The sequence below is a fragment of the Bufo bufo genome, chromosome 3 (genome assembly GCF_905171765.1).
Source record: "Bufo bufo chromosome 3, aBufBuf1.1, whole genome shotgun sequence".
NCBI classification, from domain to species: Eukaryota; Metazoa; Chordata; class Amphibia; order Anura; family Bufonidae; genus Bufo; species Bufo bufo.
Genome location: NC_053391.1, coordinates 545,221,833 through 545,366,011, shown reverse-complemented (window position 1 = coordinate 545,366,011; position 144,179 = coordinate 545,221,833). Strand labels below are relative to the sequence as shown.

Below are 144,179 nucleotides of genomic sequence, written 5' to 3'. Positions count from 1 at the left end.
AAATAAAATGTAATTTTCAAAATGATCTAAACATGAAATAGACATAAGGGGAATGTAAAGTAATAACTATTTTGGAGGTATTACTATCTATTATAAAAGTAGAGAAATTGAAATTTGGAAATTTTTCATTTTTTTTGTAAATTTGGTATTTTTTATAAATAAAAATGCATTATTTTTTACTCAAATTTACCACTGTCATGATGTACAATATGTGACGAGAAAACAATCTCAGAATGGCCTGAATAAGTAAAAGCATTTTAAAGTTATCACCACATAAAGTGACACATGTCAGATTTGCTAAAAATCGCATGGTCCTTAATGTTAAATTTGAGTCAATAGTTTTCACTTTTATGTATAAAAAAAAATGTATAAAAAATTTGGAAAAATTTGCAATTTTGAAATATACATTTCTCTGCTTTTTGTGAATTTTTTTTATCATAATTTTTCAAACAAACAAAATTTTTTTTATAAAATGACTTTCTACATAATATAGCAGAAGAGGAAATGACCATCAGAGAGGGCATCATAAATCCATAAAACAATCCCCTACTGGGCTGGTGAAGTAAAAGGTTATTATAAGTCCACAATTTGTAAAAATCTAGTAATTGTGTAAGTATTGAGCTTAGTCTTGTCATATTAAAAGGGTTGTCTAGGTAGAAATTATTCAGTAAATGGCCTTGCTTCTTGTTTCTTTAAAGAATTCATACAAGCTCCATACAAATGTTCCTTGATTTATCAGCTGACAATGAGGGTATATGAAGGGTAGGAAATGGCTTTTCGGTTTTGAGAGCCGGCAGACGATCTCAAAACTTTTGACCACGACTGTATATACAAACTTTGTTAACCCTTTTGGTGTTCCACAAGAATTAAAGGAAAATTGAGGAGAAGTTTCAAAATGACACTTTTTTTTGCAGATTTTCCATTTTAATCAATTTTTTCCTGTTACAACAAGGGTTAGAAGCAAAATAAATCTCAATGTTACCCTGATTCTGCAGTAAACTGTTGTATGGGCTCATATCTTTTTATGTATTACATAAAATGAACTGTACTATTTTCTATGTATTATCGGCCTACATATAAAAGTTGTTGTTTTTTAAGTTTTCTAGGAGACCAGTTAGGTAACCTTACATGTCACCTGATCACGTGACCTACACTGCTCATCTCACAACTTTAGAGATGTCCATGGTTTATTCTTGCTTCCAGCTTAGGTGCGGTCATGTGACCTGTGAAAAGACCTATGCCAGGATAGCCACACCTCCATTAGTTACATGCAGATACCATTGCCACTTGTTCAGGCCTGCTGATCAGACAGCTTGATCACAGTTTAACCATGTGACGCCTTCCCTTTTCATCGCAGGCATCTTTCCTCACATTGCTCTCGTCATGAGGGCTGATCACGTGACTGTGATGTCGGGTCACATGATCTGCCACCAGCTGTCAGCATTCGAACAAAGTATAAAGTATCCCGTTTCAATAAATATTGATCAGGTGGTCTGGTTTGTGATTGCATCATATTACCACAATTCTTAAGAACTGATCGCTTTTTTATTAAAAAGTTAATTTTATCTGTTTCTATATTTTATTCACACTGCAAGCCCTGTGTAGTGGCTACTAACATTTGTGCTGCAATTGAAAGCCCTTTTGTGCTTTTAGTATTGATTGTTGTGAAGGTCATTCCAGAGGAAGAATCCCCTTCCATTTTGATCCCCTCTTCCTGCTCCTTTTGGTGCCTTTTTTCATTAGTTTAATATATATATACAGTCGTGGTCAAAAGTTTTGAGAATTACATAAATATTGGAAATTGGAAAAGTTGCTGCTTAAGTTTTTATAATAGCAATTTGCATATACTCCAGAATGTTATAAAGAGTGATCAGATGAATTCCATAGTCCTTCTTTGCCATGAAAATTAACTTAATCCCAAAAAAAACTTTCCACTGCATTTCATTGCTGTCATTAAAGGACCTGCTGAGATAATTTCAGTAATCGTCTTGTTAACTCAGGTGAGAATGTTGACGAGCACAAGGCTGGAGATCATTATGTCAGGCTGATTGGGTTAAAATGGCAGACTTGACATGTTAAAAGGAGGGTGATGCTTGAAATCATTGTTCTTCCATTGTTAACCATGGTGAACTGCAAAGAAACGCGTGCAGCCATCATTGCGTTGCATAAAAATGGCTTCACAGGCAAGGATATTGTGGCTACTAAGATTGCCCCTCACTCAACAATTTATAGGATCATCAAGAACTTCAAGGAAAGAAGTTCAATTCTTGTTAAGAAGGCTTCAGGGCGTCCAAGAAAGTCCAGCAAGCACCAGGATCGTCTCCTAAAGAAGAATCAGCTGCTGGATCGGAGTGCCACCAGTGCAGAGCTTGCTCAGGAATGGCAGCAGGCAGGTGTGAGTGCATCTGCACGCACTGTGAGGCGAAGACTTTTGGAAGATGGCCTGGTGTCAAGAAGGGCAGCAAAGAAGCCACTTCTCTCCAAAAAAACATCAGGGACAGATTGATCTTCTGCAGAAAGTATGGTGAATGGACTGCTGAGGACTGGGGCAAAGTCATATTCTCTGATGAAGCCTCTTTCTGATTGTTTGGGGCATCTGGAAAAAGGCTTGTCCGGAGAAAAAAAGGTGAGCGCTACCATCAGTCCTGTGTCATGCCAACAGTAAAGCATCCTGAGACCATTCATGTGTGGGGTTGCTTCTCATCCAAGGGAGTGGGCTCACTCACAATTTTGCCCAAAAACACAGCCATGAATAATGAATGGTACCAAAAACACCCTCCAACAGCAACTTCTTCCAACAATCTAACAACAGTTTGGTGAAGAACAATGCATTTTCCAGCACGATGGAGCACTGTGCCATAAGGCAAAAGTGATAACTAAGTGGCTCCATGGCCTGGAAACTCCCCAGATCTTAATCCCATTGAGAACTTGTGGTCAATCCTCAAGAGGCAAGTGGACAAACAAAAACCCACTAATTCTGACAAACTCCAAGAAGTGATTATGAAAGAATGGGTTGCTATCAGTCAGGAATTGGCCCAGAAGTTGATTGAGAGCATGCCCAGTCGAATTGCAGAGGTCCTGAAAAAGAAGGGCCAACACTGCAAATACTGACTCTTTGAATAAATGTCATGTAATTGTCGATAAAAGCCTTTGAAACGTATGAAGTGCGTGTAATTATATTTCACTATATCACAGAAACAACTGAAACAAAGATCTAAAAGCAGTTTAGCAGCAAACTTTGTGAAAACTAATATTTTTGTCATTCTCAAAACTTTTGGCCACGACTGTATATATATATATTTTATTTTTTATTTTTATTTTTACTCCCTTGTATATGCATTGTGACCTGTTTAAGAGGAAGCCTAATATCCCAAAACGTGTTGTCTTATTATTCAATAATGAAGCTGTGACTCCATCTAGAAGTGGCAGTTGTCCTCTTTGCGCCAAGCAGCAAACTTACTACATGTTGCATCTGAAGACATCCTGAGGTACCCCTACAGTGGGAACCACCCACAAAGTGACCCCATTTTGGAAACTACGCCTGTTAAGGAATTTATTGAGGGAAGTAGTAAGTGCTTTGACATCACAGGCGGTTCATAGAATTTAGAAACACCTGGCTATGAAAATGATAAATTACATTTTTTCAAATAAAATGTTGCTTTAGCCTTAAATTTTTTTATTTTTACAAGGGGTAACAGGAAAAAAAGGACCACAAAATTTACTAATTTTCTCCTGAATGCGGTAACACCCCATATTTGGTTATAGGATCTGAGGTTAAATAAAAAAAATAAAATAAATAAAGAAATGCCCAAGAAGTGACCCCTCTCAGTATTTACTAAGGGGTGTAGTGACCATTTTGACCAAACAGGTGTGCAAAAATGAATTCATACCAGAAGGTGTAAAGTGAAAATAGCAAACTTTCCACAGATATGCCATCTCAGTGCTCAATATGTTGTGCATGGGTGAAAAGTAAGCACTCTTATTATTATGTTGTGCTAAAGCTGGGTTCACATCATCATTCAATTTTCCTTTCTTTTGATCCGTCAGAAGAGCAGAAAAAAAAAAGGATCCTGTATTTTAAGGTATCAGTTATGCACATTTTGCAACCGTTTTAGCCATCTCCATCTCAAGTATGTTATTTTACATGGAAAAAAAAGTACTGCATGTCAGTAACAGCCGGGCCTAGCCTAAAATAGTTTTAACTATATATATTTTTACAAACATTTTTAATGTCTTAACCTACACACAAAATCACAAATCATTATGTTATTTTTTTTCAATAAGTAATTATTTGGTTCTGGTTATGTTCGCTAATGAAACAACACAAACTAGCTATACAGGCTGGGAGATGGAAAATACATCTATAGGGCAGATTTATCATGTTCCATGTGCCTGAATAATGCCCTGTATTGTGCAAAAAAAATATACAACTATTGCCCTTGCTATGCCCCACTTGCCACTTTTGCATTAAAAGTGGGCAGAGATGGGACAGACCTCTGCGGACTGACACAACAAATTTTAGTTAATTTAATAATTTTGGTACATCTCATGCCACCACTAAGTTACTACTCTTTAACCCCACCCCTTCATGACACTTGTTTTAGGCGTAGAAAATGGTCTAAATGTAAGCCATCAAGGAACTGGCTTACATTTAGACTGACGCAGGATAGGCCAAAGTTATGCAGAGCCCGGCGGCTCACAATAACTTCAGCAGATCCACCGCCAGCTATAGGGGTTATTAAAACTGGCATCTAAAACACTGTCTTAATAAATTACCCCGATATGCATATTTGCCATTTTAAATTCTAAGCTGAAAAAGTTAAAGGCTCTGTTCACCTTTGTGGGCATCTTTTTATTAGTGTATCACTGTACTCATTATGAGCTAAAAATCATTTTTTCAGTTGGTCTTTGTTAAAAATATGAAGTCCTTTTCTCTGAACAGAGCTATTAGCAGGATCTGTATTTTCTCTCTGCTCCATCAGGCAGGGAGCTGACGGGCTCCTTCTCTCTGCTCTCAGACCTTATAAACACTCATTAAAGTAGAACTGTCGTATTATTTTTATTTTTTGGAGTATTGGATTGTGGTGATTAATATCACCTTGGTGGCCCTATTTCAACTTTTCACTGTGTATTCAATTACCCCTTAATTCCACATTTTTGTTCCCTGTACTGCCTATTTTTACCTGTGCTTAAAATAGGGTTGCTAGGCATGGTCCGTCTATCTGTTGAAGGACGGAGGACGCAGCGTGCAGGCTCACATTACTGACAGCCAGGGACTGTAAGTAAATGATTAAAGCCAGGTCCTCCCCAGCAGCTGATAACAGTGCCTGGGCTGTGTGCACTTCTCCCTGTCCCTGCGCTTGGCAGACGCTCCCTCACTTAGCAGAGCTGGAGAATGCAGAGTTGATCTGCCATCTGCTCAGTGTATAAATGAAAGGAACATGTGGTAAGAGGACTCCTTTGTGCTGCAGGAGATTAACCCTTTAGGGGGAGGGCTCTGGTTACTGACACTTTTGGGAGGCTATTGTTACTGGCTAGTGCATGTGAGGAGCTCAATGCATTGTGGGTAATGAGGGCAGGCGGGATTAGCCTCAGGGTGAGGGCAGTGGCGGCCAACTTAACTGAATAGTGAAATTGCAGTTTTATGCAGACTGGTTGCTAAGGGCTGAATCTTATTAAATATGGTGTAAGTCAGTCTAATAGTAACTGATTCTGGAATATCATGTTATTAGTAACTACATACATGAAAATAGAAATTAGGGTCTAAATGTGACAGTTATCCTTTAAACTTCAATCCTTATCTCACTGATAAGAATATGGCTTAAATAAGTGTTTATGACCTCTTAGCAATTTATAGAAAGGGTTATTAGATGACCCAAACAAAGTGAAAGTAGGATGCACACAGCTAGAAAAACAGTTAACCCTTTGTGACAGAACGGCTCAAAATTTTTATAAAGCCCAATTGTAAAAATTAGTTTTAGTCCCAAATGAGTAAAACGCAATCATAAAAAAATTGCCTACATAGCCTTTCAGTTTGTTCCTACTGACATCCAACAAATATTAATTAAAATGGAAATACAGTAAATTAATCACTTTACTACTGCAGAATTTGCTGCAAATTAAATGTAAGCAGAAAAGACAAAATATATGAAGGACATTAATCATTATACCAGACAATTCTTGGGCCAGACACATCATTGAACACCATCGTAAGGCTGAGCGTTTATACTGTGTGTACATACAAAAATAACACAATCTGATACTAGTCGCTTTTCAGTTGTTAGTGAAAGGAATCCATGTTCTTTTTTATGTCAAAACCAATTCTGCTTTTTGCTGAAGTTTCGTTTCTCTGTTAGGAACTAACTCTGATTGCTGTGAAACTAATTGCTGTAAAGTTTCTATTCTCTGTAACCCTGAATTTTATCTATTTGGCACTACTCCCGGACAATATTCCTCATATGGAAGTTCCGTTTTTGTTTCTCTTTTTCTGTCTGTAGAATGAAACGTGTTAATATGATAGGTTGAATACATAACTTACGTTGATATGCTAATAAAGGGGGTAAGGCCCCCTCTATATAACCTGTATGCATTAAAAATAAACCTCAGAGTGTTCATTCAGTACATTACTGTTGTGTCTTTTATTACTTACTGAGTGAAGCGCTCTCCTGACGTCAGAAAAGGACTCAAACCAAGCCGATACTAGAAGTTTGGTGCCAGGGGTACCAAGTGGGACGTTGAGATTCCTATCAGTTTGGGGGCTCTTGTCCGGGGTCGAGAAGGTCATTGTCGGGTTCGGTAAGAAAGGCATCTGTTAGTGTCCTCTGGCCGATCCGAGGACCACGTCTCGATCTAGTAAGTAGAACCTACAACTTCTAGTATAATTACTGTATCAGGGATACAGGGAACAGACTCCGGGAGTCTGGGGGAGTGACCCGGGGACTCCGGGAGTCCGCCGTAAGGATCACTCAGAGAAAATATAGTGCGCACTACATAATATTGTCTCAGGGATGGAGCTTGGTTTGACTCTTTTAAAGTTGTTTTAAAGTATAAGATTATTAGAGTTGAGATAAGGATACTGATGTCCGAGTGTACGGACTGAAGTTCACTATTTGCATAGAGTTTTAAGGACATTGCATTGTTGTTTTACTGTGTTGCAGAGGTCTGCAATACGCCCCACCCCCGGCTAGGAGCAATCCATTAACCCGGGGATAGGTGAACACAAGTGGCAGACCAAAGCAACAAATTAGATGTTTGATGAAACTCTCTGATATTTTGTGATCAGACCTGAGTCCTTTGCCTAGTTGACAGGATTAATTTGTCGAATCCTTAACGCTTCAGTACAGCCAGTCCTAGGAAAGTAGCATCATTAAAATATCAGACGGAATGGGGTCACAAGGGTCTAAAACAAATTATCCCAAACCTGAGACGAGAGAAACATGCAAATTAATTCCTAGTTAACCCATGGGTGGATAACTTAGCTGGATGGACTGAGTTCATGCAAGCTGCTAGCCCCTTTTCCCAGGGACGGCGATAATAGCCCGTACTACATGGACATGATAAAGGGTCTTTGTCTGGGAGACAAAGAAGCATGGCCACATTTTGACCATGACCCGTCCTAGGATATGGATTACATGATACAAAGGGGTAGAGAATCCTGCAGAGTAAGTGATGTTATATGTGTAATATTATTATAGAAGAAAAGAAACAAAAAATTGTTCAATAATTTTCTTTCCCCAGCAGTGTAATGTGAGAAATCAGCTTTTAACAAGAATTATTATATATGTACAACATTAACTAAGAACACCTGACATATAAAATTATTTTGGTTTAACAAAATGACTGTATGATTATAACATGTATATTGTCTTCTTATAAGAGTTGATTAATCACAGAGTGAAGATCAGAAAACATTGGAAAACAGCACAACAGCGAGATATACTATTAGCAATTCTGGGTGTGGTGTGGCTATCTGTTTCCCGGAAAGCTGTGTTTGTCTATGCTGCAAGTTTTGGGATGAATCAAAGACAATTGTGTGATTAGGTTGGAAGACAAATAATTCAGTGAAATGTGAATGGGTGTGGCTTTGAGTTGTAGTGGAGTTGAAAGTGTGAAAGAGCCCTAATGGATGCTTTTAGCAGAGCTGTGTGTGCAATTCAGTTTTTATGTGTAAGGGCGTGGTTATGAGCTGTTTTGTGAAGATGAAAATGTATATGAATGTGTATGGAGTACGATATTTGTTTTCATATAATATGCGCATTGAGAATTTTATTTTATTTTTCTTGGAAGTTTTTGGTTTTTATTGGTGCCAACAGCATTGATCAAGCTGTAATTTTTTTTATTGAAGTCAAAGAAAAGTTTTTATGGGCCTTTTGTGTGTTTATGTCTGTATTGTCAGATCTGTTTGTTTCAATGTTTGAAGTTATGTGTTACATGTTAAGTGTTGTGCTTCACATCAGAGCTCTGTCCTCATGGGCAGCTGGGACACTAATGACAGACAGAAGGTGGACCACGGCGTCCGACTAAAAGGGGTGGACTTAGATGACTGAGAGTAGGATTCATGGTAGATAGCAGTGCAAGTGTGTTAAGTAAAGATTTGTTCATTAAGCTTGACTTACAAGTGTCAGCCAAAAATCAGGACATAAGAGTACACTCAGATCTCATTCCAATCTCTACACCAGTGCCACTGATTCTTGCAAACATACAGGACCACCCAGAACTTAACAACATTAACCCTGCATTATGGTCTTCAAATGAATATGACACAGGATTCATAGATTGCACACCTTACAAAGCTACTGTAAAACCAGGTGTCATTTCAGTGTTCCAGAAGCAATACCTACTGCCAAAAGAGAAACTCGATGGACTTAGGCCAATGATAAAAGAATTCCTACAAAAAGGGATTCCTGGAAGAGGTGATTTCACCCTACAGTACGCCTGTAAATCCAGTGACAAAGGCAGATGGTACTACCCGCTTTGTACAGGATTTAAGGGCCATCAACAACATCATTGTGCCTAAAGCCCCTATTGTACCTGACATCACTCAATTACTATCTGCCATTCCAGCAGACGCTGTTTGGTTCAGTGTGATAGATCTGAAAAATGCATTCTTTTCTGTCCCAGTTGACAAGAAGACCAGACTAATTTTTGCTTTTTCCTTTGACAGACGTCAACTGACTGTGCTGATTCACCTGTAGTGTACAGCATAGTCCTCCAAGCCACGTTAAAACCATGGTACCCCCCCCCCCCAAGGTTCCGTGTTGTTGCAATACGTGGATGATTTACTGCAGTATGTCAGTGGAGGCCAACATTGAGGATGGTATAACACTGTTACAATGGTTGTTTGAATGTGGACACAAAGTGTCATTAGGGAAAATGCAATGGTGTAAACAGCAAGTCGAATACTTGGGGTTTGTCTTCACAAAGGGGGAAAGAAAGGATCAGTCCAGGGAGAGTTCAGTCTGTAGCGGGCCTGGTCACCCCGCTCTCCAGGAAGGAAATGCTATACTTCCTTGGAATGATAAACTACTGCAGACAATGGATCCCAGACTGTTCCTACTATGACAATATCTTGAGGCAGGCAACACTACAGGACAAACCTGATTTAATAAAATGGTCTTCAGAAATGTACAATGCATTTGATTATCTGAAATGTTCATTAATGTCAAGTCCAGGGTTGGGCCTCCCTGACTACAAACTGCCCTTCCACATGTTTGCACGACAAAATTGTAAAACCATGGCGGGTGTACTGACACAAGAACACGGAGGCAAGTTGCGTCCTTGTGTATTTTTCTCAAAGGTAATGCCCACCCCTGTTCAAGGGATGCCGGCATGTCTGTGTTCACTTGCAGCCTGTGCTATGATGGTAGAGTTGGCAACTCCTTTCACAATGTGACGTTACACCATTTTTGCACACTACACATGATGTTGTAGGCCTACTCAAGGGCATCCACACTCAACACAGCAGGCAGCTGAGCTCATTGCACTCACTAGAGCATGTATTCTACATGCTGGCAGACCTGTCACCATCTATACTGATAGTAGATACGCACATGGGGTAGTGTGGGACCATGGTATGATTTGGCAGAGGAGAGGATTCACGGCAGCAGATGGTAAGGATCATGTCTCACAGGGCAATGCGCTGGCAGATAAGGTGGCGAAACGAGTGGCCAATGGCAACCCCACAGGTCCGTGTAACCATTGGGAGATGCCATGTCCGGCACCTCCAACCCCTGAGATGTCGCAAATGCTTACTAATCTTCAGTGGTATGCCACTAAACAGGAACAGCAAGACTGGTGTTATCCAGTATTGCAGAAAAATCCTAAGACAGGATTAGTCTGCAAAGAGGGGGTAGGATATAACAGCATTAAGAATCCTTACAGATACTCATGGGAAGGCCTTTCCCCACCCGCCCAACAATAGTGCAGGAAGGAGACCTTGATTTTATAAAGGAAAAATATGTCACCAAATTGATACAGGTACTTAATAAAACTGAGGAAAAAGTTGCTTGTAAGTCTCCCTCTCTTCCACAGGAACCCACCCACCCATACAGGGTGGGGGATGAGGTAGTGATCAAAACACTGAAGAAAGGAAAATCCCAAGGTGACTTCGCATATGGCCCACCCACTACCGTGGTCGCAGTAACCAGAACAGCCGTGCTGACTGAACAGTCTCCAACTTGGATCCACGCCACCCGAGGGAAGCTTGTGAGAACAAGAGAGGAGGCAGGAACAGACGCAAACAGCCTTGGCCTTGAAGAAGGACAAGAGGTACTAACGGGGGCAGACAGCCCTGACCTCCAACAAGGCCCAGAGGTACTAACGGGGGCAGACAGCCCTGACCTCCAACAAGGCCCAGAGGTACTAACGGGGGCAGACAGCCCTGACCTCTAACATGATGAGCTCCTCACTCTTTTCTGGAAAATGGTTGAATGTACTGACTAAGATTGCTTCAATAATCTTGTTGATTTTACCAATTAGCAGTATGGGAGAAGTAGCCGCAACTAGCAAGGGCGGCGTCATCACCTTTTGGTATAATTCATCTAACACTCACGTAGCTACCTACACATTTTGTCTTTGTGATATATTGAAAACATGTTCATATTATAACTACTGTTCCAACAACTATGTAGAAGGACACAGGCCTATATATGTGTAACAGACTCATACTGGGGAAAAGGTTGTGCATACTGGGGATCAGTGGGATGGAATACAGGGACAGAATGGGGATATAAACCAGAAAGCGCCCTCAAAAGGAGGGATATAAATTCTAAGTCCCTTTTAACTAGAATGACACTCCTTGAGAGAGGGACGTGTTATGTGGACACCTCCTCATTGAATTATTGCAAAAAAAGGTCAGCGGAAATGAAAATTGTATTGACAATAGAAAACCCTGGTAAATATGATGAAGGAGATTATGTATTGGGATGGTACTTCCATAAAATGTGGGGAGCTGCGACTTCCTGGGTAACACAAATGTTCAGACTTAGAGATATGTATAAGTCTAAGGAATACCAACCCATCACAGGTGTCCCCAAAAACCCACTAGCCCCACATATAGTTTCTCTAAAAAACCTAAGGGCCATATCTGATCCGACATATGAGGATACTTTGGCCATGGAGACGAGTTTTTCTGATGTTAATTTGTGGCAGGAGTGGATGTAGTATAGTGCAGCCTCTGTGAATAAAAGTAACTGTTACATATGTGGTGCTGCCAAGCCACACCTAGGTACCGTACCCCTAGTGTTACCAGAAAGTGTTGAAGAATGTTTTTTTTGACTCTTTTTGTTAATATGTCTTATAACCACAGTGTATGTACAGAATGGAAGTCAAAATACCCTCTGTTGTTAAAAAATCCTCGCCCTGGGGCAGGAATCCAGGTATATCCAGGTAACTACACATGTTACAAAGGGAGTACACATGGGAGGAATGTACAGAATTTCACCAAAGGTTATTGTCATAAATACAGCAATCTGAACATATCCCTCACTCAGAACCAAGTATACTCCATAGGAGATGTGTACTGGATCTGTGGAGATGGAAAAATAAGATCCAGATTGGAAGGTGCCTGGAAAGGTGAATGTGCGCTTGCCAAAGTTATAATGAAAAAACAAATTTTTACTGAATCAGATATTATAGAAAAAGGGGTGCTAAAGATAAACAAAAGAAGCAGCCCCCTTTCAAGTTTTGACCCCTATGTGTATATAGATGCAATAGGTGTTCCAAGAGGGGTCCCAGATGAGTTCAAAGCTAGAGATCAAGTAGCCGCCGGATTTGAATCAATATTTCCCATCATTACTGTGAATAAAAATGTGGATTGGATAAATTACATATACTACAATCAGCAAAGGTTTGTAAACTATACCAGAGATGCATTACAAGGGGTAGCAGAAGAACTACAAGCAGACTCAATCATGACATTCCAGAATCGAATGGTGTTGGATATGATTCTTGCAGAGAAGGGTGGAGTGTGCCGAGTATTGACTGATCCAACCTCCTGTTGCACATACATTCCAAATAATACTGGCCCCACTGGTAAGGTCACAATAGCTATAAAAAAAAGCTTGAAGATCTGTCAATAGAACTGAAAAAGAACTCAGGTATAAATAATCCATGGGATCAATACTTTGGGTGGTTCACAAGTTGGAAACAAGGTCTCATGCAACTAGGGATTGTCATACTAATAGTAATTGTAGTAATAGGTGTAGTAGCATTATGTGTTATTCCTTGTGTGAGACGAATGCTAGAAAAAGGGCTCTCTAATATGTCATTATATCAGACTACTGTACCCCAGGAGGATCGAAGCCCAGATGGATATAAAAATTACCTAATATCATATAGAGAGAAAAAGGACAAGAAAGGAAAGAACCATGTAGTGTGATACACTAAAGGTTCTTAAGAGGGGATTTGAAAGGAATCCATGTTCTTTTTTATGTCAAAACCAATTCTGCTTTTTGCTGAAGTTTCGTTTCTCTGTTAGGAACTAACTCTGATTGCTGTGAAACTAATTGCTGTAAAGTTTCTATTCTCTGTAACCCTGAATTTTATCTCTTTGGCACTAGTCCCGGACAATATTCCTAATATGGAAGTTCCGTTTTTGTTTCTCTTTTTCTGTCTGTAGAATGAAACGTGTTAATATGATAGGTTGAATACATAACTTACGTTGATATGCTAATAAAGGGGGTAAAGCCCCCTCTATATAACCTGTATGCATTAAAAATAAACCTCAGAGTGTTCATTCAGTACATCACTGTTGTGTCTTTTATTACCTACTGAGTGAAGCGCTCTCCTGACGTCAGAAAAGGACTCAAACCAAGCCGATACTAGAAGTTTTGTGCCAGGGGTACCAAGTGGGACGTTGAGATTCCTATCAGTTAGGCTGGGTTCACAGAGAGGATGGATCATTCAGAATGCTGGGGATTATAAAAAAATAAAAGTAATTTGGGAATGTGTTTATAATAAAGTAATATTTAGGTATTTAGTAATAGTAATAATAAGTACTATTTATGTGTTTTCAGGATTCTTACTTTATTAATTCCTAGAGAACTCCTTTAACCCTTTGAGGACATGGCGATTTTTGTTTTTGTTTAATACTTCCTGCCTCCCAGAGCCATAACTTTTTTTTTTTTTTTCCATACACATAGACGTATAAGGGCTTGTTTTTTTGTAGGACGTTATACACTATAATGGCACCATTTACTATTGCATACGATGTAGCAGGAAGCTGGAAAAAAAATTCCAAATGGGGTGGAGTTGTGAAAAAAAGTATAGTTCCGCTAATTCCTTATTCGGTTAAACTGACTTGTTCCTTTCATTTTCTGGGTCAGTACTATTACAGTGATACTACATTTATACAGTTTGTTTGTTAATATTGAAAAAAACAAGTTTTCTTTACATCATCAAACTTGTCGCTAATAACTTTTTTATATTTACACCTACAGAGCTGTGTTGGGGCTAATTTTCTGCCGGGTGATCTGTAGTTTTTTTTTTTATACCATTTTGGAGTGTGTAGGAACTTTTGATTAGTTTTCATTAAAAAAAAAATTCTGAGGTAAAGTGGTAAAAAACTGCAAATTGGAGTTTTAGATTTTTTTTTTTCTGCTGCTACTGCCCAGCCAAGTATTGGAGGAGAGATATGCTGCTTCCTCCAGTAGGTGGGCAAGTAGTGATGTGAGTGGTCAGGCACGTGGCCCTGAGACTGGTGTGGATGACATCAGTGACGTGTAGACAGTAGTGGAGGATGATGTGGCTGATCGCACGTGGGAGCCAGGTGAAGAGGGGGCTTCATCATCATCAGGAGAAGAGGGCTGCGTGTGAGGCAGCGGCTGAGCCAGAAGGGTGGTAGCGTGGCAGTGAGTCAGCAGGGTGGCAGCAGTGGTAGACCGCACGCTAAGCAGGATCCTCCCTGTCCGGAAAGAAGTAGCGGTGCAGGGATTCACTGAAGCAGCAGTAGCAGGCAGTCAGCACCGAGTGGTGGTGGGGAAAATGCCATACTCTGTGGTGTGGAGATTTTTTTAAGGCGCTGAAGGACGTCAGCATGGCCATTTGCAGAATCTGTGAGCAGAAGGTGAAGCGTGGCCAGGGGGCCAATGTTGGCACTATGGCCCTACGTCAACACATGCAGCGTCACCATAAAGTTACCTGGGAAAACCGTGGTGCTAATGTAGTGGTACAGCCTGAGGCAGCAACCGCTGCATCACCCAGTGGCCTGCACCCCTTTTCCTACAGTCAATGCTCCACCACCTCAGCAGAAGGGAGATGTGTTTCCTTCCCATCATTTACTGGTCCTGATGCTCCTGCTCCTCCTCATCACTCATTTCATCAGCAATCGATCACGGAGGTTATTGCAAAAAGACAACAGTATGCGTGCACTCATCCAATGGCGCAGAAGCTGAATGTCCACCTGGCCAAGTTTCTGGTACTGCAGTCCCTCCCTTTCCATGTGGTGGACTCTGCACCTTTCAGAGAACTGATGGCTTGTGCCGAGCCAAGGTGGAGAGTCCCAAGCCATCATTACTTCTCCAAGAAAGCAGTACCAGTCCTGCACACGTATGTTGAACAGAAGTTGGGCCAGTTCTTGAGCATGTCAGTGTCTGCTAAAGTTCACAACAGCGGCGACGTGTGGAGCTGTAACTACGGTCAAGGACAATATATATCCTTTACGAACCACTGGGTAAATGTGGTTCCTACCCAGCCACACCAGCAACTTGGCCAGGTGACGGCACTGCGGCCTCCTCGTTCTCAACTGTGGGTCCTGTGCCAATGTCTACTGCTGCCTCCTCATCCTTCACCTTGTCCTTAGCCTCCACTGCAGGGACAATTCAGAGTGCTCCTAAAGTGGACCATGTGTCCAGGGCACGGCAGTGTCACTCTGTTCTGCACCTAGTTTGCCTGGGCGAACAGATTCACACAGGGGAGGAACTGCTCCACATCCTCCATCAAGAAATTGAATCCTGGCTGGCTCCTCGCCAACTTAAGATGGGAACTGTGGTCACCGAAAACGGGAAGAAAATTGTGTCGGTGCTGCGTCAAGGAGGGCTGAGCCATGCGCCCAGCATGGCGCATGTGGTTAATCTGGTTGTAAACCAGTCCTTGAAGTCTTCCACCCATTTGCAAAACATCCTGAAAATGGCCAGGAAACTGTGCATGCACTTCAGCCACTCTTGAGCCCTTCTTGAGCTGCAAAGGTAGAATGGAGTTCAACTTCCCAAACATTGCCTCATATGCAACATTTCCACCCATTAGAACTCCACCCTCTGCATGTTGGACCGACTATATGAGCAGAGGAAGGCCATAAATGATTTATTGATGATGCAGGCAGACAGGATCACTAACCTGTGTAACTTTGACGTTAGCCAGGGCAGATCATGTATGACACCTGCCGTTTGCTCAGGTCCTTTGAGGAGGCCACTTTGTCAGTGGCTAGGACTACGGGATGACTACGTGTCACGGAACCATGAACCAGACGTACAACAAGAGATAAGTGAAAATAAGAAGGCTTTATTGAAAATAAAGCTGTAAAGCAAAAGTCCAAACGGATGGCGAAACCGAAGCAGAGTCTTTGCGAAGCCAGAGGTCAGGAACCAGAAGGGTAGTCAGACGAAGCCAGGATCAGGAACCAGCAGGGTAGTCAGACGAAGCCAGGATCAGGAACCAGCAGGGTAGTCAGACGAAGCCAGGATCAGGAACCAGCAGGGTAGTCGGACGAAACCAGGATCAGGAACCAGCAGGGTAGTCGGACGAAACCAGGATCAGGAACCAGAAGCAGCAGCAGTCTTAGAAGCATGTGAACACAGGAGGACCAAGCAAGGAACTGAAGCCACAGACCTCCTATATATATGAGCTAGGCATCCAGCTCCTCCCAGTGGGAAGGAGGAGCCGCAGGGTGGGAGGCTACAAGAAACCCAGAAACCAAGATGGCCGCCAGCACATGTCAAACGAAGGAGAACAGCAAGAAGGTAAGACCATGACAGTACCTCCCCCTCAAGGGCCCCTCCTCCGCGGAGTAAAGAACGGTTTCTGAGGAAAGCGTGCGTGGAAGGCTCGGAGCAAGGCAGGAGCATGGACATCTGCGGAGGGAACCCAGGAACGCTCCTCTGGACCATAACCACGCCAATGGACCAAAAACTGCACCCGACCGCGGACCAGGCGTGAGTCCAGGATATTGCTCACCTCATACTCCTCACGATTGCCCACTTGGACCGGACGAGGCCGAGGAACCGAGGAGGTGAAACGATTACACACCAGTGGCTTCAACAGGGAGACATGAAACACGTTGGAGATCCGCATGCCAGGAGGAAGCGCAAGGGCATAGGCTACCGGGTTTACCCTGCGAAGCACTCGGAAGGGACCAACAAAGCGAGGCGCCAGCTTGGGAGTGGGCACTCGAAGGTTGAGGTTGCGGGTGGACAACCATACACGGTCTCCGACCTGGTAGGAAGGAGCAGGCGCTCGTCTGCGATCAGCCTGGAGTCTCTGGCGCTGCGCAGAGACCTCAAGGGACTTCTGGATCAGTACCCAAGAAGCACGTAGGACGGAAAGGTGATCCTCCACAGCCGGAATATCCTGGGGAGAGAATACCTCCGGTAACACGGCAGGTTGGAACCCATAATTGGCCATGAAGGGAGACGTCCCAGAGGAAGAGTTCACCGCCGTGTTCCTGGCAAACTCAGCCCAAGGCAGGAGGTCAACCCAATTGTCTTGGTGATCGGAGACATAGCAACGAAGGAATTGCTCCAAGGCCTGATTGGATCGTTCTGCGGCCCCATTGGACTGAGGGTGGTAGGCCGAGGAGAAGGAGAGATGAATCCCCAACTGGGAGCAAAAGGCGCGCCAGAACCTGGACACAAACTGACTCCCCCGATCCGACACAATCTCCTTGGGCAAACCGTGCAACCGGAAGACCTCCCTGGCAAAAATCGTGGCCAACTCTTGTGCAGAGGGTAACTTCTTGAGAGGAACACAGTGGCACATTTTGGAAAACCGATCCACAATCATGAGAATGACCGTATGGCCTCGGGATGCAGGGAGGTCCACAATGAAATCCATCCCCAGGTGTGACCATGGGCGCTCCCCGGTGGCTATGGGTTGCAGAAGGCCCAACGGAAGGTGCCGAGGGGACTTACTCTGGGCACAAACGGAGCATGCCGCTACATATGCGGCGATGTCGGAACGTAGGGAAGGCCACCAGAACAGACGTGAAACAGCCCAGGACAGCTGATTCTTTCCAGGATGCCCCGCGGTCTTGGAGTTATGGTAGGTTCGCAACAACCGAGTGCGCAACTCCTCAGGCACAAAACATCTGCCGTTGGGTCTCCCAGAGGGAGCACCAGATTGAGCCGCCAAAATCTGCTCACCCAGGGGAGAGGTCAGGCTGGTGCGAATGGCGGCCAAGATCTGATTCGGAGGTATGACCGAAGTCGGAATCGACTCCTCCCTGGACAGCTCGGAGTACTGCCGTGATAAGGCATCCGCCCTGATGTTCTTGGAACCGGGTAGGTAGGAGACCACGTAATTAAAACGTGACAAGAACAGAGCCCATCTGGCCTGACGTGGTGTCAATCTCTTGGCCTCAGAAAGGTAGGTCAGATTCTTGTGGTCCGTCAGGATGAGGACCGGAACCACCGAACCCTCGAGCAAGTGCCTCCATTCTTTAAGGGCCTGCACGATGGCCAATAACTCCCTGTCACCAATCTGATAGTTGCACTCCGCGGAAGACAGTTTCCGGGAGTAAAACCCACAGGGAAGCAGAGGACCCTCTGGTGTTCTACGCTGAGACAGAAGGGCGCCTACTCCCGTCTCAGACGCGTCCACCTCGAGGACAAAGGGCAACCCAGGGTTGGGATGCGACAGAATCGGAGCCGACACAAAGGCGGACTTTAGAGCCTCAAAAGCTCGGATGGCCTCGAGCGGCCAGACCTGGGAATTACTGCCCTTCCTGGTCAGATCCGTGAGAGGCTTGGCTAGCATGGAAAAGTCCCTGATGAACTTCCGATAATAATTGGCGAAGCCCAAAAAGCGCTGCAGGGAACGAAGACCACTGGGCTGGGGCCACTGTAAGACAGCCGAAACCTTCTCAGGATCCATGGAGAACCCCTCAGCGGAAATGATGTAACCTAAGAAGGTTACCTGGGATCGGTGAAATTCGCATTTCTCAAGCTTACCGAACAGCTTGTTCTCTCGTAACCGTTGCAACACTCGTCTGACATCCAGAATGTGGGCCTCCATGGATTCAGAATATACCAAGATGTCATCCAAATAGACCACCACACACTGCTGCAACAGGTCACGGAAAACATCGTTGATGAATTCCTGAAAGACTGCGGGCGCATTGCACAACCCAAAGGGCATAACCAAGGATTCATAATGACCGGTCCTGGTGTTAAACGCGGTCTTCCACTCATCGCCCGCCTTGATCCTTACCAGGTTATATGCCGCCCTCAGGTCGAGTTTGGTAAACACCGTGGCCCCTTTAAGGCGATCGAACAGCTCGGAAATCAAGGGTATCGGGTAAGCGTTCTTGATCGTGATGCGATTGAGACCCCTGTAATCGATGCAAGGCCTCAACTCACCGCCCTTCTTTTTCACAAAGAAAAATCCAGCCCCTGCCGGGGACGAGGATTTGCGAATGTGTCCGCGTGAAAGCGCCTCCCTCACGTACTCCTCCATGGCCTCATTCTCCGCTACCGACAGTGGATAGACTTTGCCACGAGGAGGAACGGCACCAGATTGTAACTCTATGGCACAATCGTATGGGCGGTGCGGAGGTAGGGCAACCGCGCGCACCTTATCGAATACATCCCGGTACTCCTCGTATTCAGGAGGCAACAGAGAGTCCGAGGAAGTACACAGCAACTTGACAGACCCATGGATGCAACTAGCCCCACACTGCGGTGACCACGAGAGGATCTCGGCCGATCTCCAATCGAAAGTCGGATTATGCTTCTGGAGCCAGGGGTACCCCAAGACCACCGAGTAGTGTGGAGACGAAATAACCTGGAGGCAGACCGACTCTCTGTGAACGGCACCAATGGCTATCCCCACTGGAAGGGTCTCATGAGTCACGTGTGGCGGCAGAAGGGGTCTGCCGTCTATCGCCTCAAGAGCCAGTGGGGAACCTCGAGCCTGCAGAGGAATGGAATTGGCGGCAGCGAACACACTATCAATGAACAAACCACCAGCACCAGAGTCCACCAATGCCTGGGTCGTCACCGAGCCCCCGACCCAGGAGAGGACAACAGTGATCAGTGGTTTGTCAACACGGGAAACCGGGGACGAGGAGACTCCACCCAAGATCTGCCCCCGACAGGATCTCAGGTGCGAGCGTTTCCCGGACGGTTCGGACATGCCAACCGAAAATGCCCACCGAGACCACAGTACATGCATCGGCCCTCGCGTCTCCGGAGTACCCTCTCCCCCTCGGACAGGCGAGCAAACCCCAGCTGCATGGGTTCACCCCCAGACAAGTCATCCCCAGGAGGCGTGGGAGGAGAGGGAGGCACGGGTGGGACAGCAAACGTAGGCGCCAATCTGTTAGAAAACCTCCGCAGGCTCTCCTTAAAGGAAGGTCTCTCCCTGAGTCTGGTGTCAATCAAAATCAGGAAAGAAATAAGAGACTCGAGCTCCACTGGTAGGTCCTTAGCTGCAACCTCATCCTTCAAGGCATCCGAGAGACCATGAGAGAAAGCAGCGACCAGAGCCTCATTATTCCAGCCCACCTCTGCTGCCAGGGTACGAAACTCAATGGCGTATTCAGCTACGGATCGTGAACCCTGTCTGATGGACATAAGGAGCTTCGCAGCAGAGGCAGCACGAGCCGGCACATCGAATACCTTCCGAAGAGAAGCAACAAAACCGGAAAACTCGGCAACCACCGGATTGTTGTTCTCCCATAAAGGGCTGGCCCAGGCCAAGGCCTTGTCCGAGAGCAGCGAGATCAAGAAGCCCACCTTTGATCTCTCAGTAGGAAAGGCATGTGGCAGCAACTCGAAATAAATGCCCACCTGGTTAAGGAAACCTCGGCACTGAGTTGTCTCTCCTCCAAAGCGCTGTGGAAGAGGGGCAGAACCGGTCATACCCCGAAACACCGCAGGCGCAACAACAGGTGTCGGGGTAGACTCTGGCGCAACAACCGGAGCGGCAGTAGGAGCGGGCCCAGGAGCGACAACCGACCCATCGGCAACGGGAGCGAAATGAGCCGTGCGTTCAAGCAGGGTTTGCAACGCCACAGCGAACCGACCCAACAGGTGATCCTGCTGATCAAGTCTGGCAACCAGCGTGGGTAGCGAGGATGGCCCTGTACCGTCAGAATTCATGGCTTGGTCCTAATGTCACGGAACCATGAACCAGACGTACAACAAGAGATAAGTGAAAATAAGAAGGCTTTATTGAAAATAAAGCTGTAAAGCAAAAGTCCAAACGGATGGCGGAACCGAAGCAGAGTCTTTGCGAAGCCAGAGGTCAGGAACCAGAAGGGTAGTCAGACGAAGCCAGGATCAGGAACCAGCAGGGTAGTCAGACGAAGCCAGGATCAGGAACCAGCAGGGTAGTCAGACGAAGCCAGGATCAGGAACCAGCAGGGTAGTCGGACGAAACCAGGATCAGGAACCAGCAGGGTAGTCGGACGAAACCAGGATCAGGAACCAGAAGCAGCAGCAGTCTTAGAAGCATGTGAACACAGGAGGACCAAGCAAGGAACTGAAGCCACAGACCTCCTATATATATGAGCTAGGCATCCAGCTCCTCCCAGTGGGAAGGAGGAGCCGCAGGGTGGGAGGCTACAAGAAACCCAGAAACCAAGATGGCCGCCAGCACATGTCAAACGAAGGAGAACAGCAAGAAGGTAAGACCATGACACTACGTCATTCTACTGCTTCATATCCTGGAACAGATGCTGCAAAATCTGACTGGCCAGGGGACAGGAGACATGTCAACTACATCTCACAGCCACATGAGCCTTGTGGGAGCTGAACTGGAGAAGGAGGAGGACATTCACGCACCAGCAATGTATACAGAAATGGGTGGTTTTTCTGCACAAGTGACAGGAGAGGAGGAACAGGAGGAGCTACAGGGCAATGAGGAAGACCAGGCAGATGACCCCGAGACACAATGGCAGTATGCAGTGGAGATGGAGGCACGAAGTCCCTCCGAGTCCCGATGCATGCTCGGTTGCTTGTGTAGTGACAACCAAATTGTCACAATTGGGCAGAGGGATGACTACTGGCTCTACACCCTCGCTACTGGTCCAAAATGGGGGCCTTTTTTTTTTTTACACCCGCTGAGAGGGAGTATAAACTGAACTACTATTGATACATCCTATGTAGTCAACTGGCCGCTCTCTATGTACACCATCGCACATCCTTATGAAAATCTGACTGGGGTGCCCTCTGCACTCACGTTCCACTGCCATGGCTGCTGGTGGGGGGGGAGGGGTAGTAGCAGAACCACCTCCTTCAGCTGCAACTTCAGTCTAGAGTCTCTGATGAGCACTTTTCTTCACCCGCCTAGTGAAATAATCACCATGCTGTATAATATACATTATAATCCCTGCACCATTTTGTGTAATATACATTATAATCCCTACACCATGCTGTACAGAATACACCATGCTGCGTAATATACATTATGATCCCTGCACCATGCTGTACAGTATACATTATAATCCCTGCACCATGCTTTACAATATACATTATAACCCCTCCACCATACAGTAAAATATACAGTATATTCCATACACCATGCTGTACAATATACATTATCATTGCTGCACCATGCTGTACAGTATACGTTATAATACACCATGCCGGAAAATATAACCCCTGTGGGATAGATAAATATACCTATATACAGTCTATACCTATATATGGCCTATACCTATATACATTCTATACCTATATACAGCCTGCACCTATATAGCATTTATACATATTCAACATATACCTATATACAGTCTATACCTATATAAGGTCCATACCTATATACAGTCTACACCTATATAGTGTCTATACATATATACTGCCTATACCTATATAGAGTGTACACCTATATACAGTCTACACCTATGTACAACCTACAACTATATACAGCCTATATCTATATACAGTCTACACCTATATACAGCCTATACCTATGTACAGTCTACACCTACAGTATGTAGGTGTAGACTGTATATAGGTATAGGCTGTATATAGGTATAGGCAATATATAGTTATAGGCTGTTAATACTTATAGGCTGTATATACAGTATCTCACAAAAGTGAGTACACCCCTCACATTTTTGTAATTATTTTATTATATCTTTTCATGGGACAACACTGAAGATATGACACTTTGATACAATGTAAAGTAGTGAGTGTACAGCTTGCATAATAGTGTAAATTTGGTGTGCCCCTAAAATAACTCAACACACAGCCATTAATGTCTAAACCGCTGACAACAAAAGTGAGTACACCCCTAAGTGATAATGGCCAAATTGTGTCCAAAGTGTCAATATCTTTTGTGGCCACCATTATTTTTCAGCACTGCCTTAACTCTCTTGGGCATGGAGTTCACTAGAGCTTCAGAGGTTCCACTGGAATTATCCTCCTCCATGATGACATCACTGAGCTGGTGGATGTTAAAGACCTTGCGCTCCTCCACCTTCCGTGTGAGGATGCCCCACAGATGCTCAATAGGGTTTAGCTCTGAAAACATGCTTGGTCAGTCCAGCACCTTTACCCTTAGTTTCTTTAGCAAGGTAGTGTTAGTCTTGGAGGTGTGTTTAGTAGTGTTGATCGAGCATGCTCGTCCGAACACCAGCTCGGTTCGAGCATCGCGATGATCAGCTGAATACCGCGTGTGCGGTATTCGGCTGAATACCGCGTGTGCTCAAGCACGATGCTCGAGTCTCCTCCTCGCACAATTGTTGGCTGTTAAGCAGCCAATCAATGTGCAGGTAAGTACTGCCATTCACTGTAATGCTGTAGCCATGTTGGTTACTGGCATTACAGTGATTGGGCGAACCACGTGTCATCGGGTGCTTTATAGCACCCGATGATGCCTTCCGGCCAGTCAGTCTTAGTCAGGGAGAGCTGTGCTGTAGAAGGGACAGATAGTGTAGGGAATTGAATTTTATTATTTTGTTAACAATCCTTTTAACCACGTCACATCCAGGACATTTTCCCCTTCCTGACAGAGGCTAATTTTGCAAATCTGACATGTGTCACGATATTTGGTAATAACTTTGGTACGCTTTTACTTATCCAAGCTATTCTGAGATTGTTTTCTCGTGACACATTGTACTTTATGACAGTGGTAAATTTGAGTTGATATATTTCACCTCTATTTATAAAATAATCCCAAATTTACCCAAAATTTTGAAAAAGTTAAAATTTTTATTTTTTTTATTTCTCTGCTTTTAAAACAGAAAGTGATACCTCATAAAATATTTATTACTTAACATTCCCCATATGTCTACTTTGAAAATGTCATTTTACTTTTTAAGACGTTAGAAGGCTTAGAATGGTAGAAGCAATTCTTAAAATTTTTAAGAAAATTTCCAAAACCCACTTTTTAAGGACCAGTTCAGGTCGGAAGTCACTTTGTGGGGCTTGCATAGTGGAAACCCCCATAAATTACCCCATTGTAGAAACTACACCCCTAAAGTTACTCAAAACTGATTTTACAAACTTTGTTAATCCTTTAGGTGTTCCCCAAGAATTAAAAGAAATTGGAGATGACATTTCTAAATTTCACTTTTTTGGCAGATTTTCCATTTTAATCCATTTTTTTCTTTAACACATCGAGGGTTAACAGCCAAACAAAACTCAATATTTATTACCCTGATTCTGCGGTTTACAGAAACACCCCACATGTGGTCGTAAACTGATGTTTTTTGGAAGGCACATTTACTTGAACTGGCTTTTAGATGCCATGTCCCATTTGAAGTCTCCCTGATTCACTCTTACAGTAGAAACTCCAAAAAAGTGACTCCATTTTGGAAACTAGGGGATAAGATGGCAGTTTTATTGGTACTATTTTGGGGTACATATAATTTTTAATTGCTCTATATAAAAAATTTTGTGAGGCAAGGTAACCAAAAAATGGCTGTTTTGGCACTGTTTTTATTTTTTTCAACATTCATCTGACAGGGTAGATCATGTGCTATTTTATAGACCAAGTAGTTACGGACACAATGATATCAAATATGTTAATTTTCTTTGTTTGTTTCAGTTTTACATAATAAAGCATTAAAAAAAAAAAAAATTATGTTTTTGTGTCTCCATTTTCTGAACGCCATATTTTTTTAATTTTTCTGCCGATCGTTTGGTGCAGGGGCTTGTTTTTTGCAGAAAGAGTTGACGTTTTTATTGGTACCATTTTTTTATTACATATGATTTTTTTATCATTCATTATTTCACTTTAGGGGGCAAGGTGACCAAAAAAATGTGTTGTTTTAGCACAGTTTTTATTTATTTATTTTTACAGCATTTACCTGAGGGGATAGGTCAAGTGACATTTCTATACAGCAGATCATTATGGATGTGGCAATACCTAATAGGTATACACAATATTATCATTTTTTAAACCAAAAAAATTATGTTTTAGTGTCTCCATAGTCTGAGAGCCATAGCTTTTTTATTTTTTGACCGATTGTCTTAGTTAAAGTCTCATTTTTTGCAAGATGAGAGGACGGTTGGATTGCTACTATTGGGGGCATACGCCTTTTTGATTGCTTGGTGTTAAACTTTGTGATGTTAGGTGTTTTTATTTAAAAATTTTATGATGTTCATCTGAGGGGTTTGGTCATGTAGTATTTTTATACAGCTGGTTTTTATGCATGCGGCAATACCTAATATGTCTTTTTTCATTTATTTCACTTTAATACAATAATAGCAATTTTGAAGAAAAAAATATATTTTAGTGTCTACATTGTCTGAGAGTCATAGATTTTTTTATTTTTTGACAGATTTTCTTAGGTAGGAGCTAATTTTTTTCGGGAGGAGGTGACCGTTTTATTGGTACCATTTTGTGGGACATACATCTTTTTGATCACTTGGAGTTGCACTTTTTGTGATGTAAGGTGACAAAAATTGATTTTTTTTACACAGTTTTTATTTTTTATTTTATGGTGTTTGTTGGACGAGGTGGATCATGTGATATATTTATAGAGCCGGCTGTTACAGACGTGGCAATTCCAAATATGTCTATTTTATTTTTTTGCAGAAGAAGAAAGAAAATGAACCTTTTGGATGGCACTGTCAGCAGGAGTCAGAAGCAGGTAAGTATTGATAGCACAATACTTTTTATTTACAGTCAACGCGTTTCAGGGGCGGAGAGCCCCCTTCATCAGGACAATATACAACATAAAACAGCATTCACATGTGGCGGTTATTTAAACTAAAAAAAGGCGAGTGAGGCCAAACAAAGGTGGAGCAAGGGGAGGGGGGCGGGGGGTGAGTGTGTGTCTCAAACAATAGAGAGCTGTCATCAGGCATTCAGTTCCTTACTGATCCCTTTAAGAATATATAGTGGACCTGATTTCTTTTAGGAAAAAGAAAATAAAATGATTATATTCTAAGGTGCTTTGGAATATAGCAGTGCTGCAATGGTTAAATTTGGCCGTATTTTAAAATGCTTGCGGGTGGATCAGTCTAATGTTAATGCTTTTTAGGAAAAATGACTGGGCATGGAGTAGTATAAAGCATGGTGGTTATATTGATTAAAAATAAAAAATAATAAAAGGTACACGGAGTGGTGTAAAGCATGGTGGTTAAATTGATTGGGAATAAGAAAATAAAAGGTATATATATCTTAATAAATAAATAAAAAATATATATTTTATGTATATACACATATACACACATATACATCAAAATATACATAAAATTATACCATAATTTATATGAATATATATAAAAGTCCTACTGTACATAAAATTACATATATTAGTAAATAAAATGGTATTTTATTTTTTTTAAATTGTAACATTTTTTTTTAATACTTAATTGGGGAAATATGCCGCAAAAAATGTTCCCTGTTTCATCACCAACTATAGTTTGGAATTTTCACAAATTTGCGCCATAGTTACTAAACATCTATCTGTTCTAAATTGTGACGAACAGTGGTCTGACATCAGCTCAGCAGGTGTCAGATGCATTGCACGTCATGCAACTATTGTGCAAAAAATTAGTCCAAGTCTTTTCACTGATAGTGACACCAGTAAAAAATAAAAAAGTGCTTGGTTGAGACACAAAGGCACATTTAAATGCGGCCACCGCATTTGTACGTGCTGCAATTACATTAAAACAGGTTCAGCAGTTGTTTCAACAGCAACTCAAAATTCCTTTAATAACAAACAATATGCAAATTGCAACACAAACTATGTGGTGTATTGCATTACCTGCACTATATGCAGTCTGCAATATATTGGATGCACAACCAATAGTTTAAAAGTCAGAATCTGTAAACACCTTTCAGACATCCCACATACCAGAGAAAGAAACGTTTGAGCGGCCAGTCTACATTTTGCGGTCTCTCATCAGGGAGATACCGCAGGTTTTCAGGTTCAGGCCCTAGCAAGGGTTAATCCTCCTGCTAGAGGTGGTGACTATAAGCGTAAGCTCCTTAACAGGGAGTCCTAATGGATTTTTTGTATGGGTTCCCGAGACCCAGCAGGGTTAAATCGCAAACATGATTTAATCCTGCATTACTGATCTTTGCTCAGATATACTTTTAAAACAGTTTATGTGTTTTTTGACATATCCAACCTTTTATTTCTATATGTATCTTTGCCCTTATACTCACATGGCATTTGGATAGTAGGCCGAACCTAATTTGTGTGTCCACTCCTGCTAATCCAAACCATCTGCGAGTGCTAGGAAGTTCAGCTATTTAAGTATATAGTCATTCAGCAACCAATGTGTCATGAATAAGGATCAGTATTAGAGCATCCGAAACATGTAGACCTGCTTGCCGTGTTGGACTGTTTTTTATCCTGTGTCATTTTGGAATAAAGAACAATGTCTTTTTTGGAAAGCTGGACATCCTGTCTTCTTTTTATACAGTTTGCAACTGGTGCCCCTTCCAAGCACCGTCCGTGCTTTCACTGCAAGACTGACCAGGTGAGCGCCGCCTACGGAACTTTTATACACTGCTCAAAAAAATAAAGGGAACACTTAAACAACACAATGTAACTCCAAGTCAATCACACTTCTGTGAAATCAAACTGTCCACTTAGGAAGCAACACTGAGTGACAATCAATTTCACATGCTGTTGTGCAAATGGGATAGACAACAGGTGGAAATTATAGGCAATTAGCAAGACACCCCCAATAAAGGAGTGGTTCTGCAGGTGGTGATCACAGACCACTTCTCAGTTCCTATGCTTCCTGGCTGATGTTTTGGTCACTTTTGAATGCTGGCGGTGCTTTCACTTTAGTGGTAGCATGAGACGGAGTCTACAACCCACACAAGTGGCTCAGGTAGTGCAGCTTATCCAGGATGGCACATCAATGCAAGCTGTGGCAAGAAGGTTTGCTGTGTCTGTCAGCGTAGTGTCCAGAGCATGGAGGCGCTACCAGGAGACAGGAGACGTGGAGGAGGCCATAGGAGGGCAACAACCCAGCAGCAGGACCGCTACCTCCGCCTTTGTGCAAGGAGGAACAGGAGGAGCACTGCCAGAGCCCTGCAAAATGACCTCCAGCAGGCCACAAATGTGCATGTGTCTGCTCAAACGGTCAGAAACAGACTCCATGAGGGTGATATGAGGGCCCGACGTCCACAGGTGGGGGTTGTACTTACAGCCCAACACCGTGCAGGACGTTTGGCATTTGCCAGAGAACACCAAGATTGGCAAATTCGCCACTGGCACCCTGTGCTCTTCACAGATTAAAGCAGGTTCACACTGAGCACATGTGACAGACGTGACAGAGTCTTGACCGGTTTGGCATTGGGTCAGTAATGACCATATGCTGGTGCGGTTGGCCCTTGGTTCCTCCTAATGCAAGACAATGCTACACCTCATGTGGCTGGAATGTGTCAGCAGTTCCTGCAAGACGAAGGCATTGATGCTATGGACTGGCCCGCCCGTTCCCCAGACCTGAATCCAATTGAGCACATCTGGGACATCATGTCTCGCTCTATCCACCAACGTCACGTTGCACCACAGACTGTCCAGGAGTTGGCAGATGCTTTAGTCCAGGTCTGGGAGGAGATCCCTCAGGAGACCACCCGCCACCTCATCAGGAGCATGCACAGGCGTTGTAGGGAAGTCATACAGGCACGTGGAGGCCACACACACACACTACTGAGCTTTATTTTGACTTGTTTTAAGGACATTACATCAAAGTTGGATCAGCCTGTAGTGTGTTTTTCCACTTTAATTTTGAGTGGGACTCCAAATCCAGACCTCCATGGGTTGAAAAATTTGATTTCCATTTTTTTTTTTTTGTGTGATTTTGTTGTCCGCACATTCAACTATGTAAAGAACAAAGTATTTCAGAAGAATATTTAATTAATTCTGATCTAGGATGTGTTATTTTTGTGTTCCCTTTATTTTTTTGAGCAGTGTATATATATATATATATATATATAATAGTTTGATCCCAGGATACCTTTACATGTTACTCAGCTCAGCTTTCTAAAGCTGCAAAGGCAAATCTGCACAATCATACAGTGAAGGGAGGATTAGGCAGATTAGCTATTCAATTGTATGTTCTATAGCTGGTACTAGGGCTAGTGCTGTTATCAAATTTATTTTGTACTATAAGTAAATCTTATATTACACCTACAGAAAATACTGAAGATCATTGTTAATGAGAGTTTGCAGGAAAACTCGTTAGCAATGATCTGGCAGTAAAATACTGCTGCCAATTATCCAATGAATGAGCAAATGCTCGTTCATGGGGTAATTGTACCTTTTAGCAGGTTTAAAAATGATTGCTTGCTGGCGGCAGATCGTGCTGTGTAATCACGATCTGCTGTCTGCAAACAGTGATTCAGTATCGCTTGGCCCAATACCGAGGAGGAGATTGCTCATGTAATAGCAGTGGTCTCTTCCACCAGCAAGCAGGCGACTGCCAAGAAGGAACGCTTTCCTCCCGAAAATCACCTGCAAAATCTGTAGATGTAGTATAGGAGATTCTGTCCAACAAGTTGGCCACACTCATGCTGTAGAAAGAAATTATCCAGACTAAACCTAGTCCCCTCCTCCTAAACTTCCTGGCTCACGTGCAGTAGCATGAAAAGGGGGAAAAGGAGGGGGAGAAAACATGGCTGCAGCATGAGAGAACAAGGCACTGCTTTTCTAATAAATTTTTCATAGTCTGCAAATGTGATATCTGATGAAACTAGGGCAAATAACAAAAACACATAAGGAGATTATGTTATGTGATGTTGGTTGTTATTTTTTGTTTGCATTCTGGGTTTAATGACCTTTTAAGATTACGATCTACAGTCGTAGCCAAAAGTTTTGAGAATTACATAAATATTGGAAATTGGAAAAGTTGCTGCTTAAGTTTTTATAATAGCAATTTGCATATACTCCAGAATGTTATGAAGAGTAATCAGATGAATTGCATAGTCATTCTTTGCCATGAAAATTAACTTAATCCCAAAAAAAACTTTCCATTGCTGTCATTAAAGGACCTGCTGAGATCATTTCAGTAATCGTCTTGTTAACTCAGGTGAGAATGTTGACGAGCACAAGGCTGGAGATCATTATGTCAGGCTGATTGGGTTAAAATGGCAGACTTGACATGTTAACCACCCCAGGACCGCCGTACGCAGGATTGCGTCTTTGCGGCAGCCCTGTTATTCTGGGTGGACGCACGGGCGCGTCCTCTCGCGAGACGCGAGATTTCCTATAAACGCGCGCGCGTTCACAGGAACCGGAGGTAAACTAGCTGATCTACAGCCTGCCAGCGGCGATCGTTCGCTGGCAGGCTGTAGATGCGATTTTTTAAACTCCTAAAAGGTATATTAGATGCTGTTTTGATAACAGCATCTAATATACCTGCTACCTGGTCCTCTGGTGGTCCCTTTTGCTTGGATCGACCACCAGAGGACACAGGCAGCTCTGTAATAAGTAGCACCAAGCACCAAACACCACTACACTACACCCCCCCTGTCACTTATTAACCCCTTATTAACCCCTGATCACCCCCCTGTCATTGATCACCCCCCTGTAAGGCTCCATTCACACGTCCGTATGTGTTTTATGGATCCGCGGATCCGCAAAACACATACGGACGTCTGAATGGAGCCTTACAGGGGGGTGATCAATGACATATAGCCCATATAGACCCCATGATCCACGGATCCATGGATCGGATCCGCAAAACACATACGGACGTCTGAATGGAGCCTTACAGGGGGGTGATCAGGGAGTCTATATGGGGTGATCACCCCCCTGTCATTGATCACCCCCCTGTAAGGCTCCATTCATACGTCCGTATGTGTTTTGCGGATCCGATCCGTGGATCCGCAAAACACATACGGACGTATGAATGGAGCCTTACAGGGGGGTGATCACCCCATATAGACTCCCTGATCACCCCCCTGTCATTGATCACCCCCCTGTAAGGCTCCATTCAGACGTCCGTATGTGTTTTGCGGATCCGATCCATGGATCCGTGGATCCGCAAAACACATATGGACCTCTGAATGGAGCCTTACAGGGGGGTGATCACCCCATATAGACTCCCTGATCACCCCCCTGTCATTGATCACCCCCCTGTAAGGCTCCATTCAGACATTTTTTTGGCACAAGTTAGCGTAAATTGATATATTTTTACCATACCCCTCACGGAATCTAAATGCGTAAAAAAATTTTGACATTTATATTCTAGACTTCTTCTCACGTTTTAGGGCCCCTAAAATGCCAAGGCATTATAAATACCCCACATGTGACCCCATTTTGGAAAGAAGACACCTCAAGGTATTTTGTGAGGGGCATGGCGAGCTCATGTAAAATTTTATTTTTTGTCACAAGTTAGCGGAAAGGGAGACTTTGTGAGAAAAAACAAAAATAAATCAATTTCCACTAACTTGTGCCAAAAAAAAAAACAACTTCTATGAACTCGCCATGCCCCTCACGGAATACCTTGGGGTGTCTTCTTTCCAAAATGGGGTCACATGTGGGGTATTTATACTGCCCTGGCATTTTAGGGGCCCTAAAGCATGAGAAGAAGTCTGGAATCCAAATGTGTAAAAAATGCCCTGTAAAATCCTAAAAGTACTCATTGGAATTTGGGCCACTTTGCCCACCTAGGCTGCAAAAAAGTGTCACACATGTGGTATCGCTGTACTCAGGAGAAGTCGGGCAATGTGTTTTGGGGTGTCTTTTTACATATACCCATGCTGGGTGAGAGAAATATCTCTCTATAATGACAACTTTGTATAAAAAAATGGGAAAAGTTGACATTTAGAGAGATATTTCTCTCATCCAGCATGGGTATATGTAAAAATACACCCCAAAACACATTGCCCTACTTCTCCTGAGAACGGCGATACCACATGTGTGACACTTTTTTGCAGCCTAGGTGGGCAAAGTGGCCCAAATTGCAATGAGTACTTTTAGGATTTTACAGGGCATTTTTTACACATTTGGATTCCAGACTTCTTCTCACGCATTAGGGCCCCTAAAATGCCAGGGCAGTATAACTACCCCACAAGTGACCCCATTTTGGAAAGAAGACACCCCAAGGTATTTCGTGATGGGCATAGTGAGTTCATGGAAGTTTTTATTTTTTGTCACAAGTTAGTGGAATATGAGACTTTGTAAGGAAAAAATAAATAAAAAATCATCATTTTCCGCTAACTTGTGACAAAAAATAAAAAGTTCTATGAACTCACTATGCCCATCAGTGAATACCTTAGGGTGTCTACTTTCCGAAATGGGGTCATTTGTGGGGTGTTTGTACTGTCTGGCCATTGTAGAACCTCAGGAAAAATGACAGGTGCTCAGAAAGTCAGAGTTGCTTCAAAATGTGGAAATTCACATTTTTGTACCATAGTTTGTAAACGCTATAACTTTTACCCAAACCATTTTTTTTTACCCAAACATTTTTTTTTATCAAATACATGTAGGACAATAAATTTAGAGAATTTTTTTTATAGAAACGTATTTTTAAAAAAAAAAAAATTACAACTGAAAGTGCAATTTTTTATTTTTTTGCAAAAATTTCGGTAAATTTCGATTAATAACAAAAAAAGTAAAAATGTCAGCAGCAATGAAATACCACCAAATGAAAGCTCTATTAGTGAGAAGAAAAGGAGGAAAAATTCATTTGGGTGGTAAGTTGTATGACCGAGCAATAAACCGTGAAAGTAGTGTAGTGCAGAATTGTAAAAAGTGGTCTGGTCATTAAGGGGGTTTAAGCTAGGGGGGCTGAGGTGGTTAAAAGGAGGGTGTTCCTTGAAATCATTGTTCTTCCATTGTTAACCATGGTGACCTGCAAAGAAACACGTGCAGCCATCATTGCGTTGCATAAAAATGGCTTCACAGGCAAGGATATTGTGGCTACTAAGATTGCACCTCAATCAACAATTTATAGGATCATCAAGAACTTCAAGGAAAGAGGTTCAATTCTTGTTAAGAAGGCTTCAGGGCGTCCAAGAAAGTCCAGCAAGCGCCAGGATCGTCTCCTAAAGAGGATTCAGCTGCGGGATCGGAGTGCCGCCAGTGCAGAGCTTGCTCAGGAATGGCAGCAGGCAGGTGTGAGCGCATCTGCACACACAGAGAGGCGAAGACTTTTGGAAGATGGCCTGGTGTCAAGAAGGGGAGCAAAGAAGCCACTTCTCTCCAAGAAAACACATCAGGGACAGATTGATCTTCTGCAGAAAGTTTGGTGAATGGACTGCTGAGGACTAGGGCAAAGTCATATTCTCCGATGAAACCTCTTTCCGATTGTTTGGGGCATCTGGAAAAAGGCTTGTCCAGAGAAGAAAAGGTGAGCGCTACCATCAGTCCTGTGTCATGCCAACAGTAAAGCATCCTGAGACCATTCATGTGTGGGGTTGCTTCTCATCCAAGGGAGTCGGCTCACTCACAATTTTGCCCAAAAACACAGCCATGGATAAAGAATGGTACCAAAACACCCTCCAACAGCAACTTCTTCCAACAATCCAACAACAATTTGGTGAAGAACAATGCATTTTCCAGCACGATGGAGCACCGTGCCATAAGGCAAAAGTGATAACTAAGTGGCTCGGGGACCAAAACGTTGACATTTTGGGTCCATGGCCTGGAAACTCCCCAGATCTTAATCCCATTGAGAACTTGTGGTCAATCCTCAAGAGGCGGGTGGACAAACAAAAACCCACTAATTCTGAAAAAACTCCAAGAAGTGATTATGAAAGAATGGGTTGCTATCAGTCAGGAATTGGCCCAGAAGTTGATTGAGAGCATGCCCAGTCGAATTGCAGAGGTCCTGAAAAAGAAGGGCCAACACTGCAAATACTGACTCTTTGCATAAATGTCAAGTAATTGTCGATAAAAGCCTTTGAAACGTATGAAGTCCGTGTAATTATATTTCACTACATCACAGAAACAACTGAAACAAAGATCTAAAAGCAGTTTAGCAGCAAACTTTGTGAAAACTAATATTTATGTAATTCTCAAAACTTTTGGCCATGACTGTACATATACATACAGGTCTTTCTCATCAAAATGACTCATACAGTGTTATTCTACCAAGAACATATATTTTATGTACATTTTCCAGTATGTCATTACCACAACTTACACTGGGAAAAAGAAGGGTATGCTTCCTGGGTAGCTTAAACAGGCATCTAATGAAACAATCTGGTAAGTAATAAATTAATTTGAATTTTAATCATTCTATTTCAGTGCTATTCAGGCAATTTCACATCTAACGAGGCAATCTTGTTAGCCTTTTAGTGATTTAATGTATATTGGAAGTAATTCTGTTAGATTTTAAATTCAGCACAAAATTTAGCAAAGTTGACACATCTCTGCACGTTTAGAAGTCTGAAATCTAATTGCGCATCCTGAAAAATGTATCTTTTCTCAGTTTTGGGATGCAGGGAATTCAAAACCCATCTTCATGAAAAAACAGCTGTATCTTTGCAAGAATGAACAGACTGCAGTTTTACTGAAAGAAAAGATCATTAAGAAACATTCCCTATGTGCTGTGCAATATGAAATCTTGCACTGGGAAAAGTTACAAAACATTGATGGCATTTTGTGCTGTATACTATCAGTAGGAACACAGTATTACTTTAGTCTTTAGTGTATTAGAAATACAACCCTAGCCATTGGCCGCTAAAGGCAAAAAGTTATTGTTATGTCATTTTCTACAGAACAGTTAGTTGAACAGGTTTCCAGGTATAAACCACCATCTGTTAGTTGAGTTTGTGTTGTCGGCAAAGTCTGCCACGGAGCCACAATACAAGCCAATATTGCATTTGATATGTAAAGGGAAAATGTACATTTTATTTCATTAATGAAGCAGGAGCGTCAATGAGTGATTGAGGTTACGCTGCCGGCCTGCCGCTTTGATAGTGAGTACTACTACAGAGGATTGCGCTAGTTTAAAGCAGAGCCACTGTTTGAAAATTAAATGAATGGACTTTACATATGAAAACAACTGTGAGCGGGGCCTGGTGTAATGGAGTACAGTAACTGCAGCGGGCCCTGCCGCGAGTGAAACAGCAGTTGCCGACCTCCAGCACCTCCTCCCTACCCGCTGATACATCACAGGCCGTGCTGTACAGCATAGCGGCTAGGGATGTATGAGTGTCAGACACTTAAAAAGCACACCACTCTCTTTATAAGACGCACTGCCATTTCCCCCCAACTTTTAGGGAAAAAAGTGTGTCTTATAAAACGAAAAAATACGGTATATAGTGCTCAGCAAATATATCTTGATCATAAAATATCTGGTCCCATCCACCAACAGCAAGGTATTCTCAATACGGATGGGTACTTAACGCTAAATCTGTCTCTATGCCATTCATGTATTGAAGATGGGTCGGCACTGGGGTTTGCACATGATGTTCGTGTCCATGGAAGGCACCCCACTAGTATATAGCAAAGAAGTACCAGCACTCACTTTCTTGACGATATGAAGAAACTTTTAATCAAAGCATAATAACATTATCAGTGACTAGTTTTGGCTCAAGCCTGAGCTTTCTTCGCTCTATGTCATTGATGGACATTAAAATTGAAGAAGAGCAGAACCTTTAACAACACTGACTGCTGCAAATGTTACCTCTGGGTAAACACTTCAAATTTTATATTAGATATGATATTGGCAAAGACATAACATCAAAGGTTGGTGGTTTCTGGAAGATGAAGGATTTCAGATTCTATCTTGGATTGCCCTTTTACCCATTTAATTAATGGCTCACTGGGCACCGACCTAAGACATTGAATGGTCACCTGCATGACAACATCTGCTGTGTTACAGACTTTATGCTTAAAGAAGTAATCATAGCAAAAGTCCATTATATATGCCATCTTGATTACCAGGGAGCCCAATTCCAAGTTTTCCAATATCTCTCATGGATCACTCTCCCACATCCTAGAGCTTTCAGCCCGCTGTTGTTCCTCCTTCGGGAGAATGTTTCTTAGTGATGGGGCTTCCTCTTCAGCATCAGTTAGGAAGATCAGTGATCCTTCACATCCCTGAGCCCCACAGGATTTTTGCTCAACACTTGCACTTCCCCTCTTCAGCTACCAGATTGGGACCCATTGACAAACTCCTCCTTTACGTCCTATCCGGCAACAAGTTAAGCCTAGACAGCCCACTTGTTGCTGACTGTACCCCCCCCCCCCCCCGCCAAACATTTTACACTTGGTGGATGCTAGATATTTTGTGGGTGGAATTACATTTTTTGCCAGATTTATCATTAAGACTTTTTGCAAAAAGGTAGCAAGTGTACTCAAGCCCCCTGGTTACGTACAAACTGATGGAACCTTTGTAATAAATATGACTAAACTTTAGACTGAAAAGTCCATAGGTATTTTGTGTGACAAATAAATAAAAAAAGGACCTGTATCATTTTGTCGCTAGAAAACTGGCTTCAAACCACACTCGCACAAAAAAAAAAAAGAAGAGTAAATAGTTGCAAATTGATACAGTTCCCACTTAAAGGGGTTGTCCGGGTTCAGAGCTGAACCCGGACATACCCATAATTTCACCCAGGCAGCCCCCCTGATGTTAGCATCAGAACATTTCATGCTCCGATGCTCTCTTGGCCCTGCGCTAGATCGCGCTGGATCTTTTATTTACAATAACACAGTGCCAGGCGGAGGCTTCCGCCCAGCAGTGTTCGGTGATGTCACTGGCTCTGCCCTAGCCGTTTTACGTCACCGGAACTCCAGAAAATGCCTTTGCCCTGTGCGAATTTTTTTGTCATTGCACTCACTACATACAAAGAAATTCACTGCGAGACAAAGTAATTTGTTATGAATCTAATTTTTTTGAGAAATTCGGCAAAGCAGCCAAATCTAATTTTTTATAACTTCACTCATCTCTAGTAACAACCTACCAGGACCTCACATCATGCTTTTGTCATTGTTGCATACGACGGTTACTTTGGTTATTAGCTGCTGGTATGACCAAACGAGAGGGCTCATTGGAAAGGCATATCACTGTGGACCTGTGAAAACTAATCTAATCTAGGTCTTTAAAAAGTTCTACATGTACCATACTTTTAACCCATACATAACAGATATACAGTATGTTGGAGGTGTGGAAGTCAAGGTGGTTCTCTTTTTCATATATTTTGGGAGTCAGCTGATTCATGTTGGCAGACAGTGCTCTTCCATTAATGGTGACTATTGTGGCGTTAAAAAGTTAAAAATTATGGCACCTGACTTCCGATTCCGGCGCACGCATGGACGGCAGGGATTGAGGAGAGCTCCGTGCCCCACCGCCTGATTCCCTAGTACCACGCCGGGCACACCAGCATTATTAAGGTGTCGGAGAGCTCACTAAAGCCCCGACACCTACATGTAAAAAATTGAGCAAAAGCGGTGCGCACGTCCCGGACTCGCCGAGGCCGCACCAGAGGCTCTCACAACTGCAGCAGCAACGCGGCAAAATGGCAGCCACGCCGGATAAACCGCACAGAATAACCAGATCAGCATCCCAGCTCCCCCAACTCTCCAGGGCGCTACTGACCCAGGACAGCAAGAGGGAACAGACGGGGGGCCACCATCTAGCCCTGAAGTAGACCTGCCGGCATCTTGTGAAGAAATGGCGCTGGAGGTCGCCCAACACCTGGCGCCAGACATCAAAGCAACCCTGGAGGCAGCAGTCACCACCATGTTGTCGCAGCTACAAATGGAGGTATCCCATCACACCACGCAAATAGCTGAGATGGAACAAAGAATCCTCGTGATAGAGGAAGAATTGGAGAAGGCGAAGACCCAAAGCAAAGAATTGCTCCGGAGTAACCAGGTCTTAAAGGAGAAATTGGATTACCTTGAGAACCGCTCCAGGAGAAACAACCTGAGGATAGTGGGGCTGCCGGAATCCATTCCGCCGAATCAGCTATCACAGATTTGCGCTGTCGAAATACCACAGGTTCTGGGCCTACAGGGCATCTTCACGGTCGAACATGCACACAGATTGGGCCCTCAAAGGGCGCGAGGTCAAGAGCTGGGTGATCCAACCCCCAAACAGAGGGCCAGAAACTCAATAGCGAGATACTTGAACTACGCAGCGAAGGAGGAGATCCTCAGCAAATACCGGCACTCCCCACAACAGCTCATAGTAAGGGGCCACAAACTCCTGCTGTTTGGAGACTACTCGGCAGAGGTGGCGAGGTGCAGATGGGCTTTTTCAGATATCTGCTCCACCTTAGCCAAATGAAAGGTCAAGTTCTCTCTCCAGTATCCAGCACTATTGAGAGTGTTCCGGGACGACGGCACCATTAAGACCTTCCAGACGCCGAAAGAGGCACAAGAAGTATTGCGGGCCCACCTGGGAGGCTCCAGGGGACTGGCTGTGGGAGACGAGAGGGCAGGCCACCTCACAGGGGCTCCCCGCGAACAACATCGGAGGCTGAGAATTATGAGTCGTATCCATCCCAAACCCAAGATCCATCCTGGAGATGACGGAGCAGACGTCGGCCTTTTTCCACGGGACACGTGAGAGATCTGCTTTATCGGACACTCTAGGAGCTAGCCTGACAATAGACGTTGGGCCTGAGTTTTGTAGAGGGGGGTGAGATGATAGGGCCAACTGAGGCGAGAAGTGAACACTGTGCTGAGGGCAAGAGGGGCACAGGTACCGGGTTATTATGTTTTTCTGCAAGCCAGATAGCTGCAACGGCTATGCATATGTTGTGAAAAAAGAGAAGTCCAAAAGTTTTGTTCTAACGTTGCATGGGAGGGTATTGGGTGGGGTTCAAATGGGAAGAGGGGGGGAGGGGGGATGGGTGCTTCTGATCTTTCTGAGTGCTTCTAGCTTAATCTGCTGAATAACGATAGGTAATACCGGGATCCCCAATGTGGGAGGACGCCTATCTCATAGGGATGTGTCTTCGCCAGATCAACAATATTGCCTCCTACCATGCGGATAGTGACATGGAATGTAAAGGGACTGAGATCCCAATCAAAACGAACCTCCGTCACCTTAAAAAATTTGATTTTGACGTAGCCTTGTTACAAGAGACGCATCTCGATGAGGCGGAACTCTGGAGATTAAAGAAACTGTGGGTGGGAAAGGTAGTCGGCTCCTCATCGATAGGAAGGAGGGCTGGGATATTAATCCTTCTCCATAAACGCCTGCAACTCACTATCGTTTCGGTTGAAGAAGGGAGAATTCTAAAATTGACACTGAGGTCGCACGTGGGCGCCCTTATAATTTACAATGTATACGCTCCGAACTCCTGCCAGGCCAAATTTTACAAGAAATTAGAGGCGAGCTTAATGCAAGAGGGTCAGGGACCCCTGATAGTGGTGGGGGACTTCAACCGTGTTCACAAAGTAGAGGAAGACAGATGCCACAATAGCACGCGGGGGGTATCGAGGGCGGGGGAGGCCTCCACCCTCCTGCCGCTACTGCGGAACACAGGACTGGTGGATGCTTGGAGACACCAGTATCCGACAGAGAGAGAATACGCAAACTTTTTCCACTCGCAAATGTCCTGGTCGAGAATAGACTACATATTATTTTCCCTAAATATGCTATTCAAAGTACAGAAAGTAGAGGTGTTGGATATGGTCATTTTTGACCATGCTCCGGTAGTGCTACGACTGGTTGACAAAACGCCGCGGGGATTGGATTATATATGGAGACTTCGCCAGCACCTTCTATTAGACGAGGACTTCACTGACAGACTCAGGGGATGGTGGTGGGAATTTCTCCAAGACAACAGGGAGCACGCCCTCCAATTAACCTTGCTATGGGATACGGCAAAGCGGTCTTGAGAGGACGTATCATATCGTATACCGCGGGGGAAAAAAAAGGAAGCTAAAGTTAAATTCAACGACGCCACTAAACGCCTTCGTGAGACATACACGGCCTTCATAAATCAAGAACAAGACACTATGGGTAACAGCCAAACACTCCTACGATTATAGCTTAGAGCAGGTATCCAAATGGTATGGAGATTGCAAACGGGCAGACTTATTCCAGCACGGGAATAAAGCGGGCAAGTTACTTTCAAATCTAACCAAACCTCACACAACGCAAGCACATTATCACCCCCTGAAAAGATAAAAGGGAGGTGCTCCATACCCAGCCGGGTGACATAGTGGGGATCCTGGGGGAATACTTTCAAACCTTATACTCGCGAGACGACTTTGATGAGGGAAGGGCCAACGACTAGAGTTGAGCGAACACCTGGATGTTCGTGTTCGAGAAGTTCGGCCGAACTTCCCGGAAATGTTCGGGTTCGGGATCCGAACCCGACCCGAACTTCGTCCCGAACCCGACCCGAACTTCGTCCCGAACCCGAACCCCATTGAAGTCAATGGGGACCCGAACTTTTCGGCACTAAAAAAGCTGTAAAACAGCCCAGGAAAGAGCTAGAGGGCTGCAAAAGGCAGCAACATGTAGGTAAATCCCCTGCAAACAAATGTGGATAGGGAAATGAATTAAAAATAAAAAAAATAAATTAACCAATATCAATTGGACAGAGGTCCCATAGCAGAGAATCTGGCTTCACGTCAGCAGAGAATCAGTCTCTTCATGCCATAGCAGAGAATCTGGCTTCATGTCAGCACAGAATCAGTCTTCATGTCATAGCAGAGAATCAGGCTTCACGTCACCCACCACTGGTTATCTCTACAACAAGTGGTTGAGGAGCCAACCCGGAGGGAGGCTATTTTGGATTTGGTATTAACAAATGGGGATTCGGTATATGATGTCATTGTAGGCGAAACCTTGGGATCTAGTGATCACCAGTCAGTGTGGTTTAATATAAGAACTGTGAAAGAGTCCCACCACACAAAAACAAAAGTTTTAGATTTTAGAAAAACAGACTTTTCAAAAATGAAATTAGTCATAAATGAGTCCTTATCAGACTGGAACGGATTACATGGAGTCCAGGAGAAATGGGACTACTTAAAAGGTGCATTATTGAAGGCAACAGAAAATTGCATTAGACTTGTCAGTAAAAGCAAAAAAAGGAAGAGACCACTGTGGTACTCAGCAGAAGTGGCCCAAATCATTAAAAATAAAAAGCTAGCATTTTGTAATTATAAAAAAACCCAGAGCAATGAAGATAAGGAAATCTACAAGATTAGGCAGAGAGAGGCCAAGCAAGTTATAAGAACTTCTAAAGCGCAGGCAGAAGAAAAACTAGCTCAGTCTATGAAAAAAGGGGATAAGACATTCTTCAGATATATAAATGAAAAAAGGAAATTAAAACAAGGAATAACTAAATTAAAAACAAAGGACGGAAGGTATGTAGAAGAGAATAAAGGGCTAGCCGACTGCCTTAATGAATACTTCTGTTCAGTTTTTACAAAAGAAAAAGGAGAAGGACCTCCACTAGAAAGGATGACTAATAAATCATTTGATGCATGTATCTTTACAGAGGAAGATGTTCTAAGTTTGCTGTCTAAGGTGAAGACAAATAAGTCACAGGGGCCTGATGAGATACACCCAAAATTATTAAAAGAGCTTAGTGGTGAGCTGGCAAAACCGCTAACAGATTTATTTAACCAATCATTAGTAACAGGAGTCGTCCCGGAAGATTGGAAATTGGCAAATGTCGTGCCCAATCACAAGAAAGGTAGTAGGGAGGAATCGAGCAACTATAGACCAGTGAGTCTGACATCAATAGTAGGCAAATTAATGGAAACCCTATTAAAGGATAGGATTGTGGAACATCTAAAATCCCATGGATTGCAAGATGAAAAACAACATGGGTTTACTTCAGGGAGATCATGTCAAACAAATCTTATAGATTTTTTTGACTGGGTGACTAAAATAATAGACGGTGGAGGTGCAGTAGACATCGCATATCTAGATTTTAGTAAGGCTTTTGACACTGTCCCACATAGAAGACTTATAAATAAACTGCAGTCATTGAGCATGGACTCCCATATTGTTGAGTGGATTAGGCAGTGGCTGAGTGACAGACAACAGAGGGTTGTAGTCAATGGAGAACATTCAAAACAAGGTCATGTTACCAGTGGGGTTCCACAGGGATCTGTACTGGGACCAATTTTGTTTATTATCTTCATAAGTGATATTGCAAAAGGCCTCGATGGGAAGGTGTGTCTTTTTGCTGATGACACAAAGATATGTAACAGGGTTGATGTTCCTGGAGGGAAACGCCAAATGGAAAAGGATTTAGGAAAACTAGAAGAATGGTCAGAACTCTGGCAACTGAAATTTAATGTGGATAAGTGCAAGATAATGCACCTGGGGCGTAAAAACCCAAGGGCAGAATATAGAATATTTGACACAGTCCTGACCTCAGTATCTGAGGAAAGGGATTTAGGAGTAATTATTTCAGAAGACTTAAAGGTGGGAAGACAATGTAATAGGGCAGCACGAAATGCCAGCAGAATGCTTGGATGTATAGGGAGAGGTATAAGCAGTAGAAAGAGTGAAGTGCTTATGCCGCTGTACAGAACACTGGTGAGACCTCACTTGGAGTATTGTGCGCAGTACTGGAGGCCATATCTCCAGAAGGATATAGATACTCTAGAGAGAGTTCAGAGAAGAGCTACTAAACTAGTACATGGATTGCAGGATCAAACTTACCAGGAAAGGTTAAAGGACCTTAACATGTATAGCTTGGAAGAAAGAAGAGACAGAGGGGATATGATATAAACTTTTAAATACATAAAGGGAATCAACTCGGTAAAGGAGGAGAGCATATTTAAAAGAAGAAAAACTACCACAAGAGGACACAGTTTTAAATTAGAGGGGCAAAGGTTTAAAAGTAATATAAGGAAGTATTACTTTACTGAGAGAGTAGTGGATGCATGGAATAGCCTTCCTGCAGAAGTGGTAGCTGCAAATACAGTGAAGGGGTTTAAGCGTGCATGGGATAGGCATATGGCTATCCTTCATATAAGATAGGGCCAGGGGCTATCCATAGTATTCAGATATATTGGGCAGACTAGATGGGCCAAATGGTTCTTATCTGCCGACACATTCTATGTTTCTATGCTATCCCTGTCAGAATTATACTTCAAGATTCACAATATGCAAATGGTGGGATTGGTGGAGAGAGCTTTTCAAGCCTAGGGGAGAGAGCTAGGTGATCAGACCATAACTAAAAAGATGAGGGATGGTTTTGAATTTATCAGGAAAGCTATTCAAAACTAGCAATGGAGAGAGACCCAATTGAGGAATCTACATAGGGCCACCTATGCATTCAATCTGTCTCATAGGGACGCCCCATCCCACTACCTTAGACATTGCCCTAAATGTGCCCTGCTCAGGGCGGATCTTACACATGGCCTCCTAACCTGCCCGAAAATACAGTCTCTCTGGTCAACAACGGTAGAATTTATACAAAAGGTATGGGTGATTGAAATGTTAGTTAACCCTCAACAATGTATCTCTCAGTTCATCCCCAGAGACCAGTCCGATGATCACGGTCAAGGAGTGTCGGATGGGGGTATACACATTTTGCTTATAATGTAACAAAGATAACTGGGCACTCTCAGGATATCTGGACCATTTGAATTTTATTAACATAAAATGGCATGCATAGACAATGGGTAAATACCTAAAAACACAACATGCAGTAATACAATATAACAAATGGAAAATGGTATTATAAAATACTAAAATTCGAGGAATAAAAATGGAATACTCGATAAACATATGAATATTCGACAAATATTCGTATGGGAAAAGTCTCGTACTAAATGGTTGCGATAAAACAATGTCCTTTAACAACGTCCCTTTCGATATAAATTATTTGCTTATGTCTGTCAAGAAATCCATTCTGAGGAAATGGCTGCAACCGGAGCCTTCAATATGGGAGGAAGTCATAGGCACAATGAAACATGTTCTTTACATGGAAAGGTTGGAGATTGAGAGACATAAGGAAAATTCAATAGGCAGGTTCATGAAAAAATTTAATAAGTTACATTTCAAGTGCTGTCGGACGCAGAGATACAGGAGCTGATGGCTCCCTTCCGGCAAACAAAATGGTATTTAACTTCATTATATATTGATCAGCAGGCACTCACCATCTGTATTTCACATATATAAACACATTTATTAAAATTATTAATTTGAAAAAAGTCTAAAATATTAACCTAAAACTTTGAAATCACTTTACATACATTATACACTATTAACATAAACTTTGACCATAAATAACCAACTTCAAAGGAGTAGAATCTTCAATATTGACAAAAATCGAGTAATAAAAGAATCGAATAAAACATCGAATGAATTGATCGAATAAATTATCGCATAGAGTTATTCAGATAAAATTTTCCAAGTAAAATTTGAATAAGATTTCAAGCATATATTTATCATCCAGAGTATATGTCATCTCTATGTCCTTGTTGGTATTGCTTGCAAGGATGTTTGATTTGGGGGTTGGGGGGGAGCGGAGGGAATTTGAAAGTTTTCAACTGTTGGACACTTTCTACATTGTATACAGAAAAGAAAACAATAGAAAAAGAAAACAAGCAAGACTTTAGATCATTTTCATGCTTTATTTGCTGTCAAAGTAATATGCGATGTTTACAACCTGTATTTTGTCTTGCTTACAATAAAAAGATTTTGAAAATAAAAATAAAAAATTATGGCACCTGCCATATTTGCACCTTAATTTTTGACTTTGAGCTTCTCGTGACTTTTCTAAAACGCCAATAAAAAAAGAGACGTGGCTTATCAGGAGGCTATTCGTGCCCGCGTGATTTAACTTACGTCAGAGACTAGCGTACGTTATAGCTGAAGTCTAAATTTGAGTTTCTGGCAGAGATGCGCCTAATTTGTTAACAGGCATCTGCCACTTAAATTAGGCAAACCTTACTCCAGTGCACAGGGGATCAGGACTAGTGTATGGGAACACTGTTCTCGATAAATCTCCCCTTCAGAGTCTTATCACCTTGTTCTGGTGGAAACCTGGATCTGTGATGCGGTGCACAAACGGCCGACGCCCGTATATTGCGGACCCACTGTTTATGGGCTGCATTACTGGCACGGCCGGGCAAAAGATGTGTGCATGAGGCCTTAGGGTAGCTACAGAAACACTCACCCCACCCGTAAGGGTAAAATGGCTAGAATGTGAGAACTAGGAACTAGAACATAAGAACTAGGTGAAAACCGAAAAATGCTAAAAAAAAAAAGTACCAAAAAAAAAAAAAATCAAGAACTAAGCTCATTAACCACAGATAGAACATTAATATCAAACCGAGAACCCCGCCGGTCACCAACACAGGAAAAAGAACAATGCAGAAACAAATCCTGCCCCCCTGGTTATTGTCTTTGGTTATTGCCAAGAGACTGTTTCCTTTAGGAGATGTACAGGTTTCAGTTTCCCAGTCTATATCTGGGTAGTTGAAGTCCCCCATAATAACCACCTAATTATGATTTGACACCTCATCTACTTCCCCAAGTAGATTTTCTTTGGACTCTTTGGCTTATACAAACCCCTATCAGTATTTTATTATTGCTTTTGCCTCTATGTATTTCTACCCACAGGGACTTCACATGTTCATTTCCCTCACTTATATCGGTGTGCTTTAGACAGGACTTTACATGAAAGCAAAGTCCTCCCCGTCTCCAGTTTTTATGATCCTTTCTAAACAGACTGTAATCCTGTAAGTTAACCACCCAGACACAGCTATCATCCAGCCATGTCTCAGTTATTTCCACTATGTCATAGTCCTCTTCAGACATAATTCCAGATCACTAGTTTTATTAGTCAGGCTTCTGGCATTAGCAAACAAACACAACAGTCCCTGCCTCCATTCCACCCCCAGTTCTATTACATCACCCCAGGTCACTATCTTCCCCTCCTATAATGTAATTACCCTCTACCCTAGCCCCTAGTTTAAACACTCCTCCAACCTTCTAGCCATCTTCTCACCCAACAAAGCTGCACCTTTTCCATTGAGGTGCAGGCCATCCCTATGATAGAGCCTATAGCCGACAGAGTAGTCGGCCCAGTTCTCTAGGAACCCAAATCCCTCCTTCCTACACCAGCTTTTGAGCCACTTGTTTACCTCCCTAATCTACTGTTGCCTTTCTAGAGTGGCTTGTGGTATCGGTAGTATTTCAGAAAATACTACCTTTGAGGGGCTTGCCTGAGCTTGTGGCCTCAGTCCCTGAAATCATTTTAAAGAGGACCTTTCACTACAATAAAAAATCTAAACTAAGCATACAGACATGGAGAGCGGCGCCCAGGGATCTCCCTGCACTTACTATTATCCCTGGGCGCCGCTCCGTTCTCCCGGTATAGGCTCCGGTATCTTCATATGTTCGGCTCAACTGGGTGGAGCCTGCCGGCGTCTCCTTCTCCCAGGCTGGAGTGCTGGCCAATCGCAGCGCTCAGCTCATAGCCTGAGAGGAAAAAAAACCTCTCAAGCTATGAGCTGACGCTGCGATTGGCCAGCGCTACAGCCTGGGAGAAGGAGACGCCGGCAGGCTCCACCCAGTTGAGCCGAACATATGAAGATACCGGAGCCTATACCGGGAGAACGGAGTGGCGCCCAGGGATAATAGTAAGTGCAGGCAGATCCCTGGGCGCCGCTCTCCATGTCTGTATGCTTAGTTTAGATTTTTTATTGTAGTGAAAGGTCCTCTTTAAGGACGCTTCACCTACCTTTAACTTTGTCATCGTTTGCAGTATGGGCCATGCCCGCTGGGTCTTCACTAGCCCCTCCCAGTAATCTATCAACGAAACTTCCGATATGTCAAGTGCCAAAAAGACAACACACTTTTCGACCATCCTGGTCTTTGTGAAAGATTGCCCTATCTGTAACCCTAATTATAGAGTCTCCCACTACCAGCACCTGTCTGGCCTGCCCTCCTCTCCTTCTTACTGGAGCTGACATTCCCCTGACTGGCAGAGGAAGTGTCTGGCTGCAGCAGTGCTCTCCTTCAACTGACATCCCTCTCATCTGCCAACCTTGGTTGAAGACTACGGAAGGCTACCTACTGAGCAAACAAATATGTGCTAAATGCAAAAAATGTACTCACAGTATACTAAAATATACTCACAGTATACTCTGAGCTGCTATGCAATAAATCTGGCAGCAAAAAAAAGTTAGTGTATAAGCCAGGGTGGATTTGATTTAAATCAACCTGATTTAAATCACAATTAAATCATAGTTTTCTACATAAAGACTAATTCTTGCTGGTATAACTTATAATATGCAAGTAGATGAAGATTTTTAGAATAACAACTTTTCATATTAGTTTGATTAGGTTGATTCTGTATTCATAGGTTTGTAGAAGTTAGGATTAAGGTCTTTTTCTCAACTCTGTTCATGTTATAACATTTTTGCTGTGAAGAAGAGGCATGTGATCTCTGCTGAGTCAAATTCAGTTTTGAGAACTGCAAAAGTAAACCAAGCATCTGTGATTAATATCTTGTAGGCAGAGAAACTGCCCAATAATCTTACAAAAACCTCTGGAAAACCAAAAAAATTAAACATATACAGCCTTATTCTACATAATTAAAAAACAAATCTTTATTTCATGATGGAATAACCTTTGAATGGTAATATATTTTCCTCAAAAAGCATTTTATATAAAAAAATCCTATTTAAATAAAAAAAATCCTATTTAAATAAAATAAAAAAATCTGATATGTTAGATTTTTTTTTTTTTAAATCATAGATTTTTATCCACCCTGGTATAAGCTATACTACACTGCACTTCAGCAAATGGCATTTATCATGTAGAGAAAGTTAATACAAGACACTTACTAATGTATTGTGATTGTCCATATTGCCTCCTTTACTGGCTCCTTCGATTGGAGCATTGATACTGCCGTCTCTCAGAGGCGGGCATAATACTTCCATTGCCTGATCTGAATTCTGCCTGGCAACTGTAGACATCACACCACTTATTGATGATGCCCAGCTTCCTGATTGGATGAAGCTAGCTCCTGCCTGCATGTGACTTTTTGTTCCTGCAGGACAGTGCACGCCTGCATAGTTGGGAGCCTCAGGACACCAGACATAGCTTTAGTTATGCATCTTTACCATGAGATAACTCTGGATTCTCACAGGGAGCCCCATTTCACTGTAAGTACATTATTCACTATTCAATTGCATTAGATATGTGCATATGCTTTTGGGTTATTCTCTTTATGTATAGGAGGTGGTCACTTATGGTTACACCTACATGTTAGTGGTCTATTTCACACTACTTGATAAAAACGTCGCTATGTATGCTGCCTAACTACTAAATAATACACCACTGAATGAATTGGACGAGTGCTGCGGATTCCTCAACATTGCTGTTTCTACTGGGATCCCGAGCCAGGACCCCTCTCCGCGTGCACATTGCCCTGGATGCATACCAGGTGCCTTGAACATTGAATATGGATTTATCCCACTAAGGGGCTTGGAGTGCTCCTTATGTTTCTTTTGTATTTCATTCATTTTTCCGTTATGTTATACACTTCTTGTTTCCATGGTTACAGCCACTTTTCAATCCAGCAGCGGTGGCCATGCTTGCAAATTATAGGGAAAAGTGTCAGCCGATGTACACTCATACAGTCCTGGCCAGCAGAGACCAGCGCTTTTTCCTATAGTGTGAAAGCACGGCCACTGCTGCTGGATTGCAGGGTGGTCGCAACCATGGAAGAAGCAGTGTATAATGTGACGGAAAAAAATGAAACAAGCCAGCAAAGGTGGCAATATGGACACTCACAATACATTAGTGTCTTGTATTACCCTTCTCTACATGATAGATGCCGCTTTAAGCTGTTTTTCACATTTTGTCTTGGCTGACGAGTTTTCTGCCATATGTTAAGCTTGTTGTTCTAATATAAAATTACTGACAGTTAAAGGGGTTATCAGAGTTATTTTTTTGTTCTGTGTGCCTAACTGGGCAAATGTAACAGCTTTCCAATTCACTCACTTTATCTCCAGTGACTGGTTTCTCAGATTTCACTGAGGATCACATGACCTGTGATGTCAGCTTCTCTCCCTGCTCTGATAAAGGTCGTTTACAAGCCTGTAAACGAAACGTCACTGTGCTGGCCACGCCCCTGTCACTGTGCTGACCACGCCCCCGTCACTGTGCTGGCCACACCCCCATCACTGCCGGCTGTGTGCTCTATCCTAGGAATCTTAACCCCTTCAGCTGCACCGACTCAGGGCTGAAGTGTTTACTCTGTAGCTGCAGGCAGTGAGGAGACAAATCATGGGACCAGGAGCTGAAAGAGAAGTTCTGCAAAGCATTACAGGTAGGGGGAAGATCCTGCGTGTATTACCAGTGTCATTATATAAGTGGAACTTGTAGTTCTACACATACAAGTTGCTGTTTTCTCCCAGCACTCAGGGCAGCTCTTGTATCCACTCCCTTAGCAGTGCAGGAGGAGGGGCAGAGATGGTTTTTATTGCATGTAAACAAAGGGCCAGAAAAGAACCAGGGAAATTAGGAAATATATATTTTTTTTTGCATAAAACTTGCTTAGCTCAGTTATATATCAGATATTCAGTGCTATATTTTTTTTTTTCATAACTCTGATAACCCCTTTAAGTTTCCTACTGTGTTACAACTCTGGTCTCTCATTGATCCGGGCAGCATGGTGGCTCCGTGACACTGATGCCTAGAAGTGCTGGGGTCCTATGTTCAAATCTGTAAGTACAACACCTGCATGGAGTTTGCATCCCATGGTTGTGGGCTACAGTTCCCCTCACGTTTTTTCCTCTCTGGACACCATTGTCCCCAGTGGTAGCTGTAATTTTGTAGCTTTAAGTGGTTCTCAATGGGGCACATTTATTAAGACCTGCCTTTTAGACATCGGTCTGAATAAAGCCCTAAACTGGCGGTGGATCCGCCATAGCTATGAAGATGTGCAGGCCTCTCCATAACTTTGGTGCATCCAGCGCCAGTTCTAAATGAAGACTTCTGATGACATATGTATGTCTTTAATATAAAAAAAAAAGAATAAAAAAATATGGAGGAAAGAAGAAGTATATATAAGAATACAGTAAGCTCCTACTGATCTACTCTGGAATCGACACTGAAGGAGGAAGTGGGTGTTCCATTTTCAATTGCTCTGAGGCTTCCGGTCAAACTGTGGGGTGGATCCATCTATCTGTTGCTGTCATGGGATCAGGAAAATCTAATTACTGGTAAGTGTAATTATCATTTTTCTCTGGAGCAGTCAGACGGCTGGCACCCCCAACCAGACAGCATTCAGTGACAGAAACTATACTATGCAATATTCAGGACTGTATAATGTCCAGGACCGACGGCTGCCTGAAACTGCTGATCTATGTAGTAGTCAGAGTCAGACCTCCACCAATCTGATACTGATGGTCTATCCTGAGGGTAGGTCTGTGATGGCTAAGCTCCGGCACTCCAGCTGTGGTGAAACTATGACTCCCAGCATGCTCCATTCATTTCTATGGAGTTCTGAGAACAGCCAAGCATCTTGGGAGTCGTAGTTTTACCACAGCTGGAGTGCCGGAGGTTAGCCATCACAGGGGTAGGTTATCAATATCCAAGTCTCAAAAATCCCATTTAATAAGGATCTCATCCAATTTACTAGAAACCTCTATTGTCATGGATGTAAGTTAGACCAAAGAACCTTATGTAGACAAAATAATAGCTGTCCTCAGATTGTATTATAATGAAATTGGTACTAAAAAGCACAAGTGGAAAGGTAATTTACCATGAGGAAAAATTGAATTAAAAAACAAACAAGATTTTAGAAACAAATTTAGAAGATTGAAATAAAATAGCAGAAAACATAACGTTTAAGCCTTCTATAGAGAACACCTATTGCACCATGCTTACTTTTATAGGTCACTAGATGCACAATATATCACATGGCTCATTGACCTCACAATACAATCCACATAACAAAGCTATTGTGGGTCACTAAATGCATATTCCATTAACACAGTAAGTGTGTTCTGTAATTTGTTTTTGAATATTATGCATCTCCCAGCTCCCAGCCAGAACTGAAAATTCATAATGAAGCCAGGCGTCGTCTTTTTGCCCACTCACACAGACAGATTTTTTATTTTTTTAACTTACAGCTTATTAAAAGCTCAGGGAGTCCTAAATGAGTCCTACAGAAAGTCACTTCTAATTTGCTACACATACAATTTACATTTGCCAGCTCTGACATTTTGCTTTAAATATTACAAATAGATTGTCCCCTCCTGTTGAATTTGTTTGTGGCAAATGCACAAGTTTTTTCATTCTTTTCTGTGAGTAGCTGATGATTGCAGGGAGAAGCTGGCAGCGAGTACAGTTTATTACATACTTAGTTTTTTTCCCACATTACATGGACGTGCTCTGCATCCAATGCATGAAGACGAAGGTCCAAAGAGAGAGAGGATTGTAAAGCCAACTGATGGCCCTTTATATGAACAGCTGGGAGCTAGGCACAGAATGTGATGACATTTTTACATCTCCTGCTCTTGTGAGCTTGCCAAGGTTACAGCAGTCTATTTGACTGGGCATACAGAGAAAAATTGGCAGAAACGTCTAATTTAGTCCATACATACAAATTTAATGTGCATCCATGTAATGCGGGTCATTCCTTTCACTGGTATTCTGGTTACCATCCTAACTGCCATGTCAGGTTGTAGCTTTGTCTTTGCATAATCTTCTAGTTGTTATAGTAAAATAAGAACCGTATAAATAACATAATTAGAAAATAACATTAAAAATCTTGCTAACAGGTAGGCAGACACTGGCAGCGTGCTATCTTTCCTGGCAGCAAAGAGTTTAATACAAATTAATTATTCATCTCGCTTATGTCATTGTTTTGCACTAGACTCCAGTAAGTCCTTTGCTTCATTTATTTTCATGGCTATATAAGACGATCCACCTGCAATGAAAAACACAAGAGATTCAATCAGTTAAATACAAATTAAATCGATGAAATGCACGCAATTGTTCATTTTCTTTCCCAAAATTATGATATGCTGCTGGGTAGTTTTAAAGAGACATTTATCATCTCTCTCTGCAGCAGAAAAGTGGTGCTGAAAAGTCAAACTTTGATGCATGCTGCTGTTGTGTAAAATGTTGTGACTTTTGGGGGGGTTTACTCACCGCTCAGAGCGATAACATTATAAATCTACATCAGGAAACTGGCACAGATTACAGTGGAGATCTTAGACAAGCTCCCTTACTGGTGTAGATCTCAGCTTTGTCTCACAGACCTGCAAAGATGCACCACAAATATTAAGAGGCATGTGTCTCTAAATAATTACAGTGCATCTAAAGCAAGCGGGGGAGAGATGAAAACGCTGGTCTTGATAAATGTCGTTCATACTATTTTAAAAGCTTCTTTCTTTGAAAGAGTGACAGAAGAGATAACTGCTGCTTATAAATTAAGCAGGGCATCCATGCAAATAACAGTATCTGCAAGTAATGCTAAATCAAAAGGAAAAGACGGAGACTGGATATTTAAAAAGAAAAGAAAAATCAGCAATAAACCTAATTCTGTATATATATGTACTAGCAGAAGGACCCGGCTTCGCACGGGTATATTTCATTTTAGGTTTCCGTGTGTCGTAAAAAGATATCAACAGTTTCCCGCATAATAGTGACCTCTACAGTACCCGCCCCTTTAACAGTGACCTCCACAGTGCCCGCCCCTTTAACAGTGACCTCCACAGTACCCGCCCCTTTAACAGTGACTACCACAGTGCCCGCCCCTTTAACAGTGAACTCCACAGCGGCCTGCTCCCCATGCATGTAACAGTGTAGTTGTGCCATCATACGTCATATGACTGAATAGTTAAGGACCTGCGAACTGCTAAAACCTGTGATCAGTTGTTATGGCAACCTGGAGTAGGACCTGCGAGCTTCTATTGGCTAATAAGGGACATGTGACCGTGTAAATGGCAGTTCGGATTTAAGTGAAAGGCTTGCTGGCTTCTATTGGCTAATGCAGGTAATTTTGTTGGGAATATCTCAGGAACGTTAAGTTCTAGAGAGCCGAGACCCGGTCTAAAACCTTCCCGGACACCTGATGTACCTGTGTGCCAAATTTAGTGAAGATTGGTCCAGTCGTTTGGTCGCACATAAAGAATGTCCAGACAGACAATTTTTATTTAGGATAGATTATCAGTTTAAACAAACTGCAGAACCCCAGTAAATGGTGAATGTGAAAAAAGTAAAATGCATACATAACTGCTGTACTTACTATAAGAAAAGGTAGAAGCTCTTAGCACATATTATTGATCAAAAATATGTCGGGCCCATCTATCAATCAACAAGGTGGCTTCAAACCAGGGGCGTCGTTAGGTCAAAACATTCGGGGCTTGAGCCCCGGATGTTTTACCAGTGCCCCGAATGTATTGCTGGCAATGCACTGGCAGGGCCGGCTGGTGCAGTGACTCTCCTGCACTACACCGGCCCCGCCGCTAATGTCCTAATCCGCCTGCAGAGTTCAACTGCAGACTTAACTTAACTTGAAAGATTATCCAAAGATTCCGCAGCCCGCAGGTAATTCCTACTGCAGCTCCGCCTTCGGTAACAAGCAGTACGGGCGGCGCTCGCTCACTGATGTCAGGCGCCTACTCCTCCCACTAGGCAACGCAGGCGCGTGACGTCAGTGAGTGAGCACCGCCTGCACTGCCTGGAGGCTGGAGCTGACTAGCTGTGGGAGACTCTCTGACTGAGTAAGACTAGACTAGGTTACTATTATTCATCATCACTATGAGCAAATTAAGTTAAGGGATTACAGTTTAAAATAATGTGGAGGGAGGGGGATCTGTGGATGGCACAGTTATGGGAGGGCTGGGGGATCTGTGGATGGCATAGTTATGAGGAGGGAGGGGGGATCTGTGGATGGCACTGTTATGGGAGGGGGATCTGTGGACGGAACTGTTATGGATGATCTGTGGGGTTGCCCAGACGGCTAGGCCCTTCACTGTAGTTATTAACCCCATTCAGCAGTCCCCCATTCACTGAAGGGGGGACTGCTGAAAGGGGTTAATAACTACTGTGAAGCCCCCCTCCCTTTTTGGTGGTGATGAGGGCATGACTTCATGGGATGGGGGCGTGGTTTCACGTGGGCTCGTGCTCCGGATGTCTTCAGACGCTAGCAACGCCCCTGCTTCAAACAGACGGGACCTACTCTAACACAGGCTTGTATCCTACAAGACTCTGGTCAAAGGAGCATCCAGCTATTGTAATATTACTGATTAAAAGCACCAGGCAGGTGGGCGGGAGTGCTAGGTTTCTGCAGAGGATGCCAATATATTATATATATATATATATATATATATATATATATATATATATATATATATACACACACACACACACACATATACACACACAGTTAAGTCCATATAATATATATATATATATATATATATGGACAGAGACATCATTTTTCTAATTTTTGTTCTGTACATTATCACAATGGATTTTGAACAAAGCAATTCAGATGCAGTTTAAGTTCAGACTTTCAGCTTTAATTCAGTGGGTTGAACAAAATTATTGTATACAAATGTGAGGAACTAAAGCATTTTTAAACTCAATCCCTTCATTTCAGGGGCTCAAAAGTAATTAGACGAATTAAATAATTGTAAATAAAATGTTAATTTCTAATACTTTGCCGGCAAGTCTTGAGCTCATGGACATCACCAGACGCTGTGTTTACTCCTTTTTAATGCTCTGCCAGGACTTTACTGCAGTGGTTTTCAGTTGCTGTTTGTTTGTGGGCCTTTCTGTCTGAAATTTAGTCTTTAACAAGTGAAATGCATGGTCTATTGGGTTCAGATCAGGTGACTGATTTTATTCCCATTTATTCTGAATGGAGAGCATTCCGTTCAGGATGCATCAGGATGTCTTCAGTTCAGTCTTTTTTACTGATCAGGCAAAAGATAAAACCGCAGCATGCTACGGTTTCATCTCCGGGCAAAAAAAAACTATTTTTTTCCATAGGAATGTATTAGTGCCGGATACGGCATTCAAAATACCGGAATGCCGGACCCGTCCTTCCAGTCTGCGAAAAAAAAAAAGGTAAAAAATATAAATGCCGGATCCGTTTTGCTGGATGACACCGGAAAGACGGATTCAACATTTCAATAAATTTTTCAGACTGATCAGGATCCTGGTCAGTCTTACAAATGCCATCAGTTGGCATACGTTTTGCCGGATCCGGCAGGCAGTTCCGGCGACGGAACTGCTTGCCGGATCACTCTGCCGCAAGTGTGAAAGTAGCCATAGTGTAGCAATTTCTCGGATATTTTTTTTCTGTTTTCGCAGATGAAGGATGGCTTGTTTCACCTGCACGGAGAGCTCCTTTGACCGCATGTTTACTTCTCAGCTAAATCTTCAAAATGCAAGGACCACACCTCAAATACACTCCAGGCCTTTTATGTGCTTAATTGAGAATGAAATAATGAAGGAATTGCCCACACCTGCCCATGAAACAGCCTTTAAGTCAATTGTCCGATTACTTTTGGTTCCTTTAACCACCTCCCGACCGCCTAACGCAGGGATGCATCCTGCGGGCGGCCGGGTTATTCCTCCTGGACGCATATACGTGTCATCTTGCGAGAGCCGCGACGCGCAGCTGAGAAGTTGATCTACAGCCTGCCAGCAGCGACCATTCGCTGGCAGGCTGTAGATGCGTTTTTTTTAACCCCAAAAAGGTATATTTTATACCTGCTACCTGGTCCTCTGGTGGTCCCTTTTGCTTGGATCGACCACCAGAGGACACAGGCAGCTCTGTAAGTAGCACCAATCACCACACTACACTACACCCCCCCCTGTCACTTATTAACCCCTTATTTAACCCCTGATCACCCCCGTCATTGATAACCCCCCTGTAAGGCTCCATTCAGACGTCCGTATGTGTTTTGCGGATCCGCAAAACACGGACACCGGCAATGTGCTTTCCGCATTTCGCGGATCCGCACATTGCCAGAACTATATAGAAAATGCCTTTTCTTGTCCACAATTGCGGACAAGAATAGGACATGTTCTATAGGCTCTACAAAAAACGCAGTGTTCGCCCGATCAGGCCTGATCTTGTGCGCACACTTGTGTTCAGTCCACCCCACTGCAGTGACAGAATTTTTTTTTTCTGATCACTGCAAAAACACCGTAAAATCGCTGCAGCGCTATAAAGATCACTTTTGAGGGGCATGGCGAGTTCATAGATCTTTTTTTTTTGGCACAAGTTAGCGGAAATGTTTTTTTTTTTTTTTTTTTCTTACAAAGTCTCATATTCCACTAACTTGTGACAAAAAATAAAATCTTACATGAACTCACCATACCCCTCACGGAATCCAAATGCGTAAAAATGCCCTTCGAAATCCTAAAGGTACTCATTGGAATGTGGGCCCCTTTGCCCTCCTAGGTTGCAAAAAAGTGTCACACATGTGGTATCGCCGTACGTGTATTTTTACATATACCCATGCTGTGTGTGAGAAATATCTTTTTCCATTTTTTTATACTAAGTTGTCAATTTACAGAGATATTTCTCTCACCCAGCATGGGTATATGTAAAAATACACCCCAAAACACATTGCCCTACTTCTCCTGAGTACGGCGATACCACACGTGTGACACTTTTTTGCAGCCTAGGTGCGTAAAGGGGCCGAAAGTCCAACAAGTACCTTTAGGCTTTACAGGGTTGCTCACAATTTAGCCGCGCCCAAAATGCCAGAACAGTAAACACACCTCACAAATGACACCATTTCGGAAAGTAGACACCCCAAGGTATTCACTGAGGGGCATAGTGAGTCCGTGGGAGATTTTTTATTTTTTTTGCCAGAAGTTAGCAGAAATGGAAACTTTATTTATTTATTTTTTTCCTCAGAAAGTGTCATTTTCCGCTAACTTGTGAAAATAATTAAAATCATACATGAACTCACCATGCCCCTCCGTGAATACTTTGGGGTGTCTTCTTTCTAAAATGGGGTCATTTGGGGGTATTTATACTATCCTGGCATTCTAGCACCTCAAGAAACATGACAGGTGCTCAGAAAGTCAGAGCTTCAAAATGCAGATATTCACATTTTTGTACCATAGTTTGCAAACGTTATAACTTTTACGCAAACCAATAAATATACACTTATTGGATTTTTTTTTAATCAAAGACATGTAGCACAATAAATTCTGACACAAACTTGTATAGAAATGTAATTATATTTGAACAATTTTACCAGAAAAAAGTTAAAAATACACTTTTTTTTTAGAAAATTGCGGTCTATTTTGATTAATATCAGAAAAACGAAAAATGTCAGCAGCAATCAAATACCACCAAAAGAAAGCTGCATTTGTGAGAAGAAAAGGAGGTAAAAATTCATTTGGGTGCCAAGTTGCATGAGCGAGCAATAAACCGTTAAAGTTGTGAAGTGCCGATTTGTAAAAAAGGGCCTGGTCACTAGGGGGGTATAAACCTGTGGTCCTTAAGGGGTTAAAAACAGGGTGCCACATGGAAAGGAGATGGAACTCTTCTTCAGATTTTAATGTGGATACCCTCAAATGAAAGCTAAAAGGTCTGGACTTTATGTCCATTATATAACTATAACTTGAATATGTTTTAGTAAACAGGTAATAAAAACAAAATTTGTGTCAGTGTCCAAAATATATATATATATATATATATATATATATATATATATATATAAGCAAAAACGGAACAGCACCTGCTGAGACAAATAGCAGGTGCAAGCTACCCGGCAATAATACAGCAGCAAACAAAGTAGCAGCACACCACTAAATGCGCTAAGACTGAGTGAACAGGTGACTGTGTGAACAGGGTCAAATACATGACGCCACTATTTACTGCAAAGCAGTGAAGAAGCTCTTAGTGCATATTATTGATCAAAAATATGTCAAGCCCACCTACCAGATGACAAGGTAGCTTATCAGGTGGGACCTACTCTAACATGGAGGGTCCAGCTCCATTGTTACTCTGATTAAAAACACCAAGGGGTGGGGGATGGGTGGGGAGTGCTAAGTTCCAAAGAGGATTCCTGGTCCTCTATTATATATATATTACACACACACACACACACACACACACACACACTCACCTAAAGAATTATTAGGAACACCTGTTCTATTTCTCATTAATGCAATTATCTAGTCAACCAATCACATGGCAGTTGCTTCAATGCATTTAGGGGTGTGCTCCTGGTCAAGACAATCTCCTGAACTCCAAACTGGATGTCAGAATGGGAAAGAAAGGTGATTTAAGCAATTTTGAGCGTGGCATGGTGGTTGGTGCCAGACGGGCCGGTCTGAGTATTTCACAATCTGCTCAGTTACTGGTATTTTCACGCACAACCATTTTTAGGGTTTACAAAGAATGGTGTGAAAAGGAAAAAACATCCAGTATGCGGTAGTCCTGTGGGCAAAAATGCCTTGTGGATGCTAGAGGTCAGAGGAGAATGGGCCGACTGATTCAAGCTGATAGAAGAGCAACGTTGACTGAAATAACCACTCGTTACAACCGAGGTATGCAGCAAAGCATTTGTGAAGCCACAACACGCACAACCTTGAGGCGGATGGGCTACAACAGCAGAAGACCCCACCGGGTGCCACTCATCTCCACTACAAATAGGAAAAAGAGGCTACAATTTGCACGAGCTCACCAAAATTGGACTGTTGAAGACTGGAAAAATGTTGCCTGGTCTGATGAGTCTCGATTTCTGTTGAGACATTCAAATGGTAGAGTCCGAATTTGGCGTAAACAGAATGAGAACATGTATCCATCCTCTGATGGCTACTTCCAGCAGGATAATGCACCATGTCGCAAAGTTCGATTAATTTCAAGTTGGTTTCTTGAACATGACAATGAGTTCACTGTACTAAAATGGCCCCCAGTCACCAGATCTCAACCCAATAGAGCATCTTTGGGATGTGGTGGAACGGGAGCTTCGTGCCCTGGATGTGCATCCCTCAAATCTCCATCAACTGCAAGATGCTATCCTATCAATATGGGCCAACATTTCTAAAGAATGCTATCAGCCCCTTGTTGAATCAATGCCACGTAGAATTAAGGCAGTTCTGAAGGCAAAAGGGGGTCCAACACCGTATTAGTATGGTGTTGCAGACGCGGTTTTCAAGTAGTGATGGCATGTTCCAGGAAGGTCCATAACATTATATTAGTGAACCATTTGCATTGTAAAACTATAACATAGATGCTACTTTGTGTAACCGGAATACCCCTTTAACTTTCTTGGGCATGGAGTTCACTAGAGCTTCACAGGTTGCTACTGGAATCCTCTTCCACTCCTCCATGACAACATCACGGAGCTGGTAGATGTTAGAGACCTTGCACTCCTCCACCCTCTGTTTGAGGATGCCTCACAGATGCTCAATAATAGGTCTGGAGACGATGTATGGTCTTGGCCACCGTGCTGCAACTCTGTTTCAGAGTGTTGGCAATCTTCTTATAGCCTAGGCCAGTGTGGGCACCTGCACCCTGGAAAAAGTCTATGGTGTACCAATTTTCCTTAGACTTTTCCTGCCATTTATCAGCACAGAGCGCACTATGAACAGCACATGCAGAGCATTGGATGTAGGCAGGCTATTACAGCGAAATGATAAAGTCCTTGGACGACATACTATGTTGGACTGTAGTATTCAGGTTAAATTGCGGTGTTGGCACTTTGTGATAAATAAATGGGTTTTGGGTTGCAATTTGGGCATGGTCGGTAAAAAGGTTCACCATCACTGGTCTAGGCCATCTTTTTGTAGAGCAACAATTCTTTGTTTCAGATTCTCAGAGAGTTCTTTGCCATGAGGTTCCATGTTGAACTTCCAGTGACCAATATAAAAGTGTGTGAGAGAGAGATAACACCAAATTTACCACACCTGCTCCCCAGTCACACCTGAGCCCTTGTAACACTAGCGAGTCACATAACACCGCGGAGGGAAAGTGGCTAAATGGGAACAATTTGGCCATTTTAACTTAGGGGTGTACTCACTTTTGTTGCCTGTGGTTTAGACATTAATGGCTGTGTGTTGTTATTTTGAGGGCACACCAAATTTACACCGTTATACAAGCTGTGGACTGACTACTTTACATTGTATCAAAGTGCCACATCTTCAGTGTTGTCCCATGAAAAGATAAAACTAAACTATTTACCAAAAAGGTGGGGGACCCCGTACTCACTTTTGGGAGATACTGTATATACAAAAAACAGTTCTCAGATTTATAAGAAAACTTTATGTGCACACACAAAAAAGCAATTTTCCTAATCAATTAATTCAAGACCATGTTGCAAATATCAGTACACCCCATTGAAAGTCTTAGGAGCAAAGCTAAAGTTTAAACTACAGAATTCTAATTAACAAGACTTCAATCATAGGTGAGTCTAAGGGCTCTTTCACACGAGTGGATGCCGTGCAGGTAATCTGCTGCATGAAAGAGAGCCAAGTCCCGTTCCGGACAGCAGAGACACGGAGCAGTAACATGATCGATAATGCTCTGTGCCTTTGTGACCTTTTTACTACAAAATCACAGTGACAACTTTATCTCACTGTGATTTTGTAGTAAAAAGGTCACAGAGAGGCATGGAGCATTATTAACCCCTTCTCGCATCACCACGTACATGTAGTGGGGGAATGTGGTGCCTCACCGCATCTCCACGTGCATGTACGTGATGCGATTACACTGTCAGCGCACGGAGCGATGCGCTGACAGTTCAGTTTTGCCGGCTCATGGGGGTTGCTAGGCAACCAGTAACGCCGGCAGGGAGCCAATCGCACCGCTTTCCGGCCGGCGATCGCTGTGTTTGGTCCATTACTGCAGATGGACCAATCACAGCGCATGGATGCTATTTAGGGAGGGACTTTGTGTACGGTGTGTCCTCTCCTTCTCTGATCGTCCCAATTCCTGTCAGGGAAGCGATCAGAGAAAGTGCCTTGTCAGAATCCACTCACCACAAACGTTTTAACCCTTTCAGTCTCGAAACACCACTCTTCTGTGCCCCAGTGACACAGATCAGTTTTGTGCCTCATCCCCCTGCCTCACACATAATTAACTCCTTCTGTGCCTGATTTGACCCAGTCAGTGACAGATAAGTCCTGTCCAGTCCTGTCATCATCACCTCGTCCAGACACCTGTCACACCAGCCTGTCCGTCCGTCCAGACACCTGTCACACCAGCCTGTCCGTCCGTCCAGACACCTGTCACACCAGCCTGTCCGTCCGTCCAGACACCTGTCACACCAGCCTGTCCGTCCATCCAGACACCTGTCACACCAGCCTGTCCGTCCGTCCAGACACCTGTCACACCAGCCTGTCCGTCCGTCCAGACACCTGTCACACCAGCCTGTCCGTCCGTCCAGACACCTGTCAGACACTCCCAAGTTACATTAAAAAAAAAAAATAATAATAATTATATTTTATATATATATATATATATATATATATATATATATATATATATATATTAACCCTGTCACTATGTGTGCCATCCTCCTGTGTGTACATACTGGTGTCCTGTGCTTGAGTGCCACCATTCTATAACATATAAAGTCTCCTATGTACCATGTGGATTTGTGCCACCTATAACTGTAAAATAATACATGAATTAACCCCTTTTATGCCCCAATAAGGATATTGGCACTACTTTGTGCCCCATACTAGACACCTGTATATAATTTTCAGCCTCCTGAGGCTCATTGCCAGCCATCTGTGCTACCTGTGACACCTGTCAATACCTGCCAAGTGACAGGGAGTTTTTATCCTAAATGATATACAGGATTTTAGTTTGCTGTTAAATAAAAAAAAAAGTAAATAATTGAAAAAATAAATAAAATAATCTACGTTAATTTTAGTCATTTTAAACAGTAAACTATCTAATGATGAACCCCCCCGTAGGCATCCTAGGGGTAGTGTGCAGTCGCAGCCCCGTACAAGTGACTCTTCATGGATCCTCACAGATAACTATGTGCCCCAGGTGCCCTTACAGCTACTCCAGGCATCAATGTAGATAACCACAGGTTTCAGTGAAATACATTTTTTCAAATTCTTCTTCACTGATGACCTAATAACTTGATGGTGGAACAAACAAATATACAGTTGTGTTCAAAATAGCAGTGAATAAAAGGTCAAAATCCTTCTAATAGTTTTTATTTCCATACACACAAATGCATTGGAAACACTACACATTCTATTCCAAATCAAAACATGAAGAAAAATATATCAAAATGTGTGTTGTTCCTCTAAAATAATTGAAGAAAAGTGAATGTTAGACTGTTAAAAAAATAGCAGTGTTTGTATTCTTCTTTACAAACTCAAACATTCACTATATAAACTGAAAAATGTTTGAAGATTTTGCTTTCCTTTGAATCAAATACAAGCGAAGGTTGAAATGGTGATCTTATTAAAACATAACTTTTAATTGATATCAGGATAGAAAAGTCCCTAAATTTAAACAAAATAACAAATTGGTGCAAAAAATACACATGAAATAACTGGTAAGCGGCGGCACCTGAGAGTATAGACGGTTGTCCTACCGTAGCCCAGGTATCATCCGATCTTTGTGGATGTTCAGGAGATGTTCGTCTTGCTGAAAAGAAATTCTTAGTGGTAGGAACGAGACATGGATGATGAAGGGCTCCAAGTCCCTATTTCACCCTAGGATAGGGATACGAATTTGTCCATGGCGTCCTAACCACAGAGCACTCGTCCTGAAAAGAACGACCCCGTCCGGAACCTTACCCTTATGCTACTTGGTCCTGTTGTGCCCTAGTGCAGATGATCCCTACATGCATGTTTAATATACAAATCATCAGGGGTACTGTTGTGCAGTCGAGCAGGGCATGAATCACCTGGGATATTACTCCAAGTTGATTCTAATATTTACACTGAAGATATTTAAACAGAATAAGTAGAGGACACTTACAAATAATGAGCCCATGGTGTGGGATCCATTATGTATCAGGGCTGAAACAGGCCAAAAGAGATGGGGCCATGTATCAAGACAGGGAGGTCTGCCAATGTGCAGGTCCCTGTGAAACAGCACCGAGATATGTCCTGAGGCTATGATGCAACCTGCCCGAGGATGCTCTCCCGCGCGGTTTTAAATCTGATGATGCTTCAAAGTGAGGCTTGGAGCGCAGCGCGGTGATGTGACATTCCACAGTTCTTCTGTATTTTTGGGTTTTGCCTCAGAAACTGCCTTTTTGATGTCACCCAACAAGTTTTCTATTGGATTAAGATCCGGGGATTGGGCTGGCCACTTCATAACGTCAATCTTGTTGGTCTGGAACAAAGATATTGCATGTTTACTGGTGTGTTTGGGGTCGCTGTCTTGTTGGAACACCCATTTCAAGGGAATTTCTTCTTCAGCATAAGACAGCATGATATCTTCAAGTATTCTGATGTATTCAAACTGATCTATGATCCCTGGTATGCGATAAAAAGGCCCAACACCTTAGTATGAGAAACATCCCCATATCATGATGCTTGTGCCACCATGCTTCACTGTCTTCACAGTGTACTGTGGCTTAAATTCAGTGGGGGTCGTTTAACAAACGGTCTCAGGCCACTAGACCCAAAAAGATCACAATCTTACTTTCATCAGTCCACAAAATGTTGCGCCATCTCTCTTTAGGCCAGTCAATGTGCTCTTCGGCAAATTGTAACCTCTTCAGCACATGTCTATTTTTGAACAGTGGGACTTTGCGGGGGCTTCTTGCAGATAGCTTGGCTTCACATAGGTGTCTTCTAATTGTAACAGAACTCACAGGTAACTTTAGAGCTTCTTTGATCTTCCTGGAGCTGAGTCCTTACCATTTTGGCTATTCTTCTATCCATTCGAATTATAGTTTTTCGCTTTCTTCCACGTCTTTCAGGTTTTGGTTGCCATTTTAAAGCATTTGCGATCATTTTAGCTGAGCAGCCTATCATTTTCTGCACTTTTTTATATGTTTTCCCCTCTCCAATCAAGGTACGCTGTTCTTCTGAACAATGTCTGGAATGACCAATTTTGCTCAGAATTTCAGAGAAAAATGCACTGTAACCAGCATGTACAACATTTGCTGCCTTCCTTCTTTCCTTAAATAAGGGCAATAATTGCCACCTGTTTTTCAAAGAATGAATGACCTCATTCATTGAACTCCACATGCCGCTTTAAATTAGTGATTCAATTACACAGAATCAGCAGCATGCATGTCATGACTGTTGGGTCTGTTGGATTTCTATTACTCTACTACACCTGCTAGTAAATTATTTGCCATGTAAAAATATCACTTCTACCAAAAACAGTGATTGATTCATCACAAATGAACCCCTACTGACACGACTGAAATGCAAAAGTTTCGGGACTTCTCCTAAGCATGGGCATTATAAAAAACAAACAAAAAAAAAAACCGTTAAAATTGGTACAAAGATATTATTTATCACACCCCTCTTTAATGTCTTGCCATGCCCCGGGCCTGTTTCGAAGCTATTCAAAGATTTCTACACTTCATCAATAATAATGAATGTCCACCCCCAAGCGACCCCAGTTATGACAGACTCTTTAAAATTAGGCCAGTGGTTGACCACTACAATTGCAAAGTTGGTCAAGTATTTACCCCCCAAAAATGCCTCTCAGTGGATGAATCATTGGTCCACTTCAATGGCCGATTACATTTCCGCCAGTACCTGCCCAATAAAAGGGCTAGGTATGGCGTGAAGTTGTATAATGCCTGTGAAAGTGTATCTGGGTATACACTGCGCTTTCCTATTTAAGAGGGAAAAGATTGAAAAATTGAGCCATCCGATTGTCCCCCGGTTCTGGGTATAAGTGGGAAGATAGTATGGGATTTAGTCTACCCCCTGTTGGACCATGGATACCATCTATATTTGGACAACTTTTACAATAGTTTCCCTCTCCAGAAGTGCCTTGCTGCCAGAGGCATAGGCACATGTGGCACAATTAGACGAAATCAAAAGGGCTCCCTAAATGGTTTATAGACCAGACAGTGCGTCAGGGGGAAAGCAGCGCTGTTTGCTTGGAAAATTTGATGTTGCTAAAATACAAGGACAAACGGGATGTTCTTGTGTTAACTACCATCCATGCAAATCAGTCCACCCCAGTCCCAGGAACCGCAGAGCAGAACACCAAGCCTGTGTGTATCCAGGATTACAACCAGTTCATGGGCGGAGTGGATCTTTCAGACCAGGTACTACAGCCCTACAGTGCCTTAAGAAAATCTAAGGTGTGGTACAAAAAAATTAGCTGTGTACCTAACCCAAGTGTCACTATATAATGCCTTTGTCATCCATAGAACAGCAGGACATGGAGGGGACCTTCTTGGAATTTCAGGAAAAAAATAATAAAAAAATAGATTTTTGGCTTTCAGGAAGGAGAGGGTAGCATTTCAGTCAGCAGTGCTTCTGGGGTCTCAAGAATAATACATGGGCAGCATTTCCCTGGAGTACTCTCCCCCCCCCCCCTCCTTCCCCCAACAGAAAAAAAAAGGCGACCCCAAAAAAGGTGTTGAGTTGGCTCGGTTAGAGAGATTAGGAAAGACACCACTCACTTCTGTCAGAGCTGCCCCTCTAAACCGAGCCTCTGCATTGGAGAGTGCTTTCAAGTTTATCACACCTCTACTGATATCCATTAAGTCCATTTCATTTATTTCTTATTTAATCAATGGGAAGACATTTTCAGTTTAGCATTTTTCCATTTGGTAATCCAATAATAGCTCCTCCCCCCAAAATAAATAAATAAAAACCTTAAAAATTCCCATTATACCCCTAGATGAATACATTGAATGGGGCATTTCTTCAATTTCCTTTTATGTTCTGGCACCCCTAGAGCCTAGTTTTTGCGGTTTTTACTGTCGGGGTGTCTCAGGATGTCTTCAAATGCGACATGGTGCCTGAAAATTATTCCAGCAAAATCTGCCCTCTAAAATCCACACAGTGTTCCTCCCATTCTGAGCCCTGCTGTGCGCCCATACAGCAGGCTATAAAGCACATATCGGGTGTTTCTTGAATGGGGAGAAAATGGGGAACACATACTGGGGTGCATTTTCTCCTTTAACTCCTTGTGGAAAAAAAAATTGGGGTCTGTTAGTAATTTATTTTAATTTTTTTCACAAATGTGTGCTTTGAAATCCTTTAACAAATGTTTCTGCCGTCTGCGAGACACCCGTTTGCTGAAGACTACCCTTTCTACCACTTAAAATGTTCGTTCGCCCTTTCCAAAATTGGGTCACTTCTTGGGGATTTCAATTTCTGGGGAGCTCAGGAATCTTTTAAATGCGACATGAAACCTAAAATACATGTCTGCCAATTCAGGTCATTCAAATCCATATTTTGTGCGCCCATACATAATTTTTTGAGCACATATGAGGTGTTTCCGTATTCGGTGGGAAATGTGTAACAAAATATGGGGTGCTGTTACCCCTTGTGAAAGTGAAAAATGTGGGTGTAAAGCAACTTTTTCTGGAAATTTTTTTCATTTTTCCTTTTAACAGCCAAGTGTTTCCTAATTCTGTGAATCGCCTGATGGGTTAAAGTGCTCAATACACACCCTAAAATATTCCTTGAGGGGTGTAGTTTCCTGAATGGGGTCACTTTTTGGGGGTTTCGACTGTAGGGCCACCTCAGGGTGATTTCATATGCGACATAGCTCCCAATTACCATTCAAGCTAAATCCGCTCTCCAAAAGCCATATGGTGCTTCTTCCACTCTAAAGCCTGCTGTGCACCCATACATCAGTTTTTGAGCACACATGGGTGTTGCCGTATTCAAGAGGAAATGGGTAACAAAATGTGAGGTGCATTTTGTCCTGTTACCCATTGTGAAAGTGAAATGTGGGTGTAAAGCAACCTTTTGTGAAAAAAAAGCAATTTTTCATTTTCAGTACCACAGGAACATGTGCTGCCAGTTGCCGTATTGCGGACCGCTTTTGTGGATCCGCAATACACGGGCGCCGTTCAGTGGGCATTCTGCATCACGGATGTGGACCCATTCACTTCAATGGGTCCGCAAATGCAGAGATGCGGAATGGTGCGGAACGGAAACACGGAACGGAAACCCATGGAAGCACCACGGAGTGCTTCCGTGGGGTTTCGTCCAGTACTTCCGTTCCGCAAAAAGATAGGACATGTCCTATCTTTTTGCGGAACGAGCTGATCACGGACCCATTAAAGTGAATGGGTCCGCGATCCGCTGCGGCTGCCCCGCGGTTGGTGTTCGTGCATTGCAGCCCGTGTGCAGGAGGTCTAATTCTGTGAAACGCCTGATAGGTCAAAGTGCTCACTACACACCTTGAAATATTCCTTGAGGGGTGTAGTTTTCAAAATGGGGTCACTTTTTGGGGGTTTCCACTGTAGGGCCACCTCAGGTTGTCTTCATATGCGACATAGCTCCCCATTATCATTCCGGCTATAGTGCCTTGCAAAAGTATCCACCCCCTTGACTTTTTTCGTGTTTTGGTGCCTCAACCTGGAATTAACATGGATTGTTTGAGGATTTGCATCATTTAATTTACAGAACATGCCCACAACTTTGAAGATGTTTTTTTTATTGTGAAGCAAACAAATAGGACAAAATAACAGTGCATAACTATTCACCCCCCTAAAGTCAATACTTTGTAGAGCCACCTTTTACGGCAATCCGCTTTGGATACCTCTCTAGGAGCATGCCACATCTTACCACTGGGATTTTTGCCTATTCCTCCTTGCAAAACTGCTCCAGCTCCTTCAAGTTGGATGGTTTGCGCTTGTGAACAGCAATCTTTAAGTCTGACCACAGATTTTCTATCGGATTGAGATCTGGGCTTTGACTCGGCCATTCCAACACATTTACATGTTTCCCCTTAAACCACTCAAGTGTTGCTTTAGCAGTGTGTTTGGGGTCATTGTCCTGCTGGAAGGTGAACCTCCGTCCTAGCCTCAAATCACGCACAGAGTGGTACAGGTTTTGCTCAAGAATATCCCTGCATTTTACACCATCCATCTTTCCCTCAACTCTGACCAGTTTCCCAGTCCCGGCTGCTGAAAAACATCCCCACAGCATGATGCTGCCACCACCATGTTTCATTGTGGGGATGGTGTTCTTTGAGTGATGTGATGTGTTGGGTTTGTGCCAGACATAGCGTTTTCTTTGATGGCTGAAAAGTTACCTTAGGTCTCTGTGCTGCCTCTCTAATTAATGCCCTCCTTGCCCAGTCCGTAAGTTTTGGTTGGCGGCCGTCTCTTGGCAGGTTTGCTGTTGTGCCATGTTCTTTCATTTTGTTTATGAGATTTGATGGTGATCCTGGGGATCATCAAAGATTTGGATATTTTTTTATAACCCAACCCTGACTTGTACAGGGTGGGCCATTTATATGGATACACCTTAATAAAATGGGAATGGTTGGTGATATACTAATGTGCCACAAACAGGAAGTTAATATGTGAGGGGGGAAACTTTTCAAGATGGGTGGTGACCATGGCGGACATTTTGAAGTCGGCCATTTTGAATCCAACTTTTGTTTTTTCAAAAAGAGGGTCATGTGACACAAACTTATTGGGAATTTCACAAGAAAAACAATGGTGTGCTTGGTTTTAACGCAACTTTATTCTTTCATGAGTTATTTACAAGTTTCTGACCACTTACAAAATGTGTTCAATGTGCTGCCCATTGTGTTGGATTGTCAATGTAACCCTTTTCTCCCACTCTTCACACACTGATAGCAACACCGCAGGAGAAATGCTAGCACAGGCTTCCAGTATGCGTAGTTTCAGGTGCTGCACATCTCGTATCTTTACAGCATAGACGATTGCCTTCAGATGATACGAGATGTGCAGCACCTGAAACTACGGATACTGGAAGCCTGTGCTAGCATTTCTCCTGTGGTGTTGCTATCAGTGTGTGAAGAGTGGGAGAAAAGGGTTGCATTGACAATCCAACACAATGGGCAGCACATTGAACACATTTTGTAAGTGGTCAGAAACTTGTAAATAACTCATGAAAGAATAAAGTTACGTTAAAACCAAGCACACCATTGTTTTTCTTGTGAAATTCCCAATAAGTTTGATGTGTCACATGACCCTCTTCCTATTGAAAAAACAAAAGTTGGATTCAAAATGGCCGACTTCAAAATGGCCGCCATGGTCACCACCCATCTTGAAAAGTTTCCCCCCTCACATATACTAATGTGCCACAAACAGGAAGTTAATATCACCAACCATTCCCATTGTATTAAGGTGTATCCATATAAAATGGCCCACCCTGTACTTCTAAACAACATTGTCCCTTACTTGTTTGGAGAGTTCCTTGGTCTGCATGGCAGTGTTTAGTTAATGATGCCTCTTGCTTAGGTGTTACAGCCTCTGGGGCCTTTCAAAAAAGGTGTGTATATGTAATGACAGATCATGTGACACTTAGGGCTGTTTCACACGAGCGAGTCCATTGCGGGAATCACGCTCCGTGTGCGAGTGTGATCCTCCGCTCTGGATTGCAGGAGCGCATGGCATTATCATGATTTATAATGCTATGTGTCTCTGCATGGCCTTTTTTCCACAGAATCATAGTGACATAAAGCTGTCAGTATGATTCTGTAGAAATAAGGTCAAGCAGAGGCACATAGCATTATAAATCATGATAATGCCGTGCGCTCCGGCAATCCAGAGCGGAGGATCACACTCACACACGGAGCGGGATTCCCGCAATGGACTCGCTCGTGTGAAACAGCCTTTAGATTGCACATAGGTGGACATCATTTCACTAATTATGTGACTTCAAAAGGTAATTGGTTGCACCAGAGCCTTTTATGGGCTTCCTAACAAAGGGGGTGAATACATACTCACATGCCAATTTTCTGTTTTCTATTTCTAAACAATAGTTTTATTTATATATTTTTCTCATTTTACTTCACCAACAGACTATTGTGTTCTGATCCATCACATAAAATTCAGATTAACAAGACATTGAACTTAAGGCTGTAATGTAAAAAAATAAAAAATAAAAAAAACACACACACAAAAAAAAGGGGGGTCAATACTTTTGCAAGGGACTGTAAATCCACTCTCCAAAAGCCATATGGAAGCCTGCTGTGCACCCATACATCAGTTTTTGAGCACACATGGGGTGTTTCTGTAAACTTCAGATTCAGGGTAATAGATTGAGTTTTGTTTGGCTGTTAACCATTGATGTATTGCAGAAAGAAAATTGATTAAAATGTAAAATCTGCTGGAAAAAAAAGTTACATTTTGAAATTTCATTCCTATTTTCCTTTAATTCTCGTGGGGCACCTAAAGGGTTAACAACATTTGTAAAATCAGTTTTGAATAGCTTGAGAGGTGTCGTTTCTAAAATGTAAGCCCCAGAGAGTGAACTAGTCCTGAAAAAATTAGGTATTGGAAATTTTCTTAAAAATTTTTAAGATTTGCTTCTAAACTTCTAAGCCTTCCAACATCTCAAAAAAATTAAATATACATTTTCAAAATGATCCAAACATGAAGTAGACATATGGGGAGTGTAAAGTAATAATTATTTTGGGAGGTATTACTATCTATTATAAAAGTGGAGAAATTGAAATTTTCAAATTTGCAAATTTTTCCAAATGTTTGGAAAATTTGGTATTTTTTTTTTTTATAAATAAAATTGAAATATTTTGACCTCTGTCATAAAGTACAATATGTAACGAGAAAACAATCTCAGAATGGCTTGCATAAGTAAAAGCGTTTTAAAGTTATTACCACATAAAGTGACACGTCAGATTTCCAAAAAATGGCCTGGTCTTTAAGGTGAAAAATGGCTGCGTCCTGAAGGGGTTAGTCATGTTAATGCTCAGTGTCTCTGCTGTCCAGAACGGGGCTTGGCTCTCTTTCACGCAGCGGATTACCTGCACGGCATCCGCTGGTGTGAAACAGCCCAATTCTTCATTGCAGACATGCTGTTTGCATGCCGCAATACGGGCCCGGACGGCACATGTTCGTGTGCACGAGCTATAAAGCCCATGCACAAAATGCTAGATGCAGTAGTTTTTAATGTGGGGTGTATTCATTTTTGCATCAACTAATTTGAGTAAAACTGAAGATTTTGAAATCATAGTTATATTCTTAACCTCACCATGTTATGGGTTAAACAAATGCTATGCTAGTGTGAAACTAACCTAAGACATAGAAAGTACTGAATTAAAATAAAAGAAACCCTCATGCGTACAGCGTCCTCTGGGGAATTGGTGTTATATGTTAATTAAAAGAGTGATGGCATAGCACTATGTACCCCACCAATGCCGAGAGTGAGGGGGTCACAGCGATGATTTAACAACGCTAATGATATATCTACCAGACAGACGACCACTTTCACTGAAGAGATATGGAGGGAAGTGGATCGCCTGTGATAATGTGTAACTGTATTAGGTAATCTCTACCAGGGAAATGAGACCCTATTGAATGCCTAGTGAGCACCTGATTCCATAAAGCCCCTTTGCTCCAGACGTTGTCTGTCTGGGTAAAGAAACATGTTTAAAGAGGACCTTTCACTAGAATAAAACATCTAAACTAACTATACAGACATGGAGAGCGGCGCCCAGGGATCCCCCTGCACTTACTGTTAGGCTCCATTCACACGTCCGCAAAATGGGTCCGCATCCGTTCCGCAATTTTGCGGAACGGGTGCGGACCCCCATTCATTCTCTATGGGGATGGAATTGATGCGGACAGCACACAGTGTGCTGTCTGCATCCGCATTTGCGGAGCGCGGCCGCGATCTTTGGGTCCGCAGCTCCGCAAAAAGATAGAGCGTGTCCTATTCTTGTCCGCAGCTGCAGACAAGAATAGGCATTTCTATAGGGGTGCCGGGGCGGGTGTGTTGCGGATCCGCAATTTGCTGGTCCGCAACACACCACGGACGTGTGAATGGAGCCTTATCTCCCGTTATATCCTCCGGTATCTTCATAGTTAGGCTCCACCCAGGGGAACCTGCCGGCGTCTCTTTCTCCCATGCTGTAGCGCTGGCCAATCGCAGCGCTCAGCTCATAGCCTGAGAGAAAAAAAAGCCTCTTAGGCTATGAGCTGAGCGCTGCGATTGGCCAGCGCTACAGCATAGGAGAAAGAGATGCCGTCAGGTTCCCTTGGGTGGAGCCTAACTATGAAGATACCGGAGGCTATAACGGGAGAACGGAGAGGCGCCCAGGGATAACAGTAAGTGCAGGGGTATCCCTGGGCGCCGCTCTACATGTCTGTATAGTTAGTTTAGATGTTTTATTCTAGTGAAAGGTCCTCTTTAATGCATTTTTCCTGCTTATACAGAAGTTCATTTCCCACAGGAAATAATACCTAGTATACACAGATCAAAAAGTATTGGACACATTTAATATAGTTGTTTATTAACACAAAGTAATTTCTGTCTTAGAAACACTCTACATTTCCCAAAGACAATCAATCGCACTTGATCACGACCTTTATTGTTTTTCCCATTCACCAGTAAAACACATTGATTAAAACTAAGTTGATAAAGCCATAAGAATTTTTATAGTACATTGTACTACCCTTTTAATAAATGCGGCCATAAATATAAGTAAATGGTGTCTGGCTGACTAAATTAACTATCCCTTTTTTCTGACATATCTGACTACATAATGGAAACTGCTTAGTTACCAAAGTGCTAAAATCCTCACTTGGTAATGGCAGTCTGCTGCATAATGCAGATAGAACAATGCTGGTGGACTAGGTCACTGAATCGGGAAAACACTATGGGGAGATTGATCAAGACCAATGTTTTCTACGCTGGTCCTAATATCTCCTGCACCACCAGAGGATGAACTTAAATTAAGATGAAGCAACTCCTTTGCAAAAATTAGAGCATCCTCTGAAGTCTGTGCGCCTAGAAAGGAATCTATACCAGTTTGTAGAAAACTGGTGTAAAACTAGGGCTGAAACGATTACTCGATTAGATCGAGTAATTCGACACAAAAAAATCCTCGATGCAAATTTTTTGCATCGAAGATTCGTTTGTGTCATGTGACCACGGAGCGGGAGTGAAGCGCTTGCCATTACTCCCGCTCCGTGGTCTCCCTCTGCGCTTGGAATACTCACACTTCACAGCACGTCCATGGTCCCGCGCTGCTCTGACCTCCTGACGTACGCACGCCGTGACCTGACGCACTGTGTGAAGTCAGGCGCAGAGCAGCGCGGAACGATGGAGTGTCCGCAGCGCCCCTGCTGGTAAGGTAAGTTAGTGAAACCGAGGGGGTGGGGGCGCGACTAAGGCCAGGCGCCTGGAGTGCACAGCGTCATAGTAACCAATGACACTGTGCAATCCTGGTGTCAGGAGGAGCATGGCAGCAGAGATTATGGCACAATGTGGGGGGGGGGGGGAGAGCTGATGGCACTGGGGTGGAGGAGGAGAGCTGATGGCACTGGGGTGGAGGAGGAGAGCTGATGGCACTGGGGTGGAGGAGGAGAGCTGATGGCACTGGGGTGGAGGAGGAGAGCTGATGGCACTGGGGTGGAGGAGGAGAGCTGATGGCACTGGGGTGGAGGAGGAGAGCTGATGGCACTGGGGTGGAGGAGGAGAGCTGATGGCACTGGGGTGGAGGAGGAGAGCTGATGGCACTGGGGTGGAGGAGGAGAGCTGATGGCACTGGGGTGGAGGAGGAGAGCTGATGGCACTGGGGTGGAGGAGGAGAGCTGATGGCACTGGGGTGGAGGAGGAGAGCTGATGGCACTGGGGTGGAGGAGGAGAGCTGATGGCACTGGGGTGGAGGAGGAGAGCTGATGGCACTGGGGTGGAGGAGGAGAGCTGATGGCACTGGGGTGGAGGAGGAGAGCTGATGGCACTGGGGTGGAGGAGGAGAGCTGATGGCACTGGGGTGGAGGAGGAGAGCTGATGGCACTGGGGTGGAGGAGGAGAGCTGATGGCACTGGGGTGGAGGAGGAGAGCTGATGGCACTGGGGTGGAGGAGGAGAGCTGATGGCACTGGGGTGGAGGAGGAGAGCTGATGGCACTGGGGTGGAGGAGGAGAGCTGATGGCACTGGGGTGGAGGAGGAGAGCTGATGGCACTGGGGTGGAGGAGGAGAGCTGATGGCACTGGGGTGGAGGAGGAGAGCTGATGGCACTGGGGTGGAGGAGGAGAGCTGATGGCACTGGGGTGGAGGAGGAGAGCTGATGGCACTGGGGTGGAGGAGGAGAGCTGATGGCACTGGGGTGGAGGAGGAGAGCTGATGGCACTGGGGTGGAGGAGGAGAGCTGATGGCACTGGGGTGGAGGAGGAGAGCTGATGGCACTGGGGTGGAGGAGGAGAGCTGATGGCACTGGGGTGGAGGAGGAGAGCTGATGGCACTGGGGTGGAGGAGGAGAGCTGATGGCACTGGGGTGGAGGAAGAGAGCTGATGGCACTGGGGTGGAGGAGGAGAGCTGATGGCACTAGGGTGGAGGAGGAGAGCTGATGGCACTGGGGTGGAGGAGGAGAGCTGATGGCACTGGGGTGGAGGAGGAGAGCTGATGGCACTGGGGTGGAGGAGGAGAGCAGATGGCACTGGGGTGGAGGAGGAGAGCTGATCGATAGAATACTCGATTACTAAAATAATAGTTTACTGCAGCCCTATGTAAAACAATGCTAGATCTGCCAGGGTCAATGGTTCGGGCAACGTAGAAACAACCCAGGGCTTGTGACTTTTTTATTTTATTTAAGCTAGATTGCTGGCTAAATCTCCCCCTAAAGCCTCATGCACACGGCGGTTGCCCGACCGTGCCCATATTGCGGCCCACAAACAGTGGATCCGCAATATATGGGCCCCAGCAGTTTGTGCACCGCATCACAGATTCGGACTCATTCACTTGACATTTTGACAATTTTTTTTGTGGTGGATCTTTTTTTCCCAGGATTGATTTCCCCTTAGATGTGGGAAGCTTCCATCAGAATTGAAAATACAATTAAAGGGAACCTGTCACCATGAAAATGCAATGTAAGCTACAAGCAATAGGTTATAGAGCAAGAGAAGCTGAGCAGATTGATATATAGTTTTGTGAGAAAAGTTTCAGTAAAACTTGTAATTTTTTCATTTAAATTCCTGCTCAATCTGGGCTTTGATGTCAAGGCGGTGCCATTGGTGATTGACAGCCTATATACACACAGTCATAAAGGGAAGGCTGTCTATCTCTGAGAGGCCTTTCTCCTTGACTTCATAGCCAACAAACTGCAGGAATTTAAATGAATAAAATACAACTTTTACAAAATCTTTTCCCACAAAACTATATATTATTCTGCTCAACTCCTGCTGCTCTATAACATGTTGCCTGCAGCACAGACACCTTGTTTAACTTGACAGGTGCCCTTTAAAAGGTGCCTTCCTATATAGATAGGTAATGAATTGTCAGTTACTGCTGCTGTAAGTGGAAGATGTTATATGAAGGGTAATCCTCATGGTAAGGCTCCATTCACACATCCGTATGTGTTTTGCGGACTGCACATCGTTGGCACTATAATAGAAAATGCCAAATCTTGTCCGCAATTGCGGACAAGAATATGACATGTTCTATTTTTTTTCGGGAATGGAATTGCGGACCTGGAAGTGTGGATCTGCATTTCTGGATACGGACAGCACATAGTGTGGCCCCATAAAAATGAATGTGTCTGCAATTCCGTTCCGCAAAATGTGGAACAGAATTGCGGATGAGTGAATGGAGCCTAATAGTAATATGGAACTGGGATAACCGTGTGACACCTGTAGTGTGCTCCCGATAGGCAGAGATGAAGAGGGCCACAGAAAAGAATTGCACTTATCAGTCTAATGTGTGATGCTCTAATTGAGTCACTCACCCCTCACCCCTCTGGTCACAGTAATGGTATGACTAAGAGCTAAAGAGAACCTGTCACATTGAATATGGTGTCTGAGCTGAAGGCAGAAGGTTATAGAGCAGGAGGAGCTGAGCAGATTGGTATATGTTTTTATAGGAAAATATTCAGTAAAACTAGTATTTCATTAAATTTCTGCTCATTATGAGCTTTGAAGTCCAGGAGAAGGTCCTATAAGTGATTGGCAGCTATCTCTGTATGCACAGTCATAGAGGGAAGGCTGTCAATCTCAGATAGGACCGCCTCCTGGACTTCAGAGCCCAGAATGAGCAGGAATTTAAATGAATGAATGAAATATAGGCATTACTGAATCTTTTCCCACAAAACTATAGATCAATCTGCTCAGCTCCTCCTGCTCTATAACATGCTGTCTGTAGCTTATATTGCATTTTAATGGTGAAAAAGTTCCCTTTAAGGTAGGTTGGTTGTTCTGCTTAAAGTCCTAACAAAGAAGAACTTGAAGGGCTAGGAAGTAGAATACATTGTGTGATATCCAGAAAACCATCAACTTGTTTTTTATATAAAAAAAATAATAATAATACATAGAATATTCACATATAGTGAATGTGAAAAACATTGATAGAATTATCCTTTTAAGGGGATTTATGCTTTTTTCAATCCTGTCTTACAGTGTCATTTCCAGAAAATGTGAGGATTTAACCTCCTCAGGACCGCCGTACGCAGGATTGCGTCTTTGCGGCGGTCCTGTTTCTCTGGGTGGACGCGCCGGTGCGTCCTCTCGCGAGACGCAAGATTTCGGGCATTGCCGGCCCGCGCATGCGCATCGCGGGCCGGCAAAAGTTAAAGAAGTATTTCGTCACCAGCCTGCCAGCCACGATCATTGGCTGGCAGGCTGGCGATTTTCAAAAAATCAAATCAGAAGCCAGATAACAGATCATATTAGTAAATATGATCTGTTATATGGCTTCTCTGCTCCTCTGCTGGTCCTTTTCGTTGGTTGGATCCAGCACAGGAGCAGACTTCACTGTGAGTACCCACCAAACACTACCCTTAGCCCCAGATCACCCTCCATCACCCCCATCATGCAAATTAACCCCTTGATCGCCCCCTGTCAATCACTTAGTGAAAGACAAAAAGTGATCAGTGTAAACTGTCACTTTTTTTTTTTCACTGGTATTGGCTGTTAGGTTTTAGGATTAGTTTAGGCCCCTTGATTAGGTTGTTTAGCGTCAGTTAGCGCCCAGCCCACCGCACCGCAGTCACTGATTCGCTGATTAGCGTATCGCTAGTCAGCATTTTGTACTTTTATAGTATCTGTAAGTGATCAAAACTGATCACGATCAGATCTATAATAGTATTAGTGTCACTTTAGTTCGCCCTCCACCCAAAACGCAGTGTTTGCCCGATCAGGCCTGATCAGTCGCCCACACGTGCGTTCACCCACGCCCGCCCCGCCGCAGTGACAAAAAATATATATTTTTTTGATCACTGCACATTCACTTTACACGCACTACGGCGATAAAAAAAAATCAGTTTTGATATTTTTTATCAACCGCAGCGGCCTCCGTGACTTCGCTAGCCGCCCCTTTGTAAGACAGGTTTGCTTTTTTTTCTTGGGTAGTCTCAGGGAATACCCCTAAATTTAGTAGTCCAAATGGCAAACAGGGGGGTATTCTTCTGAAGAGGCCTACAGGATTCTGACCCAGTCGGATGAGGAGTGGGAACCCTCATCTGACGAATCTAGCGGGTCAGAATATGAACCTGTAGAAAGCAGTGGCTCTCTGACCCAAAGTTCGGACGAGGAGGTGGAGGTCCCTGATAGAACCAGGCGTACCCGGCCCAGTGTCGCTAGACCACAGGTTGTGCAGGATCCGTTTCAAGAGCAGCAGAGTGGGGCTGTCGCTGCCGGATCACGTGGTGAGGCATACACCAGCAGCGCAGCCCTTCCTGGACCTAGTACCAGCACTGCCGTACAACATGGTGACGTGGCGAGCACCAGAAGGGCAGTTGAAGCTGGTACGGTGGCACGTGCAGTAGTTACCCCGGTCGCAGCCACCGCGCAGACAGGCCCGTAGAGCCCCTAGAATCCCTGAGGTGCTGGCAAACCCTGATTGGCAGTCACCAACTTCAGCCACACCATTAGTTCCCCCTTTCACCGCCCAGTCTGGAGTTCGGGTTGAGACGGCTCATATCGGTTCGGCCCTGGAATTTTTTGAGCTGTTCTTGACTGCAGAGCTCTTGGACTTAGTCGTGGCAGAAACAAATCGGTATGCCACACAATTTATATCCGCCAACCCGGGAAGCTCTTATGCCCAGTCTTTCCGGTGGAAACCAGTCCAAGTTTCTGAACTTAAAATTTTTCTGGGCCTTCTCCTCAACATGGGTCTAACTAAAAAGCATGAATTGCAGTCATATTGGTCCACGAACCCGATTCATCACATGCCCATGTTCTCTGCTGCTATGTCCAGGACACGATTTGAGACCATCCTCCGTTTCCTGCATTTTAGCGACAACACCACCTCCCGTCCCAGAGGCCACCCAGCTTTTGACCGGCTCCACAAAATTCGGCCCCTCATAGACCATTTCAACCAGAAATTTGCAGATTTGTATACCCCCGAGCAAAACATCTGCGTAGACGAGTCCCTAATACATTTTACCGGGTGCCTTGGCTTCAAACAATACATCCCAAGCAAGCGTGCCTGGTATGGGGTCAAATTGTATAAGCTCTGTGAAAGGGCCACAGGCTATACCCACAAATTTCGGATCTATGAGGGAAAAGATCAGACCCTGGAGCCGGTCGGTTGCCCTGACTACCTGGGGAGCAGTGGGAAGACAGTCTGGGACTTGGTGTCACCCTTATTCGGCAAGGGGTACCATCTTTATGTGGACAATTTTTACACATGTGTGGCCCTCTTTAGGCATTTGTTTCTAGAACGGATTTGCGCCTGTGGCACAGCGCGAACTAGTCGCGTGGGCTTCCCCCAACGGCTCGTTACCACCCGTCTTGCAAGGGGGGAGAGGGCTGGCTTGTGTAATGAAGAACTGCTCGCGGTGAAATGGAGAGACAAGCGTGACGTTTACATGCTCTCCTCCATTCACGCAGACACGACAATCCAAATTGAAAGGGCAACCCGTGTCATTGAAAAGCCCCTCTCAGTCCACGACTATAATGCGCTCATGGGAGGGGTGGACTTCAATGACCAGATGTTGGCTCCCTATTTAGTTTCCCGACGCACCAGACGCTGGTATAAGAAGGTGTCTGTATATTTAATTCCATTGGCTGCATATAATAGTTTTGTTCTCTACAGTAAGGCTGGGAGAACAGGATCCTTCCTCAAATTCCAGGAAGAGATCATCGAGAACCTCCTGTATCCAGGAGGTTCCGTGGCCCCATCCACCAGTAGAGTTAGCCGTCTACACGAGCGACATTTCCCCAGTGTCGTTGCTAGTACCTCAACCCAACCGCCACCCCGAAAAAAATGTTGTGTCTGTAGCAGGAGTGGAATAAGGCGTGACACCCGCTATTTCTGTCCTGACCACCATGCCCTATGCTTTGGTGAGTGTTTCCGGAAGTACCACACACAGGTAAACCTAGCATAGGGATTGCATCTCACAGGACAGGCACACAGGGCTATTAGGGCCCTTTTACTCACAGCTGCTGCAAACCTCTCCTTTCACCTGGGATAAAGTGCATAACGTACTTCGCCACATCTTTGAAAAAGTTTAAAAAAAGTTTCTATGTTCTGTTCAACAGTTAATAAATTTATTGCGTTGCGGCCTGGTTTTTTCATTTTTGTTTTGTTTTTTTTACCTTCCAGGTGGACCAACCGATCGACTAGCTGCAGCACTGATGTGCATTCTGACAGAAGCATTGCGCTGCTGTCAGATTACACGCAAGTCGGTGTATGCGGCGCTGCAAGACGAGATTTCTCCTCTGCAGTAAAAGATACGTTTGCCGAGGCATATGAGCTGAGGAGGTGGCGGTGTTCATATACTTTGGCAAACACTTTGTATATATATAAAAAAAAATAATCCCGGCAAGGATTTATTCATCCACATCGATTGATGTGAATGGAGAAATCTGGTTTGCCAGGGCATACGAGCTAAGTGGGTATGGATGTTGGGCGGAGCGCCTATGTCCTGGCAGACGCCTTTCCCCTCCTTTTTCTTTTTTTGGCAGAGATTTTCTCATCCACATTGATCGATGCGAATGAAGAAATCTGTGCCGTTCATTTTTTTCTTTCAGCCCAGAGGCTGAACGAAAAAAAAAAAATCTCATTACCCGTATGCTCAATATAAGGAGAATAGCAGAAACTCCTAATGCTGGGCATACATGTAATGATTGCGGAGACCCTCAAATGCCAGGGCAGTACAAACACCCCACAAATGACCCCATTTTGGAAAGAAGACACCCCAAGGTATTTGCTGAGGGGCTTATTGAGTCCATGAAAGATTGAAATTTTTGTCCCAAGTTAGCGGAAAGGGAGACTTTGTGAGAAAAAAATCCAAAAAATCAATTTCCGCTAACTTGTGCCAAAATTTTTTTGTTTCTATGAACTCGCCATGCCCCTCATTGAATACCTTGGGGTGTCATCTTTCCAAAATGGGGTCACATGTGGGGTATTTATACTGCCCTGGCATTTTAGGGGCCCCAAAGCGTGAGAAGAAGTCTGGTATCCAAATGTCTAAAAATGCCCTCCTAAAAGGAATTTGGGCCCCTTTGCCCACCTAGGCTGCAAAAAAGTGTCACACATGTGTTATCTCCGTATTTAGGAGAAGTTGGGGGAATGTGTTTTGGGGTGTCATTTTACATATACCCATGCTGGGTGAGATAAATATCTTGGTCAAATGCCAACTTTGTATAAAAAAAATGGGAAAAGTTGTCTTTTGCCAAGATATTTATCTCACCCAGCATGGGTATATGTAAAATGACACCCCAAAACACATTCCCCAACTTCTCCTGAATACGGAGATACCACATGTGTGACACTTTTTTGCAGCCTAAGTGGGCAAAGGGGCCCACATTCCAAAGAGCACCTTTCGGATTTCACCGGCCATTTATTACAGAATTTGATTTCAAACTCCTTACCAGACATTTGGGCCCCTAGAATGCCAGGGCAGTATAACTACCCCACAAGTGACCCCATTTTGGAAAGAAGACACCCCAAGGTATTCGCTGATGGGCATAGTGAGTTCATAGAACTTTTTATTTTTTGTCACAAGTTAGTGGAATATGAGACTTTGTAAGAAAAAAATAAAATAAAAAAAAATAAAAATCATCATTTTCCGTTAACTTGTGACAAAAAATAAAGAGTTCTATGAACTCACTATGCCCATCAGCTAATACCTTAGGGTGTCTACTTTCCGAAATGGGGTCATTTGTGGGGTGTTTGTACTGTCTGGCCATTGTAGAACCTCAGGAAACATGACAGGTGCTCAGAAAGTCAGCGCTGCTTCAAAAAGCGGAAATTCACATTTTTGTACCATAGTTTGTAAACGCTATAACTTTTACCCAAACCATTTTTTTTTTTACCCAAACATTTTTTTTTTTTATCAAAGACATGTAGAACAATAAATTTAGAGCAAAATTTATATATGGATCTCTTTTTTTTTGCAAAATTTTACAACTGAAAGTGAAAAATGTCATTTTTTTGCAAAAAAATCGTTAAATTTCGATTAATAACAAAAAGTAAAAATGTCAGCAGCAATGTAATACCACCAAATGAAAGCTCTATTAGTGAGAAGAAAAGGAGGTAAAATTTATTTGGGTGGTAAGTTGCATGACCGAGCAATAAACGGTGAAAGTAGTGTAGGTCAGAAGTGTAAAAAGTGGCCTGGTCTTTCAGGGTGTTTAAGCTATAGGGGCTGAGGTGGTTAAGGCATTCAATCATCCTGATATAGGTACTAGGAGCAACTCCACTAATGACCCAAATATACGGTATGTCTTGTTTCTTGCAATACGCAAGAAAGCTCAGTCCTCATATTATGAGAAGGAATTCTTTACATTTAAAGCTACATGTAAAGGCTCCAGTGTGTAATGTAGCAAAGGTTACTAAACACTACAATTTACTATTTACATTTGGTGGAGTTTGCAGAATTTTCTGCAACAAGAGAAAAGCACTGGACCCTATAAAGTCACAAGTATGCATGTAAATGCATAGTAATATAATTCATGTCCACTGAGATTTTACTACAAACAAATGAATGATGCATTTTTATAACAAAAAAATGCCCCTTTAGCGTGTACCGTCATTGTAAATAGGAGTATGCGATATCACTGGTGCATAGCTTTTGCATTGTAAGCCAGGAGCTTATTGTATGGGTTAGGTTCAAGGCCAACAGCCCACACGGCTACTTGACGTCTATACAAACAGCTTTACAATATGTCCATATGAGTAGTGGTGTCAGAACATAACTTAATGACACCCACATATGCCCATTGCTGGAAATACTCCTACAGTAGGTTCAGAGGCTACCGTATATGTGATGCTATGGATAAAGTGTCAGCACAGTGACATCAAATGTGGAGAGTGCCGTAACTCTTACTAGAAGGAAAGCAAAAAAATATAGTCTCCAGTTTGACTTTTGAAATACTGAGTAATGTTTTACCATCTGCTATTTTTAAGCGGAGGCAGGAATGAGCATATGGGTGTGCTTTTCTCCAGCAGATGCGGTCTACTTAGAAGTTATAATAATAGTCTTTCTGTAAAATAAATCATTTACATTCAAAACCTGGCTAGTTACAGCATTTGTGCTCCGGCTCTGCAGCCTGTAATTTCCAACCTCTGAATGGCATTAATATTTTATGGCAAGTTTACAGAAGGCAATCTCACTCAGAAGAGCTTTTATTTCTTGTGTATTACCAAAATGGAAGTGATTGAGCAGACTTTTTTCCCACTTTTAGCAACTACGGTTATAAATGATTAAGCACAGCCTGATTTACAATAATGTAGACAAGAGCAAACCTGGACGACTAGAATCGTATATGATGGGAATCCATCACAAGCGGCAGGGGCGGACTGGGAACTTAAAGTGGACCTGGAAAAATAAAATAAAAAAAGTAGCCCCATGTTGTAGGCAGGTCCAAATTGACAGAAGGTGGGACAACAGAAGTAGGCGAGGGCAGTAATACCATAGTGCAGAACAAAATACGGCCCAAGAAGAACCAATTAGCAAAGTGCAGCACAATATACTGCCGCCCGTGCCACAGTAAGAAACTATAATCATCCCGAGGATGGCAATGCAGTTAAATTCAGGAGGGCACCTTCGGCTGCTAGCCAATTGCTTAAGTGTCTGATTAATTCATGCTGTTAGAATCAGATCTTTGTGTATCAGGCTGGAGGCCATGAAGAGGAAGTGGGTGGCCCCCTGAGCATCAACCCACTGGAAAATTCTCCTGTATGGTCTATGGCCAGTCCACCCATAACGAGTGGGCTCTGTGCAAAATCTAGTATACTTCCAAGCCCTGAAAACAGGGGTTAAAGAAGGATTATCAACCGGCTTCTATGGATATTGAACACTTCTGTAACACTACGGGACACGCTCACGTCATGGTGCAACGAGTGGGTTACTGTGACTTTTCTGCTACTACATTATAATTTCAGCAGGAACAATGGAAGACATACCATAAGTCCATGGTTTTCCATTACTTCACATATGAAAGAGAAGTCAGAACCATAGCTATGTCTCAACCTCATATTCATGTAGCATGGCTTCAGCCATAAGGCTGATCGCATAAATTTTCCCCTTCAGATGCCGTGGTCAAATGTGACCACGGCATTTTCGCAGTCCGGAAGTGGAAGTTGCGCACTTTCGCTCCGGTAACAGCGTTCCCTGACTGAGATCGGGGAACCTGTTATATCTCTGAAATAGCCCGAAGCCTGCTTGAGCTTATATGAAGACTATACCAATACATGCCACTAGGTGGCATCATTGTATTGGTATAGTGCAAATGAAGTCTTCAATGATAGCTATTTAGCCATCAATGAACACAATGGACAATCTAATGATTGACGGTTATTGTCACCCAAGGTGACTTAAAAAAAGTAAAATAAAAAAAGTAAAAAAAAAAAAAAGGTTTTTACAAATATAAAAGAAAATAAAACCTAAAAAGTTCAAATCACCCCCCTTTCCTTAAAATAAAAATACTTAACCAATTAAAAATAATAATATCATGGGCATCGCCGCGTGCGAAAATGCCCATACAATTAAAATATAACAATATTAATGGCATAAGGCAAAACGCGTAACAGGAAAAAAAAATTAAAACTGCCAATTTGCCATTTTTTGTCACTTCACTTTTTCTAAAAAAAATTATTGGCCAATTGATCAAAAAGTCGCACACACTTTAAATTGGTACCACTGAAAAGAACAGATCATCCCGCAAAAAATGAGCCCTCACACAGCCCAATACACATAACTACAAAAAAGTTATAGGGGTCAGAATATGGTTATAAAAAATATATATTTTTTCCTCAAAAGGCTAATTTTTTTTCAGTATTAAAACACAAGAAAAATTATACAAGTGTGGTAACTGTACTGACCTGGAGAATGAAGATAACAGGTCAATTTTACCGCATAGTGTACAGTGTAAAAATAGAAATAAATAAAAACCTCAGAATGGATTTTTCCCCCCAATTCTACCCCATTTGGAATTTGTTTCTGCTTCCTACTACATGGTATGCAACCGTAAGTGGTGGCATTAGAAAGTACAACTTGTCCCGCAAAAAATAAGCCCTCATAAGGCTATGTGAATGGAAAAATAAAGAAAGGACTATGGGAAGGCGGGGAGTGAAAAACAAAAAAACAAAAAAATGGGAAATCTCTGGGTCCTTAAGGGGTTAAAGAAGGGTCGCCTTTTTATTAATGTAATCCATGTATAGTGATGACACAGTCTGCAGTGCAGAACATAAATTGTCGTCACTCACATTAGTCCCTGTCGGAGGACCCAGAGAAAATCTAGGCAAACACCAGCAGAAAATACAAACTCTGTGCAAGTGTTTCCGCTGGTTAGATTTGAATCCAGACCCCAGAACTGCAAGGCAAGAGTGCTAAGCACTGAGCCACCATGCTTCCCCAATAAAATAATTCATATATGGCTTAAAATAGTATTCCACCCTAAAATAATTTTTCACCTAATCACTGCAGTACACCTAGAGATTGCCAAACCCTTGGTTCTCATTCCCTTCAGCTGCAAAACCTAGTTTCTTTATTCTAGCACAGACAAAAGACATGGATTGCACCTCCACATGCTATGCATTGATCTACTGCTTCTCAGCATAACTTATAAACTGTACAAGAAGCACACTGTATACTTTATTTTTATTTTTTATCAAAATGCATAAACCCATCCCTATCAAGGTGACCTCTTATGGGCAGGGTCCCTACTCTAAATTGGCGCTGTGCCACAAGGCCAGCCTAGATGGTGTAGTCCAGTGGCATGGAAGGGTTGTCCTGACAGCAGGGGTGTTGCGGCAATGGTGGTGGTCGCCATGTGGCACTGCACCAATTTAGAGTAGAGAAAAGGCTGATTTGATTTTGATCAAAAAGTATACAAAGTACCCCTTGAATAGTTTATAAATTATGCTTTAAAGGGTAACTGTCAGATATATATATTTATTTTTTTTTTTTTTTTTTGTTGCTAGTTTATTAGAGCTAGACATGTATACCTGAGTTAGTCTGTCAATGATTGTCAAAAGATCTGTAATAGAGATGAGCGACTTTCCGCTTATGAAATTCGTTCTCACTTTGTTTGTTGGTAAAAGGTGAATTGCGTTATGGATTCCGTTACCACGGACGATAACGCAATTCTATGACTGAATACATAACGGAATGCCTTTAGAGGACTCCCCTGCATAACGGAAACGGAACGGATCAGTTATGACGCCCATGGACTTCTATTATGATGGAATGAATAACGGAATGCCTCTAAAGGCATTCCGTTATGTATTCCATTAAACAATTGCGTTATGGTCCGTGGTAACGGAATCCATAACGCAATTCACCTTTTACCACCAAACGAAGTGTGAACTAATTTCAAAATATGAAATTCGCTCATCTCTAGTCTGTAATTACCTTATAATAACAGCTTTCATTAATGTCCTCTGTCCCTTTCCACTGCTCCCTATGGCTTGTCTGTCTCCAGCTAAAAAGACAGGAAGACGGAGGGGCGGTCCTTCACACTGCATGCCTGCATTAGGCTTCAGAGTGAGGAGGCGTGTCTCTCAGTAATCCAATTTGATTGGCTGACAGGGAGCTGCTGGCTACAGCAAGTGTGTATGTGAAGTGAGGGAAAGCAGTTTTGGCCTCAGAGAACTGGCAGGGGATCCATCTTAAGAAGGTCCTCATATTGTAAATGTTTAAACAGCCGTAAATAAGGGAAAATTCAAGGAAAACAGTGGTATGTGAAGAAACTAAAGATTGTTTTATGCATAATGCTGCAGCAGCAGTAACATATGCTAAAATAGATTTTTTGATGAAAACATGACAGTTAGCCTTTAAAGAAATAGATCAATGCCTAGCTTGTGGATGTGCAAGGCATACTTTAGGTCAGAAAAAAAACTCACTTTGCATTGGTCAAACATGTGCCCTGTCTATTCAAAATCTATGCTCCATTCTGTTGATGTCTGGGGCCAGACTGCTACCTACAGTATCATTCACCACTGGATAGGTTAAAAAAATGCTTTTGACCAAAGTACCCCTACAAAAACATTTGGCTTATTAGTCAAAGGAGCTCTTTTTTGCTTTTTTGGATAGGTGGTCAATCATAAGCACTCAATCTCTACAGAAAAGCATGAGTGTTGCAAAAAACATCTAAACGTCTCACTGGCATTTCACAGAAATTAACTTGTCAGAAAACACTTTACTATGAGAAAATACATTAAATGCCAGTGGGTGATAGGTGCATATGAAATCTAGAATACAGTTAATATTAATATACTGACAATGTTAACGTGACCACGCTGTTTTATTGCTAAATAAATTTTGCAAAAAGTTACCTTTATCTGGATGATTTAAAATCATAATTTTCCTATGTGCCATGCGGATCTTGGATTTGCTAGCAGATGGACTGTAAAAGTAAAGTTTTGCAATAAACTGCATCAACTACTGAGTGTAAATTAAATTTTACATCCCTACGTTCCAAATGAAGCAGGACTTTTGCCATCTTGTGGGTGAGATCTAGAACTGCACAAGCTATTTAAACATATCTATTAGGAAACGGGTCTGCTCTGTACTATTAATTAGCTGAATCAGTAATTGTTCTGCTACAGATTAATACAATTCTGTCCAGATGAAGGGAAAGGGATATTTGAAACTTTGAATATGAAGGACAAATTGCTGCCTTATCCACTCAGACTCATTAGAACGTATGCATTACATTTCACATTTTGACAACGTTATTCATACAAAATCTAATTGTTATGATCATTCATGAATTGAATACATGATGGCTTATTTTAGCTTACTTACCAAATAAGAATCACATAATTAATCACTTGTGGAATACACAGTGTCTTTAAAGGGAACCTGTCCAAATGTTTTTTGCCCCCAGAAGCACTAGTTGTACCCGACTGCTGTGCTGCAGTAGCTTTTGAAGGTGTCCCTAGCTGTCCAAAGGGGTGCCTCAATTTGAGGAAAAAGAATGCACCATATGCTAATCAACCGTTTAAAGTCAAGGAGCTAGAGGAGGTTACCAAAGGAACTTCACAAGGCTGCCCAAAATCCTGCCCATGTGCTGCTGTGGTCTACATCTCTCAGATGTGTAGTGAAGCAGGTTGTACTTGACTTGGCTTCAGAGGAGTACTATGTGTATGTGCCAGAAGAAGGGTCAAGTACACCCTTCTTCACTGCATATGTGCTGGAAGGTAGACCACAATTATAAGCAATTACACTAAAACCATACAAGGTCATAAAAACTGCTCTTAAAAAACAGGTCACAGCCAGTTCAACTTTTTGTTGACCATTTTTTTAAAACTGAGCTATTTGGGTCAAAAATGCCAAACCAAGAGCATGCTGCATTTTGGAAAATTGTTATCAGGGCCAAGAACAGCAAAAAAACACAAAGGGCCAGATTTATCATTAGCTCAAGTCAGAATAATGGAGTGAAAAAGTCCCAAAAAAAGTACCAAACGCTAAAACTGCGCACAAATTTGCAACTTTTTTCTGCTCTGCACTATGCTCGCCAGTTTTCTGAAAGTGGGCATGTTTCCTTATGTAAATGAATCTCTAGACAGATTTACTATTGGGACTATTTAAAAAGTCGCAAAAAAGTCGCAATTTCACTCCAGTGAGGACCATGCTTATCTTATGAGACTTTTTAATAGAACATGCGACTTTTTCATAAAAACGTGCGACTTTTGTAAAGCTGCTTACTGACTGATAAACTGCTACCGTCAAACCACATTTATTACAGTCTTAAAGGGCCGATCATAAATTTGACTTGGCTAAAACTGACTTTAGCCATATGTGAAAGTGGAGTGAGCTGTCAGAGTCATGATAAATCTGGCCCAAAGTGTAGATTTATTAATACTGGCACAGGCTAAACACAATGCCTGATGTTTTTCAGTCTTTTTGGTACATACATACCAGAAAACAGGCATAAATACATTAATACATTTTCCACACTGAGCATAGAGAGTGGTTCGAGCAACAACAACAAAAAAAAAAAAAAAATGCCAAAAAGACTGAAAAAAAAACCCATAAAAAAGTCACAGACATAGCGGTTTTCTTTATTAGCAAAAAATCCAATTGTACTTTTGGATACGTATTATGCAATCATCGAGATTCGATTTACCGCTGGCTGATTCATTCCTTGGTTGTCTTATAAACATTTTCTCTATTTGCTTCTAATACAAAGAAAGAGAACGTCGAATACACCCACCTGACACCCAAAATAAGGCTTGCTTCTCGCCTACTCATTTTCTGCTCAAATCCTCCTCTGTAGTAATAAGAAAGGGTCTGAAGAAACAGAAAATAAGTGATATTGCAGAAATGACAGCAAAGTAACAAAATCACATTCCTGGATGTGACCAGAAGCTGAAGCAGAGAATTACACTGAAGAATCAAACAGCTAGGTCCTTACTTACAAAATAAGTCAATTCACACTTACTGGAGTAGAGATTTTGTTCGCGTTTTCCATGATAACTTGACCCAAAGGTTTCCACAGCTGGAAAGCGAAGCGACCTATAAAAATTCACACAATTTACAGACTCTCCACAGCAATTTGCTCATAGAAAATAATTTAGGGCTATAGTCAAATTCTGAATAGACATGATAGATCAGCTATTTTGTTTGCTCGTTGCATGGAATGATGCTAACTAAATTCAAGGTATTTTCAGTCTTCCATCAAGCAATTTTAGACTTGCATTTACTTGGGGGCTTTTAACAGAAATTCACATTGAGTCTTGAGAATAAAAAAATAAAAAATAATAAAAAAAAAAATATATAATAATAATAATAATAATAATAATAATAATAATAAATAATAATAAATAATAATAATAAAATCTATGGAACAAGAAAGAGAAAAACAAATTAAGGCCTCTTGCACACGACCGTATGCCCTCCAAGACATACGGTCCGTGAGCGGTCCATATGTCCCGGGGCGGCATTGATCGGGAGCACACAGCATCATAGATTACAATGGCGCTGTGCAAGTCAGGCCGCCCGTGGGACTATTGTCCCGCACTCATCATACGAGTGCAGGACAATAGCCATGCGGGTGGCCCGACGTCCACAGCATCATTGTAATCTAGGATGCTGTGTACTCCTGTGCGCACAATGCCCCTCCGGGACATATGGCCCGCTCACGGACCGTATTTCTCGAAATATGGAGAAGTCACCACTAGCTCTGAATGGTTTAGTTTACCAATTTAGAAATCCACACTTTATTCTAGATTTTTACATACCGCGTGTGGCAGACAAACAGAAACCTAGTTTTTAAAAGAACATTATACATAGAAATATCTGAAAAAAATAAATAAAAAATTACACCAATTCTTCCCTTAGACTAATTTCACATGGACGGTTTTCTTTCTTGGTGCTGTCCGAGTTTACCAAAGGTATCAGCCCATGCCAAGAAAATTGTGGTATATTCTATATTTCTTATTATTTCCTGCAAGAGTTTTCAATTCATATGAATGGGTCTGTGGGAAAAAGGGAGCACACGGATCCCAACTCTAGGGGGTGCACAACCTTTTTTGGTCTGAGGGCCACATTGTCACATTGTTCTATTTCAAGGGGACACAAATAAAAAATGTTGATCAGCACTAATTAGCATCAGCCTATTACACAAGCCAAGTGAATGGGGAGGAATGATCACTACCACAGTCATTCCTCCCTCATTCAGTTCTATTGATTATCGGCAGCACATTCCTGATCACACAGAGAGATGTGCTAATAACTGTACATCTTTCATCCTGAAAAATTATGCAAAGCAGGCAACAAACGAGTGATTGCTTATTTATCAGCGGCACAATTATACCGACCAGATATCAGGAATGTTCCTATGAACACTATAGTTTGAACAAGTTCTTGCAACATGGCCCCTGAACCTGAAGAGTTATACTTACCTTCTCCTGCCACTCCGGTCCTCCGTAGTGCCGCCGCTGCCTCCATTGTCCGGTCCCCGTGCTGCTTTCACGTGGCAGTGCATGGGAATAGTCACATACACTGCTCCATCCAATGACTGGCTTCAGCGGTGATGTGCCCACAAGCAGCATGTTACTGCTGAAGCCAGTCATTGACTGGGGCGGTGTATGACTATGCCCATGCACTGCCAGGTGTTAATAGCGCAGGGACGGGAAGTTGGAGGCAGTGCGGAGGACCGGAACGGCAGGGAAGAGGCAAGTATGAATCTTCTATTTAAGGGGTCATGCTGCAGGCACTTGTTAAACAATCTATTTTTACAAGAAAAACAAAGAAAAGTGGCAACATTTCCTTCCATCCTGCCTCAAATTCATAAATTTGCACTATCCAACCATGCATAGGACGGTGCTCAATGGTTATAACCTCCTCCTGCCCCAAGGTAGAGACACCATGCAATAACCAGTAAGCACTTTACCTTGCTAACAGGAAAAGTGCTCATTGGTTAACACTTTAATGACCAGGCCTGAAAAGGCCTTAATGACCAGACACTTTTTTGTGACTTGGCACGCGTGGTAGTTCAAACTATTTTTGTTGCAATACCAAAATAATTTTTGCAACATTTTTTTAAGTTTTATTTGGGGGAAAGCTGTACAAAACATTTTTAAAAAAATTATAATTTTTTCCTTAACTTTAGCTCCTTATTCTTTAAATATGCAAACTGACACCGAAATAAATTATAATTAATTAGTTTCCTATTTTGTGTCGGTCGTTTTATTATATAATATGTATAGTTTCATGTCAATGGGGCAATAATGGAGACTGTTTTGGTTGGTGTGGGTGCATGTATTATTTTTTCTTAATTACTGTATTTTTCGCTATATAAGACACACCTGATTGGACGCACCTAAGATTTTAGAGGAGGAAAAGAAGACTTTTTTTTTTTTTCATCAGACCTCATATCAGATCCCCATCACATCAGACCCCCATATTAGCCCTCCATGTCAGAACCCCATCAGACCTCAGAACAGCCCTTTTCTTTCAGACCCCCATCAGACCTCAGATCAGCCCTTTTCTTTCAGACCCCCATCAGACCTCAGATCACCCTTTTTCTTTCAGACCCCCATCAGACTAAAATAAAAAAACGTCCTTACCTCTTCTGTGCCGTGGCTCCGCTCCGGGTCTGGCGTCATGCTCCACTGTCTTCTCCGGCCCGCACTGCACTGTCACCTAACTGCGTGCAGCGTAAGGTCATAGTGTGCGCACTACTTCCTGACGCTGTACGGGGTCAGGACAGTGGAGCGTGGGCCCTAGCTTGCAGCACTTCTTCCACGCTCCTGGCACCTAATGCATACTAGTGACTGCTTCCATAGTGAGTGCTCACTAGTATTCGCTTTATAAGATGTACAGCCATTTCCCCGCTACTTTTGGTGCGTCTTATAAAGCGAAAAATACATAATATTTCCCCCTAGAGATCATAAAAAGACCTGTAAGGGACACTGACATTTATTTTTTATTTTGCACTTCTTCCTTTTTACTTTTATTTTATTATTTAATTATCAGTTTATTGTTTTTAAAAATATGTTTTTGCCACATATGTCCCCCAAGAGGTAAAAAGAAAAAAAAGAAGATTGTTGGGAGCCAGTGAACACTTATTTCGCACTGTTCATTTTTTTCTCTTTTATTTGTATTTTTATAATAATTTTCTATTACTTTTTAAAATATATTTTTGCCACATAAAAGGTCTAATACATATATACATATATATATATATATATATATATATATATATATATATATATATATATATATTCATCAAATAACGAGGCAGCACTTCCAGCTTTTGGTGGTAGGGTGACGACCCCAAAACTTTATTCCCAGCAACGTTTCGGCCTACTCAATGAGGCCTTTGTCAAGCTATACAACAGTGCTTACTAATGGGTATATATACACCCACAATTCATTACAAACTCAGTGCAATCAGTGAATACACCTGCTCACAATAAGGTCACATGATCATCCAAACTACTTCATCACAAACAATTTACAATATACATGATCAATACAACAAATCCTCAGTGTACATCGTGTAATCCATGTATAATAAACCTGTACATTACATTTAACTATGCACAGACAGTGAACCTTAAGTGTTATATCTCATATTAATACTATAGTACACCCGTGTTCTGTGCCTAGAGGGTTAAAATTCTTTATCCATGATGCAGGGGCGTACCTAGAGCATTTGGCACCCGGGGCGAACCCTTTGTTTGGCACCCCCCCCAAGAAAGTTATGAAAACATGCACAAACTTTTTTCAATGTTTTCAATAATATTTATAAATAAAAAAAAACCTTAATAAAATAAACCTCTGCACACCCCCTTAACGAAATAAACCCATTAACCCCCCTTAATAAAACCCTTAACCCTTCCTTAATAAAAAAAAACCTGCACCCCCTTAAAAAAAATCACTTTCCATCTGCACCAAAAAGAAAAAATATCCAAATCCCCATCAATAAAATGAACAAATCCTGCACCCCCCCTTAATTACACCCTCTCTTCTCCCCTTAATTACACCCCCTCCCTTAATAACACCCCCCCTTAATTACACCCCCTCCCTCCCCACCTTAATTACACCCCCCCTTAATTACACCCCCCCCCTTAATTACACCCCCTCTCTTCTCCCCTTAATTGCACACCCCCCCCTTAATTACACCCCCTCCCTCCCCACCTTAATTACACACCCCCTCCCTTAATTACACCCCCCCCTTAATTACACCCCCTCTCTTCTCCCCTTAATTACACCCCCTCCCTTAATTACACCCCCCCTTAATTACACCCCCTCCCTTCCCACCTTAATTACAAACCCCTCCCTTAATTACACACACACACACACACACACACATCCCTTAATTACACCCCCCCCCCCTCTTAATTACAAACCCCCACTTAATTACACACACACACCCCTTAATTACACAATTATATACTCACATTTTGATGATGCCTCAGCTTCCGTCCGACCGCTGGTAATGGATCCTTGCGCTTCCGTCAGCGTCGTGACGTCATGTTGCGCGCTGCCGCAATAATCCTTCCACAGAAGCCGGCGCCTGGCGGAGTCGCGTCGCGGTGCAGCAGTGGATGGAGGGGTGACTCCGTCATGGCACCCCCCTTGTGAGTGGCACCCGGGGCGGGCCGCCCCCCCCTTGGTACGCCACTGCCATGATGCAACTGCATCAAATTGAACTTTAAAAACCGATGGAACATACCGCCCATGGATCCGCCGAGTCAGCCAGCTCTGGCGTCCCTCCATCTGCCCTGCGCATGCGCCGAGTCGGACGTCTTTCTCCCACCTCCCCGCGCGGCCGCGTCAACACGCACGCTCCCTGGGCCACATCATCTCCCAGTGGAACGCACCGTAGGCGCAGCAGCGGTGGGAAGAGGGAAAGGACCTGCAACACGGTCACACTAGCATCGCGTCAGGGGGCGTATCAGTGGCCATGGTAACAGAGGGTAAACTAACCTGGGAGAGAGACGTCCGACTCGGCGCATGCGCAGGGCAGATGGAGGGACGCCAGAGCTGGCTGACTCGGCGGATCCATGGGCGGTATGTTCCATCGGTTTTTAAAGTTCAATTTGATGCAGTTGCATCATGGATAAAGAATTTTAACCCTCTAGGCACAGAACACGGGTGTACTATAGTATTAATATGAGATATAACACTTAAGGTTCACTGTCTGTGCATAGTAAAATGTAATGTACAGGTTTATTATACATGGATTACACGATGTACACTGAGGATTTGTTGTATTGATCATGTATATTGTAAATTGTTTTGACACCAATGTGTTATGTATACAGAATGTCATGTGATGAAGTAGTTTGGATGATCATGTGACCTTATTGTGAGCAGGTGTATTAACTGATTGCACTGAGTTTGTAATGAATTGTGGGTGTATATATACCCATTAGTAAGCACTGTTGTATAGCTTGACAAAGGCCTCATTGAGTAGGCCGAAACGTTGCTGGGAATAAAGTTTTGGGGTTGTCACCCTACCACCAAAAGCTGGAAGTGCTGCCTCGTTATTTGATGAGTATATATCGTGGAGGAGAGGCCGATCTCTGTGAGGAGTTGCACCCAGGGCAAATTGTCTGACTGTGCTGCTGCACTATTTGTTATATAATATATATATATATATATCCCCCCCACATAATTTGGCCCCAAGAAGTCACTGGAAAGACCTTTGGGAGACAATGAGACTTTTTCCCCCTAATAAAGTAGATTACAAAAGAGTTTGACATCTATGTCCCTACACAATATTAAAGTGACAACCATCACTACTATGATTGTTCATCTCTGTACAGTTTCATTGTTTGGCAGCACCTCGACAGGGGCCAATTATCAAGAAACAAATGCTTGTAGGAACATTCATTCCAAATAATTTTCCAATTCCTTGTTCTGGATAATCTATTATATTTAGGCTGCCCAGTGAGGATAAAGGTCTAAGAAAGTCCCAATTAATGTGCTAATAGTTTTCTGCAATCCATGTAAAGTGCTGGAAAAAAACAAAACAAAAAAAAAACACTGCTTCTAGATCTGGAAACAAATAATACCTGCAAAAGCTGCTGCTGCAACTCCGAGTCCCACCGCAATCATAGTTCCACCCTATAAAAAGAATAAAGATAAACCATTACTTATTTTACAGAACCTGCAGAGGCTGTGACGGCTGCCATAAAGGGTAAGGCTGAGAGAAAAAAAAAGAAGCTCAGTGTGACTCCACAGGATTGAATATTGTAGTTTGCTATTCCACTTTTTGCCTCCACATTCCTTTTGCCTCCTGTCTGACTAACGGAACCCTATGGACACGTTTAAAGGGTTTCGGTCATGAGAAATAACGTTATGTAGCTGACTGACATTAGCGATGTGTTAACGTCCGCAGAACATAACAGTACGCTTTATAACTCCCTGTCTGCCGCCGTTCTCTTATAATAAAAACTTAAAATATGCTAATTAGCCTCTAGGTGCCATTAGGGCGTTGCTTCAGCACCAAGAGGCTCAGTCTTCTCACCCTTTGGCACGCCCAGGTCCAGTTAATTGTCGCGTTCTCCTCAATGTCCCGTAAATCACGCGCCTGCGCCGTCCCGTTTAGTATTCGGCGCAGTGAGTGAAGGACGCGCTCCTGCTGCCGACTTCCTTCCTTCGGCACAGTGAGGAAGCCAGCAGAGGCCCTATCACGTACATGTATGTTATGGTGATCGGGCGGGTGCAGGATCTACTCTTGCCTGATCAGAGGCACAAGTTCAGCAGTCACTGATACCCGGACCTCTGCTGTATGTGCCGACATCGGTGAAATCACTGATGCAGGTGCATTAACCCTTGCACAGCTCTGGTCAGCGCTGACCACGGCACGTGCGGGCTTCAGACATGTGTGGGGTGGCCATCAGGTCCCCGATGGCAGGGAAGGCAGCCCAATGCCTTCCTTAGGCATTGTGGCTGCCTTCCGGGAGAGCCTATGAGATCCAGCCCCCTGGATCTCACAGGCAAGCAGGCTGTAAGTGTATTACAGTGTGTAATACACTTACAGCCAATGCATCACAATACAGAATGCATTGTAAAGGGGATTAGACCCCCAAAAGTTTAAGTCCCAGAGTGGGACAAAAAAATAGTAAAAAAGTTTTTGTTTTTTTCAAGTTTCAAGTAAAAAAAAAAAAGCGTCCTTTTCCAAAAAGTAAAAATAAACTAATTGTAAAAAAATAGGGGAAAAAAAAATAAAAGTAGACATTAGGTATCGCCGCATCCGTATCGACCAGCTCTATAAAAATATCACATGAGCTAACTCCTCAGATGAACACCGTCAAAAAATAAAAAATAAAAACTGTGCTAAATAAACAACCATTTTTTTGTCACCTTACATCACTAAAAGTGCAACACCAAGGAATCAGAGGCGTATGCACCCATACCAATCAAACCGTCCTCTCATCATGCAAAAAACGAGAACCTACCTAAGACAATCGCCCAAAAAATAAAAAATAAAATATGGCTCTTAGAATATGGAGACACTAAAACATGATTTTTTTTGTTTAAAAAATGCTGTTATTATGTAAAACTTAAATAAAAAAGTTTACATATTAGGTATCTCCGCGTCCATAGTAACCTGCTGTATAAAAATATCACATGACCTAACCCCTCAGGTGAACACCGTAAAAAAAAAAAAAAAAAAAAAAAAAAAAAAGTGTGCAAAAAACAAACAAACAAGCAATCAAAAAGTCATATGCACCAGGGGTGTGGAAATCGTATCACCCGGGACATGCAGTTCCAGGTGCCGGGCAGGTAGATTGTTCAGTAGCTTAGCCCTGCTGCGGGCAAGTAGTGATGTCCGGTTCATGAACGATTCATCTGACTGAGCTGATCTGTTTGAAACAGCTGAGTCAGATAGCAGAGCAATAGCAGAGACTCTGGCAGCAGGGAGTGTAATCTGATCCTAGAGTGGAAGCCAGCCCCTCCCCCGATACAACCAATCAGAGCTTAGGCACAAGCACTTACGCTGCGTTCAGACCTGAGCGTACGGGATGGAGCGCTCTGTATGCGCGTTTACAAACGTGGCTCCGGAACAAGCGAACACCCATTGTCGCGCGTTCCCGCTGAAGTCTATGTACGGGAACGCGCGACAAGACGCCCCAAAGAAGCTCCTGTACTTCTTGGGGCGTCGGGCGTTTTACAGCGCGATCGTACGCGCTGTAAAACGCTCAGGTGAGAACCATGCCCACAGGGAAGCATTGGTTCTTGCCTGTTGAGGGTTTTACAGCGCGTAGGAACGCGCTGTAAAACGCTCAGGTCTGAACCCAGCCTGAGTCACACACAGTACAGGGAGTTGTACACTGAGTCCAAGAATCAAATGATCCTACTTAGTTATAGACTCATTCGATTCTTTGAGTTAAAAGAATCGTGTGTCACTAGAACAATACACTGAGTCTAATGACCAGGTTGCAGCAGTATATAGCCCTTTAAGTGCCCTCCATACAATAGAACGCCTCCAGAGGTGCCCTCCACTCAGTATAATGCCGCTAAGCACGCCCCCCCATATAATAGAATGCCTCCAGAAGTGCCCCTACTCAGTATAATGCCCAAATCAGTGCCCCCAGCTCCCCTTCCTATTCTAGTCGTCAGTCAGGTCACTACCGATGTAACACTTATTACCTATCCGGCTCCTGAGCTTCGGTTCACTTGCTTGTCAGCCCGAATCATCCAAGAGCCGACTCAGCAAGTGAATCGAAGATTCGATCAACAGTGCATGCGCATTGCGCACCACCTGAGCTTCGGTTCACTTGCTTGTCAGCCGACTCAGCAAGTGAACTGAAGATTCATGAATCTGTTCTTTTAAATGAACCGATTCAAATGAACCGATTCATGTAAAAGATCCAAACTTCCTATCTCTACGGGCAAGTAGCAGAGCTGAGATGGCTTGGTTTACCGGAGCAGTGGATCAGCAATAAGCTGGGGGCGTAGAGCGGCGGTGACCGAGCAGTGGGTGTAGAGTAGTGACGCAGCCGCGGTGACAAAGCGGGGGGGTGTGGTGTAGTGACAGCGTGGGGAAGAAGAAATTACAGAGCTGGAGGGGTGGAGCAATGAAAGGTTCCGTCACGTCTCCGGCTCGGGGGGGGGGAGCAGTGATAGAGCCAGGGGCATTGATAGAACTCAACTCTGCCAGCATCCCTCAGAGGACCCCCTTTCTGCAGGTGTTGTCAAACTGGGAAGGTAAGGGGGTCCTTTACATGCCACATCAGCAGCTAATTTGCCTAAACCACCTAGAAGTAAGGGTAGTAATGTGCTAAGAGCAAGAGTGTGCACTAAATTGCTGTGATCACATTAAGGCCTCATTCACACCAGGCAGTGCGTTCCGGCCTGATTCTGTCCAGAATGCACTGCGCCGCATTGCAGCTGGCTAACTATATTGTAGGGCAGGAGGGGGCGTAGTGGTCTGTTGAAGTGATTGGCACCATAACCATGCCCACCAGCTGCAATGCAATCGGCTGCACAGGATCACAAGGCACATTATGCCTGCGGTCCAGTCCAAACAAAATGCTGCGAGCAGCATTTTGACCGGACCTCAGGCATAATTGTGCCTTGCGATCCCGTGCCTCCGATCACCTGTGGCTACGGTGCCACTCACTTCAATGGATTGTCACGCCCCCTCCTCCCCCACAACATAGTGAGCCGGCTGCGATGTAGTGCATTCTGGACAGAATCATCTGGTGTGAACGAGGACTAAACTTAGAGTCATTTTACACCACAAAGACTGGAACGCAAGCCAGCCACCGCCCTGCATAAGGAAGCATGGCGGTGAATTGAAATATGGTTTTGATTTAAAATTATTTTTTGTAGATGGTCATGAGGGACAAGTAGATCGAGCCCCCGCTTTAGCCCTTCGACAAGTAGTTTAATTTTTTTATTTCCACACCCCTGTGCAACCTAAAATAGTACCAATCAAACCATCATCTCATATTGAAAAGAATGAGCCCCTACATAAGACAGTCGCCCAAAAAATAAAAACTATGGCTTTCAGAATATGGTCAAAAAAAAATAAATAAGATTTATTATGTAAAACTGAAACCAAACCAAAAAAAGTCATATTTGGTATTGTCGCGTCAGTCACAACCTGCTCTATAAAAATAGCACATGATCTAACCTGTCAAATGAATATTGTAAATAACAAAAAATAAAAATGGTGGCAAAACAGCTATTTTGTGTTACCTTACTTCACAAAAAGTGTAATATAGAGCAACCAAAAATCATATGTACCTTAAAATAGTACCAACAAAACTGCCACCTAATCCCTTCGTTTCCAAAATGGGTTCACTTTTTTGCAGTTTCTATTTTAGGGGTGCATCAGGGGGTCTTCAAATGTGACATGGCAAACTAAAATTATCCCAGTGAAATCTGCCCTCCAAAAACCACATGGCGCTCCTTTACTTCCGCGCCCTGCCATGTGCCCGTACAGCAGTTTATGACCACATATGTGGTGTTTCTGTAAACTACAGAATCAAGGCAATAAATATTGAGTTTTGATTGGCTGTTAACCCTTGCTTTGTTAGCGGAAAAAAAAATTAAAATGGAAAATCTGCCAAAAAAGTGAAATTCAGAAAATTCATCTCCATTTTCCATTAATTCTTGTGGAACACCTAAAGGATCAACAAAGGTTGTAAAATCAGTTTTGAATACCTTGAAAGGTGTAGTTTCTAAAATGGGGTCATTTTTGGGTGGTTTCTATTATGTAAGCCTCACAAAGTGACTTCAGACCTGAACTGGTCCTTAAAAAGTGGGTTTTGGAAATTTTCTGAAAAATTTCGAGATTTGCTTTTAAACTTCTAAGCCTTCCAACGTCCCCAAAAAATAAAATGGCATTCACAAAATGATCCAAAAATCAAGTAGACATATAGGATCTGTAAAGTAATAACTATTTTTGGAGGTATTACTATCTATTATAAAAGTTGAAATTTAGAAATTTGCTAATTTTTCCTAATTTTTGGTAAAAAATGGGAACGCCTCTATGTTAAAATATACCATCGGATTTGAGTTATATCGTGAAAACTCAGATCCGACAGTATATTTTAACACAAAGGCGTTCCCATAGTGATGGGGACGCTTCAAGTTAGAATATACTAAGAACTGTGTACATTACTGCCCCCTGTTGCCTGGCAGCACCCGATCTCTTACAGGGGGCTGTGATCAGCACAATTAACCCCTCGGTGACCGGTCGGGTGTTCCTCCTACTGGTAAGTGACAGGTCTGTGCTATAAGCAATGCGCCGCACAGACCTGTCACTTACCAGTAGGAGCAGTGCCCGGCCGGTCACAGACATCGCAGGTAAGTATAATGCTTCTAAAATTGCTAAGTAACCATGTCAGCCAGGACTGCAGTAGCGTCCTGGTTGCCATGGTTACCGATCGGAGTCCCAGCGATTAAACTGGGACTTCGATCGGAACTCTCCGCTGCCACCAATGATGGGGGGGGGTACTTTAATTAGGAGGGGGGGAGAGGGGAGGCCACCAATGAATTAAATACTGGGGAGGGAGGGGGGCCGCACTGGCCACCAATGAATTAAATACAGGGGAGGGAGGGGGGGCCACAATGGCAACCAATGAATTTAAAACTGGGGAGGGAGGGGGTCTGCCCCCTCCTGCCTGGCAGCACCTGATCTCTTACAGGGGGCTGTGATCAGCACAATTAACCCCTCAGGTGCCGCACCTGAGGGGTTAATTGTGCGTATCATAGCCCCCTGTAAGAGATCAGGTGCTGCCAGGCAGCAGGGGGCAGTCATGTACACAGTTCGTAGTATATTCTAACTTAAAGCGTCCCCATCACTATGGGAACGCCTCTGTGTTAGAATATACTGTCGGATCTGAGTTTTCACGAAACTCAGATCTGAAAAAGCTTTTATGCAGACGGATCTGCGGATCAGTCTGTGTGAAAGTAGCCACGGACACGGACGACAATCTTGTGTGCATCCGTGTTTTTTCACAGACCCATTGACTTGAATGGGTCCGTGAACCGTTGTCCGTCAAAAAAATAGGACAGGTCCTATTTTTTTGACGGACAGGAAACACGGATCACGGACGCAGATGAACAACGGTGCATTTTCCGAGTTTTCAATGGACCCATTGAAAGTCAATGGGTCCGCAAAAAATCATGGAAAACGGAACAACGGACACGGATGCACACAACGGTCGTGTGCATGAGGCCTTAACCAGATAAACATATGTCAAAACTGACACTACCTGTGTGTTTGAGTAAATTCTAGCCGAGACCGATATAGGTCTCCTTTCCCTTTGGAAAAATCTGAGATAAATTCAATATAATTCAAAATGGCATCCAAATACGCTTCCCTGGTCAGATAATGCAGCCTCCCTCACAACTTTTGCCTCACCTTGTTTGAAATATGCCCGTGCTATAGATCAGTGGTCTCCAACTTGTCGATCTTCTGCTATTGGAACCTCTCCCAAGACACCACCTTGTTCAGTAGTTCCATATGGGCTCAAGAAATGCTGCAATACGTGTATTTCACTTCACATGTATACTTTATAAAAGGGTACAGAAATTGTTGTGCAGGAGGAAGGAGACTACTATTTTTTTTTCCTGAAACAGTTTATATGTGATGGGCATTGTGGACCAAAAAAATCCCCAGATTAAAAAAAAATAATAATATTTAAGTGAAATAGTAACTAGACATTTAATCTACGTGGATTCAAAGTTCTAAGACGCTGCATCCCAATATGAGTCAGCCCGTCATATCACTTCCTTTCCCCTAGCCCTGGATCTCTCTGGGTGAGTATCCGTTACATGTACTACACATTAGCAGCAAGTGAGAGCAGGACAGAAGCCATCTGCTTCAACCCCAGCTGGAATTTTATGAAGTCTGTCAAATTTCTCCAGCGAAGAAATGATTCAGGTCCCAATCCCAAGCAGTGACATTTTCCATTCTGCTGAGGTGTTTGTTCTGTATTTTATGGGCCATCCTTGTATTTTATGCCTTCTATAGTTTATTTTAAATTCTGTGAGCGCTTTGACTTTATTTCTATGTACTGAAAAAATTATATGCTGACTAAGCGCAGAAAAGAAAAAGAAAAAGAAAAAAGAAAAAGAAGAATGGGAATACCAGCAGAACAAAACCAAATAAGTCATTATACGAGCTCCTGAAGAAGTCACACTAATCACAACACAGCTATGGCATGGAAAGATCAAATGTAGGAAAAAGAAAGAGGGAACCTTCTGTAGAATGGGATGAAAGTTATCTATACAAAAGTCCCTGAAAAGTTTTTCCAACAACAGTAAATCACAATTAATTAAAGATCAAGGCTACATGGCAACTCTGCCACACATACTGCAAGGTCAAAAAATGCAGTTTTGTACAGCCAGAGTTGCAAGTACCAGAAGTGAATAGAGTGTTTTCACCGAGCAAGTTGCTGCAACACAATATTCAATCTAAACAAGAATTTCATGTGACTGTCGTAAAGTGACCCACTGACTTTTGTTAGTAAGTTGAGCCCTATCAATCAAGAGAGAGGAAGCCAGGAGAACCAAGGGTGTACAGCGTGACCTAGGCCCATCTTCACTGCACTTAACTGCTCATTTGCCTATAGATTAAGTACTTTTCTCCAGAATGAAAACAGCAGATCGGAGTGAAAGGGATAGTTACATTCAGCTGAGCTAGTCCTAAAAGTCAGTCTGGTTTAAAGTTGAACTTCCTGGTAACAGACTCCCTTTTCACCCATGCAGCCCCCCTGACTTTAGCAGAACCGGGCTCTCCATAGGGCTGCCAGGCAGAGGCTTCCACCCAGCAGTGACATCACCGGCACTGATGGGCAGGCTTTAGCGCTGCCCTAGCCTGTTAGGCTCCATTCATACGTCCGTAGCGTGTTTTGCGGATCCGCAAAACACGGACACGGCAATGTGCGTTCCGCATTTTGCGGACCGCACATCGCCGGCACTAATAGAATAGGACAGGTTCTATTTTTTTTGGGAACGGAAATGCGGACCTGGAAGTGTGGCCCCATAGAAATGAATGGGTCCACAATTCCATTCCGCAAAATGAGGAACGAAATTGCAGACGTGTGAATGGGGCCTAAAACTGCTAGGGCAGTGCTAAAGCCCGCCCATCAGAGCCGGTGACGTCACCGAACACACTGCTGGGCGGAAGCCTCCGCCCGGCAGTGTATTATTGTAAATAAAAGAGCCCTTGCCCTGCTAACATCAGGGGGGCTGCCTGCATGAAAATATGGGTATGGGTAACTTCCATATGGGTATGGGTAACTTCCATTCTGCCAGCTGTCTTTTACATTACCAATAGAGCCATGACAGACATGTTTAAATGGTCCCCAATTTCTCACACAGCTCTGCATTAATAAATAGTACAAGTGGCCCTAAGAAACTTTGTCATATCTTATCAGAGAGAAATATCCCGTTCTGCCAGCTATGTATGCCTCAGTATAGTACAGAGTACAGACAGCATCATACACTATACTGCATAAGCGATACAGTGTATTATAGAAGCAAACAGAAGATTGCCTATCACAATCCCATTGTCGGACTAATAAATTGTAAAAATAAATAAAGTTTTACTAAATAAAAAAGAAAAATCTCTAAATTAGGCTACATGCACACGACCGTTCCGTTTTTTGCGGTCCTCAAACCGTGGATCCGCAAAAACGGAAGCCGCCCGTGTGCCTTCCGCAATTTGCGGAACGGAACGGGCGGCCCATTGTAGAAATGCCTATTTTTGTCCGCAAAACGGGCAAGAATAGGACATGCTATATTTTTTTTGCGGGGCCACTGAACGGCGCAAAGGATGCAGACAGCACAAAGGAGTGCTGTCTAGAGTTGTTGCGATACCAAATTTTTTATTCGATTTCGATACCATAAAAAAGTATTGCGATACTCGATACCATGCGAAAAAATAAACAAAAAAAGCCACATGCATTGAGCATTTTTTAAAAATGGCGAATCGCGCAGTTTTATTTATTTTTTTCTGTTCCGGCGTTCACCGCATAGATTTTCTTTTTATATTTTAATAGCTTGGACTTTTTTGACGTGGCGATATGTTTATTTATTTTATATGTGAAATTGGGAAAGGGGGTGGTGATTTATACTTAAAGGGTTTCTATCACTTCGTATGACATAATTAGCTGTCAGACACTAGCGATCCGCTAGTGTCTGCTCTGGCCAACCATCCTAATATAACAGCTTTTGGGGCAGCCGTTTTGCTAAAAAAAGAACTTTTATAAATATGCTAATGAGCCTCTAGGTGCTATGTGGGCGTCATTAGCACCTAGAGGCTCGGTCTACCTTCATAAACTGCCGCCGCCCAGCGCGTCCCTCCAGCCCGCCCATGTCCTCCGGAATGCGATCCTCCGTGTGACACAGCGGACGAATTCTCGCGCATGCGCCATGCGCGGCTGTATTCGGCGCATGCGCAGTGAATGTCTGACCGCTTCCCTGCTCAGACATCTCCACTGCGCCTGTTTCTTGGAGCACTATGACGTCATCGGCGCAGGGGCAGTGGAGATGTCTGAGCAGGGAAGCGGTCAGACATTCACTGCGCATGCGCCGAATACAGCCACGCACGGCGCATGCGCGAGAATTCGTCCGCTGCGTCACACGGAGGATCGCATTCCGGAGGACATGGGCGGGCTGGAGGGACGCGCTGGGCGGTGGCTGTTTATGAAGGTAGACGGAGCCTCTAGGTGCTAATGACGCCCACATAGCACCTAGAGGCTCATTAGCATATCTTTAAAAGTTCTTTTTTTAGCAAAACGGCTGCCCCAAAAGCTGTTATATTAGGATGGTTGGCCAGAGCAGACACTAGCGGATCGCTAGTGTCTGACAGCCAATTATGTCATACGAAGTGATAGAAACCCTTTAATAATTTGGTGTGTTTTTTTTTTTACACTTTTTATTTAATAACTATTTCCCCCCTTAGGGGCCAGAACCTGGGATCTTTTCATCCCTTGTCCTATACACCCTGATAGAGCTCAATCAGGGTGAATAGGATCTCACACTGTCCCTGCTGCCCTGTGCTTTGTGCACAGGGCAGCAGGGAGCTGACTATGGCAGCCAGGGCTTCAGTAGCGTCCTGGCTGCCATGGTAACAGATTGGAGCCCCGGGATTACACTGCTGGGGCTCCGATCAGAAGCTGTTACTGCCACCAATGAAGAGGAGGGGACCCTGTGGCCACTGCCACCAATGAGAAGGGGAGGGGACCCTGTGGCCACTGCCACCAATGATTTTAATACTGGGGGGCGCAGGAGCGCGCAGTTCACAAGTTCAACTACAGCCTGCCAGCAGCGATCATTGGCTGGCAGGCTGTAGATCTTTAAAATAACCAATGAAATGGGTATGTCAGATGCTATTTTGTAAATAGTGTCTGATATACCTGCTCCTCTGGTGGTCCCTTTTGCTTGGATCGACCAGCAGAGGACACAGGCAGCTCTGTAAGTAGCACCAATCACCACACACACATATTACACCCCCCTTCCTGTCACTTATTAACCCCTGATCACCCCATATTAGACTCCTTGATCACCCCCCTGCAAGGGTCCCTTATAACCGCCAGTTACTTAGCTACTTGTTAGGTAGTTAGAGCCCAGCCCACCGCACCGCAGTCACTGATTAGTCGCTGATTAGCGTCATCGCTGTTGCTAATCAGCACTAGTACTATATAGTATTTGTAAGTGATCAAGACTGATCGCAATCAGATCTATATAAGTACATTAGGGTCACCTTAGGCTCTACAAAAAACGCAGTGTTCGCCCGATCAGGCCAGATCTTGTGCGCACACTTGCGTTCAGTCCGCCCCACCGCAGTGACAGAATTTTTTTTTTCTGATCACTGCAAAAACACTGTAAAATCGCTGCGGCGCTATAAAGATCACTTTTGAGCTTTCTGGATCTTTATTAGCGATCGCAGCTTTACTTCGCAAGCACAAAATGTCAAAGGGGTATTCCGCTGAAGAGGCCTACAGGATTCTGGCCCTGATGGATGAACGCGATGGGGACACCTCACCCGCTGAATCCAGTGGTTCAGAATATGACCCTGTAGACAGCAGTGGCACTCTAACCGCTAGTGAAGATGGCGAGGTTGAGGTCCCTGCTATGGTCAGACGTACCCGACCCCATGTCAGTGTTCTGCATACCCCGCGTGATGAGCCTCATTTGCAGCAGAGTGGTGCTAGCGCTGATCTTTTTTATGGTGCGGCATACACCAGCAGCGCAGCACATCCTGGACCTTCTACCAGCACTGCCGTATTCCCTGGTGAAGTGGCGAGCACCAGAAGGGCAGTTCAAGCTGGTACGGTGGCACGTGCAGTAACTCCCCCGTCGCAGCTACCACGTTCACAGACCCGTAGAACCCTTAGTATCCCAGAGGTGCTGGCAAACCCTAATTGGCACTCCCCTGCTTCCACCGCACCCGTATTGCCCCCTTTCACCGCCCAGTCTGGAGTTTGCATGGAGACAGCTCATTTAGGATCAGCCCTCAAGTTTTTTGAGCTGTTCTTCACCGCGGATCTCTATGACTTAGTTGTGGCAGAAACCAACCGCTATGCCACACAGTATATAATAGGGATAGACCGATTATCGGCCGATATTGAGGATTTTGACCGTTATCGTATCGGCATCTATTTTGCCGATATACCGATAACGTATTGGGAACACAGAACGCGCTGCGCTCAGCGCTCTCTGTGTTCCCTCCGCAGCACAGGGGAGAAGGAAGCCGTGTCTCCCTCCCCCTGTGCTGCTGCTGCCGCTGCCGCCAATGAGAGGAGGGAAGATAAAAGAAGGGGAGGGGCTGTGGCCACCGCTCCACCAATGAAGATACCTCTCTCATTAATTCATATACAGGAGGCGGGAGCTGGCTGCAGAATCACATAGCCGGCTCCCGACCTCTATGAACTGTAGCTGCGGTCAGTGGTAGTTAACCTCTTAGGTGCTGCGGATCGCAGCTACCGCTCAGAGGTCGGGAGCCGGCTATGTGATTCTGCAGCCAGCTCCCGCCTCCTGTATATGAATGATTGAGAGACTTATCTTCATTGGTGGCGCAGTGCGCCCCCCCCCCCCCCCCCGAGCCCCCCAGCATTAATCATTGGTGGCGCAGTGCGCCCCCCCACCACCATCCCAATCCCAATAGTAAAAACATTGGTGGCGCAGTGCGCCCCCCACCCAGTATTGTTACAGCTGTGTAATCCTGGGGCTCCGATCGGTTACCATGGCAGCCAGGACGCTATTGAAGCCCTGGCTGCCATGGTAAGCTCCATGCTGCTGTGTGCACAGAGCACAGAGCAGCAGGGACAGTGTGAGCTCCTATTCACCCTGATAGAGATCTATCAGGGTGAATGGGACAAGACTTCTAGTCCCTAAGGGGGCTAAAAGTTAGTAAAAAAAAAAAAAAAAAAAAAACACAAAAAGTATAAATGAAAAAGATTTACAAAAAAAAATAAAAAATACACGTTAACAATAAACATATTAATTTTCAGCAGATTTGTGTAGGAAAAAATAATTTCTCTCAAAAATAAAAATACCCAGAATATCGGTATAAATTATCAGCTATCGGCCTGAAAGTTCACAAATTATCGGTATCGGCCCTAAAAAAATCTATATCGGTCGATCCCTAGTATATAACCGCCAATCCGGAAAGCTTCTATGCCCAGCCTTTCCGGTGGAAACCAGTAACAGTTTCCAAATTTAAAATATTTTTGGGCCTTATCCTCAGCATGGGTCTAACAATTTTTTTTTTTATTGCGGTCCTATTGGTCTAAAGACCCAATACATTACATGCCCATGTTCTCTGCTGCTATGTCCAGGGCACGTTTTCAGGGCATCATGCGCTTTATGCATTTTATTGACAATAAAACCTGTCATCCAAGAGGCCACCCTGCTTATGACTGGCTCCACAAAATTCGGCCCCTCAGACAGTTTGTCATCCAGGTTTGCAGATGTGTATACCCCCAATCAGAACATCTGCATAGACGAGTCCCTTGTACATTTTACCGGGCACCTTGGCATCAAACAGTACATCCCCAGCAAGCGAGCCCGGTATGGGGTCAAACTGTATAAGCTCTGTGAAAGGGCCACAGGCTATACATATTGTTTTAGGGTCTATGAGGGAAAAGACTCAAAACTGGAGCCGGTCGGATGTCCTGACTACCTGGGGAGCAGTGGCAAGATTGTCTGGGACATGGTGTCACCCTTACTCCACAAGGGGTACCACTTATACGTGGACAATTTTTACACAAGCGTGGCCCTCTTTCGGCACTTACATATAGTCGGAATTCAATGCTGTGGCACCGCGCGACCTAGTCGCCGGGGCTTCCCCCAACGGCTCGTTAATACCCGACTTGCACAGGGGGAGAGGGCTGCCTTGTGTGACCAAGAACTGCTCGCGGTGAAGTGGAGGGACAAGAGGGACGTTTACCTTCTGTCCACCATTCACACAGACACGACTGTACAAATTGAAAGGGCAACTAGAGTCATTGAGAAACCCCTCTCTGTCCACCATTCACGCAGAAACGACAGTACAAATTGAAAGGGCAACTAGAGTCATTGAGAAACCCCTCTCTGTCCATGACTATAACATTCACATGGGAGGGGTGGACTTCAATGACCAGATGTTGGCTCCCTATTTAGTGTCCCGCTGCACCAGAAGCTGGTATAAGAAGGTGTCTGTTTATTTAATTCAATTGGCTGTCTATAATAGTTTTGTTCTCTACAGTAAGGCTGGGAGAACGGGATCCTTCCTAAAATTCCAGGAAGAGATCATTTCGGAACTCCTGTATCCAGGAGGGTCCGTGCCCCAAGTCCCTGATGTAGTTAGCCGGCTACATGGCAGACACTTCCCGAGTGTCTATCCTGGTACCCCAACTGACCGTTCCCCAAGAAAAAGATGTTGTGTCTGTAGCAGGGCTGGAATAAGGCGTGACACAACCGTTTTTTGTCCTGACCAGCCTGCCCTATGCATAGGTGAGTGTTTCCGCAAGTACCACACACAGGTACACTATTAGTGTAGGGATCGCGTGACACAGGACAGGCACACAGGGGTCTTAGGGACTTTCACCTGGGACAAAGTGCATAATGTACTTCGCCACATCTCTGGGCGAATTGCGCTTTGCACATTGTCCCATGGGGAAGGAGAGGTTTGTCCTCTAAAGGTAAAAAAATAAAAATAAAAAAAAAATCACAGGTAAGCAAATGTTTCAAATGTTATATAAAGTTTATAAAAGTTGATGTTAATAAATTTATTGCGTTGCGCCCTGTTTTTTTTTTTTTTACCTTCTAGGTGGACCAAGCGATCAACCAGCTGCAGCACTGATGTGCATTCTGACAGAAGCATTGCGCTGCTGTCAGATTACACAAAGTCGGTGTATGCGGCGCTGCAAGACGAGATTTCTCCTCTGCAGTAAAAAAGATACGTTTGCCGAGGCTTATGAGCTGAGGGGCGGTGTTCATATGCTTTGGCAAACATTTTTTATAAAAAAAAAAAATTCTGGCAATGATTTATTCATCCACATCGATTGATGTGAATGGAGAAATCGGGTTTGCCAGGGCATACGAGCTGAAGTGGGTTTGGATGTTGGGCGGAGCTCCTATGTCCTGGCAGACGCCTTTCCCCTCTTTTTTTGGCAGAGATTTTTTCATCCACATTGATCGATGCGAATGAAGAAATATGTGCCGTTCATTTTTTCTTTCAGCCCAGAGGCTGAACGGGAAAAAAAATCTCATTACCCGTATGCTCAATATAAGGAGAATAGCAGAAACTCCTAATGCTGGCCATACATGTAATGATTGTGGAGACCCTCAAATGCCAGGGCAGTACAAACACCCCACAAATGACTCAATTTTGGAAAGAAGACACCCCAAGGTATTCGCTGAGGGGCATATTGAGTCCATGAAAGATTGAACTTTTTGTCACAAGTTAGCGGAAAGGGAGACTTTGTGAGAAAATAAAAATAAAAATCAATTTCCGCTAACTTGTGCCAAAAAAAAAAATCTATGAACTCGCCATGCCCTCACGGAATACCTTGGGGTGTCTTTCTAAAATGGGGTCACACGTGGGGTATTTATACTGCCTTGGCATTTTAGGGGCCCTAAAGCGTGAGAAGAAGTCTGGAATCCAAATGCCTAAAAATGCCCGCCTAAAAGATACTCATTGGAATTTGGGCCCCTTGGCGCACCTAGGCTGCAAAAAAGTGTCACACGTGGTATTGCCGTACACCGAAGAAGTAGGGCAATGTGTTTTGGGGTGTATTTTTACATATACCCATACAGTGTGTGAGAAATATCTCTGTCAATAACAACTTTTACATTTTTTTATACAAAGTTGTCAATTTACAGAGATACAGCATGGGTATATTGCCCTACTTCTCCTGAGTACGGCGATACCACATGTGTGACACTTTTTTGCAGCCTAGGTGCGTAAAGGGGCTGAAAGTCCAACGAGTACCTTTAGGCTTTACAGGGTTGCTCACAATTTAGCCCCGCCCAAAATGCCAGAACAGTAAACACACCCCACAAATGACCCCATTTCGGAAAGTAGACACCCCAAGGTATTCACTGAGGGGCATAGTGAGTCCGTGGGAGATTTTTTTTTTTTTTGCCAGAAGTTAGCAGAAATGGAAACTTTATTATTTATTTTTTTTCGTCAGAAAGTGTCATTTTCCGCTAACTTGTGAAAAAAAATTAAATCATACATGAACTCACCATGCCCCTCCGCGAATACTCTGGGGTGTCTTCTTTCTAAAATGGGGTCATTTGGGGGGTATTTATACTATCCTGGCATTCTAGCACCTCAAGAAACATGACAGGTGCTCAGAAAGTCAGAGCTGCTTCAAAATGCGGAAATGCACACAGCAGCATGGAGCTTACCATGGCAGCCAGGGCTTCAATAGCAGCAGAGGGGGAGAGAGACACTGCTTCCTTCTCCCCTGTGCTGCTGAGAGAACATGAGTGCGCCGACAGCAGTGCGCTCATGTTCGGAGATACTAGACTGCGCAACAGAGCAGCCCAGTATCGAAAAAAATGGAACAAAAGTTTCGATTGGGTATCGAAATTTCGATACCCGCAACAACCCTAGTGTTGTCCGCATCTTTTGCGGCCTCATTGAAGTGAATGGGTCTGCACCCGAGCCGCAAAAACTGCGGCTCCCGAAAAACGGTCGTGTGCATGAGGTCTTAGACAAAAAAAAAAATACATATTTTTCCAATGGAAAAAAATTTCCAAAAAAAGAATTCCCTCCACATATTTGATATCGTCACATCCATAAATCACCTCTACTACATAATTAGTAGTGAATTACGTAAAAAAAAAAAAAGTTCTCTGCATTGCGGAAAATTTGCTTCTAAAATTCTAAGCCTTCTAACATCCTAAAAAAATAAAAATAAATGACAGTAGCAATATTATGGGAACGTAAAGTAAACATATGGTGAATGTTAATTTAGAACTATCACTATCTATCTTAAATGCAGACAAATGAAACTTGCTAATTTTTCCAATTGGGGAGCGGATATTTTCTAAATTAAAAAGGTAAAACGAATGAAGTACAATCTGTCAAGAGAACATTTCACAGTCACCTGTTTAAGTAAAAGCATTCCAAAGTTATTGCCACATGTCAGATATGCAAAATGATGCTCGGTCTTTAAAGGGCTTCTGTCACCTCCCAAAAGTAATTTTTCATTTTCGGGCTAATTAAAATCCTTATAGTGCGATTATTCAATATATAGTGCTCTTACCTTTTTCTGTGGCTTAGTTTCTTTAAAACAAGCACTTTTATAATATGTTAATTACCTCGCTACCCGCAAGTAGGGCGGTTACTTGCTGGTAGCCGCCGCATCCTCCTTTAAAAAAAACGCCCCCTCCTCCTGTTGATTGACAGGGCCAGCGAGCGCTATCCTCTTTCGGCTGGCCATGTCAGCATTTCAAATCCCGCGCCTGCGCCTTACATGTCTTCATTCGGCGCAGGCGCTCTGAAAGAAGGACACTCGCTTCCTCAGCACTCCCTCAGTGCGCCTAGCCGATGACGTCACCTCTAAACCCGAAAGAGAAGACTTCATCGGCGCAGGCGCACTGAGGAAGCGAGCGTCCTTCTCTCAGAGCGCCTGCGCCGAATGAAGACACGTGAGACACGTTTTTTTTTAAAGGAGGATGCGGCGGCTACCAGCAAGTAACCGCCCTACTTGCTGGTAGCGAGGTAATTAACATATTATAAAAGTGCGGTTTTTAAAGAAACTAAGCCACAGAAAAAGGTAAGAGCACTATATATTGAATAATCGCACTATAAGGATTTTAAATTAGCCCGAAAATGAAAAATGACTTTTGGGGGGTGAAAGAAGCCCTTTAAAGGTGTTGTCCCACAAAAAAAAAATTCTACAGATTTCAAACCAGCATCTGGATCGGAATACTTTTGTAATTGAATATAATTACGGTAAAAATTTAGCATAGCCACCGAGTTATTCAATAAGATGTATCTCTATAGTATCACCTGCTGTTTTTTTCTTATTTCTTTGTCCTGCTTACTGAGAAGGCCGCACATGCTCAGTTTCATCATCCAGCTGCCTCCTGAGCTGTGATGGGAGAGAGCTGCAGCAGAAAGGGCACACTGGCGTTTCTGGGTTCGCTTGCGAGATCCGTTTCAGAGCTCTCACAAGCGGCCCAAAACGGATCAGTTGAGCCCCAATGCATTCTGAATGGATGAGGATCCGTTCAGAATGCATCAATTGTGCTGCGTTTGGCCTCCGTTGCGTTTTTTTTAGACGGTCACGGTCAAGCTTGCAGCGTTTTTGCGACCGTCTCACTATGCGGAGCCTAACGGATCCGTCTTTTCTTACAATGTAAGTCAATAGGGACGGATCAGTTTTTCACTGACACAATATGGTGCAACTGAAAACGGATCCGTCCCCCATTGACTTTCAATGGATCTTTTGACAAGACGTTTTGACTTAGACTTTTTTTGAATGAATAATGCAAACGGATCCGTTATGAACGGATACAAGCGTTTGCATTATTCGTGCGGATCCGTCTGTGCAGATACAAGACTGATCTGCACAAAACGCGAGTGTGAAAGTAGCCTAAGGTACAACCTCTTTGATGGTCATGTACTATGTGATGTCTGATTTTTATTTTTTACATTAATCAGGCGATAACATGAAAGCTTGCTGTATCCTGAATAGGTTAATTATACATAAACACACACACACACACACACACACATTATATGGGTTAGAGTGAACCCATTAGGACCAGTTGCTGCAATGTATACTTATTGTAGACAAGTGGATTGATCTAAATTACATTTACGCTGTATATGTTGGGATTCTTTTCTCCTACTGTTGATGGGGCCAGAACTATTGCTCATCCTGGCCCCACCAATAGCAAAAGAGACATCCCGTCCATGGCCCAGGCCGGATAGCATGTGACATATGTGGAAACAGGATTTTCAGAAAAGGATCGTCACATGACCAGTTTCCTGACTGGCCAATCTAAGTAGAAGTATTTTACTTAATAAGGTGGGTTTGAAGGACCCACGTGATAACAGATGTAACACTGTATTTCTAGGCAGATGTGACAACACCGATAGGAGAATGTAAATGCGGCCATTTTAGTAGACACTTTTCCAGAAACAGATATACTGAAGAAACCCCACAAAGGCTTTATTTACATGAGATGTCCTCGATTTAAGTAACTGCAAAGTACTCTGCAATCAGACACAGTTCTGTGGCAAGTTTTATTGACAGAGTTGACCTTTAGGATAATCTTATTAAAATGTCACCCTCAGATGAGAATCTTCAAGCCTCATTCATATGGAACCAAGGAATTTGACAGCTCTGGCAGGATCATCACCAAAAAAAAAAAAAGAAGAGAAATAAAAACATTCTTCCAGTCTGGTTCATTTCTATTCTTCTAGGTTTATTCATGCAGTCACAGCTTTTCAAGCACGCATAAAGAATGCTTCATTCTGCTACCACTGTAATCTCTTTCAAAGCCAAATAAATCAAGTCAATAAAAGAAACAAGATGCAAGCATTTTCCTGAAAATAACAGTAAACAACAAAGTCAAATATAAAAATGCACAAAAAAAAAGTGCATAGTCTTTAGAGCACGGATCTTTACCAATCAGAGGAAGTAATGAACGCAAAAATAATGCCGGGTTTATATTGCCCGTTCTTATGAACGCTCATTCCTGATAATCCACTCGTCCAAAAGGTGCAGCCGGTCATCCGATGAACTGCCAAAACGCTTATTCATCGGCCGAAACAGTTGTTGCGCAGGCACCTGAATTATCGTTTCTGGGCAGCAGATTGTGCGATCTAAACAGGACTCTGCTGCCCAGAAACAATGCAGCTGCACTTTGACAGGGCAGGGCAGGCCCTGTGTCACGATCAGTGTGGGGGGACTCACACTGAACACAGGAGGGAAGGGGAACAGTAACTGGGCCTGGAAACTAGGGAAGAAACAGGTCACCTCCTAGAGAACCCTAATCCGGGCTTTGACTACTAGTGTTCAGCGAGCATGCTCGGCCGAACTGCTGTTCGGCTCGAGCATCGCTATGCTCGGCACATGGCGGTACTCGGCCGAGTACCGCATGTGCTCGAGTGCCATGCTTGAGTCTCCTCCCCACATGTTTCGCGCCTGCTATGCAGCCAATAAACATGCAGCTAGGTACTGCCCTCACTGTAATGCCAGTAGCCATGTCGGCTACTTGCATTATAGTGATTGGCTGGCTGGAACACGTAATCGGGTGCTATATACCACCCGATGACGCATGTTCAGCTCATTTGTAGTCAGGGAGAGCTGCACTTAGGAAGGGACAGACAGTGTAGGGCAGGCATCCTCAAATTGCGGCCCTCCAGCTGTTGCAAAACTGCATTGTGGGAGTTATAGTTTTACAACAGCTGGAGGGCCGCAGTTTGAGGATGCCTGGTGTAGGGAGTGTGATCGCAATCTATTCAGTTGAAAAACATTTCAAAAACCCAAAAGTCCTTTTAAAGACGATTGTGTGTGGTGGCAGCAATATAATATAGCCATCAATATTTTTCCCCATCATTTTCAATACTTTTTCTATAGAGGGTGTCTGCAGTGACTTGTGACATCTGTCCAATACCTTCTGTGTGTCAGGGCTAGAGATAGGAAAATGATAAGTGAAAACCAGTATATTTTTTTCCATCTCTAGCCCTGACATACAGAAGGTATTGGACAGATGTCACAAGTCACTGCAGACACCCTCTATAGAAAAAGTATTGAAAATGATGGAAAAAATATACTAGTTTTCACTTAGATTTTTTCTATAGAGGGTGTCTGCAGTGACTTGTGACATCTGTCCAATACCTTCTGTATGTCAGGGCTAGAGATAGGAAAATAGATTTCACTTATATTTTTCCTTTTTCCATACTTTTACGTACAAAACTCTTGAAGTCAGACCAGTGCGACCAGGTGGTCGGTTGGACTGCAGGCGATAATGCTTCCAGTCGGTTAAGCACCACCCTGTCTTCCACTAAGTCCAGTCTCAGTAGCAAAGAGGATGGTCAACAGAATCCTCACCCGGATACTCCTTCCACCCACCATGGAGAGTCTGGCCAAACAAGTGATCCCACACTCGGAAATTCAGAGGAGCTCTTTTCATCGCCATTACTCGATTTGGCCCTCTCGCCAAGCACGCTTGAAGAGGGACATGAGATCTTGTGCCCTGATTCCCAACCTCTTGAGCACCCACAGTCACAAGAACATGACGGTGGGGAACGACAATTAGTGTTTAATGAGGTGGAAGATGATGAGACACAGTTGCCAATGAGTCAACCCCAATTACTGTCTCAAGAGGTTGATGAAGAGGATGAGACACAGTTGTCAATCACGGAGGTTGTGGTTAGGTCAACAAATCAAGAGGATGATCAGAGTGAGGAAGTGGTGGACGATGAGGTCACTGACCCAACCTAAGAAGGTGGAAAGCAGAGTGAGGACAGCAGTACAGAGGGGGAAGGATCTGCAGCACCTCAACAGGCTGGAAGAAGCAGTGGGGTGGCAAAAGGGAGAAGAAGGCAGGCCACACCAAACAGGCCTGCAACTGTTCCATGGAGCACCCCCTTGCGTAAATCTCCCTTGCCAAGGGGTAGGTGTTCCGCAGTATGGCGCTTTTTTTGAGGAAAGTGCAGATGACAAAAGAATTGTAATGGGAAACCTGTGCCATACAAAAATGAGCAGGGGCAGGAACACTAGCAACCTCACCACCACCAGCATGATCCGCCACATGGCATCCAAGCACCGTAATAAGCGGGACGAACGCCTGGGTCCACAATCTGTGTCTGCGGGTCACACAACTGCCTCCTCTTCCCCTATAGTACGTGCTGGCCAATCGCCTGTCGAAGGCACAGGAGAGGATGCCTCCCGCCCTGCACCTGGACCTTTGCTAGCACCATCAGCAACCACATCCACTTCCCTGTCCCAGCGCAGCATCCAAATGTCATTACCTCAGGCATTTGTACGCAAGCGCAAATACCCAGCCACCCACCCACCCACAGGCCATAGCACTAAATGCGCACCTTTCAAAATTACAGGCCCTGGAAATGTTGCCATTTAGGCTTGTGGATACTGAGGCCTTCAGCAGCCTGATGTCAGCAGCCGTCCCGCTGTACTCTGTCCCCAGCCGCCATTATTTTTCAAGGTGTGCCGTGCCCGCCTTACACCAACATGTGTCCCGAAACTTCACACGTGCCCTGACCAACGCAGTTACTGGGAAGGTCCACTTAACCACGGACAAGTGCATTTGGCCAGGGACGCTACATTTCCCCGATGGCACACTGGGTGAACATTGTGGAGGCCGGGAGCGAGTCGTACCCTGGGATGACACAGGTGCTACCGATGCCGAGGATTGCAGGCCCTAATTTCTTTAGGGTTTTCGCCAGCACCTACGTTAGTGGCTCCAACTACTACTTCTCCTCCTCCGCTTCCACCTATGAATTATCCGCGTGCAGCACCAGTCAGCCGGTAGCTGGAAGCAGTGTAACACTGCAGTGGGGAAGCGTCAATAGGCCGTGCTGAAGTTGATATGCTTAGAGGACAAACAGCACACCACCGCAGGGCTGTTGCAGGGGATAAGAGACCAGACTGAGCTGTGGCTCTCGCCACTCAACCTACAACCAGGCATGGTCGTGTGTGATAATGGCCGTAACTTGGTGGGGGCTTTGGAGCTCGGCAAGCTCACACACATCTCATGTCTAGCCCACGTCTTAAACTTAGTGGTTCAGCGGTTTCTCAAAATCTACTCAAATTTGCCTGAGCTACTGGTGAAGGAGCGCTGTGTGTGCGCACATTTCCGCAAGTCATCGACAGCTTCAGCCGGACTGTCAACGCTGCAGTGTCTGCGGTAGTATCCATGTAATTTTAATTCCATCTGTTCAGCGTGGGTGGGCAGAAGAGGATGAGGAGATTGAGAGTGATCCTCCTGATGACGACAGCGAAGTCTTGCCTGTTGGTACTCTGGCACACATGGCTGACTTCATGTTAGGCTGCCTTTCCCACGACCCCTCCGTTATACGCATTTTAGACAACACGAATTACTGGTTGTTCAACCTTCTCGACCCCCGCTACAAAGAGAACTTCTCTTCTCTCATTCCGCTGGTGGAGAGGACAAGCAAAACGGTGCTACAACAGAAGGTCCTTGTTAAAAAATTGCTCCAAAGTTGATAGGGCAGACAACCAAATGGATCGTTGCTGTCACGGGGACGTGCGATCGCCTAGAAGTTATCTAGAGTCATCAAAGCGGCAGCAGGCCCTCACCTACAAGTCCAGTCTCAGAAGCAAAGAGTCTGGTCAACACGATCCTCACCATGATGGCACACTGGGTGAACTATGTGGAGGCCGGAAGCAAGTCGGCTGCTGGCACCACACTTGCCCTCCAATAGATCCTTGTTAACGGAAAGTGTACTCATTCCAATAACAGGTCCTCTTGTTACTTATCGTCACTACCACCCCGAGTCGGGAGTGGGTAATTGCTGCGCGCCTTCTGCCTTCCTTGGACGCTTGTGCTTTAATAACTTGACCCACCCTCTCTGGGTGGTTCACAATTAGAAATAAAAAAAAAGGGGGCAAGGCAACAACAGCCAATCAGATTATAGCCATTGACCTCCCTTGGATGGGGTAGCCGTTTCTCAGGCTCCCTCTCCAGCATCGAACCCCGATTCTCAGTTACCCGTGATCACCATGGTAGGTGCAGAAAAGAACATCGAAAGTTGATAGGGCAGACATCTGAATGTATCTTCACAGTCACTGGGATGTGTAATCGCCCAGAGGTTATCTAGAGTCACCCATGCGGCAGTGACCCTTGCTCCTAATGTTTTTGAGGGTCACCCGCAGGCCATCAATCATAATTTTTCAGGGGGGTGTATGATGCCTTCCTTTATGTGTAACAAAGGGTGTTTTGGAGTGCCGGATCCTTGTAATTTTCGGCAGCTCTTTCACTTAGTGCATAGGCTTTATGAGTGTAGGAGTCCCACTACCTGAACTATTGTACCACAATGTGAATGAGGCCCTCCATTATGTGATATACAGGTTGTATCGGAGTACCTCTTCCTTGTATATAAAGTGCAAGTGCTGCCAAAAATGACAAGTAAATATACAGGAAAGAATGTTTCCTAACAATTTTTACTCTTTTTTTTTTTGTCCGGTTTTGTGCGTATTATTGTCAGTAGGGATGTCCCGATACCAGTATCGGTATCGGGACCGATACCGGGCATTTGCACGAGTACATGTACTCGTGCAAATGTCCCCGATACCACTGCCGATACCTGTGCACCGCTTCTATGTGTCCGTCCGCGGCCCCTGCATCTCCCACAGCTAACAGCTTCACAGGCAGCAGCAGGCAGTGTAATTGGAGCCTAGAGTGGAAGCTAGGCCCGCCCCGCCCCGCCCTCCAACCAATCAGAGGCAACCAGCACCGACTCACAGCACAGGGAGCGTAGTGCAGGGACTCAGAGGATCGTCTGAGAGTTTATTAGTTAAAAGAATCCAATGAGTCACCGAGTCCCTGCCAGGCTTCCTGCTCTGCGGCTCCCTGTAAGTCCGTCCGGGGGGAAGGGGGGGTATTATTAGCATAGCATGTAGTGGAGCTGTGTGTGTACAGGGTGCATGTAGCAGAGCAGGAAGTCTGGGGTGACAGTCTCTGACTCATTCGATTCGTTTTAACTAATAAACTCTCAGACGATTCTCTGAGTCCCTGCAATAACTATAATTACATCAGTCTGCCCCCATACAGTATAACGTCTCCTTGTGGCTGCCCCCATACAGTATAACGTCTCCTTGTGGCTGCCCCCATACAGTATAACGTCTCCTTGTGGCTGCCCCCATACAGTATAACGTCTCCTTGTGGCTGCCCCCATACAGTATAACGTCTCCTTGTGGCTGCCCCCATACAGTATAACGTCTCCTTGTGGCTGCCCCCATACAGTATAACGTCTCCTTGTGGCTGCCCCCATACAGTGTAACGTCTCCTTGTGGCTGCCCCCATACAGTGTAACGTCTCCTTGTGGCTGCCCCCATACAGTGTAACGTCTCCTTGTGGCTGCCCCCATACAGTGTAACGTCTCCTTGTGGCTGCCCCCATACAGTGTAACGTCTCCTTGTGGCTGCCCCCATACAGTGTAACGTCTCCTTGTGGCTGCCCCCATACAGTATAACGTCTCCTTGTGGCTGCCCCCATACAGTGTAACGTCTCCTTGTGGCTGCCCCCATACAGTGTAACGTCTCCTTGTGGCTGCCCCCATACAGTATAACGTCTCCTTGTGGCTGCCCCCATACAGTATAACGTCTCCTTGTGGCTGCCCCCATACAGTATAACGTCTCCTTGTGGCTGCCCCCATACAGTATAACGTCTCCTTGTGGCTGCCCCCATACAGTATAACGTCTCCTTGTGGCTGCCCCCATACAGTATAATGTCACCTTGGAATGTTATAGTTCTGTTTTTGGGCCTTTTGGTTGGTCAGTGGTCAGAAAATACATGTGTGTGTATTTTATTGTTAAAATTAGTATCGGTAATTGGTATCGGTGAGTACTTAAATAAAAGTATCGGTACTCGTACTCAGTCTTAAAAAAATGGTATCGGGACATCCCTAATTATCAGTCTGTAAAAGTGGCGTACTACTCTGACAACATGGTTTCCAGCAGCGACCTGAGAGTCCAAGATGCATCGAGACACCCTCCCCATGCTGTTCCCGAACCATTTTGGTGGTGGTTTCCATCAATTTCTGACCTTTTCCTATGAACCAGGCACCCTCCCCTCTTCAGAGCAGGGGGTGCCTGGTTTAATGCTTGGGTTCTCCCATTGACTTCCATTATACTCCCGATGTGTTCGGCCAGAGCACCCGAGCACTTTGGTGCTCGATCAACACTACTGACTACCTATCAATAAGAATAGACCTTGAAGGTAGGAATATTCATATGCAGGATACCTAGGCCCTGATTTCCCTACAAGGCCCTGGAATAATTTCAGGACCCAAGACAACCCATTCCTCCCCAGATGGACGAATGGAAGTCTCTGTCTCAGGCCCAGATACAACAGGGAATAAAACAAATACAAACGCGACACTTAACTTCTGTAGAGATGGAAGAACAGGAACGCCAGAGACGACCTCATACCAGCTCAGCTAAACCCAAATGAAGCCATCTACCGCATAGTCAGAAGGGTGGCGTCAGACTATAAAGGGTAGAAGTGATGACCACTAAGCAACAGCTAAGAAAAGGGAAGTGGTCATTAACCCCATCCACACTGATTAAAGAGAAATCAAGGAGGCTGTTCGATTCCTCCACGCTCAGCCAGTCTCTCTGACCATGACAGTCGTCCCCCCCTTCTACGGGTGACCTCCGAGCACCCAGGACAGACCTCATCAGGATTGGCTCTGTGAAAGGCCTTCACCAGACGATTCGCATCAACATCGGCCGCTGGAACCCACATCATCTCCTCTGGTCCGTAACCCTTCCAGTGGATGAGATACTGGAGGGATCTACGGAAAACTCGGGAGTCCACAATCCTGCTAATTTTAAATTCTAAATTACCGTCTACCATGACAGGAGCGGGAGGCAAGGAGGACGGCTCAACAGGTTTGACACATTTCTTCAACAACGACTTATGAAATACGTTATGAATTTTCAAAGCCTAAGGAAGTTCAAGACAGAAGGCTACAGGGTTAACAATGGCAGTGATCTTATATGGACCAATAAATCTTGGGCCCAACTTCCAAGAAAGTACCTTAAGCTTAATGTTTCTTGTGGACAGCCACACAGAATCACCCACTCTCAGGTCCCCCGTCAGCCACACGCTTATACCTGTTGCCCATCTTTTTCAGGTTATTTTGAATTTTCCGTCAAATCGAAGACAAAGAAGAGGAAAATCGTTCCTCCTCAGGAATACCAGAAGTTTGAGAACCAGAAAATGTGCCAAACTGCGGATGGAATCCATATGCCCCAGAAAATGGCGACTTATCAGTGGACTCCTGTCTACGGTAATTAATGGCAAACACAGCTAACGACAAGAATGAAGACCACTCCTCCTGGTTCTCCGAAACAAAACATCTCAAGTAGGTCTCCAGATTCCGATTGATGCGCTCCGTCTGTCCGTTCAACTGAGGATGAAAAGGACAATTGTACCCCCAGTCGAGTACAGAACGCTTTCCAGAATCTGTAAACAAACCGAGTCCCCCAATCAGACATCACATCAGAGGGAATGCCATGTAGTTTCACAATGTTATCGACAAACACCTGTGCAAGAGTTTTGGCATTAGGTAGAGCAGCCAATGCTATAAAATGCGCCATTTTGCTAAACCGATCAACTACCACCAAGATCACGTTTTTTCCCGAAGAACTCTGTAAATCCGTAATAAAGTCCATGGACAAATGCGTCCAAGGTTTGGACGGGATGGGTAACGGAAGAAGAGATCCAGAATGCCGAGTATGTGTCACCTTAGCACGAGCTCAGGTACAACAGGCTGACACATAGTCCTCAACACACTCACGCAGCCCCGGCCACCAAAATCTGCGCAAGATGAGATCGACAGTGGATCTACTCCCAGGTTGTCCAGCCAAGGCAGTACATTGATGTTCCTCAAATACCTTGTGACGCAAGTCTGAAGGAACAAACAATTTCCCTGGAGGACAAGAGTCCGGTACATCCTCTTGAGCCTCCAACACCTTAGTCTCAAGATCAGGATATAGGGCAGATATGACTAACCCTTCAGACAAAAATCCGCCTTGGCTTTTTTAACCCCAGGGAGGTAGGTGACAATGATATTAAATCTGGTGAAAAACAGCGACCATCTGGCCTGCCTTGGATTAAGTCATTTAGCCGATTCAAGGTACGCCAGATTTTTGTGATCAGTAATTACCGTAATAGGATGAATTGCTCCTTCCAACCAATGGAGCCATTCTTTAAAAGCCAACTTAATGGCCAGCAATTCCCTATTACCCACATCATAATTTCTTTCAGCAGTCGAGAGTTTTTTTTAGACGAAAAAAGCACATGAGCGCCATTTACTAGGTGAAGGACCTCGCGACAAAACTGCTCCGACCCCTACCTCGGATGGGTCAACCTCTACAATGAATGGCTGAGACACGTCTAGCGGCTGCTAGATGGCCGCTAGCACATCCGCAATACCCAGTCCCCATAGCTCTGTGTGCTTTTATTGTGGAAAAAAAAACGATTTGATACATATGCAAATTAACCTGAGATGAGTCCTGTCCCTGACTCATCTCACACACAGGACTCATCTCAGGGTAATTTGCATATGTATCAAATAATTTTTTTTCCACAATAAAAGCACAGAGAGCTATGGGGACTGGGTATTGCGGATGTGCTAGCGGCCATCTAGCAACCCATGTCCTCAGCTCTATACACAAAATCCCGGTGACAGGTTCCCTTTAAGCAAAGAAATTATCATACCCACACGTTGACACTCATCCCCAGAAGAGTATGGACGCAGCTTAACCTTTTTAGGACCGCCGTACGCAGGATTGCGTCTTTGCGGCGGCCCTGCTCTTCTGGGTGGATGCGCCGGCGCGTCCTCTCGCGAGACGCGAGATTTCCTGTGAACGCGCGCACACAGGCGCGCGCGTTCACAGGATCAGAAGGTAAGAGTGGATCTCCAGCCTGCCAGCGGCGATCGTTCGCTGGCAGGCTGGAGATGTGATTTTTTTTAACCCCTAACAGGTATATTAGACGCTGTTTTGATAACAGCATCTAATATACCTGCTACCTGGTCCTCTGGTGGTCCCCTTTGTTTGGATCGACCACCAGAGGACACAGGTAGCTCAGTAATATGTTGCACCAAGCACCACTACACTACACCCCCCCCCCCCTGTCACTTATTAACCCCTTGATCACCCCTGATCACCCCATATAGACTCCCTGATCACCCCCCTGTCATTGATCACACCCCTGTAAAGCTCCATTCAGATGTCTGCATGATTTTTACGGATCCACTGATAGATGGATCGGATCCGCAAAACGCATACGGACGTCTGAATGGAGCCTTACAGGGGCGTGATCAATGACTGTGGTGATCACCCCATATAGACTCCCTCATCACCCCCCTGTCATTGATCACACCCCTGTAAAGCTCCATTCAGATGTCCGCATGATTTTTACGGATCCACTGATAGATGGATCGGATCCGCAAAACACATACAGGCGTCTCCCTGGAGCCTTCCAGGGGGGGGTGATCACCCCATATAGACTCCCTGATCACCCCCCTGTCAGGCTGCATTCAGATGTCCGTATGATTTTTACGAATCCACGGATACATGGATCGGATCCGCAAAACACATACGGACATCTGAATGGAGCCTTACAGGGGGGTGATCAATGACAGGGGGGTGATCAATGACAGGGGGGTGATCACCCCATATAGACTCTCTGATCACCCCCCTGTCATTGATCACCCCCCTGTAAGGCTCCATTCAGACATTTTTTTGGCCCAAGTTAGCGGAAATTTTTATTTATTTTTTTCTTACAAAGTCTCATATTCCACTAATTTGTGTCAAAAAATAAAATCTCACATGAACTCACCTTACCCCTCACGGAATCCAAATGCGTAAAAATTTTTAGACATTTATATTTTAGACTTCTTCTCACGCTTTAGGGCCCCTAGAATGCCAGGGCAGTATAAATACCCCACATGTGACCCCATTTCGGAAAGAAGACACCCCCAGGTATTCCGTGAGGGGCATATTGAGTCCATGAAAGATTGAAATTTTTGTCCCAAGTTAGCGGAAAGGGAGACTTTGTGAGAAAAAAAAATATATATATCAATTTCTGCTAACTTGTGCCAAAAAAAAATTTTTTCTATGAACTCGCCATGCCCCTCATTGAATACCTTGGGGTGTCTTCTTTCCAAAATGGGGTCACATGTGGGGTAAACTGCCCTGGCATTCTAGGGGTCCTAAAGCGTGAGAAGAAGTCTGGGATCCAAATATCTAAAAATGCCCTCCTAAAATGAATGTGGGCCCCTTTGCGCATCTAGGCTGCAAAAAAGTGTCACACATGTGGTATCGCCGTATTCAGGAGAAGTTGGGCAATGTGTTTTGGGGTGTCATTTTACATATACCCATGCTGGGTGAGATAAATATCTTGGTCAAATGCCAACTTTGTATAAAAAAAAATGGGAAAAGTTGTCTTTTGCCGAGATATTTCTTTCACCCAGCATGGGTATATGTAAAAAGACACCCCAAAACACATTGCCCAACTTCTCCTGAATACGGCGATACCACATGTGTGACACTTTTTTGCAGCCTAGGTGGGCAAAGGGGCCCACATTCCAAAGAGCACCTTTCGGATTTCACAGGTCATTTACCTACTTACCACACATTAGGGCCCCTGGAAAATGCCAGGGCAGTATAACTACCCCACAAGTGACATCATTTTGGAAAGAAGACACCCCAAGGTATTCCGTGAGGGGCATGGCGAGTTCCTAGAATTTTATATTTTTTGTCACAAGTTAGTGGAAAATGATGATTTTTTTATTTTTATTTTTTTTCCCTTACAAAGTCTCATATTCCACTAACTTGTGACAAAAAATAAAAACTTCCATGAACTCACTATGCCCATCACGAAATACCTTGGGGTGTCTTCTTTCCAAAATGGGGTCACTTGTGGGGTAGTTATACTGCCCTGGCATTCTAGGGGCCCAAATGTGTGGTAAGGAGTTTGAAATCAAATTCTGTAATAAATGGCCGGTGAAATCCGAAAGGTGCTCTTTGGAATGTGGGCCCCTTTGCCCACCTAGGCTGCAAAAAAGTGTCACACATGTGGTATCTCCGTATTCAGGAGAAGTTGGGGAATGTGTTTTGGGGTGTCATTTTACATATATCCATGCTGGGTGAGAGAAATATCTTGGCAAAAGACAACTTTTCCCATTTTTTTTATACAAAGTTGGCATTTGACCAAGATATTTCTCTCACCCAGCATGGGTATATGTAAAATGACACCCCAAAACACATTCCCCAACTTCTCCTGAATACGGAGATACCACATGTGTGACACTTTTTTGCAGCCTAGGTGGGCAAAGGGGCCCACATTCCAAAGAGCACCTTTCGGATTTCACAGGTCATTTACCTACTTACCACACATTAGGGCCCCTGGAAAATGCCAGGGCAGTATAACTACCCCACAAGTGACATCATTTTGGAAAGAAGACACCCCAAGGTATTCCGTGAGGGGCATGGCGAGTTCCTAGAATTTTATATTTTTTGTCACAAGTTAGTGGAAAATGATGATTTTTTTATTTTTATTTTTTTTCCCTTACAAAGTCTCATATTCCACTAACTTGTGACAAAAAATAAAAACTTCCATGAACTCACTATGCCCATCACGAAATACCTTGGGGTGTCTTCTTTCCAAAATGGGGTCACTTGTGGGGTAGTTATACTGCCCTGGCATTCTAGGGGCCCAAATGTGTGGTAAGGAGTTTGAAATCAAATTCTGTAATAAATGGCCGGTGAAATCCGAAAGGTGCTCTTTGGAATGTGGGCCCCTTTGCCCACCTAGGCTGCAAAAAAGTGTCACACATGTGGTATCTCCGTATTCAGGAGAAGTTGGGGAATGTGTTTTGGGGTGTCATTTTACATATATCCATGCTGGGTGAGAGAAATATCTTGGCAAAAGACAACTTTTCCCATTTTTTTTATACAAAGTTGGCATTTGACCAAGATATTTCTCTCACCCAGCATGGGTATATGTAAAATGACACCCCAAAACACATTCCCCAACTTCTCCTGAATACGGAGATACCACATGTGTGACACTTTTTTGCAGCCTAGGTGGGCAAAGGGGCCCACATTCCAAAGAGCACCTTTCGGATTTCACCGGCCATTTATTACAGAATTTGATTTCAAACTCCTTACCACACATTTGGGCCCCTAGAATGCCAGGGCAGTATAACTACCCCACAAGTGACCCTATTTTGGAAAGAAGACACCCCAAGGTATTCGCTGATGGGCATAGTGAGTTCATGGAAGTTTTTATTTTTTGTCACAAGTTAGTGGAATATGAGACTTTGTAAGAAAAAAAAAAAAAAAAAATCATCATTTTCCGCTAACTTGTGACAAAAAAAATAAAAAAAGTTCTATGAACTCACTATGCCCATCAGCGAATACCTTAGGGTGTCTACTTTCCGAAATGGGGTCATTTGTGGGGTGTTTGTACTGTCTGGCCATTGTAGAACCTCAGGAAACATGACAGGTGCTCAGAAAGTCAGAGCTGCTTCAAAAAGCGGAAATTCACATTTTTGTACCATAGTTTGTAAATGCTATAACTTTTACCCAAACCATTTTTTTTTTACCCATTTTTTTTTTATCAAAGACATGTAGAACAATAAATTTAGAGCAAAATTTATATATGGATCTCGTTTTTTTTGCAAAATTTTACAACTGAAAGTGAAAAAATTTCATTTTTTTGCAAAAAAAATCTTTAAATTTCGATTAATAACAAAAAAAGTAAAAATGTCAGCAGCAATGAAATACCACCAAATGAAAGCTCTATTAGTGAGAAGAAAAGGAGGGAAAAATTCATTTGGGTGGTAAGTTGCATGACCGAGCAATAAACGGTGAAAGTAGTGTAGGTCAGAAGTGTAAAAAGTGGCCTGGTCATTAAGGGTGTTTAAGCACTGGGGGCTGAGGTGGTTAAAGTACAACTTACACGATTCCCTGAACCGAATTAAATTGTCACTACCCCCATAAAAATCTGTTCGTGAGGGCAACCTCAGGTTCAAGGCAGGCCTGGTACCCACCATCGGAACCAGCCGCCTGTGGTCTCTGAATCCGTAAGACTGTCGAACGGAGGTCAGCTACCTCCAATGACAGTCCCTCCAGATGTTCGACCAGTGTAGACATAGGATCCATAGCTGCACTGACCTAAACGAAATGGAGGTTTTTAAGGCGGTAGATAATGTCACAATCAGTGTGGGGGGGGGGGGGGGGGGGACTACACACTGAACACAGGAGGGAAGGGCACAGTAACTGGGCCTGGAAACTAGGGAAGAAACAGGTCACCTCCTAGACAACCCCAATCCGGGCCCTGACTACCTATCAATATGAATAGACCTTGTAGGTAGGAATATTCATATGCAGGATATCTAGGCCCTGATTTCCCTACAAGGCCCTGGAATACGTTTAGGACCAGAGACAACCCATTCCTCCCCAGATGGACGAATGGAAGTCTCTGTCTCAGGCCCAGATACAACAACAGGGAGTAAAACAAATACAAACGCGACACTTAAGTTCTGTAGAGATGGAAGAACAGGAACACCAGAGACGACCTCACACCAGCTCAGCCAAACCCAAATGAAGCCATCTACCGCATAGTCAGAAGGGTGAGGTCAGACTATAAAGGGTAAAAGTGATGACCACTGAACAACAGCTGAGAAAAGGGAAGTGGTCAATAACCCCATCAACACTGAATCAACAGAAATCAAGGAGGCTGTTAGATTCCTCCACGCTCAGCCAGTCTCTCTGATCTCCCGACAGTCACCTGAGGGACCGTGACAACCTGTCAAAGTGCAGAGGGTGCAGCAGTTGCAGAGAGAGCAGAGCCTCTAGGTGTAAAGGCAGAGCCCCCGTTGCTCCTAGAGGCTAATTTGCATATATTAAAACATCATTTTTCTCAGCAATGTGGGCACATATGAACATGGGACCAACACAGATGCCTTCAGCTGCCAAGTGCACAAGTAACAGGTCAGCCAGTTTCATAGGTACAAATCTGCTGACAGATGCCCTTTAGGCAGCCGATGCCACCATCACTGCTACACTGCTACACTCACACAGGTAGCTGAACTGGAGAGAGATGGTGGTATCAGCAAAGCGAGGGATGGGTAAGTACTAACTAAACACTCTCTCCACAGGATAGTACAAAGAACTGATTACCTAAAATGCCAGGAAACCCCTTTTTCAGGTAGCACAGGCCTAAAAATTAAATTTATGTAATATGATATTGTGAGTCCAAAGCTGTTGCCAATGGACAAAAACACCTTTTAATAATGCAAACTATTTAAAGAGTCCAACAAAGAACACAGCAGGCACATTTTACGCGTTTCGGAGTGTAGCCCTACTCATAAGTAGTTTCATAGGAAACTACTTATCACATGACTACAGGGCGAGTCAGATAAAGAGAAGACATGGAACGAGGCGATACTAGATACAAATGTAATATTTAAGTTCATATAGGTATATCAGGTCAGGGCGCATTCAGGCGACTGTAGTGTTTTGCGGATCCGCAAAACACAGATACCGGCCGTGTGCGTTCCGCAATTTACAGACCGCACATGGCCACAACCATAATAGAAGATGCCTATTCTTGTCTGCGATTGGAACGGAATCATGGACCGGGTGCTATCCGCATCTTTTGCAGTCCCGTAGAAATGAATGGGTAGCGGAAGGGCTGAAGACTCATTCATACGGCTGTCTGAATGAGCCCTCATGCGTTAGGCTGTAGTTCAAAGAAAAATAGAGATGGGCACAGCTACAATAATACAAACATCATCATTGGGAGAGCTCGCTCATAGTAAGGCCTCATGAATACGACCGCAGTGGCTGATCTGCAAAATACGGATCCTGGACATGTGCATGCCGCCATTTTCTTTTTCCCCCCGTCTATAGAAATGTCCTGTCCTTGACTGCAAAAACAGGCAAGCACAGAACATTTCCAATGTTTTTTTTTTTTTTTTGCGTGACTGTGAACCCATTGAAATGAATGGGTCCACAAGAAATGCAGATGTGGAACAAACCCACTGTCACGTGCGTGAGATTTTTAAAGGGGTTGTCCGGCTTTTACTATTGAGGACCTATCCTCAGGATAGGTCATTAATATCAGATCGGCAGGGGTCCGACTCCCGGCGATCAGCTGGATGAGGAGAAGGTGCGCACGTGCCGTCTCCCATGTCTCTTCCTGCTCATCACTGCACGCGCCATCTCCTCATACAGCTGATTGGCGGGGTAACCCGGTTTCGGACCCATGCCGATCCCGAGTATAGGTTATCAAAAGTAAAAGCCGGACAACCCCCTACAACCTCGTTTGTGGTATTTCTTTAGTTCTAATAAAGTCGACATCATTATTTTACACTGTTCCGGGTGTGCACTTTTATACGTGTATGTGTTGGGTTCCATGCATCGAGGCCTTTCAGCTTCTTTCCTTCTATAATCCACACCTCAGTCTGCACGCGATTATGCATTCAAACATTAACCCCTTCCTGCCCAGGCCATTATTTGCAAATCAGATGTGTCACTTTATGTGGTAATAACTTTGGAACACTTACTAATCCAAGCCATTCTGAGAATGTTTTCTCGTGACATATAGTACTTCATGATAGTCATAAACTTGAGTCAATATATTTCACCTTTATTTGTGAAAAAATCCCAAATTTACCAAAATGTTTTAAAAATTCCCAAACTTTCAAATCTCAATTTCTCTACTTTTATGATAGATAGTGATACCTCATATAATAGTTATTACTTTACATTAACCATATGTCTACTTTATGTTAGGATAATTTTGAAAATGAAATATTTTTATTTTATTTTTTTTTTGGGGGGGGGGAGGGGGACGTTAGAAGGCTTAGAAGTTTGGAAGCGAATCTTGATATTTTTCGGAAAATTTCCAAAACCCACTTTTTAAAGGACCAGTTCAGGTCACTTTGTGGGGCTTACATAGTAGAAACCACCCAAAAATGACCCCATTTTAGAAACTACACCCGTCAAGGAATACAAAACTGATTTTACAAACTTTTTTAACCCTTTAGGTTTTCCACAAGAATTAATGGAAAATGGAGATGAAATTTCAGAATTTCACTTTTTTGGCAGATTTTAATCAATTTTTTCCAGTAGCAAAGCAAGGGTTAACAGCCAAATAAAACAGAATATTTATTACACTGATTCTGCGGTTTACAGAAACACCCCACATGTGGTGGTAAAGTGCTGTACAGGCGCAGTAGAAAAGGAACACCATATGGTTTTTGGAAGGCAGATTTAGCTGAACTGGTTTTTAGATGCCATGTCCCATTTGAAGCCCCCCTGATGCACCCCTACAGTAGAAACTCAAAAAAGTGGCCCCATTTTGGAAACTACGGGATAAGGTGCCAGTTTTATTGGTACTATTTTGGGGTACATATGATTTTTAATTGCTCTATATTACGTTTTTTGTGAGGCAACGTAACAAAAAAAAAAAAATAATTGTTTTGGCACCGTTTTTATTTTTAACAACATTCATCTGACAGGTTAGATCATGCACTATTTTTTATAGAGCAGGTTGTTACGGACGCAATGATATCCAATATGTCTACTTTCTATGATGTTTGTTTCAGTTTTACATAATAAAGCATTTTTGAAAACAAGAATTATGTTTTTGCATCTCCATTTTCTGAACGGCCTATTTTTTTTATTGTTCTGCCGATCGTCTTGTGCAGGGCTCGTTTTTTGCAGGAAGAGTTGACGTTTTTATTGGTACCATTTTTGGCTACATAGGATTTTTTGATCATTCATTATTACACTTTATGGGGCAAGGGGACCAAAAAATTGTTTGTTTTGGTGCAGTTTTTATTAATTTATTTTTACAGCGTTTACCTGAGGGGTTAGGTCATGTGACTTTTTCATAGAGCAGATCGTTACGAACGTGGCAATACTTAATAGGTCTACTTTATCTTATTTAAGTTTTACACAAGAATAGCATTTTTGAAACCGAAATAATGATATTTTAGTGTATCCATAGTCTGAGAGCCCTAGCTTTTTTATTTTTTGACCAATTGTCTTAGGTAAGGTCTCATTTTTTGCAGGATGAGGTGACGGTTTAATTAGTACTATTGTGGGGGGTATATGCCTTTTTATTTGCTTGGTGTTGCAATTTTTGTAATGTAAGGTGACAAAAATGGCTTTTTTTTTTACACCGTTTTTATTTTTTTAGGGTGTTTATCGGACAGGGTGGATTATGTGATATATCATCACTGGGGGCCGCACTGTAAGGTAATGTAACTATTTCAATACACGTATCCTGGTGAAAGGTCCTCTTTAAGAACATCAAAAAAGCTACTGAGGATTGCCAGGCATTTCCTGTTGAGATGTAGTTAACCCACTCTGATCCTGCTGCAAACATTTTCTTTCATCTGGAAAACCCTTTTAAAAATACAATTTGTCTTTTTAAATGGGTTAAATACGCAAAAAAAAATAAAAGAAAAAAACTTTGGCCAAAATGTAAAGTGTCACTAAGCCGGTGTTTAAAAAGAAAGCAGCACAGATGACACTCACAGCGCTCTTCTACCTGGTCATTTGACCCATTAAACTTTATTAAATAAAATAATAATAATAATCTAGCTTCATCCGTCCACACTATATTCTGATATACTACCATCAGCTCCACAGGTAGAAGGTGATGCCATGTACACATAGTTGTACTGCAGATTTCGGGTCACTAGACTTTCTCACCCGTCATACAGCAGCCAGGCACATCTGACGTAAGAGCGCTGCAATGCCAGCTCCTGGTGACCGGGGATGCTGATGACCTCTACCCTCCGCACTATCACACATGGCCGCTACTCACCAGCCTCCGGTCGATGTCAGCACCAGAAGTAACCGTGCTCCCCTTCCTATATTCGGCATAACGCAGAGCCTCGGAGGACGCCATGCCGCCGCTGGAGGTTGCCATGACAGATGACAAGCTGAGGACGACGGTGGCCGCAGAGGCCAAAACGAAGTGATTGCGAAACACCAGGAAGTGGAGGTTGAGTGACGGAGGGAGGGCGGAGCGCTGGGCGGCTCCTGGACTGGTGGGAATTCCTTGCATTTTTTTTTTTTTTTTTTTAAATTTTTTTTTAAGAATTGTTCATTTCAGAAACTGGACAAGCCCTGTGGTGTAGTAGTATTGCCTACCATGTCTGGCCAGCCTGCCAGTGGCATTCTAGCCAAAGAGTGCCTCATTTACATTGCTAGTGGGCCGCCATCATTACTGTTATCTCTGTCATTCCCTGTACACACATCAAATTTGTAGTCCATACATGGCCCGGATTTTATGTACCAGAATTCGCTGCTAATGTTAACCCCTTAGTGACCAGCCTGTTTTGGGCCTTACTGACCAAGCGTTTTTTCTTCCATTTTTTCATTGTCGCGTTCCAAGAGCTATAACTTTTTTTCTTTTTCCATCTATATAGCTTTATGAGGACTTATTTTTGCGGGACAAGTTGTAGTTTTTAATGGCGCCATTTTGGGGTACACATAACTTTCTGATTAACTTTTATTAAATCTTGCGTTTTTTATGTTAGAAATTTTACTGCGTTCATTTTTCGGTATAAATAAGGCTACTTTCACACTGCCGTTTCTGGGTCCGCTTGTGAGATCCGTTTCAAGGCTCTCGCAAGCGGCCCAAAACGGATCAGTTTAGCCCCAATGCATTCTGAATGAATAGAGATCCGCTCAGAATGCATCAGTTTGGCTCCGTTCAGCCTCCATTCTGCTCTGGAGGCGGACACCAAAACGCTGCTTGCAGCGTTTTGATGTCCGCCTGACGATGCGGAGCCAAACAGATCCGTCCTGACTTACAATGTAAGTCATTGGGGACGGATCCGTTTTCACTGACACAATATGGTGCAATTAAAAACGGATCCACCTCCCATTGACTTTCAGTGTAAGTCAAAACGGAGCCATTTGCATTATCATGAACAAAAAAAATATATATATTTTTTATTTTTTTTTTTCATGGTAATGCAAACGGATCCGTTCTGAACAGATACCAGCGTTTGCATTATCGGTGCGGATCCGTCTGTGCAGATACAAGACAAATCCGCACCTAACGCAAGTGTGAAAGTAGCCTAACATAATATCTTTATTCTCTGGGTCAGTACGATTACAGTGATACCAAATACATATAGTTTTATTTACATTTTATAACTTTTTTGCAATAAAACCCCTTTTTTTTTTTAAAGAAATTTTTTTTTGCATTGCTGCTTCCCAAGACCCATAACTTTTTTATTTTTCTTTCTATGGAGTTTTGTGAAGTCTTGATTTTTGCGGGACAACTTGTATTTTTCATTGGTATCATTTTGGAGTAAACGGCGCTTTTTGATCGCTTGTTATTCTGTTTTTTAGGCGTCAACTAAGAATAAATAATCAATTCTGTCCTTTTTTTTTTTTTTTATGGCGTTCACCGTAAGGGATAATTTGCATGATATTTATGTAGTCTGGGTCGTTACGGACGCAGCAATACCAAACATATGGAAAAGAGGTTTTTTCATTTTTCATTAAAAAGCGTATTTTCAATGGAAAAAAAACTTAATTTATTTATCGGATTTTTGTTATTGAATAAATGAGTTTTTGTTTTACTTTTTTTTACCACTTAATAGTCCCACAAGGGGACCATAACAGACAGCCTTTTGATTGCTTTTAAAATGCAATGCAGTGCTGGAAATTACCGAAGGCTGGTCTGGGGCTAAATCAGACCCCAGGCAGCCATCACACACATCGGCACCCTGCGATCGCCCCTTAGTGACCGCCATAAAAACATGTATGGGTGGTCACTAAGGGGTTAGAGGTTAAAGGATTTTCTGGGATTTTAATATTGATGACCTAACCTCAGGATAGGTCATTAACATACCTCCCAACTTTTGAAATGAAGGAAGAGGGACACTATGTGCGGCACACAAATTATTTCCGCACCAGGTGACGCCTCTTACTCTGCCCAAAATATAACTAAACACCTAATCCCACCCAGTCCCCTAAAAGCCCCCACATAGTAATTATTCCCCCTATATGCCACCACACAGTAGTTATTCCAGCATTGTGCCCCTTCACAGTAGTTATGAGCAGATATGTGCCTCTTACAGTAGCGATACCCAGATATGTGCCCCCTCACAGTAGTTATGTCCATTCATGTGCCCTCTCACAGTAATATACCCAAGTTGTGTATCCTCACAGTAGCTATGCCCAGATATGTGCCCCTTGACAGTTGTGCCCCTTCATAGTAATATGCCCAGCTGTTCCCCCTGACAGTAATATGCCCAGCTGTGCCCCTGATAGTAACATGCCCAGCTGTGCCCCTGATAGTAATATGACCAGCTGTGCCCCTGATAGTAATATGCCCAGCTGTGCCCCTGGTAGTAATATGCCCAGCTGTGCCCCTGATAGTAATATGCCCAGCTGTGCCCCTGATAGTAACATGCCCAGCTGTGCCCCTGATAGTAATATGACCAGCTGTGCCCCTGGTAGTAATATGCCCAGCTGTGCCCCTGATAGTAATATGCCCAGCTGTGCCCCTGGTAGTAATATGCCCAGCTGTGCCCCTGGTAGTAATATGCCCAGCTGTGCCCCTGATAGTAATATGCCCAGCTGTGCCCCTGGTAGTAATATGCCCAGCTGTGCCCCTGATAGTAATATGCCCAGCTGTGCCCCCTTCACAGGCAGTACCAAATAATAATAAACTCCACATACTCATCTCATTCCCCTGCAGCAACAGTCCACACACGGACTCACAGAGCTCCCGGCTGGCCCCGCCCCCTGACCAGACTTGCAGTGTGGAGTGCAGACAGGGGGAGGATTCGGAATGATGGAGCAGAGATCCGACTGCTGTCTGCTTCATCATTACAGGCAGCTGTCTCTGCTTCCTATAGATGCAGGGACAGCTGCCAGAAAGTGGGACATACTGTACCTTCCCCCTACCGGGACCGCAAGACAGCCACTGAAATACGGAACTTTCCCGCCGGATCCGGGACGGTTGGGAGGTATGCATTAAAATCAAATAAGCGGGGGTCCGGCACCCTGCCAATCAGCTGGTTGGAGAGAAGGCTTGTAATTACGCCGGCTCACCGCTGCGATATCAACGGCAAGCAGGTAAACAATGAAGGGAAAGCTGTGCTGACATGGAGCGTGGCCTTCTCTTCAAACAGCTGATCGGCAGGGGTTCCTGGTGTAGGACCCCCGCCAATCTGATATTAATGACGTATTCTGTCTGGTCATCAATATTATCATCTCAGAATTTATTTTTTTAATAAATAGAGCTATTCACATTGGCGTATAATTCCCCTAGGCCACTGACTTCCAGGTGATCACTATATAGATCGATGTGTTTTTGACTCATTATAAAAGTATATTATAAGTACTGTATATCTCACCCCTCTGTGTATCACACATATAGATAGTACACCTATACTAGTCCTTAAAATTACTTTTGTGGCCCTATTAGCTAGCGTTTGGTGTCCCTAACAACCTGTCCCTGCTCCACACAGCAACCTCTCCCTATACTGGAAAAACACTGAATGTAAAATGGCGGCCAGATCAGGTTTATTTATAAGGTAGGGGGTATGTCCATGTGCTGAAACGTCTCAGTTGGCTGTCCTGTACCACCTGATGGATGTGTCATGGGTCAAAGTTCTTCACAATGTAAAAGAATATGGTGGGCGCGAATTTCTCCATATGTTCGTATGTTTGGCCAATCGCGAACACGCAAAGTTCGCCGCGAAACGACCGCCAGGCGAACCGCAAGGCCACCTCTAGTCATAAACACTTATTTAAGCCACATCCTTATCAGTAAGATAAGAACTGAGTTATATTGAGTGTTTATAATGTCAGAGAGCAGGGATAAGGAGCCGTCAGCTCCTGGTCTGATGGAAAAGATAGAAAATCCAAAGGGTGCTTCTAGAACATGACAGCTCTGTATAGAGAAATAGGAAGACTAATGTAAAAAAATATTTTAGCTCAAATGAGTACAGTGCAATAAAAAATAAAATTGGTGTCATGCCCCACTCTGACGATGTGCGGAGGTCAGCCAGGATTGCAGCACGAGTCTAGTATTTGTTTTGATGCTGTGCTGGATCCGCCTCGCATCAGGTGCACTGGGTGGAGTCATTAGTTTAAATGGTCTCCAGCTAAAGTGCTCTGAGCGGATTATACTGTTCATTAGTGTCTGGGAAGTTTGGAAGGAAGGTTGGCTATTTGTTCCTGCTCTCAGCAGATAAGTGTCTTTTCTTGTTTGGTTGTTTATGTCATCTTACCCATCCAGGTTCTGTGCGAGCTGGCTGCTCCTTTCTCCCCACTTCACCATCTCAGGGAGTTCAGGGTTGTCACGGCTGTATGTGAGCAACAAGAGTATACACAGTAAAAAGAGCTACTGACCGGACCCAAACTAGGGAGGATAAAGGGGAACCCCTGTCAGACCCTCAAAGCTCTCCCTATGCTGCTAAAGCACATGCCCGGATCCAAATGGCGGAACGAGGCATGCCCGCGTACCTAAGACTGATGACCACTGTAACCCCTACAATAGTGGAAGGGGCACGGCCACCGGTGCCCTGCTCAGTATATGGAGGGAACCGTGGCCACCTCAGATCCAGAAAATAACCAGGTACACAACAATGTCTGCACACTTAGCTGAAGGAGCTGCAGCCGCAGAGAAGACGGATCCAAGGACAGCTGGCAATATCCGGAGTGCTTGCTGCAGCAAAACACAGGTCCAGTGAACTGATAGCTACAAGTGAAGATACTCAAGCAAGAGCTACAACTGAAATGAGAAATATAATCCACGCCCTACAATAGGAGGAGGGGTGATTTAAAGGCAGGGAAATCAACCGCAGGAGGAACAGCTGGGAGGAAGGAAACAGAAAGTAAAGACTTCATCACAGGGGCGGAGAAACAGAGCAGTGAGATCTCCTCCAAACTCTAGTAGTGACATCATCACAGGGGTGGAGAAACAGAGCTGTGAGAACGTCTCAAAGCTCTGGTAGTGACAAGGGTTCTGTTAGTTTAGGCTGGTGGACACAGCAAATCTACCATCAAGGTTTGTCTGTGGGCTGAGCATTGCAGGGAAAGAGGTCAGGGATAAATTAGGAGGTGACCCTTCCCCTGTCTCTCGTCCAGAGCCTGGTTGGTGTGTTGTCTGTTTAACTGGGCACGTCCGCCGTGACATTATAATCCGCCATACTGTGACCGCCATTTCTCAGTGTTTATGTGATGGCGTCAATTGATGCACTGGTTGACCGCATGCAGGGTTTGTCCCTGGAGGTTGCGGATCTACGTAGTACGGTCACACAGTGTCAGAGGCTTCAGTTACAGGTCAAATTGTTGGGGAGCCTAAAGTCGCTCTTCCGGAGAAATTTGCAGGGGGTACTGATGATTTTTTCAGTTTCAAGGAATCATGTAAGTTGTACTTTCGATTGTGCCCATATTCATCAGGTAATGAGGATCAGAGGGTGGGTATCGTCATGTCTTTGCTGAAAGGGGACGCGCAATCCTGGGCTTTTTCCCTGCCGCCCGGTTCTCTGGCTCTCCGGTCGGCTTTTTAAAGCCCTGGGATTGATTTACGATGACCCAGATCGAGTTTCGATGGCAGAGTCAAAATTACGTAACTTACTACAGGGTAAACATACTGCTGAGGTTTACTGTACAGAGTTTAGGAGGTGGGCTACTGAGTCAGGGTGGAACGACCCCGCGTTACGTAGCCAGTTTTGTCAGGGGTTATCTGAAAGGTTGAAGGATGCTCTGGCTTTTCATGAATACCCAGATACTTTGGAAAATGCAATGTCTTTGGCGATACATTTGGATAGACGTATCAGAGAGAGGTGTATGGGTCCCTCTTTGCAGGGGATTCCTCCCGCGTGTGGTTTTGTTTCACCAGCTGCCCAGGGAGATATTGCTTGTTATTCTGGAGTAGGAGAGGAACCCATGCAGTTAGGTCAGATATCTTTCCATTCGGATAGTAGAGACTTTCGTAAAGCGCACAATTTATGTTTCTTTTGTGGAAAGAGGGGTCATTTTGTTTTTTCTTGTCCGTATGTTGAATCACAGGGGAAAGTGATAAAGAAAAAAGAAAAAGAAAAAAAAACTCCCTCACACTTGGTAGTATGAATGGTGTGGTAGAGCAGACTGGTATGCAAGTTCCCTGCAGTTCCCGTTTTCTCCTTTCAGCTATGGTGGCGCTAGAGTCTCGAAATGTGTTTGTTGATGTTTTTCTTGATTGTGGTGCTGGGGTAAATTTAATTGACTTTCTGTTTCTTGAGGGTTTGGGACTAAGTATTTGCACGTTAAAGAACGAGATTCGTGTTTTTGCCATTGATTCTTCCCCTCTTTCTCAAGGGAGCCTTACTCATGTTGTTCATGATATTCATTTAAGGGTGGGTGATTCACATGCTGAGATTATTTCCTGTTTCGTCATGAAGGATTTGCCAGCTCCAATAGTTTTGGGGTTGCCATGATTGTCTAAACATAACCCAATTATAGACTGGCAGGCGAGACAAATCATTGGTTGGAGCAAGTTTTGTTCGGATAATTGTCTTGTCACATCTATTTCTGAAGTGTCCATTACGGCCTTGCCTCAGTATCTCTCCGATTTTTCGGACGTGTTTGCGGAGGGTGGGGCTCAGGAATTGCCCCCTCATCGTGACTATGATTGTCCTGTGAATCTCATTCCGGGGGCTAAGTTGCCCAAGTCTCGGCTCTACAACCTCTCTCAACCCGAGAGAGAGGTCATGCGAAAGTATGTCGCCGAGAGTTTGGCAAAGGGTCATATTAGACCATCTAAGTCTCCAGTGGCTGTAGGTTTGTTCTTCGTGAAGAAGAAAGATGGATCACTGAGACGGTGTTTGGATTTCCGGGAGCTGAATCGTATTACAGTCCGGGATCCATATCCCCTGCCTTTGATCTCTGATCTTTTTGATCAGATTGTTGGAGCCAAGGTGTTCTCCAAGTTGGATTTGAGAGGAGCATACAGGATCAAGGAGGGGGATGAGTGGAAAACGGCCTTCAATACGCACGAGGGTCATTTTGAGAACCTGGTAATGCCTTTTGGGTTGACGAATGCGCCAGCGGTATTTCAGCGATTCGTCAATGATATTTTTCATCATTTGGTGGGGAGGTTCGTAGTAGTCTACCTTGATGACATTTTAATTTATTCTCCTGATCTGAAGACCCATCAGGATCATGTGAGACAGGTTTTGACGATCCTGCGGGAGAATAAGTTATACGCCAAATTGGAGAAATGTTTGTTGCTGTGCAAGAGCTTCCATTTTTGGGATACATGCTTTCTGATTCTGGTTTTCGTATGGACCCCGAAAAGGTCCGGGCGGTTCTGGAGTGGGACCGACCGGAGAATCAGAAAGCTTTGATGCGATTTTTGGGGTTTACGAATTATTATAGAAAATTTATTTTGAATTATTCCACATTAGTCAAACCTCTTACTGATATGACCAAGAAGGGCGCTGATGTCTCTGTCTGGTCGGATGAGGCATTGCAGGCCTTTTCGGCTATTAAGGAGCGTTTTGCGTCTGCTCCCATTCTGGTGCAGCCGGATGTATCTCAGCCATTCGTGGTCGAGGTTGATGCATCAGAGGTGGGGGTTGGGGCGGTGCTTTCGCAGGGTCCTTCTCCTGGCAAGTGGGTCCCGTGTGCCTTCTTCTCCAGGAAGCTCTCGGTCGCCGAGAGGAATTATGATGTTGGAGATAGGGAGTTGTTGGCGATCAAGTTGGCCTTTGAAGAATGGCGTCACTGGTTACAGGGGGCTTCTCACCCCGTTACTGTGTATACAGACCATAAGAATTTGGCTTACCTGCAATCTGCCAAGCGTCTGAACCCTAGACAGGCCAGATGGTCATTGTTTTTTACCAGGTTCAATTTCGTGGTTACCTTTCGCCCAGGGGTCAAGAACGTCAAGGCAGATGCCTTGTCTCGCAGCTTCCCTGGGGGAGGTGATTCAGAAGATCCAGTGCTGATTTTGGCGGATGGAGTGGTGGTCTCCGCTCTGTACCCTGAATTGGAGATGGAGGTGTTGGGAGCTCAGGAGGGGGCTCCTGGTTCGTGTCCCCCAGGGAGGTTGTTTGTTCCTGAGGGCCTACGATACAAGGTGTTCAAGGAACATCACGATACTGTTCTCGCTGGACATCCTGGTGGTAAGTCCACCTGTGATCTGGTGTCCCGGAGGTTCTGGTGGCCAGGTTTGCGTAAGAGTATTGAGAATTACGTGGCAGCTTGTGAAACCTGCGCTCGGTCTAAGGTTGCTCATACTCGACCGCCTGGTTCACTTCTTCCATTGTCTATTCCATCTCGTCCTTGGACACATTTGTCCATGGACTTTATTACGGATCTACCGAGTTCCTCCGGGAGAACAGTGATTTTGGTGGTAGTCGATCGTTTCAGTAAAATGGCTCTTTATACCACTAACAAGTCTGCCTAACGCTAAGACTCTTGCGCAGATTTTTGTGGATAATATTGTTAAATTGCACGGTATTCCTTCGGATATTGTCTCTGATAGGGGCACGCAGTTTGTCTCCAGGTTTTGGAGGGCGTTCTGCTCTCGACTTGGCATTCAACTTTCTTTCTCGTCGGCTTTTCATCCGCAGTCGAATGCTCAGACGGAGCGTACCAATCAAAACCTGGAGACCTACTTGAGGTGCTTTGTGGCTGAGAATCAGGAGGACTGGTCCTCATTCTTGCCCTTAGCAGAATTTGCATTGAATAATCGTAGGCAGGAGTCCACGGGTAAGTCGCCATTTTTTGGCGCATACGGTTTCCATCCTCAGTTTGGTACCTTTTCTGGGTCTGGTTCCTCCGGGATGCCAGAGGAGGAGAGATTCTCTTCTGCCTTGCGGGGGATTCAAGGGAATTTGGAGAGGATGGGTGAGAGGTATTTGGTGTGGTTGTCCACTAGGAATATCAAGTTGAGAATGCCATCTTGGAAACTGGGTCCAAGATTTGTTGGTCCATATAAGATTTCTGCTGTGATCAATCCTGTGGCATTTCGACTTGATCTGCCGCAGACTTGGAGGATCCACGATGTCTTCCACAAGTCTTTACTAAAAAAATATGTTAAACCAGTGGTACCATCGCCATTGCCTCCCCCTCCTGTTCTGGTCGAGGGAAACTTGGAGTTCGAGATCCCCAGGATTCTCGACTCGAGAGTTCTGCAGGGTTCCCTCCAGTACCTGGTTCACTGGAGGGGATACGGTCCTGAGGAGAGGATGTGGGTTCCGGCGTCAGATGTCAACGGCAGCTGTCTGGTGAGGGCCTTTCATAGGTCCCATCCGGATAAGGTTGGTCCAGGGTGTCCGGAGGTCACCCGTAGAAGGGGGGGTACTGTCATGCCCCACTCTGACGATGTGCGGAGGTCAGCCAGGATTGCAGCATGAGTCTAGTATTTGTTTTGATGCTGTGCTGGATCCGCCTTGCATCAGGTGCACTGGGTGGAGTCATTAGTTTAAATGGTCTCCAGCTAAAGTGCTCTGAGCGGATTATACTGTTCATTAGTGTCTGGGAAGTTTGGAAGGAAGGTTGGCTGTTTGTTCCTGCTCTCAGCAGATAAGTGTCTTTTCTTGTTTGGTTGTTTATGTCATCTTACCCATCCAGGTTCTGTGCGAGCTGGCTGCTCCTTTCTCCCCACTTCAACATCTCAGGGAGTTCAGGGTTCTGTTAGTTTAGGCTGGTGGACACAGCAAATCTACCATCAAGGTTTGTCTGTGGGCTGAGCATTGCAGGGAAAGAGGTCATGGATAAATTAGGAGGTGACCCTTCCCCTGTCTCTCGTCCAGAGCCTGGTTGGTGTGTTGTCTGTTTAACTGGGCACGTCCGCCGTGACAATTGGCCCCAAAGGTGTACATAGCCTTCAAGCCTCATTCACACGTCAGTGTTTTGGTCAGTGATTTCCATCACTGATTGGGAGCCAAAACCAGGACTAGAGCCTCCACATGAGGTGTGAGATGAATGATTTGTGTGCGAACACACGATAAGGTACCTCTTTGGCGCACAGGGACGACCACAGTTCCAAGTTTTTTTTGGTGTAAATACTATTTATTGTTCAGTTGACAACGAAGACACAGCGGCACGCACCAGAGGGAGTCCCCAGTTGCTTTTTTTTTTGCTGTTGGCGCCCCTAAGACTTGAGAAAGGAGTTATAAACTCCGAAACGCGTTGTCAACTGAACAATAAATAGTATTTATACCAAAAAAAACTTGGAACTGTGGTCGTCCCTGTGCGCCAAAGAGGTACCTTATCGTGTGTTCGCACACAAATCATTCATCTCGCTCTCAACAATCCCTAGGAGTTTTGGCAACTCCATCCAAAAGGATTGAACGGGTACCAGCAGCACCGACCCCCCCCTCCCCTACCTATTGTGTGTCTACCTTCACGGACGTTGCGCTTACACACGCACAACACCCAAAGGTGAGCACATTCCATCCATTACGCTTATCTGATTATCATTGCCTACCACCCTATGAGCGCCTCTCCCTCTTCTCTCTTGCCATAATTGCTACATGAGGTGTGAGGGAAAGATCTGCACCTGTTCTGTGTTTAGAGCCACACCTGGTTTTGGCTCAAAATCATTAATGGAAATCACTGACCGAACACTGACGTTGGAATGAGGCATTATAAAGTAAAATATTTCCAGTTATTGAAGAATACATCATCAGATGTATGACCCCTATATTCAGAAGTACAGTAACTCACTCCTATATGGCTATACTGTGCTGAGCCTAAATGGCACTTCTGCGTTAGGGCCTATTCACACGACCGTATAGTTCTGTCTGCATCCGTTCTGCGAAACATCTCCATCCCATAACAGGAGGGTCCAGTGCTCATTCTCCTTTTCTCACCTTCATTCTTCGTTGACCTTCCAATATGCCACTGCATAAAAAAATCATTCTTGATTTTTCACTCACCCCCATACTGCTTCCATCACTGCTTTAAAATGTATTGGTCCATAATGGACCAGCATGACGCTTTCTTTGAGCTACGTTTTGTCTCATGCATACCAACCATGCACAAGAAACTCTAAATCTTAAGCAAGAGCACAATCTTGAAATACAATTTGCAAGAGCAGTATGCCACTGTTTGTTTGAAACTGTACTAGCAGTCCCCAGACACATGTTAACATCCCTAATCTCCCAACCTAATTACATCCTCTTTTTTACTGAAAACCTAATGGAACTTATGTTCAATTCCCAAGAAAGGCGAATATAAAGCTCTGTTATCAACTAAGCTAGCTCCTTTATTTCCTTATGTAGCTTCCATAATGTGTTAATGTGGCATGTCGGATTTTTTTTTCTAAATATGTAATAGCATTAAAGTGATCTATAATGTAAAGTAAAAGCAAAAACGCAGAATACAGATAAAATAATTGTGAATTCACAATGAATGCAGTTACATCTGGGTCTCAGCAGGATCTTGGATTAGGAAAATGTGAGCTAGAGATCAATCGAAATGAATCTGAGACGTTCCCTATCTGCACTGAAAACCTGACTCAAGATGTAAATTCTGAGCTACAATATAATTGTATAATACATGTAGCTGAAATGTAGAATGCAGCCAAACTCGAATTACCTTCCTCACCCTTGAGAGTTATTCCATCATCTTCTCCTTCAGCATATTTTTTTTCTATAGCTTAAAAACCGGACAAAGTAATGAAAATGCCTTTTGATTGTCTATATCAGGCAGTCAATCAGGATCTGTTGCTCCTCGGGCTATTCACATATAACAGTTGTTTCCAGCTATTTTTTTTAGGTAAGGCTACTTTCACGTGTGTTTTTTAATTCAGGTTTTGAGATCAGGCAGAGGATCTCAAAACCTCAATTAAACTGATGCGGTGCATTTAATACATTCGTTTCAGCCGGAAAATCAAAATGCAACAAACCATATGAAAATCATTGTAAGTCAATGGGCGCCGGATCCATTTTTTTCGGTGACGAAAAAAGAGGATCCAGCAACATTGACTTACATTGATTTTTATTCTGGATCCAGTTTGTTGTGTATTGCAAACTGGACACAAACGCAGCAGTTTTGTGTCCGGCCCCAAAACGCTAATGAACTGAACTGAT

The 144,179-nt window shown here is 43.7% G+C and overlaps 1 protein-coding gene across 1 annotated transcript; it reads right to left on the bottom strand.

The window, feature by feature from the left end:
- Positions 1 to 50,793: 50,793 nt before the first annotated feature.
- Positions 50,794 to 132,110, bottom strand: DNAJC15 (DnaJ heat shock protein family (Hsp40) member C15). Its single transcript, XM_040425423.1, has 6 exons — positions 131,942 to 132,110; positions 94,963 to 95,014; positions 88,875 to 88,948; positions 88,647 to 88,723; positions 86,764 to 86,834; positions 50,794 to 51,912 (listed from the first exon to the last, which is right to left on the bottom strand). The coding sequence occupies exons 1-6, from the start codon at positions 132,044 to 132,046 to the stop codon at positions 51,842 to 51,844; spliced, it is 450 nt and encodes a 149-aa protein (XP_040281357.1). The 5' UTR covers positions 132,047 to 132,110; the 3' UTR covers positions 50,794 to 51,841.
- Positions 132,111 to 144,179: the final 12,069 nt, after the last annotated feature.

Bases quoted from the DNA above. Each gene is read 5' to 3' on its own strand.
- DNAJC15 (XM_040425423.1), bottom strand. From the start codon at position 132,046: ATGGCAACCTCCAGCGGCGGCATGGCGTCCTCCGAGGCTCTGCGTTAT. The intron at 88,724-88,874 runs GTAAGTGTGAAT...CTGTTTCTTCAG, and splicing joins CGAACAAAATCTCTACTCCA to ACCCTTTCTTATTACTACAG. The intron at 86,835-88,646 runs GTGGGTGTATTC...TTACTTTTACAG, and splicing joins AGCCTTATTTTGGGTGTCAG to TCCATCTGCTAGCAAATCCA.